This window comes from Cyprinus carpio, chromosome A1 (genome assembly GCF_018340385.1).
Source record: "Cyprinus carpio isolate SPL01 chromosome A1, ASM1834038v1, whole genome shotgun sequence".
NCBI classification, from domain to species: Eukaryota; Metazoa; Chordata; class Actinopteri; order Cypriniformes; family Cyprinidae; genus Cyprinus; species Cyprinus carpio.
Genome location: NC_056572.1, coordinates 17,594,333 through 17,738,511, shown reverse-complemented (window position 1 = coordinate 17,738,511; position 144,179 = coordinate 17,594,333). Strand labels below are relative to the sequence as shown.

General features: G+C 38.0%; 2 protein-coding genes and 1 long non-coding RNA gene across 8 annotated transcripts in view; 2 read left to right on the top strand and 1 right to left on the bottom strand.

The window, feature by feature from the left end:
• psip1a (PC4 and SFRS1 interacting protein 1a) overlaps positions 1-13,733 on the bottom strand; it is a 198,435-nt gene extending 184,702 nt beyond the window's left edge. For 3 of the 5 annotated variants that reach the window (XM_042755354.1, XM_042755299.1, XM_042755382.1), the window contains exon 1: positions 13,364-13,732. The gene's annotated coding sequence lies outside the window, so the exon portion shown is untranslated. Of the gene's footprint in view, positions 1-13,363 lie in introns of all 5 variants that reach the window. The other 2 variants (XM_042755423.1, XM_042755461.1) reach the window with 1 other exon arrangement.
• Positions 13,734-15,587: 1,854 nt separating this feature from the next.
• Positions 15,588-16,469, top strand: LOC109113168. 2 transcript variants are annotated; one of them, XR_006159769.1, is made up of 3 exons: positions 15,588-15,868; positions 16,000-16,107; positions 16,413-16,469. It is a non-coding gene; the product is annotated as an uncharacterized LOC109113168 (long non-coding RNA). The 2 variants fall into 2 exon arrangements; XR_006159764.1 differs by having other exon boundaries at positions 16,403-16,462.
• An 18,709-nt stretch (positions 16,470-35,178) lies between these two features.
• sugt1 (SGT1 homolog, MIS12 kinetochore complex assembly cochaperone) lies at positions 35,179-96,875 on the top strand. The gene is made up of 13 exons (XM_042755528.1): positions 35,179-35,311; positions 35,416-35,464; positions 49,217-49,307; positions 72,819-72,889; positions 74,093-74,162; positions 74,991-75,044; positions 75,785-75,813; positions 76,069-76,094; positions 76,228-76,324; positions 87,391-87,498; positions 95,535-95,625; positions 95,750-95,922; positions 96,355-96,875. The coding sequence occupies exons 1-13, from the start codon at positions 35,298-35,300 to the stop codon at positions 96,454-96,456; spliced, it is 975 nt and encodes a 324-aa protein (XP_042611462.1). The 5' UTR covers positions 35,179-35,297; the 3' UTR covers positions 96,457-96,875.
• The last annotated feature ends 47,304 nt before the right edge of the window (positions 96,876-144,179 follow it).

Sequence of the window (144,179 nt, the reverse complement as noted above, 5' to 3'; positions counted from 1 at the left end):
GTTATATATATATATATATATATAACGAGACTTTAAATAAAGACTTTAAATAAATAAGAATATATATATATATATATATATATATATATATATATATATATATATATTCTCTTATAAAGTCTTTCTAAAGAAGTGGTTCTTAAAGTGTGGGGCGCACAAGTATTGCAGGGGGCACGTGGGCCATCAGCAGAAAAAGAAAATAAATAAAACCGTAAACAGCTTAGAATGGGAGACGGATCGGTTTGTGAAAGGGACAAAACGGCACATTGAAATTACGCAAGCAGTAGGCTAACAGTGTTACGGTGCATTTCATTACTGAAGACTTCAACCTTAAAATAATAAGGTAACGTTCTATATATATATATATATATATATATATATATATATATATATATATATATATATATAAAACGAGACTTTAAATACCACTGCCTTAGAAATAAGAATATATATATATATATATATATATATATATATATATATATATATATATATATATATATATATTAGGGATGGGAAGATTAACCGATATGTATCGATACGCGGTCATGCGCGTGCACGATGCGATCGTGCATCGGAGGAGAGCAGCAGAGGATGAGTGAAATTTTGGAAGCAAATCGAGAATCGCACGGGTTTTTTTGCGAGACGCATCGGTTTTTTTCCGAAATACAGCTTATCCTTTTAATACAGAAGTGTTTTCAACCTGTTTTTTTGCGCATAATGTTTAATCGACCTACATAAAGTAGACAGCCTAAGCAACGGACTTGCGGATGTGTGTACTGCTTACACTACAACTCAATGTAGCCTTGCGCGGATGAAGCCAGTGATGCGCCCAAAGGTAGTTGCACAAAGCGCGAGGAGTACCTAAGCAAAACAAACATGTCGGACACGCCGAGATAATTTATCCTCCACTGAATTTTAAATCTAAAGTTTGGGAACACTATTGATTGTACACAGAAAGACGGAACGACTTGACAAGATAGATGCAATTTGTAAAATGTGCCGCGCATCTGTGGAAATACACGGCAGTACGACTAATTCTATATCTCACTTGGAAGCGGCGCCACGGTGTTGTTGTGGAAGCGTCTGCCAGTGCCCCCAGCATCCCCTGCCTCCACAGCTCTGACTCACCTGTAGCTACCAGCTCCAAAAGTGGTGAGAAAAGTAGCATCATAACACTGCTAGTTTTATGACTTTAAGGGTTTTGAATATTCAGTGTCAAAATATATCTTGTAAAACTTATTGGCATCATGATTTGAAAAGTGAAATCACAATTCTGTGTGCAATGGTAAGCCTTCACACTTCTGCTGCGAAAGAGTGCAAAGATTTTTTTTTAGTATATATTGCACTTATACTTCTGTTTTATCTTGGAAATACTTTAATAATATTGCCATGGTGTTCTAAAATGGCCCTCTACTGGAAAAACCGACACTCGGGCTCTGAGAGAAAAGCCAGTTTGTAAAAAAGTATTGGTTTTTTACTTGGTTAATAAATAATCAAACTAATTCAATGGCACCCATCCTCCTCTTTCACATAACCACATAAACTTGATCTAATTAGCTAGTGCTGTAATTATCGCATCGTATCGTGATATGGGGGTGTGAATCGTATTGTATTGCATCGCAAATTGCCACCACACATGTATCGTAATATATCGGATCGGATCGGATACTTTGTATCGAGATGCGTATCGGATCGGCATTATACCTTAGATGCCCAACCCTAATAATATATATATATATATATATTGTGACACGTGTCCCGAGCTCTCATCAGCGTCGCCGCCCCTGGAAACCGAGCAGTCACACCTGCTCCTGCTCGTCACGGGCTGAGCGGGCCACACCTGCGGATCATCAAGACTGCCTACTTAAGCACAGCAACCGAACACAGAGGTGAGCGATGTCTCCCAGCAGAGCCAGCTAACCTTACGTGTCTGTCTTGCTTACAGAGAGCAGTGTGTGACCGCCAGCCCCACCGCATACGGGAGAGCACAACGGACCCACACTGCCACCCCGCACACAAGAGCACAGAGGAAGCTGAGTTCCCACCCGCACCGGACCCCATCTTCTCCCACCGCCTTACACCACCACCTTCATTATTAATAAAATCCACCCTGAGGGGGAGGTGAACTCACCTGCACCTACACTCGTCGTGTCCTCTTCTTCAACCCGCCACAAACTGGTGGAGAATTCGGGCAAGACAGTGAAGAAGACACCGACGACCCCTACCCACGCGGTGGTTTCCCCAGCCGGATGTTTTTTTTTTTTTGGTTTTTTTTTTCCTTTCCCACACGCCCTGTTGGCTCCCGTGTACTTCTCTCTCCGGTGAGCCTCAGGTGGCTCTCCTCCCCCGGCGATGGAAGGAGCTCTTTGAAGCCCCTCACCGAGGGCAAGCATCCGCCAGCAACAAAATTATTGGAGCACATGGCCTCCCGCGGCAAGGGAAACTGAACGGAGCTCGCCCGCGGGCTCGCGCATGGCTCAACCTAAACGGCACGCACTCCTCTGCGCTGACTGACCGTCCTGTGTCCAGTGCGCAACCCAGTTGCTGCCGAGGATGACGCCCCACGATGACATTACCACGTACCTTCAGATGTTTGAGACCGTGGCCACTCGGGAGGCGTGGCCCACGGCGGAGTGGGCCCGGATCATCGCCCCGCTGCTGACGGGAGAAGCCCAGCAGGCTTATTTCACGCTTCCCCCAGAGCTCACCGAGTCGTACGTGGAGTTGAAAAAGGAAATCGTTGGTGAGGGTGGGAGTCTAGCAGGTTTGTTTCGCTCTTCTCTTTGAGCTCACCGAGTTTTCGACCCCCGACAGCCGCCCCGAGCTCAGGCGGCCAATCTCGGCTTCCCGTCTCGCGCAGGCCTGGTTATTCTGGCCCCTGAGCCGGGGTCCCACGCACACCAGGTAGCTCCGTGTCGTCTTTATTATGACCTGTACCAACAGGTGACGGGGCCTGGAGGCTTCTCCAAAGAGCAGCACGCGGACGAACCGTTTTAAAGCACTGCTGGGGTCAAGTGAGGGTGGTAGATGGAAAAGAAATCCAACCGGCACCTCACCCCACCCCTCACTTTATAGTGAAGAATGGCCTGCTGTACTGTGTCGCACAGCGGAGGGGGGAGGAAAAGACGCTGCTGGTGGTCCCGCGCAGCAAGACTGAAACGGTGATGGAGATAGCCCACGCACATCCCATGGCAGGACACCTAGGCGTACAGAACACCGTACAGCGCCTCCGTGACCGGTTTTCACTGGCCGGGACTGGAGGCCGAAGTCCGGCGGTTCTGCCATGATGCCTGCCCCCCCCACCTGCCAGCGGACCGCACCACGGACCCCTCCCCCCCAGCCCGCTGATACCGCTGCCCATCATTGAGGTGCCCCTTCGAGCGGATCGGGATGGACTTAGTGGGGCCGCTGCTGAAGTCCGCCCGGGGGCACGAACACATCCTGGTCATCGTGGATTATGCCACCCGCTACCCTGAGGCCATTCCACTCCGCAAGGCCACTACCAAAGCCATTGCCCAGGAACTCTTCCTGCTGTGTAGTCGGGTCGGCATCCCATCCCAGATACTGACTGACCAGGGTACCCCGTTCATGTCCCGGATGATGGGGGACCTCTGCAAACTCCTGAAGGTCCAGCAGCTCCGCACTACGGTGTACCACCCCCAGACCGATGGGCTCGTCGAGCGGTTTAACCAGACCTTGAAACAGATGCTGCGCCGGGTGACGGCCGAAGATAAAAGAGACTGGGACAAGATGCTGCCATACGTCCTCTTCGGGGTTCGGGAAGTCCCTCAGGCCTCCACCGGCTTCACCCCGTTTGAGTTGCTCTTCGGCCGCCAGCCCCGTGGTCTGCTCGACGTGGCCCGAGAGGCCTGGGAGCAACAACCGGCCGTACACCGTACCACCGTGGAGCACGTGCGGGAGATGCGGGAGCGGATCGACCGAGTGATGCCCATCGTCCGGGAGCACCTTGTCAAGGCGCAACAGGCCCAGCAGCGACACTATAATCGGCAAGCGGCGGCCCAACCACGGGAGTTCCAGCGAGGAGACCATGTCCTGGTTCTGGTCCCGACGGCCGACCCTGCAAATTCCTGGCCACCTGGCAGGGGCCGTACACCGTCACCGAAAAAGGTCGGCCCCGTCACATACCGAGTGCGGCAACCCGGAAGACGGAGAAGGGACCAGCTGTATCACATCAACCTCCTGAAGCGCTGGGTCGGAACTGGGCCTCAGCTCTCGGCCTACACCAAAGCGGCTCCCGTGGTTGTGGACATGGACCCTCAACTCTCCGCCGCCCAGAAGACCGAGCTGCAGCACCTGGTCAGTCAGTTTCCGGATGTGTTCTCCCCCCCAACCTGGGCGGCGGAAGAAACCCACGTCTTGGAACACGACGTCCCACGCCACCCGGAACCACCGTCCGGCAGCGGCCCTACCGTGTCCCGGAGGCTCGGAGACACGCGCCATCGAAGAGGAAGTACAGGAGATGTTGAGGTTAGGGGTAATTGAACCATCTCACAGCCCATGGTCCAGCCCCATCGTCATGGTTCCTAAGCCCGAAGGCACCCTCCGCTTCTGTAATGACTTCCGCCGCCTCAGCGAAGTCTCCGAGTTTGACTGCTACCCGATGCCCCGCGTCGATGAGTTGCTGGATCGTCTGGGAAGGGCCCGGTTTATATCAACCCTCGACCTCACGAAGGGATACTGGCAAGTCCCCCTCTCAGAACAGGCCAAGCCGAAGACGGCCTTCTCGACTCCAAATGGACACTGGCAATACCGGGTCCTTCCCTTCGGCCTCCACGGAGCACCGGCCACCTTCCAGGGTTGGGAGCCGTCCTCTCCCAGGTCCACGACGGCGAGGAACACCCGGTGGTCTACATAAGCCGAAAGCTGACCCCCACGGAACGACGGTACGCTACAGTGGAGAGGGAGGCGCTGGCCGTCAAGTGGGCAGTCCTGGAGCTCAGGTATTACCTCCTCCGCCGCCGCCCCTTCACTCTCATTACAGATCACGCCACCCCCTTGCAGTGGATGGCCCGGGCCAAAGAGACGAACGCGAGAGTGACGCGCGGTGGTTCCTGGCGCTCCAGGACTTCAACTTCACCGTGCAACATCGAGCGGGGACGGCCAACGCCAACGGACTCTCTCGGGTTTGGGCAGCTTTCGCAGGTCTGTCAGGGTCCACTCCCCGCCCTCCCCCAATCTCCCCGCTTCTCCACAGGACTAGGACGACGCTTGGTGGGGGAGTGTGACATGTGTCCCGAGCTCTCATCAGCGTCGCCCTGGAAACCGAGCAGTCACACCTGCTCCTGCTCGTCACGGGCTGAGCGGCCACACCTGCGGATCATCAAAGACTGCCTACTTAAGCACAGCAACCGAACACAGAGGTGAGCGATGTCTCCAGCAGAGCCAGCTAACCTTACGTGTCTGTCTTGCTTACAGAGAGCAGTGTGTGACCGCCAGCCCCACCGCACACGGGAGAGCACAACGGACCCACACTGCCACCGCACACAAGAGCACAGAGGAAGCTGAGCAACCCGCACCGGACCCCATCTTCTCACCGCCTTACACCACCTTCATTATTAATAAAATCCACCCTTCGGGGAACTCACCTGCACCTACTTGTCGTGTCCTTCTTCACCCCGCCACAATATATATATATATATATATATATATATATATATATATATATATATATATATATATATATATATATATATATTCTTATTTATTTAAAGTCTTTCTAAAGAAGTGGTTCTTAAAGTGTGGGGCGCACAAGTATTGCAGGGGGCACGTGGGCCATCAGCAGAAAAAGAAAATAAATAAAACCGTAAACAGCTTAGAATGGGAGACGGATCGGTTTGTGAAAGGGAAGAGAAAAGCTACAGATAATGTCACACAGACCCAGGCAGATGCTGGTCATTCAAAAGTTAAATGCAGAAAATATGATGAGGCATATCTTGCTCTTGGCTTCACTCACTGTGTCTATACCAGTCCGGACGCTACAGTTGTCGCGTCGCGCCGCAACAGCTCTACTGTACAATGCGAAAAAGCAACCGTTGCAAATCATTTTAACTTTGTGTCAGTACATCATACATAGAACAAGGCATCAGCTTAATGACCGGTTTTGTCGATTCGCATCGCTCCGTGCCGCATCCAGTGTAGACAGCGTCACGGGTTCTACTGTATTTTGCCGCTCGTGTCCAGTGTAGACACGGTGTTTAATGTCATTGGTGAGGAGGAAAGCCTGTGTGTGTCCTATGCCTTCGCAGACATCATGAAACCTACAGTAAATAAATAAATAACAGAGAGAATAATAATAACAGTTATTCTCTCCTTGCATTTTTTTTTTTATGTGATGCAGGTGTTTTTTCCCTGTAGGTTCGGTAAATATAATTTAAAAAAAAGCTTTTTTTTTTAATGATTTTTTTTGGCGCAACCAAAAACAGTTTGAGAACCACTGGTCTAAAGTTTACAGGCAGTGTTTAAAAAGTGTAGTCCACATGTTTACATATGTTTATTACAGTGACTTTGAATTACCTAAAGTAGAGTGGCAAAGCAGCAGATTTGTTTTTATATTTCTGCAACAATGTTGGGCAGTAACGCATTACTTAGTAACGCGTTACTGTAACTTGATTACTTTTTTAGTAACAGAGTAATTTAATGCGTTATGATTTTCAAAATAGTAATTAGAGTATAGTTACAAGCCAAGGTCTCTATACATTACTGCCACGTTACATTGCTGACAGAATCCAGTGTTTTATAATCTAGAGATTGTAAAAAAGATGTAGCGCACTATCGAGTCAAGTGCCAGTGAATTAGAGACCTGCGGGACAAGATGCTGCTGCGAGCGGGTAGACACTTGTGTGTGCGGGATGTGGGAGAATAAAATGATTCTCGGGACTACCACAAAACAAAAATTTCTAAACATAAAATATCTAAAACAAATAAATTGTTATTCATCTATTGCACAAAAGCAACACAAACTAATATAAAATATACACGATTAACAGGTGAAAGATTATGCAGAGAAGGCCATTGTACACTGAGTAGGGGTGGGCGATCTGAGCAAAAATCACGATATTTTACACTGTCCAGGCGATATCAATATTATATTGCGATACAAGAAAAAAAAAATTACAGGCAAAATATTTGAACCTTATATAACTAGAAAAAGTGAGTAATTGGACATAGACCTGAAAAGTATTTTTTTATTGTGCCATTGTTTTTCTCAAAAAGTGCAAACGTGCAACATGAAGTAGGCCTGTATGAATTAAATTAAATATTGTGTTTGAGTTGGCCAGTGGTTCCCAAACTTTTTCTGCTGGGCACCCCTTTTGAAGAGAAAAATATTTTCAAGGCCCCCACCCCCTCTTTTTTTTTTTTTTTTTTTGGAAAGTCTCTTATGATTCAAGATTTTTATTTTTCACATACATGGTTATATGGAGAGCATATGACATGCAGTGACATGTAAGTCAGGTCTGCTTCATGGACAGTGTAATTATTAAAGAATACAAACACAAGAAAGTGATACGGCAAAAAAAGATGATATGGAAAAAGTAAGAAAAAAATAAGAATAAAATAAAATGCTTATAAAAAAATGTGCAGGACTGTATACTGTAGACTTAATAAATATTAAGATGAGCAGGAATGTACAAGAGGAGAATGTGCAAACAGGTTGTACGGGGTATTTACATAGCAGCAATAAAGGTAAAAATGTAAATAAATAAAAATAAAAAAAATAATAGAAATTGCTTGGTGCAAGTGTCAATGTCAGTATATTCAGTATCTTACTGATAATTAAGTGAAGTCATGTAGAGGTTAAGAGACTGAGTTTGAGTTTAGGAGCCTGATGGCCTGGGGAAAGAAGCTCCTCCTAAGACTAAGTTTTTGCCATCAGGCTATGGAAGCGCTTACCAGATGGCAGCAAAATGAAAAGAGAGTTACCAGGGTGATTTGTGTGATTTGTGATTTTAACAGCTCTGCTTTTGCAGTGTTTGAGGTAGATGTCCTGCAGGAGGGGAGAGCAGACCCTGAGATGCGCTCAGCTAAGTGCACAACTCTCTGCAGGGCTTTGCACTCTTGACTGGAGCTGTTCCCATACCACACTGAGATACACTGAGTCAATACACGTTCTATGGCCCCTGAATAGAAAGTTTTCAGGATTGCTGGTGGGACCCTGAATTTTCTCAGCTGTCGCAGATGGTACAGTCTTTGCCAGGCTTTCTTAACCTGAGTTTGAATGTGGGTAGTCCAAGTCAGGTCCTCGAATATGTTTACACCAAGGTACTTGAAGCTGCTCACCCTCTCCACAGGGGTCCCGCTGATCATAAGAGGAGTGTAAGGCTGCTGCTGTCTCTTCCCGAAGTCAACAATCAGCTCTTTAGTTTTACTCACATTCAGAGAGAGACAATTGTCCTGGCACCATGATGTGAGTTTCTCTACCTCATCCAAGTATGCGGCTTCATTGTTGTTGGAATTGAGGCCCAGAACCACAGTATCATCAGCAAATTTGATAATAGATGTAGCGCTATGGGAAGACACGCAGTCATGTGTGTAGAGCTCCCACGTTCAGGGTGATGGAGTTGGAGGTGTACTGGCCTACTTTCACCACTTGAGGTCTGCCGGTGAGGAAATCAAGAATCCAGTTGCATAGTGAAGAATTCAGGCTGAGGTCCATGAGTTTATAGCTTGATGGGGACTATAGTATTGAAAGCTGAGCCATAGTCTATGAATAGCAGCCTTACATAGTTCCCATTGCTGCTGTCAATGTGCGTGAGAGAAGAGTGCAGGATGTGAGAGATGGCACCTTCAGTGGATCTGTTGGGGTGATAAACTGAAGAGGGTCCAAAGTATCAGGGATGGAGGAGCAAATGTTGTTCTTTATAAGTTTCTCAAAGACCTTCATGACTGTTGATGTGAGGGCAACCGGACAATAGTCATTCAGGCAAGAGGGGTTATTGGCAAGAGGGGTTATGCTCACCAAGGCTACATTTATTTATTAAAAATACAGTGAACACTGTAATATTGTGAAATATTGTCAATTTAAATGTTCAATTTTGCGTTCAATTATTTACTTATCAGGCAAGTGGCCGCATGATAAGCTGGACAGTTATACAGTGTAGTCTTCATCACCCTGTAAAGGTTTCTTTTGCAAAATAATCTGCTGACTACACTCTCCCTCAGTTTGGGAACCACTGGAGTAAGCGATTTGCACTCTATTAGTTTGGTCTGTTACGATGCTCTATGTGTATGATTACTCAAGCTTGTGTAGTACGGCGTTGCATACAGAGAACAAAAACGTTCAGCCTTGACTCTTTATCGTCATTTGTCTTAAAATTTGCAAAGCGTACCAAATTGAACAAAACTATATAAATGCTAAATCTGAATTCATGAATATATAATGGCATCCACGGTATAGCAAAATCCATATCATGAAACAACATAATACCGGTAGTCACTTTCATACCAGTATAGCATCCACACTGAGTCCAAAATGTTTGCATGCGTTTTTCAGTTTTTCACATTTGTCATCCTTTCCAATTAAAATGCATGCTACGGATGCGTAAATGCAGAAAATGGAACCTGATCTGAATTTTTTATGATGGACGAAAGTTTCGGAGGCAGTCTGTAAACGTGAGGTCATATTTATTTTTTCAACGTGTGAAAATTTCAGACGAAATTTTCGGACTCAGTGTGCAAAGACCTTTAGGCTATAATACATGTTTGCAACATTGAGCAGTGCAGTGCTGAAATTTGCGTGCTCACGAATCCTCTCATTATAACACACGAATTGTAGACATTATGAAAGATTCACTATGCATATATTTATTGTGTTATAACAGAGATTTATGTGATTGTGATGTACTGAGATGTCTTTTAGATATTATAAATGCAGCGCTCTTTCCTGGCATTCTGCCATGTCAAACCATGCGCGCAGCAGCCGCTTGCTTTCGTTAAAAATAAGTGTTCTGTGAATGTCAATGCTGTAATAACAAATATTTATTGGGAGTGTGTATGCTGGGATTTCATAAATTTTATGGAGAAAAAAGTAACGTAACTAGTAATGTAACTAATTTCTAATTCCTTTTGAAATAAAGTAATCAGAACAGTAACGTGATTACTTTTAAAAGGAGTAACCAGTAATCTGATTACATTTTCAGAGTAACTTGCCCAACACTGTTCTGCAATCTACTTTAGTTTGTGTGATTTGTATATTAATGTTTACACCAGGCTTATTTGTCAGTGCTTTATGTTGTCATAATTATTACATGCTTTCAAGGTTGGAAGTTCAACAAATCAGTCAATATACTACTCATATCAATTCATGCATCACCTAATTTCATCATAGGCCTGGCCTACAGAAAAGAACATTTCTGTTTAATCTGTCTAATATTGTGTTGGTCATACTATACAATGATTTTTTAGCTTGTCTTTGTTGAATAATACAGTACATAAAGAGCTTTAAAAATAAACGCATATTAAATCGCAATCGCAATATTGGTAAAAAAATAATAATAATAAATCGCAAATCGATTATTTTCCAAAATCGTTCAGCCCTAGTAAGGAGTTGTGAAACATGTTCCGAAAGAAAGGCCCTGATCTTCTTGATGTTGAATAAAGCGAATCTGCAGGACCAGGCAGTTTTAGCAATTTGGTCTAAGAAAGTCAGTTGATCATCAATCATAACTCCAAGGTTTCTGGCTGTTCTTGATGGTGAAATTGTAATGAAATGATGGGTTTGATAGAACCACAAGCAGTTCTGTCTTGGCAAGGTTGAGTTGAAGGTGATGGTCCTTCATCCAGCAAGAAATGTCTGTTAGATAAGCTGAGATGCGAACAGCTATCGTTGGATCATCAGGATGGAATGAGAGGTAGAGTTGAGTGTCATCAGCATAGCAGTGATATGAAAAGCCATGTTTCTGAATGAGAGAACATAGTGATGCCATGTAGGCAGAGAAGAGAAGTGGTCCAAGAACAGAGCCCTGAGGCACCCCAGTAGTTAGATGTTTGACTTGGACATCTCACCTCTCCAAGATACCTTGAAGGACCTATATGAGAGATAAGACTCAAACCACTGGAGTGCGGTTGGATGCTCTTTGCCAATAGGGTTGATAGGAGGATCTGGTGGTTAACCGTGTCAAAAGCAGTGGACAGATCCAGCAAGATAAGTATTGAAGATTTGGAATATGCTCTTGCCAGTCTTAACTGATAGCAAGGCAGCCTTGGTTGAATGTCCACCTCTGAAACCAGATTGGTTGCTGTCGAGGAGGTTGTTCTGTGTGAGATAACTGTTTTGCAATGAAAGGAAGAAGGGTAACCAGTCTGTAGTTCTCTAAAAGAGATGGGTTAAGGTTGGGTTTCTTAAGTAGTGGGGTTATATGCGCCTGTCTAAAAGCTGAGGGAAAAATCTCCAGTGTGAAGGGAAGTGTTATTGATGTGAGTGAGTGCAGGTATACTGCAGGAGAAATGGCTTGAAGGAGATGAGATGGAATAGGATCAAGGAGAGAAGTAGTAGAAGGATTAAAAAGGATGAGTTTGGAGACTGATTTTAAAAGGGTGGGTAATAGTGACTGAATGTGATACAAAGGAGCTGTTAATACCCAGAGAAGGTAAAGGAATCAATTTCCAATCATTAGAGATAAGCAGACCAGTACCTCCACCTCGTCCAGTCAGACAGGGAGTGTGGGAAAATGAGAAATTATTCGATAGTGCTGCAGGAGTATCAGTTGTCCTCTGGTTTGACCCAAATCTCTGTCAGGGCCATGAGGTTTAGTCCTGAATGACTAGTAATAGATGTAATGAAATCTGCTTTATTTACTCCAGACTGACAATTCTAGAGACCAATAGAAAAAGAGAGCAGTGTATTAGCAGTCATAGGCAAACTGTGCAGGTTGTTAGGATTGTGCTGCCCATAGTGTGTGATGCGAGTGATTGTAATAGTAGGGATATGGAAACACATAGTAAAAGTTGTCGATTTGTAAACCTCAAACGAAAAATTAGAAATTAAACCAAAATCTCATTTTCCGTTTGTTAAACTAAACGGAAAAATGAATAAACAAGACATTTTTCCAATTCTTATATTTCATTCAAAATAGGAAATGAAATGATCAAAATGTACACGGACCTTGACTGCTTCTCTCAAAGAGTATTACTTTACACTGTCTTTTGCTAGCGCTTGAACACTTTACTCCAACTTCGGCACTTCTCAACACAAACTTGAATTGGTTCATTTAACAGTAGACATTTCAAGCTTTCTTTAGATATTTTTCTCATGTCTGTAAGGCAAGCAGCCTATACACTGAGTTTTGATTCATTTTATAAATTTCACTTTCATCAGAGTGGGCGGCATTGGGATGTTTGATAACAGTAAACCTCTGCTCACATATTGCGAACTTCTTTTTACGCCTAAATGAAGAATGAAAAAGAACTTCATTTTGAGTATATCAGGGTCTTAAGGAAGAAGAATGTTGCAAACAAGTGCGCTTGATACATGTACACTAGGGCATATGGCAATTGTGGCCTAATGGTTAGAGTCGGACTTGTAACCCAAAGGTCCTGGGTTCGATTCCTGGTACAGTCAGATATTTTTTAAGCATTAGATGTTTTACTGTTTTTTGTTTGTTTGTTTGTTTGAAACTCATAAATACTGAATTGCAAATGCTAAGCTACATAATTGTATAATTTTCTTCGTTTCGTGGGTGTGCTTGACCCGGTAAACACACAATTTAAAATATGAAATTTGGCCACAATGTTTATCACTTGATATTGCATGCATTAGATATAGGGCAACCTACCTTTTTTTTTTTTTTTTTTGATGCACCCTAACCATGGTGTATTCATTTTCAAGCATAAATAAATAAATAGCCTACCCTTTTGAACCAAGTCTGATTTTTTTTTTTTTTCCAGAAATCACACCCTGCTAATAATTACTTAAAGCAATAATAATTCAAATAAAATAGTTACAACAGTTTTCACTATGGTACCAAAATTGGCACCGAGAACCATGCCATGTTTCTGATATTTTTACTGGAATACTGAAATTTAGATAGATAGATAGATAGATAGATAGATAGATAGATAGATAGATAGATAGATAGATAGATAGATAGATGGACAGACAGCGCTACATTTAGAAATTTTAGTCTCATAATAATAATAATAATAATAATAATTTCATTTGTAAAAAAGTGGTTTACTATTATTCAGTCACTCACTCCCACAGACTCCTCTTCAACACTTCACATGCATATGCTTAACATACAACACGTGACTACATAATGTACTCACATTTATGTGCTGAATCTCGACATACGTTTTCACATACCTTCATACAAATAAAATATAAGCCATTACTTGTAATTACCGTGTTTATTTATGAAAGCTTTCCTCCAATGATGCAGTCTGTTCCTCTTCTCTTCTTTTCACCTTCTTGTAGATTTCCGCCAGTGTAGACGCTACTAGGCGTATTACTGACCTCCACAGGTTAAAGTTTGAACTAAATTCTTATATAGTGTGTTATGCAAGAACTGAAGAACTGTCTCAGAGATTAGTTTATGATCTTCACTGGCCGCTTTTCCACTGTCGGGCCAGTGCGTGCCAGGGCTACCAACGAGCAATGCTGGGCCAATGGCCTCTCACCTCAAGCTATTCCAGGGCTGCGTTCAGCCCCGACAAAACTATGCAAAACGTTTTTTAAACGGAAATGGTGGTGCGTTGAACGCCCTGTTCTGATGACGCAATAGTTGTAACTATGGCAGCTGAGAAGGCCATTCTTTGTGTTCTTTTTGATGAATTTAAGGAACCTCCCATACAGAGGTCACATATATTGAAATATATTAATAATAAATAAATGTTCATATATTTTCTTAAATCTTAAATCTATATCTTAAATCTTTCTTATATCTTAAATTTAAATAGAAGAAAATATATTTTATACAATGTGTGTAAATATATTTTGTAATATATTTGAAAAATATATTTAAATATTTTATTTTGGCCGCTTTTAAATATTTTTCACATATATTAAACATATGTAAATATATTATCGGAAATACTTACATATATTTATTTCCTTAATATGTAAATGCATTTAGATATCAGACTATTTAAATATATTAATTTGCAATAAGTGTCTATATATTAATTTCTAATATTTATCATATTAGATTTATGTATATGTAAATATATTCTATTTCTATAAATGTAAATATATTTTAAACATTCATATATTCAATTAATGCTCCTTTTACGAGATATCCAGCTGCAGACCCGCATATCGCAAGCGGTTTTAGCATTTAAAACTTGGTTTGACTATCCATAAATGTAATTTCGGATAGTCACAATTGTAATTCGGATAGTCATAATTATAATTCGACTAGTCACAATGACAATTAGAGATATCTGCTATTATAATTGCACTAGTAAGAAATCGGATTAGAGATACTTTATGACTAGTCAAAACTCCATTTAAGATATCTATAATTACTTTATAGATATCTTCAACAGACACGTCATACATCCGCAAATGTAATAAGAGATCTCTAATTCAATTTCGACTAGTCACAATTACAGTTTAAGATAACCGAATTGCAATTGTTCCTAGTCGAAATGCTGTTGTGTGACGTCAGAATAAATTTACTCAGCTCCTCCCCACCTACTCTGCTTACTGCTAACAACATAATAAAAGTCTGCTTTTGTTGTGACGGAGAGAAAAGCTACTGGATGAAGTGCTTCATGGATTATTAAATAAATCTGGATGCAGCCTTGTGTGGTAAAAGTTCTCCAGGGTGCATGTATGTTTAGCGCTGTGTTTTAATTGAATCATGTTGCAAAATAGACCAAATGCAGTGTAATGTTCAATAAAGGCAGAAAATCACAAACTGCTCGTCTGAATTTATTTATTATATATTTAGACAATGAAAACAATGTTTTTTTATTTATTTATTTATTTAATTAATTAATTTATTTAAATAAAGGTAGGCCTAATTTGCAGCTTTTATCTTGCCATTCATTCTGACTTTTTTCTCTGAATTGCGATAGCTATATAGACAATGTGATATAAATTTATAACTGGGATAAAAAGTTGCTATTTCTTTTTTAATTAATTAATTAATTAATTAATTCTTTATTTAGTTGCGGAAACGAGATTCCATAAATAGCCCACAAGGTGGCAGTATTGTATTGTATTATAGCAAGAGATCCATGATGATGATATTTAACGTGTAAACAGAGTCTATTGAATAATATAAACAAATGTTGTTTGACTGGAATTATAGAAGATACACATGGAACACTAACCATATATTTTTGTGAGTTTAGTCTTTCAGGAGATTGTATGATATCCATTAACTTATTGATTCTTCTTTTAAGAACTGTATCTATGTTCAGGTTTACATACTGTATAATTATGTTCCATGGGGGGAAAAAACTGTTCTGTGTTCCAGTTGGAGTTCTAAGCATGTGAATGCAAAACACTTGGTTGTCTTATTTATTTTTTTATTTTAATCTATACAAAAAATAATGGAACTGTTCATCATTCCTTTTAGGCCTGGTTTCACAGACCGGGCTTGGATTAAGCCAGGATTAGGCTGTAGTTAAAATAGAACATTGAAGTAGCTTTTATAAGCATGCCTTAGAAAAACATTATTGATGTGCATCTTGAGACAAAACCATGACACTGACACATTTTTTGTTTTTGTTTATAATACCCAATAGTTGCCAGATGCAGTCCTGTCGGAAATTCTTCTTCACGTGGTTCTGGAGGAAGGTGATGCTGCATTATTAAATCTGTCTTTGGTTTGTTCCAAATTCAGAAGTCTGGTGTATACAGACTCATTTCGAAAGAGGGCACACTTCTGCTGGCTTGACAGTATGTATTTTCTTTTACATATTTGATTAGAGGTTTAAAATGGTGCTATACCATTCAATTTCTTAGTTGCCATGTCTGAATGTTTATCTTTGTAATAATGCTATTTTTATGCTCCTTATTTCAATATACAGGTGTAACAAAATGGAGAACAAAGTCTGAGCCATGCCAGGAATTCTTCAAAATGTACACACTGCAGCCCTGCAGACACTGCCATGAGGTTTACAAGAACTGCTTACCAGGTGTGCAAATTATGCATGGAAATGTGATCACTCCTAGGTACATGATAACAAACATGCAATAGGAATAATCATTAATATGGCTGTGCATGCATGTCTACTGTTAATAAGGCAATTTAGGTTTAATGTCACCGTTTTCTTATGAATAATAAAATGCAGCAGCTAGAGTACTTACTAGAACCAGGAAGTATGATCATATTAGCCTGGTTCTGTCAACACTGCACTGGCTCCCTATCAAACATTGTAAAAACATTTTAAAATCTTAAATTATATTAGTCTGTTTCTCTCTTATTCCGAGGTCACCGTAGCCACCAGATCCAGTCTGTATCCAAGTCAGATGGTCACTGCAGTCACCCGGATCCAGTATGTATCCAGCCCAGATGGTGGATCAGCATCTAGAAAGGACCTCTACAGCCCTGAAAGACAGCGGAGACCAGGACTAGAGCCCCAGAGACAGATCCCCTGTAAAGACCTTGTCTCAGATGACCACCGGGACAAGACCACAGGAAACAAATGATTGTTCTGCAAAATCTGACTTTGTTGCAGCGGAATTGAACTGCTGGTTTCGTCTGGTCAGAGGAGAACTTCCCCCCCACCTAGCTCTCAGGAGAGACATGGAGCGGCATCATCTTCCGCCTTCGCTTGTCCTTCAAGGCAGCTTGAAGTAAGCTTGTGTTACTGAAGTAACCAATAACATCGATACAAGTTTTATTCATGTTACAGTGTGCAGCAGTTTGTCGTGGGTTATTATTGTCATTCAGTAACACAAGCTTACTTCAAGCTGCCTTGAAGGACAAGAGCTCATCTTTACAGACTGAGACGATCGAAGGCCAAATATTATTTACATATTTAGTAATACAAATCACCACGAGAGCTTTCCAATATGTGCGCCACTGAGTGGCGTCTGTACTTCCCTGTCAGAGAGCACCTGTCCATCAATAGCTCACTATCCAATCAGAGTAGATCACTGTTAAGTCCGCCCCCACGAGAGGTTTGTGTCAAAACACCAAACGAAAAACTGCGAAACGTAAGCGAAATCTGTGGCAATGCATTCAGAATCCACAATTAGCGAAAACAAATCTTTGAAAAACATTAACAAAGAATGAAGCATATTTGAAGAGCCTGTTAAATTTGTGCGACTGAATTAATTTTTTTCATTTTCATTGTGTTTTTCTTCTTTTGTAATGGCATATTTTTGATAGTTTCTGATAAAGTTACATTCAGTTTTATAAAGTTTCGTTCATTTTTATAGAAGCAAATGTAATTCCATATTCCTGCTGCCAGTGGCGGCCACTTCCTGCTGACAGCTGCCGATTTTTCGCCGAACCCCCTCTCATAAAGCCCTCCCTACACCTACCCTAACCCTACCCAATATTTATTTTCAACCTTTTAATTATTTCCTTAATTTTTATTGAAAATAAATGCCTTTCCGATACGATATGAGATTTGAAAAAGGAGAAAAAATGTTTGGCAAAAGGCGGACACGAACTCGGGTCGATTGCGTCGAAAGGCACACATTTTAACCACTAATCCACTACAACTAATGTTTACGTAATGTCGTTTATCAGTGTTAACTATCGCAATCACATGTTGGTGGGCGATAGTGTAAGTAGTTTCTGACAAGGCAGGCTTGCACTTAAATAGACCCTGATTCTTTTAACATTATATCAAATGTTGAAACGGCTGACATGACGGCTTATACATGTGTTCGTTTGTAAATAAAGGCTAACAAAATTTAATCCAGAGCACACACGTCTCAACATTACGATATAAAACAGGTTCAAAAGCTTATTTAAGTCCTCTCTGTATAGCCTGCCACTTTTACACATGCTCCAGCTACATTTTTATTTCCATACTTTTGAATTACTGCTGTATAAAACAGTTTAAAATCACCCAAAGATGCAGGACTTTTATTATACAACTCTTGACAAGACTGCGAATGACAACAGTTTCCAAGCCAGGATTGGTTAAATAAAACGTATAAGGTGGGGCTCAACAAAAGTGTATTTGCATGCACATTGTAGATATCTATAAACGTATTTTGACTAGTCAAATTGTTAATTCCAGATATCTACATTGCAATTATGCCTAGTCACAAAGCTAAATGCAGATATCTCTAAATATAGTTCTTCCTAGTCAAAAATCTGATTGGGATATCCAAGTCAAAATCATATGGAAGCAGATTAGTCTCAAATATAATTCATGCAAAAAACATGATTCACACATGCGTAGACAATTTCACATGCATGAAACCTAATTCACATACACACAAAAAAAATTCACGTGCGTGAAAAAAAAAAATATTCACAAAAAGCAATTCACATGCGCAAAATAAAATTATATATTCATAAAATACATTTCACAAATGCAAAACACAATTCGTAGATATACAACTGTGCACAAAAACCTTTGAATGTTTAAAATGTACGAGTGTCTGAATGTACAAATCGTCATTTACTACGAATCCACTCGGATTTGTGTGTGTGTGTTTTTGAGACTTTCCTGGCAGAGCTCTCTTCCCACATCGGTCTGTCGTACTCTTTAGCCAATCAAATGCGAGCTTACCATTCAACCAATCATATCATAAGCCACTGAGAGTGCATTCAAGGAGCACGATTCTGCGCACCTTTTGCGCAATATGGATTAATTAGAACGGAAATTAAGCCTACATCAGTAATCCCATAGACAGTAAAAGAAATGGACACAGCGACCCAATTGGAACTCATTTGAGACAAGTGAAGCCCATTTTTAGCGATTTTTAGCACTTCCTTTTCTGACGTGCAGACTCAAACAAAGGAAGCTTCTGCCATTATTGTGACTTCATCTGAATATGTGCAAAACTACTCTCCTTGAATGCACTCTCAGTGGCTTATGATATGATTGGTTGAATGGTAAGCTCGCATCTGATTGGCTAAAGAGTACGACAGACCGACGTGGGAAGAGAGCTCTGCCAGGAAAGTCTCAAAAACACACACACAAATCCGAGTGGATTCGTAGTAAATGACGATTTGTACATTCAGACACTCGTACATTTTAAACATTCAGGTTTTTGTGCACAGTTGTATATCTACAAATTGTGTTTTGCATTTGTGAAATGTATTTTATGAATATATAATTTTATTTTGCGCATGTGAATTGCTTTTTGTGAATATATTTTTTTTTTCACGCACGTGAATTTTTTTTTTTTGTACGTGAATTACGTTTCATGCATGTGAAATTGTCTACGCATGTGTGAATCGTGTTTTTTGTGTGAATTATATTTGAGACTAATCTGCTTCCATAAAATCATATTTAAAGATATCTTAAATTGGGATTACGACTAGTCAAAACTCATTTGAAGATATCTTTAATTGAATTATCACTAGTCAAATTGTAGTTTGAGATATCTTTAATTAGAGTTTTGACTAGGCAAATCATATTTAAAGATATCTTGAATTGTGATTACGACTAGTCAAAACTAATTTGAAGATATCTGCAAATATTTTTCAATGGAAGTCAGTGGAAGATTATGACTAGTCATAATAGCATTGTAGATATCTGGAATGTGTATTATGACTAGTCAAAATGAAATTGTAGATATCTTGAATCTTGAGTCATAATTGCAATATAGATATCTGGAATTACAATTGCTCCTATCTGAAATTATGTTTATGGATAGTCAAAAACAAGAGGCTTGTTTGAGATGCACCTTGCCTCGCCTGAAATGTAAGCGACAGTAGGCGGCTGCAGTAAGGGAAGGGGTCAAAAAAGATCTTTGAAGTCGGACACTTCCTGAATCTCGCTGTTTTGTCGCCTGCAAAGTCAGCAATGGAGGAGATCGCGTTCGCATTTTTTTATCGCAGACACAGTGGATGTAATCGAAATACCACTGTTTTGTCATCATGTGCATCAATTGTTTTGCTGAACACAAAGGAGGAAATTTAGAAAAATGTTTGCAAACAAGCAGGTTTCTGCCACCATTTCACGTCCATAGTATTTTTCCATATGCAAGTCAAAGCTGTTTTGTAGCAAACATTCTTCAGAATTTCTTCACTTGTTTTAAGCTAGACCCTGACACTTCTCAGATGAAACCACAAAAAGATGAGGCATAATGGCTAAACAGTCCATTTAGATATGTATGTGTGCATGTATATTTTTAATGGATTGATTTATTAATTCACATAAACATACAATAGAATAAAGTGAAAATCACAACAAGGAAGAATTCTAATTAAGAGAAAAATAAACCCATGTCCTAATTCTTAACTTCACTAGGCGTGTTTTGTTTTTGTTTAGTTCGCATGTAAATATAAATAAATAAATGGGTAATCTAATTCTTAGAATAAAGAGAAAATGTATCAGTTGACATTCTCAGCCAATGACAATGAAGCTGTGTCATCAGTCAGTCGTTTCTCGGACATAATTTGGACACTTTTCTAACCGGCACGCATCTCGCGGTGATCACCGGTGATCGGTTCTGCGCAGATTTTGCTCATCTCAAACAAGCCTTCGGACACTTTTCTAACCGGCATGCATCTCGCGGTGATCACCGGTGATCGGTTCTGCGCAGATTTTGCTCATCTCAAACAAGCCTATTTATCTATTGTGCCAAGAAGGCTGTCTGTTCGTTGACACAGGCACGAACTGATTGGCAGAGGCGGACAGAGTACACAGCTTCATTACTTGAGTAAAAGTACAGATACCCCTTGCTAAATTTTACTCAAGTACAAGTAAAAGTACTACAGTCAGATGTCTACTTAAGTAAAAGTACTGAAGTACTTGTTTTTAAAAGTACTTGAGTATCAAGAGTACAAGAGTACATTTTCTAAATATTGCATTGCTACTGCCACAGTGCTTACATTTATGTACAGAAACGTCCTACATGGAGTTATGAAAAATTTTAATGTTAATACCTTGGAGAATGTAAAAGGAATTGAAAGTAAAATCAAGTAATTTTCATCTTTTTACCATGTTGCTTTATTTAACATTTCTCACTTGCACACAATGGCAACGCTCTGACAAACCTCTTATAGAGTTTTAATGGAATTTTTGCACCCACATTTGAACCTGACTGTGTTAAACACACCGCATACTCAAGAACATCAAAGCAAATGCTCAGCTTACATTAATGTGTAATATCAGAAAAGAAAATTCAGCTAAGAATTGTCTGTACATGTGAGTTTCTCTGTTTTTTCATCAATCAAATCAATAAACCTAAACCAGCAAAGAAGGCAATATAGCAATGTTCTGACACACCTCTGAACCTGATTGTGTTATACACGCAGCATAGAAGAGAAAATAATAATTATTAAAGAAAATCAGCTAATCAGCTGTGTTTAGGTCAGCATACAAAGAAGGAAAAATAAAATTCAGCTGTTTTGAGTGACAGTATTAAGCCCCTTCCTCTCACAGACATACAGGCAAAGGCAGGAGAAAATACTTTCAGCTGAATAACACCATTCTCACACACACAATCTATGTGTGACAACTCTGTGTCTGTGTGTGTGTGTGTGTGTGTGTGTGTGTGTGTGTGTGTGTGTGTGTGTGTGTGTACTGTACTTCAATTCAATCAAATGTCATGAAGTCTTTGGCGGATAGCTGAATGTGATTGCTGATAGGCTGTGTCCCAATCAGTGGCGCCTGCTAGTGATGCGCGGGTCGTCTCATAACCCGCGGACGGGGCGGGTAAAGAAATTGTCACTTTATTTGCGGGGCGGGTCATTAAAAAAATAATAATAATAAAAAAACATACGTTGTAGTGTTGGGCGATATGGTCATTTTTTCAAATCAGATCAGATCGACGATACACAATATTATCGTGCATGGGTGGAGTAAGAGAGAGACTCTTTGTTCTTGTCATAGCATAACTATTTGGTGTTTTAAACCGCGCAGGTGCGCGAGAGAGAGCCTATGGAATCATCAATAATCAAGGAAATATTATTTTTTACATACTGATAAACTAACGTTAAATATAAAATTACTGTATTTAAAACAGCTAGTTCATATATAGTCGGACGCAACTGTCATATTGCGCGTCCTGTGACAAATTTACCGCATCTGCGCACGGTATCAGTCTCAGACACCGTTACGTCACGTAATAGCAACAACACTGAACGATTGTCTTTTTATTAACATTAACACAGATTAATAAATGTATTGTTCCATGTTCGTTTGTGTACCACGCTTAAGGTTTATGAGCATAGTCCACTGATCTATAATATAGAACTGGATTGCTCATGACGTCATGAAAGTGAAGCCGCCGCGCCGCCATTGGTGTGGGTAAACGTTCTATTGAATTAATAGGAAATTGTATGATTTTAATGAGAAAACATCACCTAACAAGTCAGCGTTTATAAATCTGAAGTATCTCTGTACATTATTACAATGCAAACACCCTAGGCATGTAAACGGTTATTTTTTTAAATGTCGGGAATTTCCCCTACTTATTAAAAAGCTACGTTCATTACAGTAGCGAACATCATGAACATGATAAAAGACGGACACGACCTCAACATATAAAACAAACGACAAAGTGCTCATTCTGAAATCTGAATTTATTCAGAGAAATAACTGACTATAGCTATACAGTACAGATTTAAAGACATAAAGCTTTATTTCCAATATAGTAAGTTAAGCTTTTCATTTCATTGTAGAGCAACATTAATATCATAATTATATTATTCATTGTAATATATTCAAATCCATTTCTGATACTAATACGTTCATGTTTAATAATTGCTGAAAAATTATGTTCATAAAGAAATGGGCTATATTTTGTGTTGGATCGTTACCTGTGTCATCAGTGCGCAGCAGACACACACACCTAAACTGTTTAAATATATCGCTTATACTGCCCAAAAAGACCGTAAACACTGCAGATAATATCTGAAGTAAACATTAATTTACATACACATAACAAAAAAACTAGTCCCGTTCGACTGATTTGCTTCAAATCAGGTGATTTTAGGTCAGCGGTTTGCATGTGACTCAATGGTGCTCTCTGCCGGTAGGGATTAGTAAAATGGCGGATCGAACACTTCGGGTGGCTTCACTGCCTGTTGGCAGTTTAGAACGCGATGAGCAATCCAGTCATATATAGTTCCCTTTCATAGGTCACTTCGATGCTGCGGTGACGTCACCGTATGGGAACACCTTTCGATGTGACGAATGTCTGAAGCCCTATACCATCCCGCCAGTTTTATTGGCCAAATAGCACTTGGCACCGCCTTATGCATGTGTACGCATAGTATACCTGAGTGCCACACGCTATTTCGCTCAGATTTCATTTCCTTCAGGAAAGCGAAGCTATTTCGCTCAGATTTCATTTCCTTCAGGTATCAGCGTTTTTTTTTCTTCGAGCAGTGTTCAAATCCTCTTTGCGGAAGCGATGAGTCAACGAAAGGTAAGAGCCGTATAACGGGTTTATCATGGGGAGGCACTCATGAGAGGTTTGTTTAGCAGCCTCTCTGCATGTTCTCTCTGTGATAGCCTGCGGCTACAGTTCTGCGCTTGTGAGTGTATTTTCTCTAGGTCGCCTCGCGTCTAACCCCCGCCGTTACGCTTCTGCGGTCGCCGATGTGTGCGGCTTGGACTATGAGGACAGTGATGCGCTGGAGTTTTTCCACTTCGCTCGCTCTCCCCCACTCGAGTGTGTTAAATCAGCAGATTTGCTTTTACAAACTATGTTTGTCCACCGCGGCTACGGACTCAGAGTAGGCTGAGGCACATGCAGTTCTCTCCCTCCGAGCGGACAGGAGAAACGCGCCTCCCCTTTCTCAGTGAGCTGTTGAATGTGGTTACCCGCGTGGTGGATAAACTATCCCCCCCCCCCCCCCCCCCGTGAGCCGCTACCCTTCTTCACGGACCTCCACCAAGAGGTTTCGAGGTTCTGGAAGCAGCCTTAATCAGCGCGCGTCACGAACGAAGCGGGTTTTGAGACGATTGCTTTCATGGCGGACCGCGGTTATACAGCGATGCCGCCGGTGGACGAACTCTCTAGCCGAACGTATCGCGCCGAACTCGGCCACGGCCTAAAGTCTCGCCCCCTCTCGAAGGCGTCAAGTCGGGTCTAATCTCGGCAAATTTACTTCACTTTATGGCACTTTCTAACGAGAAAGATATCACAACCGGAGGCTGTGAAAAAGCTGCGGGGGGCAACAGATTTGGCGCTAAGTGCTACCAAACATACTGCCCTTGCGGTGAGTCGTTATATGATGGGGATGTTAACGGTCGAGCGCCACCTTGGCGTAATCTCGCCGACATTACAGAAAACCTGAGTTGGACGGCAAAAGCCTCTCGTCCTCAATCCCATTACAGCAGTTCCTGATACTTCTGCTGTTCGTCAGGGACGGTGCCCTCCACTAGAGAGCGCTGTTGGACTGCTAATGCACATCCAACCCTCTCACTGCAGTCCCCATGCTCTAACATTGACTGTCTCGCAGCAAAAGCACCTCGAGCATCATTGGATCGAGCTATCACTTGAGCGCCCCCTCAGACACTCTGCACAATCCAGCCTTCAGAGTTTGAGGCACGGCACAAGAGGCTGACAAAGACAGCCCGTTTATGACGGCTCACACAGCTGCCGCGTTCTCGCTAGCGGCGGGGCCCAATGTTTATCTTGTTGGATTAAATCCTGCCCTGGATACGCTTCAGGATTATACACAACGAAACGCAGCGACTTTGACGCATGCGCTTCCCTTCCTGTTCGTCAGGGACTGTGCCCTCCACCGGAGAGCGCTGTTGGACCGCTATGCACATCTAAACCTCTCACTGCAGTCCCCATGCTCTAACATTGACTGTCTCGCAGCAAAGGCACCTCGAGCATCATTGGATCGAGCTATCACTTGAGCGCCCCCTCAGACACTCTGCACAATCCAGCCTTCAGAGTTTGAGGGGCGGCACAAGAGGCTGACTAAGACGGCCCGTTTATGATGGCCCACTCAGCTGCCGTAAGCATGCTAGCGGCGTGGCCTGATGTTCATTTTGTTGGATTTAATCCTGCCGTGGATACGCTTCAGGATTAGACACAATGAAACGTAGTGACTTTGACACATGCGCTTTCCTTGCTTACGGATGCTGTGAGCTTTCCGTGCTCGGCGATTAATGCATGTGGGAACTCTGCAGGCGGAGGCTTGGAAACCACTACGTTTTTCCGGGCCGCAGGGTAGCGCTTGCCCGGCATTTTCACTATGGGTGTTACGCACAATTCGTCATGGATACACCATTCTGTTCAGAAAGGCATGTCTTTTTGCCACGGAAATCTTCCCATGGTTGTTAAACCAAAGGAAATCGTGGTGCTGCGGCAGGAGCATCTCTGCTGGGAATAGGTAAAAGTACACCCCTCTCAGATGGAGTCAGGTTTTACAGGCGCTATTTTTGTGTAAAAAAAAAAAAAAAAAAGTGGCGATTTACGCTGTTTGAATCTTGCACTCAGGATGAGCAAAGAAATCAAGATGTTAATGGTAAAGTCTATTCTGTCTCAGATTCAACCAAAGAGTTGGTTTGTCATGATCGATCTGAAGGATGCATATTTTCATATTCAGATCATCAAGAGACACAGGAAGTTCCTCAGATTCGCTTTAGAGGGCAAAGCGTATCAGTACTGTGTTCTTCCCTTCGGCTTAGCCTTGGCTCATCGAGTATTTTCGAAATGCATGGACGCAGTTCTGGCCCCATTGTGGCTCCAGGGCGTTCGCGTATTGAATTACCTGGATGATTGGCTGGTGTTAGCACAATCGCAGACTCAAGCACACTCCCCGGGATCTTGTGCTGAATCATCTAAACAGCCTGGGCTTATGCACAAATTTCCAGAAGTGTGTTTTTAATTCCCTCTCAGCGGATAACCTTCTGGAAATAGACTTGGACTCTCGCGCGATACAACAAGACTATCTCTCCCGCGCGTTCAGTCTCTCACGTTATGTCTGCGCCATTTCATAGCAGGTCACGCAGTGACGGTGAGTTTGTGCCTCAGACTTTGGGTCTAGTGATAGCAGCATCCCCTGTAATCTGTCTGGGCTTGCTTCACATGCGCCCATTTTCAGTGGTGGACGAAAAGCCAAAACATTTCACCCCGTTGTTTTCTGCATTGTACGATTTCGGTGACACGGAGGTGTGTTATGTCGATAAAACCATGGATGTCAGCTAAATTCCTTCAAACTGGAGTTCAGCTGGGGATTCGTGCTTCCCTCGAGACTGGCACGACGGACGTGTCTTTGACCAGTTGGGGGAACTGTTTGTCAAGGACGCCCAGCTTACGGAGCATGGATGGCGACACAACGCGGCTGGCATATAAACAGGTTGGAATTGCTGGCAGTTTTTATAGTTCTCCAGTATTTCTTGAATCTGCTGATCGGCCGTCATGTACTACTCAGGTCAGACAACATGGCGGTTGTGTCGTATCTGAATCAGCAAGGAGGATTACGCTCTTACCCACTGTGCAGGCTGGCGAGGATAATTCTTCTTGGTCTCAGAACAGATTTCTGTCGATCCGAGCGGTTCATGTCCCCGGGCACTTGAACTTCGGAGCGGATTTGTTCTCCAGACAGAGCCTGGAGCAAGGGGAATGGAGGTTGCACCCCCAAACGGTAGACTTATATGGCAAATATTTAGAGAAGTGAAAGTGGACTTATTCGTGTCGAGCACGGCTACGCATTGCCCGCTATGGTTCTCCCTATGCCCTCCATCGCCCCTAGGCATGGATGCGTTAGCTCACGATTGGCCCAGGATCAGCTTATGCTTTTCCTCCAATTCGACTAATTCCAGCAGTGCTATCCAGAATTTGGCAGGACAGTGTGGAGCCACACATCCGTGGTTTGTGGATCTGGTCAATCTGTAGCGGGTTCTCCGTGGGAGATTCCCCTCAGACAGGACTTACTATCGCAAGCACGAGGGATGACTTGGCACCCAAGGCCAGATCTATGGAAGCTATTGGCGTGGCCTCTGAGCGGAGTGAGTTAATATGTCCCGGTTTTTCAGTTGGAACCACCGAGACTATAATGAATTCTAGGGCAGTTTCTACGAGACGCTTTATGCTTTCAAATGGAAACTGTTTACTGCCTGATGGTTCATAATTTAGATTAATTCATAATTTAGATCCAGTTTACTGCCCCATGGCTTCAGTACTGGAGTTTCTTCAAGACTGTTTTTCTGATGAAGTAACACCAGGCACTCTTTAAGTTTACGTGGCAGCCATTTCAGCTAACCACGTATATATAGATGGTACTTCAGTGGGCCATCATCCGCTGGTCTCTTGCTTATACGGGGTTTGCGATGGCTAAGGCCTTTCCCGCCCTGCACGAGTTCCTCCATGGAATTTATTCATTGTGTTGCAAGGTCTATCAGAACATCCGTTTGAGCCCTTAGAAATTATAAAAAATAAATAAATCCTACTTTAAAGACAGTTCTTCTTGTGGCTTTATCCTCCCTCATGAGAGTTGGGGATTTGCAGGCTCTTCTGTTTGGCCCTTGTGCATGGACTTTTCACCAGGGTTTGTGGAAGTACTGCTGCAGCCGAGGCCTAATTATGTCCCTAAGGTCGCCTCGAACCCCTTTCACTTTTAACAAGTGGTCTTGGAAGCTTTACTCCCTGCTGATGCGCGGCTAGGAGATCTGAGTCTTTGCCCTGTCAAAGTGCTGAAGACTTATGTTGATCGAACAGCCCCATGGCGTGAGTCTGACCAGCTGTTGTCTGTTAGGACACAAAATAGAGGCTGTGCTGTCACAAAGCAGCGCATGTCCCATTGGTTGGTGGAGACTATATCTTTAGCCTATGAGGCACGCGGACTCGCTTCGCCCTTAGGAATTAGAGCTCATTCCATGAGAGCAGTGGTTTCATCGAAATCATTTCTCAGTGGATCTTCTATATATGATGTCTGTGCTGCGGCAGGATGGTCCTCACCGAGCACTTTTATCAAGTTTTACAGTCTTGATGTGAGGATGGCTCCTGGCTCCCGGGTGCTATCCGCTTGAGCAGATGCTTTCCTTGGATCCCAACTATCAGGTACGTCAGGCGTTATGGTATAGGGTTCCCATACGGTGACGTCACCGCAGCATCGAAGTGACCTATGAAAGGGAACATCTCGGTTACGTATGTAACCACGGTTCCCTGAATAGGGAACGAGATGCTGCGGTCCCGGCCGTTCCGTACCTTGATAGCATTTCTTCAGTTCATGAAATCTGAGCGAAATAGCGCGCGGCACTCAGGTATACTATGCGTAGGCATGCGTAAGGCTGTGCCAAGCACTATTTGGCCAATAAAATTGGCGGGATGGTATAGGGCTTCAGACATTCGTCACACTGAAAGGTGTTCCCATACGGTGACGTCACCGCAGCATCTCGTTCCCTATTCAGGGAACCGTGGTTACATACGTAACCGAGATGATCAGTGGCATAGTCCAAGTCTTCTTCTCCATTTAGTGTATCTCTGTGGGAGAATTACAGCGCCACATGCTGGTCTGGCATGTATACTACATCGTTTTGCGGTTTCGTGTGGACGCGGATATTTCTTGAGACGTCTCCGTGTGGACGAGGCCGAAGAAGTAACGGGTACTGACGGTTATGGATAGAAATGTAGCGGAGTAAAGAGTACAATATTTGCCTCTCAAATGTACTTGAGTAAAGTCATGAGTAGTCCCCAAAAATGATATTTGAGTAAAGTACAGATCCCTCAAAATTGTACTTAAGTACTGTACTCAAGTAAATGTACTCCGTTACTGTCCGGCTCTGCTGATTGGCAGCTGCCTTCAGCGGAGCTTTACCTACTTCCTCCATTCGGCACGGTCATCTCTGAGTGATGTCACCTCCCAATACAAACACACCCCCTAGTATAGTCCCGCCCCTCACATTGATTGACAGCTTTCCGTGTAGACGTCGGAAATTCAAATGCAAAAGGAATTGCGATTCCATTTGAGTTTTGGCAGGTTACGATGCAGAGAGAGTGAAAAAGCAAACGTGGTAATTAATATTGCTATTTAAATATGACAGGCTCGTAACTCGTAAGACATGGGAAAATACAGTAGCAAATGGACTTTTCTTTTTCATTTGAAATTTGGCACTCGCTGTGCGTTCACAAAAGCGAAAATGCAAACGGTAATGCAAGATTTGCAATTGCATTTGGATTATGTCACAATTTATGCGTTCAGATATTGAAAATGCAATTGAAAATACAATTTGCAATTCCATTTGAAATTAGTCCGGAAAATCCTTCCATAGATATCATCTTGGATGTGACATGAGATTCGGCAAGATGGCGGAACAGGCAAGCAGCACTTTCTGAGCTCTCGTTCACCTGCCCCGTAATTTTTTCTTCAAATTAAATGTGATTAGTTTAAAGGTTAAAAACAGTAAACTGGACTTTTAAATAAGGGTTTGAAACACTTTATTCCAGACATTTAAAGCCCAATCGAAGTTTTAACCGAAATGGCAAACGGAAAGTCAGACGTTAGATCAGCCGCTAACTCAGGCCAAGCAAACACGGACCATGGTTACGCGCAGATGGATGTAACCACCAGTGGTGGGACAAAGAGAAAAAGTTCCCCTCCAACTCCAACGAAAGGTGCAGTGGCACCTTCGAAGGTAAAAACCTCTCAGGATTCTTCTGAAGTGCCAAACGCTTCCCTTGTTGAAGCTATAGAAAAGCTCACCTCCAGAATTGACCACTTCGGTGACCAGCTGAGAGAAAATTCTGTCATGGTGGCTAATGTTACCAGACTAGTGGAGCTGAATGTCACTGAGATTAAAGAGTGCAAGGTCAAGATTCAAGCGATAGAAAAAGAAATGGCCCATCTCGTAAAGGATAACGAGGAGCTGAAAGATAAAGTCACGGAGGTGGAGCGTTACAAGAGACGATGGAACCTTAAAATACATGGTTTGAAAGAAAAAGTCGATGAAAACACCCAAGACATTGTCAAGAGTATCCTTTCTAGATTAGCGCCGCAGTGGGACACATCGATGGATTCGGTAGTTGATACTTTGCACCGCATCGGGAGAAAAGAAGAAGGGAGAGACCGTCAGGTTATTATCCAGTTCACCATGAGATTCCACCGTGACGCCATCTGGAAGCTGTTCAAAAACTCTAAGGTTTGCAAAGATCTGGGGATTCATTTCAAGCAAGACTTTTGCAAAGCTGACAGGTAGGCTCGTGCAGCTGCATGGCCGAAGATGGAGCAGGCCAGGGCGGCAGGACAGAATGTGTACTACAGAGGATATGTGGGCTACATCAACGGTAACAGGGTTACTATGCAATAGACAGGGCTTTGGACAAAAGCATGTCATTTACCTCTCAACGTAACAGATTGAGATTTATACCTCAGGTTCTATATTGATAGGTTTTGTCCTATCCGAAGCGTCTTTCCTGTATAAATATCTGTTGTAGTTAATAGGGTATGTTATCACAATATTGAGTTCTCAGTTTAATAATCACTGTGTAAAGAAGGGGGGTAAAAATGAAAGGGAAAAAAGTCCTTAATTGTTGGCTTGTTAATTCAACATCAGGGTTTTCTTTAAAGCTTTAGAAAAAGAAAAATAAGTCACGTTTACAAGCAAAGATAACTTCAAAATAAGTTAATAAAGTTTGTTCACTTTAGTTCCTTAATTTTAGAATGAAAAAAAAAAGGTTATTTTATAATTATTCTGATCACATATAATAGGCTAATGCTCAATAGGGGCCTTGCATGACTGTTTACTTCAAGAAATCTAAACTCTTTTTTTACTCTTATTTCTTAATTCCTTTTTTATATGTTTTCTCATAACCAGATGTTTTCTTATGTTTCACTTAACACTAGGGGTCTAAGAGATTTTGTTAAAAGGAAATCAGTATTCCTCTTTTGTAAAAATGAAAGGGCACAATGCTTTCTTGTCCAAGAAACTCATTCTGTTGACATGGATGAAAAATTTTGGTCAAACCAATGGGGAGACAAAATACGTTTTTTCTCATGGTTCTAATAGGTCAGCAGGTGTTGCTGTACTTTTAAAAAATTTTCCTGGGAAGAATTTAACCACTGCCAGGGACAGTTGTGGTCATTGGATAATATGCGTTTTTGAAATAGAGGATAGTTTTTTGATTCTGGGGAATATATATGGATATAATAATCAAAACCAAAACAAAATATTGATTGATGATGTTATCAAAGTTGTAAAGGATTTAGATAAAAGGTATCCAACTGAAAACTTTATTTTCGGAGGTGACTTTAATATGGTAATAGATGATTGGCTTGATAGATTTCCCTCAAAATATACAAGACATCATTACAATCTTGCTTAACTTTTGTAGTGTGTTTAATTTGATAGATGTTTGGCAGACTAAAAACCCTTATATCCAAGTCTTCACTTGGTTTAAGCCTGATGGTTCAGTAAAATCTAGATTAGATTTCTGGCTGGTCTCTGAATTTAGATCTTGTCTGGAGTCAAGCTCTACAGTTTCTGCTGCACCTTTAACTGACCACTGTATGGTTAAACTTATTCTTAAACCTGCTAACACATATCAAAGGCCAAAAGGGTACTGGAAATTTAACTCAAGTCTTCTAAACAGTGAAACTTTTTGTCAAAAAATTATAGCTATAATTAATTATGTTACTGGAGATTCAAATTTTACAACTTATAGAGAAAAATCTTCGGGTAAATTATTAAGCAGGAATAGCAGGAAAAAAGAATTTGAAATTATTAAAGAAATAAACAGTATTTGTATTAGACCTTCTTTAAATGAAACTGACAAACAAAAACTTATTCTTTTACAATCTTCACTAGACAACATTTATGTTGATAAAGCCAAAGGAGCGTATATAAGATCGAGGGCGAAGTGGATAGAGGAAGGAGAAAGGAGCTCTGCATATTTTTGTAGATTAGAGAAAAAGAGACAAGAGTGTAATGGTATTAGGTCTTTGCTAATTAATAACCAAGATTGCACAGATCCTGATAAGATTTCTAAGGAAATGTATAGTTTCTACAGTAAACTGTATTCCTCCTCTTATTCACACTCAGATGCTGATGCGTTCTTTGATCTTATTAAATATTGGATCCCCAAAGTTGATGAGAGTTTTAAAAATGTTTGTGATGCAGATATTAGTATGCTTGAAGTGGAAAAAGCCATGAAATGTTTATCGCTAGACAAATCACCCGGTTCAGATGGACTAACGAGTAACTTATACAGGCATTTCTGGGAGAATATTAAAGAACTTTTTTTTCATATGTTAAAAGAAATATCTGAATCCCACATTCTTCCAACTACTATGAAGCAAGGGATTATTACTGTCATCCCCAAACCTGGGAAAAATCCTAAATTAATAGACAACCTTAGGCCTATAACCCTGCTTAATAATGACTTTTAACTCATATTTATGCAAACAGATTAAAAACTGGAATTTCACAGATTATTTCAGAGACACAGTCAGGTTTCTTAAAAGGGCGCTCAATTCATAATAATATACGACTTGTGCTCGATTTATTGGATTATAATTATTTGATTGAGGATGATGGTTTTATTTTATTTTTAGATTTTTTAAAAGCTTTTGATATGATTGAACATAATTTTATGTTTCACACTTTAGAATTATTTGGATTGGGAGAAAATTGTATTAATTTTGTCAAATTAATCTATAAGGACACTAATAGCTCAGTTATATTACCTCAGGGTACATCTTCAAGATTTTCAATTGATAAAGGAATTAAACAAGGTTGTCCCATATCACCCCCGCTCTTTATTGCTGCAGCGGAAATGCTTTCCATTCTAATAAAAAATTCTGATTTTGAAAAATTGATTGTGTTTGGCAAGCAGTTAGTCATTAGCCAATTGGCTGATGACACGACCATATTCATTAAAAACATTAACCAAGTTCCAAAAATTCTCCAAACTATAGAGCTTTTCTCTAGGGCATCTGGTTTAAAGTTAAATCTGAAAAAGTGTGAATTATTACCAATTCATTACTCTACTCTGTCAACCTTTTTTAATATTCCTGTTAAAGATACTGTTAAATACCTTGGTATACACATTACAAAGGATAGTGCCTCACTTAATAATCTCAACATTTGAAATAATCTAGATAAGTGTAAAACTTATTTGAATTTGTGGTCTCAAAGAGACATTTCTATTATTGGCCAAATTTTTCTTACAAAAATGGAATGCGTTTCTAGACTCATTTACCCTGCTTACTCAATTTAATTTTCTAAGAATGCAATAAAATCTATAAATCAAGCCAACTTCAATTTTATTTGGAAAAGAAAAACACACTAAATTAGAAAAGGAATCTTGGTTAAAGAGTATGAAGAAGGAGGGCTGAAAGCAATCGACATTGAATGTATTAATGGTACTATTAAAATTAATTGGCTAAGATCCTTTTTAAAAAATGAAAATAGTTTTTGGTTTCATATCCCCAGCCAAATTTTTATAAAATTAGGAGGCATCAATCTCCTTCTTAGATGTGATTACGACCTTAAAAAATTCCCTGTTAAGTTATCAGCATTTCATCAACAGGTTTTACTACAAGTTACTACAGGTTTTACTACAAAATGATCTACAAGCATAATTTCAGTCCCCATAACATCCCTTTGTGGAACTGTAGGTTTGTGGTATTTAGGAATAAGTCTTTATTTTACAAAAATTGGTGGGAGAAAGGAATATGGTCTGTAATGCATATTTTAGACAATACTGGAGTCATTATGTCTTTTCAGACTTTCTGTTCAAAATTTTATTTATTTGATAGAAAACAGTATGATAACATTATCAAAGCAATACCAAAATCTATAATCCAGATGTCTCTCAACGTTTCTCAAAGTAATGTAACCCCCTGTCTTCCTATGCTTTTGGTGAATGGAGTTTCTCTTACTCACATAAATTTACCCAATATTACAATTCGGAAAGCCTTTGTGAAAGAATTATATCCTTATTTTTCAAAAAAAAATTCAATTTTTCAATATTTTTCCAGTACTGAAGTTAAAATTTTAAGAACAAAATTTCTTAAATTTCCAGTTGCACCAAAAGCAAAGGAAGTGCATTTTAAAATTCTTATTGGAGTGTATCCATCAAGAGAATTTTTAAGATGTCGATTCGGTTTTGATGTTAACTGTTGCTCATTTTGTGATGATCAGATTGAAACAACAGAACATCTGTTTTATGAATGTACATTTGCCTATACCTTTTGGGAGGATTTGCATTACTGGCTATTTCCTAAATTTGAAGATTTGCCTGTATTAACAAAGGAAAATATAATTTTTGGTATGTTTATGAAAAATGACTTGGCAGTTAACACGTTCATTATTCTCGGGAAATTCTTTTTACATGAATAGATTCCTGAAAACATTTCCAAACTTTAATGTTTTTCATAAAGGACTGTGTCATTATTTTTTATCACTTAAGTTAATGAAGAAAAAGAATGCTTTAATCTTATCTACTTGGATGTGAAACTTTCTGAAAACCCCTAGTGTTTTTAATATATTTTTTTTTTCTTTCTTTCGCTCACCTCTTTATTTACCTTATTTATTTATATTTTCTATCCTATGTAAGGTGCTTGTCTGTTGTCTGTGAAGTTTTTTCTTTGTTGTACCAGGCCAATTATGGTTGTTAATGTTGTTCAAAAAAAAAAAAAAAAAAAATCTTGGATGTGACATTTCAACTGGATGTAATAAGCGACGTACGAAGAACGAGTCCCTGGTCTGTCTGCAGCCAGCCTCCATCTCCCGACCAGGCGCCGAGTGGTGCCAATCCCAACACACACTGGCCCAGCTAACCAATCACAACAAATATTTGTATTTCAGAAGGCGGGCCTTCGAGCCGTTCATGCCAGACTGGGCAGAGAGGTGTTGTAATAATATAAAATATGTGCAAAATAATGTTTTTCGAACAACCTAGTATGAGAGCCTGTTTTAGTACACCCCCAAAACAAAATCAAGACTTTGTAAAAGAGCATATTAGGACCCCTTTAATAAATAAACATAAAGGCAGAGCTAGCCAGGGTCCTCAATGCTTTTTACACCATCCAGTGTTTCACTATACTAACTGTACTATATTGTATTATATTGTTTAAAAAAATAACTAAAGAAAGAAAAAAAAAATCTGTTTTCACCACGAATTCTTGTGCGCAGTGTATTTTGTCAGGTCTTTTCCCATAGTTCTTCATTCCGGAAGTAGCGCAAGATTGACAGACCTACATGTTTACTTCCTTTAGCGTTTCTCTTTCCTTCAGAACTTTCTAGAGCTTCAGAGGGAAAGTACGGAGTGCGGACCCATGGCAACCAGCGGGTGAGTAATTTAAGGCCTTTTTAATAAATAGCGTTCTTTGTGTATATATTTATTTATGTATATGTGTATGTATGTATGTGTGTTTATATATAATTTCATTGCAGGCGTTTCTCAGATAGTTTCATAGACGAGGATCCACAGACAGCCCTTGAGGTCGGTGTTCACTTTTATTACCTTCTATTTACTTCTATTTTTTCTCTTATCGCAGTTTGCACATAAGATTTCAAACATGTTTACCTGACGTTTTTAGAATTCAAACGTGATCTCTCGCGGTGGGCAACTCTAAGCTTGGGGATTACAAAGGGGCTAGTCTGCGGTTTATTTTGTAAATGTTGATGTAACGTTACAATGCTGTACTTGGGCTTGAACAACATTTTAAATAATAATTTAGATTGTAGTACATTACATCCATTATACAGATAATACATACAGTTCTTACGAAATTAGGATCTGTCTGTCTAACATTTACTATTAACATTAGAATCAGTGATCTATATGTTACTTTTATAGTTAGAATGTGTTGATTTATTATAATAATAATAATTATTATTATTAATATCAATATCATTATTATTATTGTTGTTTTTTTAAATAGAGTATTGTGAATTGTATGATGAGGAAATGTTTCTGTTGACACGTTAAACTTAGTCCAGATTGATAATAACTATAATGCCGTAATGCAATTTCTTGTTATAGTTATTGATGCACACTAGCAGTCGAAAGCTCCATACAATAAGCTAGACCGTAAAGAGATTCATAGATGTCTATATGTATATACGTGTGTGTGTGTGTGTGTGTGTGTGTGTATATATATATATGGTTCTAAATTAACTTTTTTGATCACCAGCCAATGTGGCTGGTAACTTTAGAAAGTTACAATCAGAATTTCCACTAGCCATTTTTTTTTTCGGTGAAAATAAGATAAATTATGAGTGCCACTGAATGCATTTGATCATTTTATTAACATTGTTGGCATGAAAAACACAAAGTACAATGCATACAACAAAATATGCATTGAAAGTGCAAACATTTCATCTATCATTTGAATCACGTCTTCAGAGCTCTTCTTCTTCAGAGGTGCCATCAGAATCTGAGCCACCCTCTGTTCCTTTTATTCCATGTTTGTGCACAAAGTCAGGCCTGCGTGAGCGGCAATCCTGACAAAACATTATGACATTCTCGTGATCAAACACAAGCCATTCATGACCCGTCAGCCATTTGGCATTAAATTTTCTTTTCTTTTCTTTGTTTCTCTGTTGATATCCTCATCCCCTGCCTCGTTCCTCTTCTTGCCCCCAGAAATCTGTCCCAACCACCGCCGCATTTAGTTTAATCTTAACTTTTTTCTTTAATAGCTAACTCCCTCTTTCAGTCTATGCTCCCTGCTCTGTCTCCATTCATTCTTGTTCCTTGTGTTTTCTGATGGAAGCTCCATTCGTTTCAATGGTTTCTTGCGCTGTTTTCACTGCAAACTGCATGCAGCCAATGGGCATATGAAATGTCATTGCGTAGCTTTACTGCACAGTGTTCATGGGAAATGTAGGAAGTGCTGCCAGGGGGATAAATGACCGAGAACAGAGCCTCATGCATCACCGGCCAAACTGGCTAGTAAGTTTTTATTAACACTAGGGCTGCACAATTAATCGCATGCATTTGTCATGCGTGTCTCATCAGTAAAGCTGGTTCCGTGATTAGCGGTAAATATCCGTCACCTGTTTTCAAATGCACCGGGAGTTCATACACAGAGCAGTAGTTCACTGACAAGCTACGCAATATCGTGTTCATAATCGAATGCGATTAATCTCAATTATGAACAGAATATTGCGTAGCTTGTCAATGAACTACGGCTCTGTGTATTAACTGCCGCTCCCGTTTGAAAACAGGTGACAGACATTTACCGCTAATCACGGAACCGGCTTTACTGATGAGACACGCACGACAAATGCATGCGATTAATCGTGCAGCCCTAATTAACACCCAGGTCCTGGTAACACGAGGTCCTGACTCTCTGTGGTCATTTAAAATCCCAGGATGTCCTTCGAATAAGAGTGGGGGTATAACCCTGGCAACCTGGCCAAATTCGTCCACTGGGCTCTAACCATCATGGCCTTCTAACCATCTCCACATACACTGATTGGCTTTGTCTCCTCTCCACCAATAAGCTGGTTTGTGGTGGGCATTCTGGCGCAATATGGCTGCCGTCGCATCATCCAGGTGGATGCTCCATACTGGTGGTGGTTGAGGAGATTACCCCCTTCTATGTAAACCACTTTGAGTGCCCAGAAAAGCGTTATATAAATGTAAGGAATTCTTAATTATTATTGTTGTAGATGAATTATGACAATGTTTATGGGTTTTATACTATAATATGTTGTGGTGTTGTCACGGTACCAAAATTTCAGTATTCGGTAACGATACCAGTGAAAATCCACGGTTCTCGGTACCAATTTCGGTACCAAAGCAAAACACATGAAAAAAAAATTAAATTTAAGCTAATTTAAAAAAACACACACACTTTTTATCACTAAAAATAAAAACAATGCCATTCTTCATACTTATTTACAATTGTGTTTAAAGGTTTTCTACAAGTAAAATGATTATGAAAAACAGTAAACAAGTTTCACCCAAATTTAATTTGTCTCTTAATTGATGAAATTGAAACACATTTTATGTTTTTTTTTTTTTTTTTAAATAAAGGGGATGACAACACTAATATGTTGTAGATAGTTATAAAGTGACAGAAAGTGAAAGTGACAGAAAGTGACGTGACATTCAGCCAAGTATGGTGACCCATACTCAGAATTCGTGCTCTGCATTTAACCCATCCGAAGTGCACACACACAGAGCAGTGAACACACACCCACACTGTGAACACACACCCGGAGCAGTGGGCAGCCATTTTATGCTGCGGCGCCCGGGGAGCAGTTGGGGGTTCGATGCTTTGCTCAAGGGCACCTAAGTCATGGTATTGAAGGTGGAGAGAGAACTGTACATGCACTCCCCCCACCCATAATTCCTGCCGGCCCGAGACTCGAACTCACAACTATTCGATTGGGAGTCCGACTCTCTAACCATTAGGCCACACCAACACAAATGTTTAACATGGAAATTCAGTAAGTGGTCAATCAATATTAGTTTTTTGAAAGCCGATGCCGATATCATGGAATGCAGGGTGACCGATGGCCGATATAATTTTGTTTAATATTTAAGAAATTTGAAATCATTTGAAAGAGGATTTAAAAAAAAAAAACATGTTTTTAATTTAAATGACAAAGTATTTTCACAAATAAACAAATATTTAATAAAAATATAATTAAAAAGGAAGTAAACACTGTAACCAACAGGGCACTCAAAGTTCTGGGAAGTTTGTGTGCATTGAGAATAATATATATATATTTTTTTTTAAATAAAGCCAAGGTAACACTCATTTTACATTCAGAACACAGTGAAAATGACATGAATATGACATTGGGCAAAAGCATGAAGCGAAGCATAATATGAAATCACTAGTTTAAAGTTTGTCGATTGCATATCTCAATGAAGCTGAACTCTCCTCCTGTCCATATTTAATTTGCACGGACGGACCATCACGCAGAGTACACACGATCTTGCAGGATACAAATGTACACTTCATAAGATCTCACAGCTGGATTCGACTAAGTTTACAAGGTTTTTGAAATTAGATGTTCATTAGTCATTCAAAGACTTCTTTAAATGATGTAAATTCGTATTATGAAATGAGAAAGTATAATAACGTTTGTCTTTCTATTACTAACAATATAAAAGCAATTGTTCTAATACTTTTTTGTAAACATTTTTGAATTCCTTTGTTTAACAGTTCTATCTGATTATTAGACAGAATAATCAGACAGTTCTGTCCGAAGACAGAACTGTTAATGACAGCAAACGAGAGAGAATGTGAGCTACCGTTCTCAGCGCCATCTAAATAAAAGTCCTGCCACGAACACATCAGCCAAACAGAAAAACTTAGCGGCCGATGCTGATATTAGAAAAATGTCAAATATATCGGTCTTGGCGATATACCGGTTGACCATTAAATTCGATACGATTTTGGCATCTGATTTGTCTGTTTGGACCAACGTGTAAAAAAAAAATTAGGCCAGAAAAAACAATTCACAGACATGCATATCAGATGATTTCTTGAACCAAATAGCCAATCAGAGGTGTTTAACCCTCTGGGTTCTAAGGGTGTTTTGGGGGCCTGGAGAAGTTTTGACATGCACTGACTTTTGTAAAAAAAATAATATATTTTTTTGAGTTGCTTATAAACACATACATGGCTAAAGTCTGAAAACACTCTATTAAGTTGATACTGGGCTACAATAATATGTAAATAGCATGTATGTACATGATTGTGTTTTTGAGAAAACGTTTATGCGTGGTTTGTGAAAAACTACAGTTTTGAAGTCACTGAAATAAGGTCATAAAACACATACAGAAGATTTGTTCACAAGACTGTCAAACTTGGAGCTTGTAGCCTAGAATTTTTGCTTCAAAATGATGTGAAAATCATCTTGTTTACTCGCTCACAGAAAACAATAGATTAATTTAAATTTTCTAAGACACTTTTTGTTTCAAAAGGGCATATGCGAGTAGGCGTGATTGACCATGAATATTATTGTGATTCACACCTGAGAAGACAAAGGCCAGCATAATGAGCTGCATAATGAGCCTTTCAGTCAGGTGTGAGACTGAGAGGGAAGAGTTACAAGAAAGAATGTGAGGACAAAATAAATGTATATATTTTTATGTTTGTAGTTTATTTAGAATATATTTAATTATCCCACAAAATAACTTGGAGATTCACTTGTGAGTGCAGTTAAACAGTTCATTAGGAACAATCAAAGCTGACTTTCAAAGCTGAATTTTTAGCATCATTACAGTCACACAATCCTTCAGAAATCATTCTAATATTCTGATTTGCTACTCAAATAAAACAATTATTATTATTATTATTATTATTATTATTATTATTATTATTATATATGATATGATATTATATATGATAGTTTATTTCCTATAAGTAGTAATTTATATGGAAAAAAAGAACACAATTGCCACATAGCACATTTATTATCAGTGATATTTACACCTCAGATGATCGCAAATACCAATGATGGGGTATAACCGAGCGGCAGTCTCCCGCTCTCTCTCGTGAAGCCAACAAGGAAGTGACTAAAACTGCAATTCATCGACTGGACGCTTGAGGCTGGCTGCAAAAGGGAGGCAGTCCCATAGACTCCCCATGTTAAAATGGCCAACTTTACAGCAGAAAAAAAACATGTTTACAGCCTGGTTCAGAAAATGATTTTGGTCTATATAGCTAATTTTGCCCTTCATGACAACTGTGAGGGAGTGAATTTTTTTTATAACTCATTTAAATTATATTAAGCCTTAAAGTTCTGCATAATTAAGGGCGTGGCAATTTGAGTGACAGGTGGATTGGTGCTGCTGACAATGCCGTTGAGCTAGGTGGGCGTGGCTTCAGCTACCAGCTCTTGTCTTTTTGCCCATTTTCGATTATCCGGGAGAGTCCAGCGGTGACGCGCTGCCAAGATGGCGACGGCCCATTCCGCACACTTTGAGCTTCAAAACCACCTTTCAGGAGTCTATGCGTGACGTCACAGACACTACGTCCATGTTTTTATACAGTCTATGGGTATAACACATTCAAAATATTTACACCAGAGCAGATATTAATGAGCAGAAGTTTAGTTACATTCATAAACACAAGCATGCTTTGCATGTAGGCTTATACAATCCAAAAACTAGTTATAAACGTATATAGCTATATTCATGAACAGAGAATAGCCTATCACAGTAAAGTTTTGTCTAATCATTCTTACTGACATTAGACTATTAACACTTTAACTCATAGTACTTTTATATCATATTGCTGTCTGTTATAGAACATAAGAAAAAAAACATCCTGTCATTTGAAACATTTAGATGACGTGAATGAAACTTTATAATGTTTCATTTGATTATACAGTTAGTTAGGGACGTGTTTCTAAATGAAGATCATGCAGACCAAGGCGGCAGACAGCGCACCCTGTTTGCTTTATTTTGTAAATGGACAAAGTTTTGTTGTTATTATGTGTGTATACAAATAAAAGTAAACCCTTTACAGATTTGATTGATGTATTGCTCTTATCTGTATGATCAGAACTGAAAGTGTAATTTAAGTTCTGGGGTTATCAGGAGAAGATGCCACAAAACGTGTATCCGCGTTTGTCGACCCCAGAGGGTTAAGTTCAAGTGTCCCTTCACCACTCAAAATACCAGAGTTTTGATCAGTGCTAAGTTCTGCACCCTCACCAATCCTCTCATTATAACAAAGAAAGTGCAGACACAATGCAAATAAGATGTATTCATTGTGCAGTGTGAGATTCATTGATTATAATACAACAGAATTTTGTGATCTCTCGATGTTCATCACAGTGCCGAATATCGTTTCAATACTTCGTTAATCATGTTTTGCTTTTGATGTAAGTGGACAGTGGCCAGTAACATACCTAATCAACCCTTTACATTGTGAGTAAATCACTCGCATAGGCAACTAAATCTTCACTTTGGGCGACTAAATGTCTATCGTTAGCCACTGGCTAATAAGTTCTTAGATTTTACTCACCAGTGTGTGTGTTAGAGGCTATTTACAAGTTTAGCATATATATATTTTCACTAGCTGAACACTTGTTGAGAGTTGCACTCTCCACCAAGCAATCTGTACTATTTCAATTCATCTCGATGGATGCACAGCATATCTGTATTTGACGCACCATAACTCTAGTGTGAAGGCGCATGACTCGCCGTCACTTTGCTGAGAGCACTGTTTCTCACTCATACAAAGAAAGAGAGTGAGAGATACTTAGCTGAATAAACGTGCTACGTTTAAACCATATTCTGTTGTATTTTCCTGTCAAAATAAAGGAGTTTATTTAGTATACTTAATGTGTTGTATATTGTTAGTATAGTTCTGTTGTATTTTCCTGTCAAAATAAAGGAGTTTATTTAGTATACTTAATGTGTTGTATTATAATTACTATTATCTACTTATATATATATATATATATATATATATATATATATATATATATATATATATATATATATATATATATATATACAGAAACCCTGAATGACCAACAATATCTTAAGCATCACCACCAGTACTTAGTTCAGTTAAAATGACAAAATATGCATTCATACATGGTTAGCAAGTTTTAGTTCTAATCACTATTATTAAATGGTGCTTAATTCTCTTAATATCATAATATAATACTTGATTGTAGGGGTGGGCAATTTGTTGATTTTATATCGTGATCGATCTCAAAGGTGTCTACGATTTACTTTTCAACCAAACCATAGAGATTGTGATCTTTTATGTCCTCATAATAATGTTAAAAATACAGTAATGACTGCCTATTAGTGAAGTGTGGCCAAGTATGGTGATCCATACTCAGAAATTGTGCTCTGCATTTAAACCATCCAAGTGCACACACACACCCGGAGCAGTGGGCAGCCATATTGCTGCACCGCCTGGGGAGCAGTTGGTGCCTTGCTCAATGGTCTCACCTTAGTCGTGGTATTGAGGGTGGAAGAGAGCTGTACATTCTTGCCAATACACAGCCCTAAATCACACGTTCATTAATAAACTATTTAAATCATTATAATGAGCCTTTAATTGCGTACATAGCCTAATAAGCACTCAGGTACATGCATAAAGCTTGCCACAGTACACCGGCAGAAGTATGGATTATGAATGTTTCAGGGACAAACCGTAAGGAGACTGCATTAAAGAGCAGGTGATATGGCATTTTAAAGTGTCCTAATATTGTGTTGGAATTCCCTACAAAAGGTTTAAATGCATCTAAGGTCAGAAAACATTATAATTTTCTCAAAATGTACATTTAATATTAGTCATTTGCCAATGATTGCAAAACCCCTCCCTTCCATAAGCCTACTCTGCCCTGATTGGTCAGCTGGCCAAGCCTGTTGTGATTGGTACAGAAAGGAGTCCTTGAGCCAGTTAGCCAGCGCTACCATTGACAAAGCACCTTAACATAAAACAGTAATACAGTGCTTCAGTCCGTTTTTATAATAATGACATAAAACGCAAAAAACTTATGCAAGCGAATCATGCCCACAGCTAGCTGCTAAACACTTGGTGGATACGTTAGCTGAGTGCTAACGTGACTAACTGATGAAACAATACAGTTGGTAAACCAAAATATGTCTACTGTAATGTTTGAAGAACGACAGACAAAATACGCTCTGTCTTAACGTTTAATCAGAAAACAGAACAGTTGTATCACAGGAGCACCAGCCTAACACTCGCTTGTGTCTCCTGTTTTAACCCTATAACTGCCGGTGTGCCTAAATAAACAGCAATTTCACTATGATTAAAGTTTGCGTGCTACACTACATTCTTTAATTATTAAACGAAGTAATTATAACAACATCAGTTTACAATAATCAACACATTCTTAGGAAATAGTGGGTTCACAGCGAATTATCAGAACTACTTCAGTAAGATGGTAATATTGTGCTTTACTTGGAAACCTAAAGCTGCACTAGGTATACATCACATATTGAGCACTCAATTGAAAATGTACACAATGTATCAATCGTACTTACAGGTTGTGGTTCGGAGAGCTTGTTAGTCCAAATTAAGAAGATTAGAAGCCAACGAAGATAAAAGCCAAGATTAGAGAAGCAGTCCTTAAAATGACACGCACACAACAAAAGGTTTGAATTGTATTTCTGTGGTATCCTTGAACACAGCGTCGTCTTAAACATGATGTGAACACACTAACTAGCAGAAGTGTTTGTGGGCAGGTCAGACTCGTATTTCACGGGCAGGCAAGATTATGCAGATGTGTTACACAGTGACGTATACCGGTAACAGGCAAAAGGTTCGAAAATATGATGACTCGTTAAGGCGATTCAGAACCGACTCTCTCGTTTGAGAGACAATATCTTTATTTATCATGCACTTTTTTTGATTTATAACTTTGCAGATTGTTTCCATTTAAGGATAGCTACATTATAAATGGCAAAATAGATATTTTCCAAAAACCCATATGACCTGCTCTTTAAAAGCAGGGCTCCAAACTGCGACAGAAAATATTAAATTGCGAGTGAAGTTTTTGCTGAGGACACCATTGGGGACTAGGCCTATGTATTTACACATTATAAATTTGCTTGTAATACCTTTTTTCCTGATTGTTTTGCAATCACATCTTTTGTTATGTTCACGCATTAAACTGAGACAATGCACATCTAAGTTTTAGTGAAAAAAAAAAAGCGTTTCAAACAGTCCTCATCTCTGCAGTGCTGACTAACAAGTGGTATTGTCGGCTCAGTTGATGATAGAAAGAGATATTTTGTTGAGGGAGAGGTGGAAATTGAGGGTGAGTGAGAGGTAGAATCTATTTCGTGCACAACTTGAACAAAAAAAAGGGGGGGGGGGCAGCTGTGGCCTAATGGTTAGAGAGGCCTAATGGTTAACCCAAAGGTCACAGGTTCGAGTCTCGGTGCTGGATGGAGTTGTGGGGGGTATAGATAGATAGATAGATAGATAGATAGATAGAACTTACATAGTGAAGACCAATTGATTTACATAATGTATTTCTTATTTATTGTAGTTTTTTGTCCTATTGCTTGTAATTAGTTTCTTGTTCTTATTTCATCACTGATTGTGTATTTATCTCAAGTGAGCTTGAGGGTTTTGTTTTTTTGTTTGTTTGTTTGTTTTTGTATCAGTTTGATATCGACATTGGTGACAAGGATTATGAAAATTCTATGGTATCAAAGATTTCAATATGATAAAAACCTTATTAAAAGAAAAAATAACTATATCATGATATATATCGTTATGGTGATATAAAAGTACTCATATCGTGATAAAAGATTTTGGTCATATCCCCCACCCCTAATTCCCCTGATTGTATCATCATATGATGCTAATTTATTTATATAAAAAAAAAAAAATTCCCAGTACATATAGGACAGGGCGATATGGGCAAAAAAATTATCACGATAATTTTTTTCATATCAGTCAATATCGATAATTATCACGATAAGAAATCTTTATTTCTTTAAAGTTTAAAGTCAGATTTTTGCTCCAAAGGGAAAGTTGTAGAAACCAGACCATTAATTTTCCTTAACAGAATAAATATTTAAATAGAAAAATTTATTTCTTAGTTTCTGCATGTCCTAATGAGTGATATTGTTTCAAATCAAGAAACAGGTTTGGGTTGACTGATAATATAAATAATAATATCACTTTTTGTTCTATTAGAAATGCACATTTGATAGTAGCTTGAGTTAGGATGCAGAGGTAAATTTTTGTTCATTATTTAAATCAGTAACATCTGTAAAAATTGTAGCAACCTCAGTTTTATGTGATTAAATTTAATTTAATTTAATTTTTTTATATATATATATTTTAAATAAGCATTGGTCTCCCATAGTAGCATACATTTAAATCATGATAAACCCAGTTCAAACCACACATATAGCTACCTATGGTAAAAATATAACTATATGGTAAATGATAGCAATGTGTTGATTGAAAAGCCTTCTGACTGTCTCATTGCAGTGTTTGTTTGGCGTTTAACTAGTTTTAATCAATGAGTCAATTGTTTTCATCGCTGAATTCAAGCACTGGATCTCACAGCACTGCTTAAAGAGTAACTAAACCCTAAACCAACTTTTTTAAGTTAATGATCTGTAAGAATGGGGCTTTATTAGTGCTATTCATTGATTCGAGTAACTTTTTTGACATTTGAGTATAAAGTGTTTTAATTCTACAATATATGGTGTAAAAACGTCTGAGTGCTGCCCTCTTCAGGTTGAACGGTGGCTACTGCAGTTGATTTTTCCTGTTGGATGTTTGGGGTGGTACGTGCCGTAAGCGGTGGCAGGTGACGTATGCAGTTTCCAGCTCACCACGCCCTTGGTACGAGCTTCCAAGCCCCTTGGCAGTATAAAACTATCTTGTTCCGTCAAAATCACTGTAGCGGCTGCTTCGCTAGCATCGTCGGATGCTGATTGCGATGCGGGAGTTAAGACCGCAGTTTGAGCCAGCGGCTCGAATTGATATGGCTCAGCCCCTGGCCCTGTATCCACAGACACCTCGACATCCTCCACTTCAGGTGAAGGTGGGGGAGAAAAGTACTCTACTTCAAATGAATGCTCTGTTGCAAAGCTACTTGCGTCACTACAGTCACTCTCCATTTTAGGGACTCTGACAGCAGCTGTCAATTAATCCGTTACTGCGGGTCTCAGGTTCACGCCCCACCCGCTCAGCCCTGCCCTCGGTTCGTCCCCTCTATCTCCGCTGTTCTCTGCCCACTTTTCAGCATTTTTCAAATATTGCCAGTGGGTGGAGTCAGGCTCTGAACAGGGGTTTAGTTACCCTTTAATGCTTGTGTGACCGAGTAAGCACATCTGCTCTAGTGAGCACGTGCTGCGCAGAAGTTTGAATTTTCATCTGAGCGGACAAACGGTCCATGTGACGCGTTTCAAATCAGTCACGCTGTTTCATTCCACTTTTGGTGCATAAACATCTTATTGAACATTTATCGAACTCTTCATATTTTATCGAGGAAAATTATATCGCAATAATTATCGTAATAATTATCGTAATAATTATATTGAAATGTTTGTCTTTCTGTGGCTGTAATAAAGTCTGTATGCCTTATTTATAGAGCTATAATATAGTTTTCTCTTTCCATTTGCTCCGTTTTTTTAAACACGGAACTTCAGACTTATCTGTGCCTCACTGTTAATTCTTGAAGTAAACTTGTGTCCGTTTGGTGAATAAATAAACTGTTTTAGACTGCTGCTAGAGTTGAACGCGACGCGCCCGGAGTGTTTGTGATACCGGTGAGTTCTCCTAGACTCAGCGCTGCTCTTTTATTTATAATTAGATAATCATTAAGTGTTCAAGAATAGAAGCAGTTAAAGTGTCAGAGTATACATTGTGCTGGTCTAATTGTAGTGCCTTTGATTTCCGTGACGCGGAAAACGCGGACGGAACCAAGGAATCCAGTCATAAAAACAGAATTCACAGTTTAACGCGGAATGTCACGGAATTGGTCAAATTTTGAATGAATTAATAAAAAGTAGGTCATTACACTTAAATCACATCGCGATATGGACTAATATCTTTAACTATTAAGCCGCAAAAGTCTATTTAAATATGACTCTAATGACTGGCGCAGACATGAGGTTTTATTTTATACTGAAGTGCGTGTGACGCTCGCGGTGATTTCAACTTCTGTCGTCTCTCTAAATGAGGACGTAAACACATGAACAACATCTCCAGAACTGCTCTGAAAAAGCTTTCATGAGCTTCTGGCCGTTTGATTTGAGTACAACTAGCCTCATATCACATACACATAACTGTAAAGGTATTCACGGCAACCCATCAAAATTAAAGTCCGGTCTATTTTTCAGTAGAATGTACATAGCCTTCTACTACTACTAAAATGAAACAAACATGGAATAATCACACAACATTTCTTCCATGTTTTAATTTTAATAGTAAATCCCCTTTGTTTGCCAAAAAAAAGTGTTTCATGCCTTCATTTGATAACCAGAAATATTTTAATACACAACACAGAATTTTTGAGGGGGTAAAAATCATAAGGCTTTTTAAGAAAAAAAATTAATAAATTAAGTTGTTTTATGGATTAAAATAATTAGACATGCTAAAACACAGAATTTGGTAACGATAAAAAAATACGGTGAGAAAAAATAAAACATTTTCTTTTTCCTGGCTTCCACATCAGTGGTGTTTGTTCTGATATCTGTAGCTTTAGCAGAATTATGCACTGAATTTGAATGCTTCTCACAAGATTTCACAGAGGTTGTTGATTCTGCGGTGAATTCGACTTTCTTCACTGTAGGCCTATCTTCCAGTGCTGTGTATAATGGTGTTACGTCGCGTGAGTGAAATCAGCCCATGGCTCCGGCCCGAGCAGATAAATGGTCTGTGCTGTGTAGCACAAAGGTGTAGTGCAGATTTGTTCTGCTTTCGGTTTGTTTGTCCAATGTAGCTCATGTAAATCGGTCCTGAAGAGTACGGAAGGCTGTTCATTCCATTTTTGGAACCTTTCTTTGACTGAATGCACGCTGCGATGACATCACGGGACACGGCTAAGCCCAAAATTTGAGGAAAATCTGCAGCAATTACGAAGGTTTTCGAGCTCTTGCGAAAATTGCAGAGTTTGCTTGATTTTGCGATAAATTCAGCAATCGCAACATCCTGGAGGGACTGACTATAGCTAGTACATAATCAGGGTTGCCTGGATTTCACAACAAAACCTGCCAATTGCTACTCTATACTAGCCCAATCACGTTTCGAGGGGGATCCCCTGGTAAAGATTGCATTCGGGTGGGTTAAAATACACATTTTTGGTGGGGATCCCCTGGTAAAATTTGCATTTTAGGGGCTATATATGGGGTCGCTTAAACCCGCAGCAACAGTTTTAAAGGAGCCCAATTCAACTTGGCAACACTGTACATAATGAACATGAATTAACATCAAAAGCTAGGTTATTTTATAAGAGAGCCTTCAGTAGGCTACAACTTACTGAAATGTCTCACGTAAAAGCTCATTCAGTGTTTCAATCTGCGGAAAACATGTTCTAAACACAGATTCTAAACTTTTGACTGGCAGTGTATGTTGTTGTTATTATATAAGTATTTCTAAGGGTGACAAGCTCATCTTCTTGATATTTTGCATGACTGTGGTTTATAATCTGACACATCATTATCATACATACTACCGTAAAATTTTTTGAAGAAAATAAATGTGGATCAGTGTGTTATATGATTTCTCATGAGTAATAACGTATCTCTTTCTTATCATAGGAGCTAAATGCGGCATTGGGAGAGAATGCTGATAATGCTGAATGGCTCTGCCAACGAGCTTATGCCTATATACTGTTGAAAGAGTACACAAGTAAGCACTCCTTTACTTGCATGCTACAGAGGGACTACAGCTTTAAGCACTTAGTTACCTATAAACTATTGTGATTTGAAGTATTTTTAAGAATTATTACTAAAAACCTATTGTTGATTAGGGCTGATTGTTTCATAAATCAGTTTGGTTCAGATTCACATGCCCTTTATTCAGTTAGATTCCAATCTCAATACGACATTGATTTATTTGGATGTACAGTACAGGTCAAAAGTTTGGAAACATTACTATTTTTAATGTTTTTGAAAGAAGTTTCTTCTGCTCATCAAGCCTGCATTTATTTGATCAAAAATACAGAAAAAAATTTAATATTGTGATATATTATTACAATTTAAAATAATTGTTTTTAAATTTATTATACTTTAAATGATCATTTATTTCTGTGATGCAAAGCTGAATTTTTAGGATCATTATCACATGATCCTTTAGAAATCATTCTAATATGATGATTCATTATCAAAGTTGGAAACAGTTCTGCTGCTTAATATTTTTTCAGAACATGTAATACTTTTTTAGGATACTTTGGTGAATAAAAAGTAAAAAAAAAAAAAAAAAGCTCTTTTTAAAATATAAATATTTTGTAATAACAATATACACTACTGGTCAGTAATTTGGGGTCAGTAATTTTTTTTTTTTTTTTTTTTTTTATAAAATCAATACTTTTATTCAGCAAGGATGTGTTAAATTGATAAAAAGTGATAGTAAAGAAAATATATTATTAGAATATATATTATTAGATTTTTTTTTTTTTTTTTGAATAAATGCAGTTCTTTTTAACCTTTTATTCATCAAATATATTAGACAGCAGAACTGTTTCCAACACTCATAATAAAATCAGAATATTAGAATGATTTCTAAATGATCATGTGATAGACTGGATGTTACATGTGACACTGAAGGCTGGAGTAATGATGCTGAAAATTCAGCTTTGCATCACAGGAATAAATTATTTTTTTTTTTAAAGTATATTCAAATAGAAAACTATTATTTTAAGTTGTAATAATATTTCACAATATTACTGTTTTTTTTTTCTGTATTTTTGATCAAATAAATGCAGGCTTGATGAGCAGAAGAGACTTCTTTCAAAAACATTAAAAATAGTAATGTTTCCAAACTTTTGACCTGTACTGTATGTGTGGTAGAGTTTGTCAATTTTTCTTATTGGACAAGAATCTGTTAACTAATGATGTATACTTTATACAGGGAACCATGTTAGCATGCCATTATTTAAATTGTTTTTACTCAAATTTGGTTATGAGAAATGGATATTTAAATAATGGCTGTCATATTTTTCATGGCAAATTTATTCAAACATACATTATATATATATATATATATATATATATATATATATATATATATTATATATATATATATATATATATATATATATATATATATATATATATATAAAAATATATATTCGGGGTTGCAAGATTACTGATTTCTACTAGTCGATTTTTTTATTTAAAAAATACTCGAGTTACTCGACTACTCGTGGTTCATGCTATTGTAAATGAAAACTTAACGCTTATTAATTTATAGCCTTATGCAGCAATTACATATGTAAATTTGCAAAACTTTATAATTATGACATTGCATATTTAAATTTTCATATAACAGCCAGTATTTGTAACATTTTTCATATCTGCATTCGGATACAATGTCGTACAGTTACTTGATAAGACCGTTATGACTTTTTATCTTTTTTTCATAGTTATCACTGAACAAGTATATCGTGTTAAACTAAAATAATTATTAATTTCTAAAATAATATTTATCATGCAAGCAGAGAGATGCCATGACAAACGTTTAGTGATCATTTGAACACGACTGAATCCATTCAATTTGCACATTTTCATTACGCAGAACTCTTTAAGCGAGTCTTAATGTTTAGTGAACTTCACTAAACAAATGTGCATGTGTCGCGCAAACCAGCAAAAGATAAAGATGCAAACATGTAGGACAAGTAGAAAATGTATCCGTATCTACGCTGATTATAAGCCTACTCTTGAGAGAAAACTGGTTTGGTTTTTGAGAGACTGAGAAGCGCAACGCGGCTGTTTGATTGGTGAGCGCGCTGTGCTTATTCCATTCATTCGTTTCATATCGTACCCTAAGGTTTAAATCATTGACTTTTAAATATATAAAAATAATATAAAGTGTATGATGTATTATTATAGGTGAAATTACTCTTACAAAGCTCTGATTTCTGAGAGATGCACGGAGAGGCAACAGCAATGCGGTGTTGGATTAGCACTCTTTTCTCTCAAAAAGTTTACATTCATTCACTTCACACTCATGACTTTAGTGGTCTGTGTATACTATTGCGCTGATCCCATGACTCAACTGTTATCTAGCAAACATCAGACTGTGCCAGCTTCAGCCGACTATTCAGGCAAAATTATTCCTTGTCCGTTATTAGTTTTTGAAGCCATTATCCGTGCCATTCCGAATGAGGTATTCGGCTTCAGGCACGATCCTAATTTATTACATTACGTATTTTAATTTTTCATGCAACATAGATAAGGTCCTAGTAAGTAACAGCTACACGCCGTACGTCGTACTTTCAAACTCTTTGTATGCATTATGGTCAATGCATGCTCGAGCAGTTGATTGTTTCCGACAGCGCCGACAAGTGGTTGAAGTAGTCGATCACTCGACTAGGCCTGGGACGGTATTGAATTTTTCTTACCGCGGTTGAAAAAGCAATAAATTCCCGCGGTATTGCGGTAAACTGCAACCCGCAACCCCCACTCCCCCCCACCCCACCCCACCGTGATCGATGGACTTTCACTTTCGCACACACACGGGAGGCAAACGAATATAAGGAACAGGTTTATTTCACTTTTTTTTTTTTTTTTTTTACATTTAGAACATGAACATTTAGAACAGAAATGGAATGATGTCTGAAATAAAATTTCTGCAAAACGAAATAGTAGGCGAGGTTACCCTAGCCTTCATATTTTTTGGGGGCGATATCAGATCTGATCGCAATTCACGACAGAGATCTGAAGATAGAGCATCATAAAGACAAACAAACACATTTTTATTTATCGTATTGATCAGTAATAGATATTAATTTGCATGTTTATTTTCCATATTTTTACCTTCAGATTAGGCTACAGTCGTCGTCATCAAACAATCACTTAAACTATAATGACTTTTGCGCACACAGAGGCTAAGCAATTGAGCATAAGGAACACGTTTTTATTTAACATTTATTATTTCACATTTAGAATAAGAACATTTAAAACAGAAATTATGTCTGAAAAAAAAGTGCTGGCAAAACGAAAGGCGCTATGGTTTACATCCCAGCCTTCATATTTTTTGCTAGAAAAACTAGCATGTTCACTTTGTCAGGTTTAAGGGAGGCCCTGAAAGATGTAACGACGTTACCTGCAGCACTGAACACACGCTTGTAGCGCAAATGGTCATATATTTTCGGGCTACTTTGGAAAGCAGAGGGAATCGGACACTATTGTCCCGCCACCAGACAAGAGGGTCTGCGTGGAAATCCAGGGCTTCCTCCTGCAAATAACTTCTGATCTCTGTGTCTACACGAATTCTCTTGGGGGTCGGAGTAGATGTTTTTTCTTTTTTTTCCCCAAGTAAGTCAGCCAGATTCATTTTTTTTAATACTTATATAATATATGAATTATATTTAATATGATTTATATTTTATATTACATATTTGTACATGTTTAGCTATATTAATATTTATATAGATATTACGTGTGCGCTTTTTTGTCTCAGTGGTTAATGAAGGCTATTTAACGAAGGCATATAGAGTAATATAAATATGTAGACATATAGGCTAAATTAATATAAATATTTAAAAATCTTTAATATAGGCTATATAAATATTGTTTATATTATATATTTTTACATATTTATATTTATTTAGCCTATATCTCGTGTGCGCTTTGGTCTCAGTGTGGTTCTAGGCTATAATTTAACGAATGCTATTTAATTTAACAAAGTGTCGCTGCTCACAATATTGTGGTTGTTTTTTTACTTATAAATAAGATAAATATAAATAATATTTATAAAATAAGATAAATATAAATAATATTTATAAGTTAAAAAAAAAACAATGACGGTATTGTGAGCAGCGACACTGTTAAATTAAATAGCATTCGTTAAATTATAGCCTTGAACCACACTGAGACCAAAGCGCACACGAGATATAGGCTAAGTTAATATAAATATGTAAAAATATATAATATAAATAATATTTATATATATTATAGATTTTTAAATATTTATATTAATTTAGCCTATATGTCTACATATTTATATATTATACATATAAATGCCATGTTTCGATGGAATAGTAGCTTAAATGCGCAATTGTCGGCTGCGCAACCACGTGAGAGAATTGTGTTAAGCAGAATAAGCACGTGCAATTAAAAAACTGAGGTCCTGCTTTTTCTGCTTTCTCATGAGTCATCCGCCTGTATTTTATGCTTTAGTAAAATGAAATGAAATTCAATATATAGGCTACAAGACATTACGCAGGTACTCTAGGCCTAATAGTCAATACAAATGGGAATTCTATTAGCCTATTAGAGGTGTATAGATACATTTTTTAATCTAGATTAATCTCACTGTAATCTTGGAATTAATCTAGATTAAAATGGCTCATTTGACTTCTGCCGAAGACATTCAGATATGCAGGCCAATATTTTTTAATGCGGTAACCGTCCCAGGCCTACACTCGACTACTCGACTAGTCTATGCAAGCCCTAATATATATATATATATATTATATATATATATATATATATATATATATATATTGTGTGTTATATATATATATATATATGTATTTTTTTTTTTGTATTGTGTGTTATATATATATATATATGTATATATATATTATATATATATATATATATATATATATATATGTATATATATATATATATATGTATATGTATGTATATATATATATATATATATATATATATATATATATATATATATATATATATATATATATATATATATGTATGTGTATATATATGTATATATATATACATATATATTTATATATTTTTACCCAATTTTAATATACATATATTATATATATATATATATGTATGTATATATATATATATATATATATATATATATATATATATATATATATGTATGTATGTGTATATATATATATTATATATATATATATATATATATATATGTATGTGTATGTGTATATGTGTATATATATATATTATTTATATGTGTGTGTGTGTGTGTAACCCTCTTCGTCTGTGTGCTCCCCCAAATGTCTCTGCATTGTGTTTGGGTGATGGTTGAATGAGGAGGACACAAACATCGTTGTCGTCACAGCAGTGAAGCTCATTTATTGGGCTCTTTATCTGCATCAGCCACTTTTCACAAGGAAAATAGAACTGTTAGTTAGTTACTAATATAAAAAATAAAAATGCATAAAGACTGGAAAAATAACTTTCCACATATGACAATTAATGTTAAATGCCACATGCATCCCAAATACAAAGAATAAAACCCAAAATACTCAGATAAACGTTAAACACAATACAATATACAGAAAAATATACCCCACCACATGGAAGGTACAACCCATTAAATACTATTAGAAATACAAAACCATCCTTCGCAAATAACTGCACATATGTTAGTTAACATCTTTAACTGCAATATATTTCTTCAAATAACATGGATGGCCAATATAATTAAAGAAATGTAATAGATGTAACAGAGAACAGTGAAAACCATCCTTACCTTTTCACATGGAAAATAGAACTGAATTAAACAACAGCTACACCCATGTGAAGAAGGGCTCACTCACACAGTGAAATACTCATAGAACACAGCTCCCCCCAAGTCTGGGAGAAACATATTACATTTTCCCTACATATATATACATACAGTTGTGGTCAAACATTTACATACACCTTGCACAATCTGCAAAATGTTAATTATTTAACCAACATAAGAGGTATCAAACAGAATGTAAATATTGTTTTTTTTTTTTTTAATACTGTCCTAAACAGGATATGTTTACCTTGTCCACAAGACAAAATAATAGATGAATTTATATGACCTATTCAAGTTTACATATGCTTGATTCTGATACTGTGTTCTTACCTAGATGATCCTTTTTTTTTTTTTTTTTTTGGTTTGTGATGGTTGCTCATCAGTTGCTTGTTTGTCCTGAACAGTTAAACTTCCCACACTTTTTCAGAAAAATCCTCCAGGTCCTGCAGATTCCTTGGTTTTCCAGCATCTTTCGCATATTTGATCCCTTTCCAGCAGTGACAGTGTGATTTTTGATCTTTTTACACTAATGACAACTAAAGGACACATACACAATTATTGCAAAAGGTTCAAACATTCATTGATGACCCGGAAGGAAAAACGATGCATTAATATAGACAGGAGGGGTATAACTTTTGAAGAGGGTGATGACGTTTTTGTTTTTTTGTTTAAAGATCCTGTTTTTTTTTTTTTTTCATTTAGTACTGCTCTTCAGAAGCTACAGAAATATTTACATGTTGCCCTATTGAATTCGATTTGTGCCTTTTTAAATGCAACTTCTCAAAAAAAAAAAAAAAAAATGCCTTTGAAACTGAAAATAAATAAATTTCAGATCTGGACTTACAAATGAGTTTTCATTGACATTAAAAAAAATCTGAATTTCATGTTCATACTTGTAAAGAGAAATAGATGATGAGCTTGTGTGCTACCTGCTGCAGAATTAACTAGCAATTTTTAATACTACATTACAAATCATCAAAAATCATTTAATGTTTAAACTTCATTATAAAATTGACAGAATTTAAAAGCAGAATATAAAGAGACTTTTTCATATAAAAATAAAGATTAAAGGGATAGTTCCTCCCAAAATGAAAATTCTGTCATAATTAAAGGGATAGTTCACCCAAAAATGAAAATTATGTCATTAATGACTCACCCTCATGTCGTTCCAAACCCGTGAGACCTCCGTTCATCTTCGGAACACATTATAAGATATTTTAAGATTTAGTCCGAGAGCTTTCTGTTCCTCCATTGAGAATGTATGTACGGTATACTGTCCACATCCAAAAGGTAATAAAAACATCTTCAAAGTAGTCCATGTGATATCAGAGGGTCCGTTAGAATTTTTTTTGAAGCATCGAAAATACATTTTGGTCCAAAAATATCAAAAACTACGACTTTATTCAGCATTGACTTCTCTCCCGGGTCTGTTATGAGCGCGTTCACAAAACTGGAGTTTAGTGATATCCGGTTCGCGAACGAATCACTCGATGTAACCGGATCTTCTTGAACCAGTTCACCAAATCAAACTGAATCGTTTGAAACGTTTCGTGTCAACAATAAGCATTAATCCACAAATGACTTAAGCTGTTAACTTTTTTTAACATGGCTGACACTCCCTCTGAGTTCAAATAAACGAGGTCAAGAACCCTTTCTGTCGGACGCGTCCGGTTCGAGAACCGAGGAGCTGATGATACTGCGCATGCGTGATTCAGACTGACACACAGCGCGTCTGAACCGAACTGGTTCTTTTGGTGATTGATTTCTGAACTGATTCTGTGCTAATGTTATGAGCGCGGGTAAACCGAAGGCTTGAATCAAGGGCAATCATCGCCAATGAAGTCATTACGTCGAGCGCAAAGAACTGGTGAACCGTTTTCGGCAACCGGTTTATTGAATCAAACTGTCCGAAAGAACCGGTTCACGAAAAAGAACAGAACTTCCCATCACTACCGGTGATCCGAAAACCGATGCAACCGGTTCTTGACTCGAGAACGAGTCAATGTTTCGTTCGTTATCTGGCTCGGCTCGGTGTTCATCTTCACTTCTCTCTTCACAGCAGTTCAGTCAGTGTACTGTTTGAGTAAATGAATTACTCTGGGATATTGGTTTATTTGAACTCAGAGGGAGTGTCAGCCATGTTAAAAAAGTTAAAAGCTTAAGTCATTTGTGGATTAATGCTTATTGTTGACGTGAACAGTTTCAAACGATTCAGTTCGATTTGGTGAACTGGTTCAAGAAGATCCGGTTACATCGAGTGATTCGTTCGCGCGAACCCGGATATCACTAAACCTGCAGTGTTGTGAACGCGCTCATAACAGACCCGGGAGAGAAGTCAATGCTGAATAAAGTCGTAGTTTTTTGATATTTTTTGGACCAAAATGTATTTTCGATGCTTCAAAAAATTATAACGGACCCTCTGATATCACATGGACTACTTTGAAGATGTTTTTATTACCTTTCTGGATGTGGACAGTATACCGTACATACATTCTCAATGGAGGGACTGAAAGCTCTCGGACTAAATCTAAAATATCTTATACTGTGTTCCGAAGATGAACGGAGGTCTCACGGGTTTGGAACGACATGAGGGTGAGTCATTAATGACCTAATTTTCATTTTTGGGTGAACTATCCCTTTAACTCTCTTAACATCTCCACTTGTTCCAAACCTGAGTTTCTTTCATTGAGCTCAAAAGATAATATTTTATAGAATATTGGTAATTTTATTATTTTATAATTGGGTGTGTGTGTGTGTGTGTGTGTGTATATTTATATATATATATATATATATATATATAGTATATAGATATATATATATATATATATATATATATAATATAGGAATGGAGTAGGCATGTGACAATATCAACTTTTCATTTCAAGATAATTGCTGAAGCTTTTATCATATGGTATTATCACACTATTGAATTAACTTTCAAAAACGTGAGTCATTTTAACCCTACTTTTTTGATAGCTACATGAATTTCTAAGGCCTCAACATGAATACAATATAGCTAAACAATCTCTACTAAATAAACAAAAATGATTAGCATTAGAAAAATCATGTTAAAATGTATGTGTCATATATTATGCAACAGACCTTTGAGGAATGTTTCTTTGTTCATTTCTATTTGCAGGCATATTGCATTGCATTGTGTTTTGCCCCCACAATAAAAATGCTATACTATATATAAAAATGCTATACTATATAAAAGCATGTTGTATCAAGTGTATGACAAAACATAAAACTTTAGGGCTGGGCGATATATATAAAAAAAAAAAAATCTCGATATTGTCAAAATTTTACGATATTCAATATATATCTTGATATGTTTGCATTTGCATTTAAATAATAAAAAAAGATTTTCTTTTGCCTCATATATATATATATATATATATATATATATATATATATATATATATATATATATATATATATATATATATATATATAATATATATATATATATACACACATACACTTTTGCACTCTCTCTGTCTATATTATGAAACGTACTCGGTTACGAACGTAACCTCGGTTCCCTGAGATACGGAACGAGTACTGCGTATGGGGGAAAAGCTCCTTTTTCCTCAATACTGAAGCCTTTTTTCAATAACGCAGTGCAACTGCACTGCCATTGGTTTAATATGTAAACTTTTTAAACCAATGACAGCGCTGCATAGCTGTGCGAGCCTGTGGCGATGCAGCGTGCCAAAGCCCGCCAAAATGGGCGGGGCGAATGGCTATATAAGCAGGCAAATCGCCAGATGAAATCAGGTCATACGACTGAATCGACGACACTGAAGCCGCAGCCTCGTGGCACGGCATATAACGCAGTACTCGTTCCGTATCTCAGGGAACCGAGGTTACGTTCGTAACCGAGTACGTTTCCGTATCTCAGGGAACTCATACTGCGTATGGGGAACGAATTGCCACGGTAGGGAACGACAAGACTTATCTTGAACACCCTGGGGTCCAGAGGATAAGTGAGAGGGCCGGAGCCGTCGAACCCTTGACACTACACTGCTAAGAGGGAGCTAGCTCCCTGGAGGTGGTATGATGATGGAGTCTGATAGAGGCCGTCGTATCAAACCAAAAGAACCCGAGCGTGCAAGGTCGGGATGTCCAAGTTATAGAATCTGACAAAAGTGGACGGCGAGGACCAGCCGGCCGGCTTCACAGATGTCCTTGATAGAGACACCACTAGACCAGGCCCATGAAGAGGCCATCCCTCTAGTAGAGTGGGCTCTACTCCTATGGGGCACTCAAGGCCCATAGAGGAGTAACATAGAGCGATAGTTTCAATCCAACGTGAGAGGCGTTGCTTTGAGACCGAAGACCCCTTGGTGCGGCCACCAAAGCAGACAAAAAGCTGGTCAGATTGCCTGAACGGCTGTGACCGCTCAATGTATATCCTCAAAGCCCTCACTGGGCAGAGCAAATCCAGCTCTCGCTCACCTGACAATGGAGGCAGAGCTGAGAGGGAAATTACCTGTGCTCTGAATGGCGTCGAGAGCACTTTAGGGACGTAGCCATGCCTGGGTTTTAAAATGACCTTCGAGTCATTGGACCCAAACTCAAGGCATGCAGGGCTCACCGAGAGGGCCTGCAAATTGCCAACACGCTTGACCAATGCTAGAGCAAGTAGCAGAGCGGTTTTGAGCATTAGGGGCCGAAGGTCAGCTGAACGCAGGGGTTCAAAGGGAGGTCCTTTGAGTGCTCCAAGGACCGTGTGAAGGTCCCAAGTGGGAACGGTGAGAGGACGTGGGGGCTTCAACCGCCTAGAACCTCTCAGGAAACGCACAATGAGGCTGTTTCGACCCACTGATTGGCCAGCAATAGGAGCATGAAATGCTGCGATGGCTGCTACGTAAACCTTGAGCGTGGAAGGGGTGAGACCCTTGTCTAGACGCTCTTGGAGAAATGACAGTATCGGAGATACGTCACACTCAACAGGGTTTTCGTTTCGTGCTGAGCACCAGTGAACGAAGACTGGCCATTTCTGGGCGTAGAGGTGTCTTGTAGACGGGGCTCTTGCCTGAGCAATGGTGTGTAGCACGTCCCCGGAGAGACTGGGGCATCGAGAAAGGCCACTTTGTCGCTCTCCTTAATCTCTGTTAGGTTGAGCCAAAGGTGGCACTCCAGCACAACCAGGTTGGCCATGGATCGCCCGATGGCCTGGGCCGTGGTTTTCGTGGCGCGCAGGGCCAAATCTGTGGCGCTGCGGAGGTCGTGAAAAGCAGGTTCACTAGGGCTAGACTCATCCAGGGAACGGAGAAGCTTTGCCTGGAACACTTGCAATATGGCCCGCAGAAGTGTAGGCTCTGCCAGCCATGGCAGAGGTCGTCCTGCAGGGCTTGGAAGGAAGGGCTCTCTTGCTTTTCCACCCCACAGCCGTGGGGGGGCAGAGATGAGCAGCCACGGCCTTGTCCAGGGGTGGCAATTGCTCATAGCCCTTCTCCTGAGAGCCGTCTACTGAGCTGAGAGCTGCAGAGGAAGTGCGTAGGCGGGCCGAGTAGGGGGCGCGCCACGACTTCGTCAGCTCATCATGAACCTCAGGGAAGAACGGGGCAGAGCGCTGGTGGGGGGCCTGGCGGCCTTGGAGAGGATGCGGAGAAGCTCGGCATCCATCCCAGCTTTGGCATCGATGGGCTCTAGTGTCGGCAAGTGGGCGGGTTCAGAATCACCGGCCCAGTCTTCCGTTTCAGAAGCCGCGAGTGACATGGAGTCGTCAAGTGGCCCGCTTCAGCCGAGGGACGCTGCTCTGGGCGTGAGAAGAGGACAGGGGACGGCTCTCTCATTGGAGAGGGTGAGGCACGCGGGTGCTGAGCCGGCGTGATCTCACCCAAATCCGGGCGCTGAGCCCCTCTGGCCCCGCTGTCTTTTCCTGGCCGGCTCGCGGAAGGAAAAAGACGGGGGGGGGGCGCAAGGGGCGGGATCACTTTCATTAAAGAAAGTGATCCGCGAGCGCAGAGAGGCGAGACTCATGCTCTCACAAAAGCAGCATGAGGTCTCAGTGAGTGCAGCCTCAGCGTGGGGTTTACCCAGGCAGAAAACACACTAACCATGGCCGTCATCATCATGCAGAGGGGCTCTGCATGTGCCACAGCTGTGGCGCTGCATGGCCGCCGCCGTTAAAACGGCGTTAGAAACGCTCTTTTAGAGCGGTGAAAACTGCTGGAAAAAGCTCTTTTTGTGATCGCCGGATGGCGGCAGGAGATCGCTGAGAAGCGGCCGGAAGCGGGAAGCGGGCGGCCCGAGAACGGCACTAAGAGCGGCTGTCTGCAAGAACGCCGGCGCTGCAGGTGGTCGGCGGTCTCAGCTGGTCTGCTGCGGTGCCTCTTCGACGGCGAGAGCTTGTTCCAGGCGAAGGCGTTCAGCAGAGATCCAACGAAGTGAAGTCGTCGCTGAAGGATTAAGATCTGATTTTCTCTGGCGATTTGCCTGCTTTTATAGCCATTCGCCCCACCCATTTTGGCGGGCTTTGGCGCGCTGCATCGCCACAGGCTCGTGCAGCTATGCAGCGCTGTCATTGGTGTAAATAAGTTTACATATTAAACCAATGGCAGTGCAGTTGCACTGCGTTATTGAAAAAAGGCTTCAGTATCGAGGAAAAAGGAGCTTTTCCCCCATACGCAGTATGAGTGAAGTATCTCAGGGAAACTGGTAAATATAACAGTGAAATTCCCTAATAGTAATTCCAAATGGCCAAAGCCTATGTTTCTCTATTCAAACATCAGCGGTCTAGTAAGTGCATTTATTCTGCTATCACAATCGCAAATACAGTCGAGATCTCATGACAGAACACAGACCGGTTGAACGACGCTTTCATTAGATTGCTAAACTCCAGCTCTCATGACAGCTCTCGTAGTAGAGGCATGTAGAACAGTCCGCAGTTATATGTTCCCTTTTTGGATGTTTGGCGCATTCTTTTGGGAAAGTATGTTATTCGATATTCACGATATTTTCAAATTTTACATCGTCGTCAAAATTATTCCGATATTATCGCTAATATTCAATATATTGCCCAGCCCTAGTCTAAAGGTTAAAAAAAAGTTCAATTTAAAAAAAGTAATGATTTTATATTTAATTGTTTCAGGGATTTAATAAGTTAGTATACTTATAATATAACAACAATGACTTTAATTATAACAGTAGCCTACTTTTGAATAGTGCACAATATATAAAGTAACACGTTTCAGACTTAACGTCGTGTTTTTTTTTTTTTAAATTCTCAATCTGTGGCACTTTAGACAAATTGTGAACTCCTCCGGAAGTTGCAGGGTTTGCTTTATTTTGCATAAATTCTGCTATCACACAATCACAAAATCCTGGAGGAGCTGCCTAAAGTCCCTTTCCCAAGCTGAAGCAATTCTTGCATTTGAGACTGAATTTGCATATTTCAGAGCCAGTGGACTTCCTTTCCAAGGTAACCACAGATTGTAAAGAGAACAGACAAACAAACCGTAAGTCTGTTCCTGGCTCCTCTTGCAACCAGCCCACAATAATTCTTATATGACAAGCCCAATTATAAAAATTTAAATTAAGCAGTGGCAGGCCACCTTTAACTATAAGGTGTATTTTCTAGGCTTTTTGAAAAAATTAAGAAGATAAGAAGAGCTTTGCAAATTAATTACATTTATTATTAGACCTAACGGTCAACTATAAAACATTGTTAGTGCTTGGTACTGCAGTAGTGCTTGGTCTCTGTTTTACAAGCCTTGCTAAAAGATGCCCATGCTTATTTTTTTAATTCATATAGCCTTGCCTTGCATAAAATAAAGCAGAATCTGCCATCAGAGTTAACAGCTGATACAGTGCCAGCCTAGTGGCTACCAACTCTTTGCAGCCTTTTACTGGGTGTATTTTTATCTTATTTTTATTTTTTAATTTTCTGTCAAGACCCTCTAATTTGGACTGCAGATTCAACTGCATCTGCAAAGTTGCACATTTCTTATCTGACGCATAGGATATTAAAGATCCTATATTATAGAAGGAAAGCATTCCCTTTTTCCCCAAAGAAGAGATGCCATCACATCGAAGTCCATTGGCTCTTCAGATATTGCAAAAAATCTTGGCAGTTTAAAAGTGAAACATTCAAACAACAAATTGAATACTGGATTTCTATATGGTGGTGCTATATGCAACGTTACAGTAGCGTGGTGTGACAAAAAATAATGTAGCACAAATGAATTCTGTCTAGGACAAGTCTAGATGTTTAAATAAATAACGCTGACTGAGTGATTACATTAGGCCTGATACATTTAAGAAAGTTGTACTGTTTCTTTCGACACCTTCTGATGTTCAGTCATGTTTATTTTGTGCTATTTTACTGTGTGTAAAGAGTAAGAGATGCTCGTCCCCATATAATGGCAGTATATGGCTGTCATCATCAAGCTTTTTAATAGAATTTCTTGGTAACTGCACTGTAAAAAAATGTTTTCTCAGGTAACCTAAAATGTGCATCATTTAGTTACCTCAAGGGTCAAATGAAATATAGATAGTACATTTAAGTTAAGTTACACACTTTTTTGTTTGTGCGCTGTACAGGCCAGATATAAAGAATGTTTTTGCTCAGATGGCCAAAATGTCCGCTCAACAGCGAAAAGTTTGCTTCGCAAGAAAAAAAAATTAGAGGGACCATTGATAATATAATATAGTATAGTATAATAAAAAAGTACACTTTAAGTACTTTTTCATGTACTACAGCAAAAACTATAGCCTATAGGGTCATATGATGCAATTTAAATTTTTCCTTTCTCTTTGGAGTGTTACAAGCACTTGGTGCATAAAGAAGATCTGTAAAGTTGCAAAAATTAAAGTCTCAGCCCAAAAGAGATATTCTTTATAACAGTTAAGACTCATCCACGCTCTCCTAAAACGCCTCATTTAAACACGTCCCCACATGTCTACATCACGATGTGGGAAGAACGCCGCCCAAATGTTCACGCAAAGAAGGAAGGCGTAACCTTTGATTCTTGCGGTTGCCGCTGGCACCATGTCGTGGAGGCGCTGTTTCGTTGTGAAAGCGAAAATACTTTGTTTGGCCTTACAAAAGATGACACAACTAGAAATCAGTGGCTGAGTTGTATGTACAATACTGTTCCAGAACAGTTTAAACCAAATATTCAGATGTGTGCAGCACATTTTATGGAGGACTGTTTCCTGATCCTGGGAGAGAAGACTACAATGGCAGCTGTTCTGACACAGTCTGTAAGTACATTTACACATGTAAAGGATTTGCAACTGATGATTCAAACCTGAGTTTTAAGCAGTGTAGAGCAGCGGTTCTCAATTCCAGTCCTCGCGCCCCCCTGCTCTGCACATTTCTCTTATGGCTTCAGACATTTGTTCTATTCGGACGTAAGTTCCTTGCGAAGTGGACATCACAGGATATTCTGCCATGATTCCAGTTTTGAAGCGAACGTATATGCTCTATTCAAATTGCATTGAAGTGTGCGAGAAGTCCATTTAAATTGTGTTTATTTACAGAGGCATATGATGTCACTCTTGTCTGTGTGTAAAGACATTGTGCAGCTCAAATCCGTGAATGAATGTTCCAAAGTGAGGTAAACTTCAACATGTTTTCCCTGCTCAGGGAGTAGGGAGCAATGAACTCTAGGCATTTCTCAATGTCAAGAAAGGATCCTCGGAAGCCAGAATTTCGAGGATGCTACGTCATCGACATCTGTCGAAGGACTGTTCCAATGTCGAGGATCCTCGGAATTTCAACCAAGGACTGAGTCCTTCGTTCGAAAAATATCCCATATACAGGAAAGGATGCATATGTGTAGCCTTCGCGCTCTTCGCGCTCTCAAATCACCCACAATCCTATGCGCACAGCTTTGCTATCTTGTTCAAAAAATTCAAAAATGTCAAACGTTAGTGGAGTCGAAGCGTTAACGGGGCAATATGCTTTCAATATGTATTTACGTTACCAAACATTTGTTATAACTGTAGTAAATATAGGTAAAGTTTAACGTTTAAATGCCAGTACAAATTACTACCGTATTGATATTATAAATTATACAAATACAAATTACGTTATTGATGGCTAACTGAACCGGACCTGTCATTTAACAATTGTTAGCTCGGTTGCCGTCACCGGCATTTCTTTTATAAATAACTAGTTAAGTTGTCCAAATTTATTTTATAATTATATTATACCATTCACAGCGTTATTCATAGCTTTCTCGTCTTTTGTTACAGGGACCAAGGAACAAACGGAGGCGTTCATACGTCTCCGTGTAGAAAACAAACAACCAAACCAGTAACATATACACTTCCATTTTTCAGCGCCTACCGTTTTAGCATTTAAAACTTGGTTTGACTATCCATAAATATAATTTCGCATAGTCATAATTATAATTCGACTAGTCACAATGACAATTAGAGATATCTGCAATATAATTCCAATAGTAATAAATCGGATTAGAGATATCTCTAAATACTTTATGGCTAGTCAAAACTCCATTTAAGATAAGTTTTAAATGCTAAAACGGCTTGCGATAAGCGCTGAAAGCGGACCTCTTCACTTGCGTAATGACGTGCACTTGCTAGCCTGTTCCATTTACGTGTTCTCCGAGTGCTAAAGAGGAGCCTCGCCTAGACTCTGAAGGAAGTGACTTGGAAGGACCAGTCCTGCCAAGGAAGTATCCTTGACATTGAGAAACGCCTACTGTGTAAGGACCATGTCAATAAGAACACCTTTCATCCACGGAGCTCACTTCTAACGAGCTGATTATCTGAATCAGGTGTGTTAACAAAGAGAGACATGCAAAATATGCAGAGCTGGGGGGTGCGAGGGCTGGAATTGAGAACCACTAGTGAGTAGCGATTGTTGTTCGTCATTTCTCCGATCACAAATGCAAACATGGTTTTATGTTTGCGCGATGCAATGCAACAGTATAAGTCATTATAATCCGTAATTATGTCCCCACTGGATTCAACAAATGGCTCGTTTTTAATGGGTTTTATTGTTTTTGTTTTGTAGTTCTGACCCGGACACGCATCACAGTATGGCAAGGGGCGTAACATTTCAGTCACAAGCTTGAGGCATTCAGCAAATCACAACGCACTGGATAGCTGGCTAATCGGAGCACACTTCGCTTTTCAGAACGATGAGCTTTGTAAAAAAAATTACGTGTTTTAGAAAGGCAATGTACAATATGTGGAAAATAATGCACAGCATAAACACATTTTATTACACCAAATACACAAAATGTTCTTTCTAGCAACATCATATGACCCCTTTAAAGGCAACAGTCAGTAAAAAAAAAATTTAAAAAGAAGAAAAAAGAACAAATAAAATTTACAAGCATAGATAAAAAACCTGCAGTATGCATTTACAGAAATTAAATAATTAAGTGTAAAATAACACTGCATAGTGTTCACTGTATGAATTAAATTTAGATTTAATTAAATGATTCTTTAAAGCCGTGTTTTGTTGCTTGATTAACATTAGTGACACATTCAGCAGCAGGTGTTTATAGGCTGCTGTCCTTTTAAGAACGACTTCACGGATCCATGATGATACAAATCAGATTTCTTTTTTCCGCTGTTTACATTAATTTAAAACATAACTGACTGCATTTACGAGAATGGTTGTTGAGACCGGTATTTTGACAATTCTGTGGGTATGGGTCTGTTCAAAAAGGAGATGAAAGACAAATCAACTCTGTGTTTGCATGTGCGCACGGTCTTTCCATGACCTGTGAACCGCATTCACCTCTAACTCTATAGCAATAACAACTCTATAATGGTTTGGCCAAGCATTTAAATTATTTTGCATATTATTTCTTCTGCGCGTCACAACATAAGAAGTTGCGCACCGCTTAGAGGGAACATTGTATTTAACATATTTAACGCAAGGGTCTTCATCCTGGGGTCTGAAGCGGTACTGCTGGGGGTCGCCAATTAATGTTTGATCACAAATATATATATAAAAAAAAAAAAATATATATATATATATATATATCTATATATATATATATATATATATATATATATTTATATAATAGAGCTGGGTAGATTACTTATGAATTGTAATCAGTTACTGATTACATGACAAAATTTGTAGTCAGTAATATAATCTCTTATTACACATTTTTGGTAACGTAATCTGATTACTTTTGGATTACATTTAGATTACATTTGTGCTAACCCTTATTTGATATCACTTATTGATTATTTTTTCAAGTGCAATGTATGGACAGTTAATATTTACAAAATACTAACACTAATGTACCTTGCTGTTAGTGTTTGCTAATAACACTGAATAAAACAAAATCACATCTTATGATTTTAAAGCATATTTACTTATAATTAAGTAAAAAAAAAAAACACATTGAAAAACGTGAAATTCACAGCAATATCACTACTAGGTCAAAAATTTAATCTAAAAAAACACTAGAAGTGTATATGACTATCAATGAAAAACATCAAACAATAGCTACATTGCAAACATGAATTTTGAAAAAGACTAAATTCACACAGCAATGACATTTCTATCCATCTCAAAACATTTTAAGCTCATAGTAACAATGAGGAAATGACAAACAATAACAACATTACAAAAATTTATATTAAAGAACATGAAACTCACAACAATTACATTGCTTATATATACTTATATATATATATATATATATATATATATATATAAGCAATTTATTAAAGACCATTTCTAGGTCAAATATTTCATCTCAAAACACTTGAAGTGCATAAGGTAGTAACACTGAAGAAAAATTAACATTACAAAAAATATATTAAAGAACATGAAATTCCCAGCAATAACTTTGCTAGGTCAAAGATTTCCGTGGACAGCAAATTAATCCTTGGTAGGCAGAGCTTACACTGAACAGTGACATTTTTCCCGTGACTTTCTTTAAAATTGAAATGATGTCTGTACATCCAGTGATTAAAGGCTGTGTTCCATTTTCCATTATCTTGTTGCTGATTTCTTCTGAGGGCGATTCTGACACCCCTCCCCCTCTCCATTGGAAAGACTCGAAAGAATCACGAATGTATATAAGCGGCAGGTTTATTAGGAAAAAAATATAAACGTTAAAAAAAGGAAACTTAGAATCAATGAATTGTGAACAATTTATTACCATTGTGTAAATATGTAATCATGTAATCCATAAAAAAGTAACTGTAGTCTGATTACGAGTATTTTAAACAGTAGTTTACTCTAATTACAAGTACTTGAGTTTTGGAATCTGATTACGTAATCCAGGTTACATGTAATCCGTTACTACCCAGCTCTCTCTCTCTATCTCTCTTCTCTCTCTCTCTCTCTATCTCTATCTCTCTCTCTCTCTCTCTATCTCTCTTTTTTTTTTTTTTTTTTTTTATCTATCTCTCTATATATATATATATATATATATATATATATATATATATATATCTATTATAAATATATATATATATATCTAAAACATGGGCAAAATAACATCACAAAGTCAATTTAAAGTCAATAAGCACCCTGAAAGGAAAGCAAGATCACCCTTAATTGATACTGTTACGATATAATGTCATTGACGAAACAGATTTAGCAAACACTCCATTGTGTTTTTGAGTTTGATTTTTGGAGAACATGAAATGTTCCTATTTACAGCGTGTTTTTGTAGCGGTGAGAAATGTAGCCAATAGCAGACATATTTGTTGATCTGTGAACGTAATGGCCAATCAGAGGTGTTTAAAGGGTTAGTACACCCAAAAATGAAAATTTTGTCATTAATTACTGACCCTCATGTTGTTCTAAACCCGTAAAAGACCTCCGTTCATCTTTGGAACACAAAGTAAGACATTTTTGATTAAATTTTAGAGCTCTCTGACCTTCTCATAGACAGCAATGTAATTACTACTATCAAGGTTCAGAAACATATAGAAAGGACATCAGTAAAATAATCCATGTGACATCAGGGGTTAAACTGTAATTTTACGAAGCTACGAGATTGTTTTTTTGTGCAAAAAAAAAAACGTCTTTATCCTCCTCATCACCCTATAGCAACAACGTATCCGCTTGGCGCAGCTGACACAGAACAGCATATGTCGCCAGGGTGGCGCAGAGGAGACGAATTGCTGAATACCGTATTTTTCAGACTATAAGTCGCACCTAAGTATAAGTCGCATCAGTCCGAAAATACGTCATGACGAGGAAAAAAACATATGTAAGTCGCTCTGGACTATAAGTCGCATAAGAACCAAGAGAAAACATTACCGTCTACAGCCACGAGAGGGCGCTCTATGCTGCTCAGTGCTCCTGTAACCTATCAGATCGGCTGCATATTTTACCATATTTGTTTGTAATCTGCAGAATAGGATTTTCTTTTTTGGGGGCATTTTGTTTGCATTCAGTCTTTCTCAGTTGCCTTTAAGTGAATATTTCAGTTAACAGTTTTCAGTTGTTTTCAGTTAATGTTTTCAGGGGTATGCTACAGGAGCACTGAGCAGCATACAGTGCCCTCTCATGGCTGTAGACGGTAATGTTTTCTCTTGGTTCATTTTTCTTGGTTCATGTCAAATTAATTTTGATAAGTCGCACCTGACTATAAGTCGCAGGACCAGCCACACTATGAAAAAAAGTGCGACTTATAGACTTATAGGAAAATATGGTCTTTTTTTTTTTTTTTTTTTTTTTTGCACACAAAGTAATCTCATAGGTTCATAACGTTACGGTTGAACACCTGATGTCACATGGATTATTTTACCGATGTCCTTGCTACGTTTCTGGACCTTGATCAGGGTAATTACATTGCTGTCTATGGGTGGGTCAGAGCGCTCTCATATTTCATCAAAAATATATTAATAAAAAGATGAACAGAGGTCTTACGGGTTTGGAATGACATGAGGGTGAGTAATTAATGACAGAATTTAAATTTTTGGGTGAACTATCCCTTTAAGTTAGAATCCACTCAAAATACCAGAGATTTTGTCCATCACTGAGTAATGCTTGCTCTCGCAAATCCTCTCTCATTAACAAACAACAGCAATGTAAGAATTATGTAAGTAATAGATTTATTATGCAGTGTAGACCGCTTTATTGATTTTAATGGAACGTTGTAAGATTGCAAACTGAGATTAGTGACAGCTTTTTAGTGATCGTAAACTAAGCGGTCTCTAGCACTTTTCAGACTCTATAGCTATTATCCATTTAATAAAAGTATTGTTTTTCATGCTGCTAAGAGAACGAATGGCCAATTACACTCTGCAGAGTTTTAGAAGTGACATCTACATATACAGTACAGAATAAAAGTTTGGAAACATTACTATTTTTAATGTTTTTGAAAGAAGTTTCTTATGCTCATCAAGCCTGCATTTATTTGATCAAAAATACAGGAAAAAAATGTTATATTGTGATATATTATTACAATTTAAAATAATTGTTTTTAAGTTTATTATACTTTAAATTATCATTTATTTCTGTGATGCAAAGCTGAATTTTTAGGATCATTATCACATGATCCTTTAGAAATCATTCTAATATGATGATTCATTATCAAAGTTGGAAACAGTTCTGCTGCTTAATATTTTTTCAGAACATGTGATACTTTTTTAGGATACTTTGATGAAAAAAAAGTAAAAAAAAAAAAAAAGCTATGTTTTTAAAAATATAAATATTTTTGTAATATCAATATACACTACTGGTCAGTAATTTGGGGTCAGTAATTGTTTTTTTTCTTTTTTTTTTAAATAAAATCAATACTTTTATTCAGCAAGGATGTGTTAAATTGATAAAAAGTGATAGTAAAGAAAATATATTATTAGAATATATATTATTAGAATTTGTTTTTTATTTTGAATAAATGCAGTTCTTTTTAACCTTTTATTCATCAAATATATTAGACAGCAGAACTGTTTCCAACACTCATAATAAATCAGAATATTAGAATGATTTCTAAATGATCATGTGATAGACTGGATGTTACATGTGACACTGAAGGCTGGAGTAATGATGCTGAAAATTCAGCTTTGCATCACAGGAATAAATTATTTTTTTTAAAGTATATTCAAATAGAAAACTATTATTTTTAAGTTGTAATAATATTTCACAATATTACTGTTTTTTCTGTATTTTTGATCAAATAAATGCAGGCTTGATGAGCAGAAGAAACTTTCAAAAACATTAAAAAAATAGTAATGTTTCCAAACTTTTGGTCTGTACTGTAAATTGCGATTGACAGTGATACTAGCATGTGACAAAAATATGGCATGTAAAAATAGATATGCACGATGTTAATGCAGACTAATGTGTGTGTGTGTGTGTGTGTGTGTATGTTTTATTTAAATTGCATTCCAGTTATTTGTAAAAGTGAAGCATAGTAAATAATCTTAAATATTTCAGTGTACTTCTATTCTTAACAGTCTAATAACAGTCTATTTTTGTAATGGTGGAATTCTTAATTGTCCGTCTCACAGTAAAATTAAAATGTGAATTTTTAATAAACTTGTAGCTAAAGTTAAGGTGAATGTTAATGTCCATCTGACTAGTAAAATTAAAATGTATGACTCTGCAAATCCATTAAAATAATTTTCAAAAACTTCAGACAACTAATGAATTCCTTTTTTTCTTTTTTCTTTTTTTTTTTAATCTCAACATGTTGTTTATGATGCATAAATCTAAATTTTAACAATAAAAAGTAATAAACTGTCCAGGAAGTGATGTATGCAACAATTATGAGCATTGTTTGTAATCCAAAGTTTGCGAGTTTGAGTCTCGGGCCAGCAGGAATTGTAGGTGAGGGGAGTGAATGTACAGCGCTCTCTCCCCCCTCAATACCACGACTGAGGTGCCCTTGAGCAAGGCACTGAACCCCCAACTGCTCCCCGGGCACTGCAGCATAAATGGCTGCCCACTGCTCCGGGTGGGTGTTCACTGCTGTGTGCACTTTGGATGGGTTAAATGCGGAGCACGAATTCCGAGTATGGGTCACCATACCTGGCTGTATGTCACGTCACTTAAGTCTGTACTCTGTGTGTGATTTTGTATGGGAGAGAGAGTGGGAGAAGGAAAGCATGCTTTCTGTCAATAATGAAACCATTTTTTAGAGGAGAAAAAAACATTGAAATAGTTTGTCATTTTTGTCGTGTTTTTTATTTTTAAATGTATTTATTGGCTTGGTTTATTTATTTTGGCTCTTTTACTGTTTTAAGGTGGACCTATAGACCTTTGAAATAACTGAAATCATGTGGCGCACTCATATGTAACTGTAATATGGTCGGTCAAGATCTGCCTTGAACTACTTTAGCCATGCGTTTCCAGAAAAATCATTGCACACCTTAAAACAATTATCAACTAGTCAGATTCATGCATTCAACAGCCCTGTAGTATAAAATAATATATTTTGTTTTATTTTATTATTATTAGTCACAATCAGATTACAGAAGATTATTTTAAACACTCGACTGATGTTGTATAGTTTTATTTTGGAGCAAAAAATGGTTCAATGCCAAGTTAATCTAAGCAAGCAGTTAAGCACCTCTTGCTGGAATGTGATAATGTTTTATGATGATTAATTTTAAATAAATTATGCTTGAAGTCCAATGGCTTCATGAATTGTATCTGTTTGGGTATGCCATTTCTTTAAGACTATAGATTAGTTTTGTTATTTGTTCTTTTTTTTTTTTTTAAGGGTGAAATATGTAAATCAAATTATGAAACACCTTTTTGTGTTTTAGAAGCAATTGAAGATGCTAAAAAAGCCCATCAGCTGCAGCCAGGTTTGGTCCTTGCCTTTTTAAGAATAGGGTAAGTTCACAATACAGTGTTTCCTCACATAAAACACAGGCCTGTAAATTTCTATATTCCGGCATCAATAAGAAGTCATTGAAGTGCTGTGCATTCTGCGCATTCTGTTGATGAAATTCCCTTAAAATTTACTGTTGTAACAGTTAGACCATTGTAATCAGATGTGAGGCAAAAGAGCAACAGCATAGATCACCTAAATTGAAAATAAGAATGTTGTTACATAGAAAATCAGAGCAGAAAGGTACTGTGTTAAATTTAGTAATATGTAACATGAGAATTTACGAGAAAATGCCCATTTAAGAAGAGTATTTCTTATAGGACAAAGGGGAAAAAATTCAGATTGAATGATTCCACTCAATAGGCTAGGAAGAATAAAGAAAAATTTGAACATTTGAAATGTGCATCTGATCTGTTTCATTATTAATCACATGCGTTCCAACAATTATGAAATTGAAAAATTAAAAACACCGGTAGAACTTGGCTCTGTGGTGGCTTTCTGCCATAATTCTTGAGGGACATTTTACCCTGAAGGCTAGTTCTTACTGCACTGACAGATCCTGACCAATCACATCAATAACCAGATTGTGTCCGAGTTTGTTGAAAAAAATATCATACCACACTGCTTAGACATGTCATGACCCAACAAATGGCAATTGAATGTTTAGTCTGTGAAAACAAATGGACATACGGGTAACACTGATTCGACAGTCGTGTCTGTTGGTGCAGTGTAGACTAGTGTAAAAGTGCCACAATGAAACTTCACAAAAAAAGGAACGTTTTAGTGCACAAATTGTCCACAATTTCCATCAGCAAAGATACAACTTTTAATATCCAACATAAAATACCTTTAATATTCCAAAATGCCTAATATTGTACTCCTTCCCTTTATTACAAAATAGAAATGAATACATAAGAAAATGTGGGGAAAAAAGACTCCCTTTAATATGATTATTTCTGTAGTTCAGAAAAATCATGCTGCTGGTATTGTACAGGTTCTGGAAGCTATCCTCCGTAAAATATGCAGCACACAGATAAACGCTGATTAATGAATCTGAATATAGTGTTTACATGAACGTAAAAAAAAAGTGATCGGGTTAATGTGCGCATTATATGTTACAGAGAGAGAAAGCGAGAGAGAGAGAAAGAAAGGCAATGGAAAACTATTAATAAAAGTACTAATGTGTTTTTGTTATTGTTTTTGAAGATTGCAGAGTATCACCTTCATAACTTCATTACTGCTCATGAGGCCCTCACAGCTGGAAAAGAGCTTGATTGTGAGTGTCACAGAGTTCATGTATGTGCCTAAATGTGTACAGTTCAAAGGTGGCATGACACTGCATGATTCAGAATTACTTTATTGTGGTTAAGGGTAAGACTGGGCAATATGAGTCTATATATTGTGGAATCAAAATAAAGTGTCAACCGTAGAGATATATAAAATATGTGGCAAAATGTGGCCTTTATTATAGTTTATATTATAATATTGTTTTCTTCAAAGCAAATTTCATATTTTTTAATGTTCTGTAATTAATAATAAATGCAATTTGCAGTTTAGGCCTGGCATTTTTTAAGGCCCCATTATACTCAAGTCGAAGCTCCTTTTCATTCTTGTTTGGGGTTAAATAGAAGTTTGAAATGCCTTTGCAGTGGTACGCTGTTTGTGAACATCCCATCATCATTATTATATCATTAAATGGAAAAGAACCAGGCACAAGCAGGACACCCACTGGTCAAAGCTTCAGAAGCTCTTTGGTCTTTCAGTCACGTGTCTTACCCCACCGGCTGCTGCTTATGTATTATATTTTCAAACAGAATAGAAGTAGATTTCTTGTTGAGTGAAGAATTATTTAAGCAAGCAGTTGAGTCACTATGGCTGTGATCATGTCTCCAAAGAGATGCTGCCATGCCCACAGGCTGTAAAATCATCCAGTCTGATGTCGCCTTAGAATTATACACAATTTGAATTATATGTTGTGTAAAATACGCCAGGTCTACATGGGAATGAATTGTAGTTCTGTCATTTCACCTAATTTGATTCATTAAATTTGCAAGTAAAGTATTGCATTTTGTATTGTATTTTGATATGTATTTGTCTTATAAAGGCTCTATTGAAGGATTTCAAACATGGATCCAGCACTGTGAGAATGAAATGGCAAGTATGTGTAAATTCACCAAGCACTTCATTTGATCTATGACACAATTTTTGATTGAATACTAAGAAAGCTTTCACTAAAATTAAAATCACTGCATTGCAGTTCACTACAGAAAAAATTCAGGGTGCTTAACACTCAAAAATTTAGCAATTGCAATTAGCATGCCATTTTTTAAACTTTGTGTGTGTCCACCCATGTGTCACATGCTTACATCTGATATGACTTTTTCTCCCCAATATGTGATCCTGGACCACAAAACCAGTCATAAGGGTAATCTTTTTAAATTGAGATTTATAAATCATCCGAAAGCTGAATAAATAAGCTTTCCATTGATGTATGGTTTGTTAGGACAACATTTGGCCGAGATATGTTTATTTGAGAATATGTTTTGTGGGGTTTTTTTGAATCTAAATACTGAGAAGATCACCTTTAAAGTTGTCCAAATAAAGTTCTTAGCAATGCATATTACTAATCAAAAATTAGGTTTTGATAAATTTACAGTAGGAAATTTACAAAATACCTTCATGGAACATGATCTTTACTTATTATCCTAATGATTTTTGGCAAAAAAAATAATAATTTTGACCCATACAATGTTTTTTTGGTGATTGCTAAAAATATACCACAGTGACTTAAACTGGTTTTGTGGTCCAGGGTCACATATTAAAGTAGTCGATATGAAGTGGATTTTTTGTGTGCATGTTTAGCTTGAACTAATACCTTTTTGTTCTCTGAATTTTCAGCACACATTCCAAACCAAACCTCAGATTCGGTAAGCATGTTTGCCGTCTTTTCCTGTGTTTAACTGAATTCTTAAAGAACAGTTTGCAAGAACTTTATTTTTTGTGCTTCGTTTTAATCTTATAATTGATCATTTGGGTCGTGCTGTTCATTGTATTTCATTAAATAGAGTCCTTAGTATGGAAGAGAAGCATTAACTATTTTAAGTGAACAATGATTCCTTCTTTCTTGTCTTTTTCTCCTTGGTTTCACTGGAATGCACAAACAAATGACTACTTTTAAACAGAAGCAATCTACAACCCTGTTTGTCAAGTAAGTGTGGTCATGATACTTGTTTTATTTTAAACCCACTTACTCTTCAACTTTCATTTGTTACACTAATTATGATCCAATACAATAAGAAAAGCAAAAATCATGTCACACTTAAGTACCTACTCCACTTCAGACATGACTGGTACCAGACAGAGTCTCAAGTTGTAGTGACCATCATGGTAAAAAATGCCAAGAAGGAGGATGTATCTGTCATCTTTGGTGAAAGGGAGGTAATGTTCCTTCTTGTCTTTTCTTTGTGTCACTAATGTACTCATCATGTTTTTAGCACTGACAGAGATTACTTTGAAGTACTAAATGTTGAAAAAAGGTCTACAAATAAAATTATTCATATGATTAAAACATTTAAACTTACACAAATTAAATAACCAGTTGGCTTGCAGGAGGATTTTGGTCTGAAACTCACTGTTGAGAGAGGCAAATGTTTTACTCAAACGTTTACTCAAAACGACACTCAATAATGAATAAAGTTATCAATCAATTATTCAGTCAATCTTAATCCTCCTCATTTAGATAATAGAAAAAAAAAATCTAAATGTCTCTTTGTTTGAAGAGGATTTAAAGGTATAGTTCACCCCAAAATGAACATTTGCTGTCAGTTTACTCACCCTTAGGCCATCCAATTTATAGGTATTTTTTAATTTTTTTAGTAGAACAGTAAAGAAGATTTTTAGCATGGTCCTTGTCATTCATTAAATACAAGTCAATGGCTACTGAGAGTCTGAGAGTCAGAAAACAAGCAGATCAGACTACACAAAATTAGAATGCGTGGTTCTTGACGATATATTGAGTACTGAGACTGGGAAGTCTGGTTCTTTTCGGTGAACTAGTTCATTCAGACAGCTTGTTTGTTAACTGATTTAAATAACTAATTCATCAACTAATTCGATTCTCCGAGCAGAATCAATATTTTAATGTTTCTGTTCCTGCGTTCCTCTGATATTATTACCGTTCCCAAACCGGTTTGGGTGAAAGAAATACCGGTTAATAGTGTTATTTTTTTAAAACAATTTTATTTGCCTATAATTTGCCTAATAATAATAATAATAATAATAATATAATAATAAAGTACAGCATTTTCTTTACTCAAAGAAAAGGAAAAAAGAGAGATCTGGTAACGTTAGCCAATAACCCGCTGCGCTTAGTCACAGCCAATCATCTTTTCAAGATTTTGGCCAAATGTAGGCTACTAAAAAAAAAAAAAAAAAAAAAATCTATCAACACTTTAAAGACATCAAAGGTTTTTTAAGATATTTAAAAATGTTTGCTGCTTTGTAAAATAAAAAAAAATAAATAAAAATAAAAAAAAACACTTGTATAAGATTGCGTTTTGAGAGTTAAAAAAAAACCCTAAGTCATGGCCCACATCGCATTTTATTATCCCTATTACTTTCCAAAATAATGAAGGCTAAAATGCCTGTAGGCTAAAGCAAAATGTTTACAAACATTATAAAAACAGTTATTAGTTTCTCTCCAAAACAAATCCTCTAAAGTTTAGGCTATAAAAACGTCAGTCCAAAAACAAATTAATTTAAGGTGAAGCTGATGCCTACCGCTCTCATTCGGCACGAATCCAAATGATTCCATATTCCCGACGTATCCGGATGCTAAAATATCATTTATCATATAGTGTTTTTAATTTGTGTCACGCTGAACGCAACATTTTGTACAACGGAGCAGTGTAACTTTTTATTTCTTTCTTTAACTGTATTTTTTGATAATGAACAGGCTTCAATATAGCAAAATTATGTTGTGTGTGCGCGTAAGGCGTCGGTGCGATGGTCATACCAATGCTGGTTGGTTATACAGAAGCAAGACATTATACAAAGCTTTTGAAAAATAATTAAAACTGTATAGCTTTGCAAAGTAAAGAAAACTACTCTCTGCTGTCTCTTTTCCTTTTCGAAAACTTGTCACAATGAACCGTAATTTAGCAATTTTTTTTGTTTTGTTTCGTTAATGTCAATATGATTTAAGTGAAATATATTTGGTGTAGGCCGAAACTGAGAAAGCGAAACTGCTTTGTTTAGCCTTCCAAAAGAGAAAACGACTAGAAATCATGTTTATATCATGTTTATAATGGGTTTTATGTTTATGTCTCGTCACTCCGGCCAGACCGGGCATCACAATATGTTAAGGGGCGTAATATTTCCATTACATGCTTGATGTATTCGACCAATCACAACGTACTGGATAGCTGGCCAATCAGAGCATACCTCGCTTTTCAGACCGATGAGCTTTGTAAAAATCGACACGTTTTAGAAGGCGCCATAGAGGAGAAACAATAATGTACAGTATGTGGAAAATAATGTGTTTTTTGAACCTTAAACCACAAACACATTTCATTACTCCAAATACACAAAATAATGACCTTTTTAGCAGCATCATATGACCCCTTTAATTGTGAACTGGACTTTGCATTGCTGCAGCACACACAATACACACATTTCTCTACCCTATACACTGTATTCTTTACCAATGTTGTATTGTCCTGTTGACATACTGTGCTATGGCTCATAATGTCGGACCTAATTATGTCAGCGTTGTCAATGTCAGTGTCATTCCTACACATTTGCACGTATGAAATTGCACTGTCGATTGATACTCTAATATCGTTCTACAGCAAAGACAATAAATTATTGTTGTTATTATTATTATTATTATTATTATTATTATTAATAAATATGTAAGGGTTAATCAACTGCTAGCTGTGCATTAAATGAATTGAATGCACGATGTGGAGGCGAAGAACCACTCAACGCACAGTGGTGGATGCTGACAAATGCAGTGGTCATTTGCCAGCATTCACATATTAAAGATGTTTATAATATTTGCGCTGCAATATTTGACCGGAAAAATTAAAATGACGGTTATTTTCATCAGTTACAACTTGTTAGATGTTCCTATGGTTACCAATGTTTATAGGAAGCGTGATTAAACTGACCTGGAACTACCTGTGCAGTTAAACAAATTTAATCAACACCTGCCAGCCAATCAGAATCGAGTATTCAGACAGACTGTGGCATATGCCGGTATATAGGCTCATTTCAAGTGACAGTGACTGTTGGATATGTCCAAAAGGGAGTTTTGATTAAATAACTTTGTGCTGGCTTGAGCCTCAAACCTTTTCAAATGGTTCAATGTTTTTTTTTGTTTGTTTTTTTTATCTAAAAGTGACTGTAGCCATTGACTTGCATTTTATGAATCACTAAGGGTCGTGGTTTCACCTAAAAAAAATTAAAAATCACCTTTATCTTGCATGGCCTGAAGGTGAGTAAATTAACGGCAAATTTTCATTTTTGGGTGATCTTTTTCTTAATTAAATGAATAATTAATAAACAAAATAATAGTTTTGCAAATTTGGTTACAAACGAGATGAAGGTGAGATGTCACTATCTGGGGTATCTGGCTAACTCAGCAGCCTGTGCAGCAATAATGACGGATGGAGGCAGATCAATGTCGTCTTTAAGACATTAGCTTTGGGAGAAAGTGAGAAGTGTGGAATGTGATGAAGTACATTATCAAGACCTCATTTCCTTAGTTGTGCATTATTCTATGAAACAAACATGCAATCTGTCCTACTGTACAGCCTCAATTTAATGAACTGAGCTATCCACAATATTTTGAACAAGTCTGCTGTGTTTTAAAATGTGGGCGACATTTCCGGTTAGAGAGAGTACAAAGACTTATTTTCATATTTCTGTAGTATTTTATATATTTTTTAAAGTTTAAGTTCAAAGTTTTAATTTTTAAATGCATGTATAAATATGTAGTGCATTACCTCACCTGGTATTGCTTTTAGTGCTTCATTCAAAGTGCTTCGGTTCTGGAAGTCATGCTTACATTAATCCGTGACCTATCTGAATGTGTGTGCTTGTAGTGCTTTTAACCAAACTGCACAAGAAGTTGATGGAAGTCATGTCAACACAGCAAAACCAACAAGCTCTCAACTTTGCTTAAGACTAACAAGTGATATCTAGAAATTTCTGCAAAATAATCAGGTGGAAAAAAATTACATGAAAACATGAAACAACTTGAGAACCTCTGGTTCATATTTTTCCTTGATTTGTAAAACAAAATTGTATCTATAAGTTCAAAAGACATTTGTGGTATATTTACGTGCACCTTAACTAGCTTAACCAGTACCCCCCCAAGCTGAAAAGGACATACCCAAAATGAAATGGCTGCATCTCTTGAACCCTTTGGTCTACAGACATAATCCTGTTTGTGTCTGAAAAGAGACACTGGACAGTTTATTGTCCAATAGTCAGAATTACTCAAAGTAGTACAGAAACAAAGAGGGGAAAAAAATAAGACAAGGATTTGAGAGATTTAAAATACGTTTTAATTAAATATAAGGAAAAAATATTTTCTGCAAGCTAAATTTAGGAGTCTTTCCAAAAAGGACACTTGAAGACTCCAAAATGACACCTGAAATTCAAGTCCATATAATTAACTACTACCGTACACCGCTGACCATCACAAACTCCTCCAAAACACTCTTCTCCAGCAAGCATCCTTTATAATACACTTGCCAGATATGAATTTTGAACTTAGTGATTATATTAAAATGTGCTTGTGCAAAAAAGTTATGTCAGTGCACATAGACAGGTGTGCTTGCGCATTAATAATGGACTCTCGCGTACCTAATAAATTAATCCTGTTTTCTCTGACATCTCTTATGAAATCACCTATATTTTCTCTCCATTAGCGTGGTTTTGGATGTATTCGCTGTTTGAATGCATTCACTTACTGGATCCTTGGGCTGAAAACTTTCCTGGAGTTTAGTGGCTTAAAATGTTCTGATCGCAAATGATCCAAGTTAGAAATGCGGCTGAATTTTTTTTGTTCAGTGCGCGTGCTTGCTGACTGAATTCTGCTCTCTCACAAATTCTCTCATCATAAACGATAAAGTGCAGATATACGTGTGATGTAAGTATTAGAGAATTATTCCTCATACAGTATAGATAGCTTCACTCATTATAACGGGAGTGTTTTTTGTTGTTGTTTTTAAGTGCATAAACTCATGCTAGAGTGAAGTCAGTGATGTTCTTTGATAATGTAAATTTTCTTTGTTCGTTTTCTGTAGCTGTTGTTTGAATAACTGAGGAAATAAAAGCATTTTAATTAGTAACTTACAATTTTTTTTATTTTTTTTATTTTGTTAAATACAAATTCATTCATATTAAAAATACTTTATGACATGACATCCATATGCTACTTGACTAAAAAGGTATAATGTGTAGTTAATAGATTACACTAACATTAGGATGCCTTTATTCATACCCTGGAGATGGTTCACTCTCCGGCTATGAAACTCAGAAAGTAAATAATTGAATAAATGGCATGATAATATTGTGTATTGGCAATCTCACAGGCTGACGATATGACTATGGAGCATATTGCCCAACACTACTGCAAACCTTAGTAAGTCATGTTACATGGTTAATTTCTTTCTCTCCTCTCATAAATTTTGCATCTGAAAGAGAACCTCCTAAAAATGCAATTACCGCATAAATGACCATGACTTTTCAGTGCTTGCTTTTCACTGGACATCTTCAGAAAATCCTGGGTTTGCACTAGCGCAAACTGTTAGTAAATCTGCCCAATAACCTGTTGTCTCCCTGCTTCTTATTTTGGTGGATTTGGTCCGACCAAACATGTTGCTGTCCCATCCTGCAAATATAGTAAAAAATTCATGTTCTTTAATACTTTCACAGTATTAAATAACTGACTGAGATCAGTCCAATGATCTGAGTTTCTCCAACTGAAATTTCAAAACATTTTGAAACTGTTGTAAAGTATAAAAACCTTGTTACTGAAATCACATTGACTGTGCCATATGCACTTCAAACCAGTTTCAAAGCTTTACAAAGCAGCGCTTTGAAATTACCCATCACTAGTGCTATGCTTAAAATGGTTAACCTTTTAACATTTTAATTTGATGATTTTTTTTTTTTATGATTTCTATAGAGATAACAATATATCTGTGAATTATGTTGGCCTTTATAATCGTGTAATGAAAAATCTGATATTGTGACATTTTTAATTACAAGCTTATTATGAAGAATAATTTTAAAATCACATTTGATGCTGAGACAAACTTCTAAATGTTTGCTAGGTTATATAGTATATAGTTTGTGTATGTGCTTAGATTGTAATTAGTATGTATTTTTTTTTTATGCCAGTGTCAAAGATGAGTTTCTGGTTGGCAAAAAATCTGAACAGACAATACATTTAAAATAAACACATTTAATAAATATATATAATAATATAATATATATATTAAATCTCTCTGTTCCACAGGAGAAGTCTTTTATTTGTTTGTGAAATCAAAGTGAAAGAAAAAAAGACATTAAAAATACACGCATAAAAAAATACACATTGAAAAGACTAGTATAAGCGCACTTCTGATCGGAATGTTATCCGATCAGCGTGTCCTGGTCCAGAGGTAGTCAAGGATGCATTATGATTGGAACCCTCTTTCCCGAACAGTCAGAAGACGTATTTAAATATTGTGCAGGAAAAAGAGATTGATCGATTGTCCAGATAGAGAAGTCACTTGAAGTTGCCAAGTGTAAACTCGCTGTGTCCTGATTGACTGATGATCCGATCTACTTGATCGGATCACGGTGATCGCATATTAATGTTAAGTGTAAATGCAGCCATAGACACACTTTTCCAACACTTCAACACCAAGAATATCATGTGAGCTCTCCTCCAGCAGGCCAGTAAATACATCCTCATCATCCTCCACACCAGTGTCATCTTGTAATATCAGATCTTTAGCTAAATGTCTGTAAGATTTAATTGTACTTGTCTTCATCATTAAACTGGTGTAGTTGACTTTGTCAAATACTTTGAAGTATGTATTACATTGAAGCCTTATTCCAGTGCTTCTTTGCACTGGAAGCTTTTGTCACCAAGACAAATTCCTTGTGTGTGTAAACACTTGGCAAAAAAGGCCTTTCTTATTCTGATTCATAAGTGCATTGTGTAACTTGAGAGTGAAATATGAAAACAAACCCTCACATTTCAACTAACATTTTTACACGTTTTTAGGTTAAAGTAATAAGTCGGGAGTTTACCACACTGAGTATCTACAATGGCCCAAGCACCTTTAACCAGTGCTCGAAGTGTGCCGGTATTTAGTAGCCTACTGGCACTTTGAAATGTTCATCTTTAGCGTTATGCCGCTTTTTCTTGCACATCTCATATGTTGCCAGTACTTTGCTACTCCGAGTCAAAGTGCAAGCATCTCTGTCTGTGAGCAGCAAAACCAGTGGTACTAATAAGCAATCTGAAAAATCATAATTTTTTACTTATTTATTGAGATATTTTCCATTTTGCATCTTATTATATTATATTATATTATATTATATTATATTCTTATTATATTATATTATATTATATTATATTATATTATATTATATTATATTATATTATCATAATGTTAGGCCTATGTTATATTTTATGCGTAGTAAAAAAAAATATTGCACAAGAGAATACTGGCACTTTTTTTCTCCACTTTGACCAATGCTTGTAACCCTGGTAGGCATAAATATTCTATTCTACCCTTTAAGCTGTTTTTGCTTTTCTGTTTGTGATCAGATCATTTTAAGCCACTAAACTCTGGGAAAGTTTTCAGTCCAGTGAACCATTAAGCAAATACATACTGAACGGAACGTCAAAACATCCCACCTCTGTATGGAAAGATGATAAGCATACTATGTTTCTCGGCTGGATAAAGCAAGCCAGCATCATGCTAGTAATGTTTTGATGCATAAAGATCGCAATCAAGGTAAAGACGATTGCAGTGACGTACAGAAGTCGTACAGTAAGCATTTGAGTCTGTTATATTGATATGCAAATGCACTCTTGATGCTCTGATCACACATTGTATTTATGCACAGACAAATAATATAGGTGTTCATATAATTTATTAATTATATGAACACCTGTATCATTCGGTTATTTGGTGTTCTTTCAGAGTCTCCAAGTGTCCTTTTTTGGAAAGACACCTAAATTTACATTAAAAAAAGACTACAGAAAATAGTTTTGTGAGAATCACCCTTCAATCTTATGGTTTACTTTTCTAGATATAGCAAATGACAAAATGAACATGCTAAAAAGATGGATCTCATAGAACCGATCTCAAGCTGATGACGCATCTGCCGTGAGAGGTTTGGCGCGACATGCAGTGGCACCGTCTCAGTCTCTGTCTGGCGCGGGTGAAATAATTATAATGCTTTAGGTTAGGTACAATTCATATTTCTTAATTAAATAACTTCTAAAGTAATTTGAAAAGGTTTCTGTGAGACATAATTTCACAAATAGCGTAGAATCACCGCGTGCGCTCTCTTTATCTCTCAAAATCCAAATGGATTCAAATCACATCACGTCTGCACTATGCTCTCATGTACACTCACAGCGCAAAACATAATGCTGGGTTCACAGTACTCCGTTTGCAGTGCATATGTGGTGCATATTTTTCCCGCGCACATGTTAACGGATTAAAGCGTTCACACTGCACACAAGGTTGCGGTCTGGTTTAGGAGCGGTGCAGAGATCTTTCCGCAGCTAGTCTATTTTTGCCATGCTGCACGTGCTGAATTAAAGTAATAGCGCATTGTTTGCGGTAAATATGATCATGCATTGACTAGGAATGGGCCGGTATGAGATTTTGACGGTATGATAACCTTAAACAAAAATATCACAGTTTTACGGTATCACAGTATTGTTGTTACAACTCGTTTTAAATGACTGGGTAAAAAAAATATATATTTTTTTCCCGCTGGACACTCTATATTTTATTTTTGAGCAACATTTAGAACAGTAGAATTAGTTTATTTTTCTTTGATTTGTTACCTAAAAAGAAAAAAATAAAGATGGACATCTTTATTTAACCTAAATCTGTAACTATTTATTTAATATATATAATTCATATACATATAATTTATATCATTTCATATAATTTAGTTATATAATAATAATCATAATTTGATTTAATAATAACCCAATTTGAAGCAAAAACTGAATGTTCTGACAAGCTTTTTGAAATTATACTACATGCCTGAACGAAACAAACAACAGAAGCTCTGAATGAGTTGCATATTCAATCTCTGACAGCAGGAGGCGCCTCTGGAATACCAGATACAGCGTTTCCTTGGTTACTGCTGTAAACCAAGCTGAGCTGCACTATAGTCTTTGGCTGCGCTGAAACCACTGATCTGTAATATAGAACTGGATTGCTCATGACGTCATTAAAGTGAAGCCGCCATATTGGTAATCCCTAGTGTTCGTAAACGTTCTATTGAATTAATAGGAAATTGTATGATTTTAATGAGAAAACATCACCTAACAAGTCAGCGTTTATAAATCTGAAGTATTTCTGTTCATTATTACAATGCAAACACCCTAGGCATGTAAACGGTTATTTTTTTAAATGTCGGGAATTTCCCCTACGTTCATTACAGTAGCGAACATCATGAACATGATAAACATCAGACGGACACGACCTCAACATATAAAACAAACGACAAAGTGCTCATTCTGAAATCTGAATTTATTCAGAGAAATAACTGACTATATAAAGTACGGATTTAAAGACATAAAGCTTTATTTCCAAGACAGTAAGTTAAGCTTTTCATTTCATTATAAAGCAACATTAACAACATAATTGTATTATTCATTGTAATATATTCAAATCCATTTCTGATACAAATACGTTCATGTTTAATAATTCCTGAATAATTATGTTAATAAAGAAATAGGCTATATTTTGTGTTGGATCATTACCTGTGTCATCAGTGTGCAGCAGACACACCCACCTAAACAGTTTAAATATATCGCTTGTACTGCCCCAAAAGACCGTAAACACTGCAGATAACATCTGAAGTAAACATTAATTTACATACACATAAAAACCAGTCTCGTTTGACTGATTTGCTTCAAATCGGGTGATTTTAGGACAGCGGTTTGAATGTGACTCAATGGTGCTCTCTGCCGGTAGGGATTAGTGAGATGGCGGATCGAACACTTCAGGTGGCTTCACTGCCTGCTGGGAGTTTAGAACGTAATGAGCGATCCAGTCATATATAGATCAGTGGCTGAAACACTGATTTAATATGAACTATACAGAGACAAGATGAAAAGAAAATACCACATAAACTTTTCAGAAGACAGTCAGCTCCCCTCAGAAACACATAAGAAATGAAAAAAAAATAGAGGGGATGGCTTTAATTTTAATTAGTAGTATCTCTGATTTCAGGCATATGATATTTATTTTCTGTGGTTGAAAATTATTTGTATAATGGAAAAATTTTGGTCATATCACCCACTTAAGAAGAAGATATAATGCAAAGATGAATAGTTCAAATATTCTTTGTTTTTTTTCTAAAAAAAAAAGCCATGATGTCATCATCTGAGTCTGTGATTTTGTCAGTGGGAAATGCAGGAAATGTACACAGTGAAATAGTGAAGATGCTGCTTTAAGTTGCTAATGTATGACCACTTTTTCATTTTTGCTTCTATCCACTGAGGGGTGAGGGATAAAAAAAAAAAAAAGTCTTGTCTTGTTTTTGTAATATTTTATCTTAAAAACTCATTCATTTCATTTCTTATCTCTGTAGTTAACTATTTAGCAGGCATGTTTACAATACACAGTTTCCACTAGGTAATACTAATACTCCATATACTCCATTTAACACAATATACTATATTTTCACACATTGCATTCTTACCAAGGTTTCACAAATGCTTATTGTTTGCATAAAACAAGATTATGTATAATCAGTGATTGCTTACCATCTACCTGAAATCTCGCCCACATTTCATGCCATATGATGTAGCAATGTTGTGGATACTTGCTATACTTGTGTCTTAAGAAGAACTAAGCCTCTGTGTGGCAAACTTCAACGATGACCTCTATATACAGTATTTAGAATTATAAATATATATAAACTTTGAAGTCTAAACTATCATTGCATTTGGCATGTTTCTCACTATTTAGAACACTAGAATATATTTTGGCAGGGATTAGAAAGGTTTTAAGGGTTGTAAAAGCCAAGACGCAGATGGGAGTGATGTTTAGGAGGGCGAGTTTAACAAAGACCAACTGGAAGAGGTGCAGTTAAACCTCACTCCCCTGAAGTAGTAGAGGTACTCTAGTCAGGCTGCTATTCCTGTGCTCTAATGCAAGATCTGTATCAAAAATAAACTAGAGTTCTGCCTATCAAAATAAGAAACTAATGAGTATGTTCTTTCTTCTGAGTCTTAGCTGACAGCTGTGGTAAAGCTTCCATCAGGAGAAGATTACTGCCTAAAGGTCCATCTTCTGCATCCTGTTGTCCCTCAACAAAGCACATACAGGATCCTTTCAACCAAGGTCTGTCTTAATAAATATGCATTTCTAGCTTGTAACGTATTAGCTGAAGTTTTTCCTTTTTTATTTAAACAAACCTTATTACATTAATAGTGGCTTATTCTAAGTTATCGATGTAAGAAATAATTGACTACAGGCTGTTGAACTATTTTCATGTGGTTTATAGTTTTTTTTTTTTATTTTATTTTTTCCAAAGTGCAATTTTAGAACATAGGTATCTTAATTTTAATTTGGTTTAATTTTAGCTTAGTAGGCCAGAAGGCTGAAAATATCTGAATCTGAAATAATTTGATTAATTGAAATGCAATGCAAATGTGTTCCTTAAAGCTTATGTCTATTTGTTGTCTTTAGTCAAATGCATTTACATTGTGACTGTGCCTCGGATGCAATCAGCTAAAAATTAACTGTCTGTAAAGTTGTTAACCAAATGGTTCATACAATCAGAATAACAAAGGAACAGTGTTTCTTAGGGTATCTTGTTTGTTGACTTGGATCTCCAGTAGGAGGTCCTAATGAAGTCTTGTTTGTAGCCCATTTGTCTTCAGGTATAAAGTTTTTTTTTTTTTTTTTCCACAGACAGAATTTGGGCTATTATTTATTTTTTTTTTTTTTAAAGCAGACATGTTAACATAGCTTCTGAAGAACTGTGCTACACTACTACCATCAGTAAATTCTTCTCCCCACAAGAACTCCAAATACTCCACAACCCTTTATGGATATCTTGGCATCTATATATATATCTTGGCATCTATATATATATATTTGTTTTTTTGTGTATATATATATATATATATATAGATATATATATATATATATATATATATATATATATATATATATATATATATATATATATATATATATATATATATATATATATATATATATATATATATATAATTCTGCATGTTATGTAAGACTCTCTCGCGGTCTTTCTTTCTCTCTAACTGCACGAGTGAGAGAAATGATGGCGAGTCGTGCGCCTTTGCACTAGAGTTTACGGTATGCCAAATACGCAAACACAGGTGCTCTGTGCATCCATTGAGATGAACTAAAAAAAAATTGTTTGATGGAGAATGAAACTGTCTGAAGCTCTCTGGCAGAGTGTTTGGCGAATTAAAATATATCTGTGCTAAACTTATATTCAGCCTCCAACTCACACACTGGCAAGTAAAATATAAGAATTTATTAGTCATTAACTAATATTAGACATCATTTAGTCGCCCAGAGGGAAGATTTAGTCACATATGCAAGTGATTGACTCGCTATGTAGAGGGTTGCTTCACCCCAAAATGAAAATTTTGTCATTAATCACTTACCCCCATGTTGTTCCTAACCCGAAAAAAAGCTTTGTTCGTCTTCGGAACACAATTATTAGATATTTAGATATAAGATATTTTGGATAAAAACTGGGAGGCTTGTGACTGTCCAATTTACTGCCAAGTAAATTACACTGTCAAGGTCCAGAAAAGTATGAAATACATCGTTAGAATAGTCCATCTTCCATAACATTACGGTTGAACCACTGATGGTAGATGGACTATTCTGACGATGTCTTTAATACTTTTCTGGACCTTGATTACCATTCATACTCTATCTACATTTTCCATTCAGTTGTTGAAAAAGAATAAACCTAAAGGGAAAAATTATGAAAATAATGGCCCAATGATGATAGTGATAGTATTGGTTAATTAGTGAAAGTGACGTGACATACAGCCAAGTATGGTAACCCATACTCGGAATTCGTGCTCTGGTTTTAACCCATCCAAAGTGCACACACACAGCAGTGAACAAACACACACACTGTGAACACACACCCGGAGCAGTGGGCAGCCATTTTATGCTGCGGCGCCCGGAGAGCAGTTGGGGGTTCGGTGCCTTGCTCAAGGGCACCTCAGTCGTGGTATTGAGGGTGGAGAGAGCGCTGTACATTCACTCCCCCCACCTACAATTCCTGCCGGCCCGAGACTTGAACTCACAACCCTTGGATTGCAAGTCCGACTCTCTAACCATTAGGCCACGACTTCCCCATTAGTACTAGTTAACTAGTTAATACTAGTTAACATGGCCTAAATCATTCAAAAGATTCCTGCAGACTCACGAGAATGGTCCAAGACTAAAATTACCAACAGTACTGCACTCTATATGTAACTAAACTACAACTTTTACTGGTCTAATTATTATTAATTCTAAAAGGTGTTTTTAATAAGAGCTTAACCAGGCAGATAAACAAATCCATTTATAAGAAAAGGTTTATACACATCCTCTGAATCCGGACTTGAGCTGTCTGAAACTGCCACAGAATGTGCAAATGCAACATTTTGGGGTTTTAGCCCAGCAGATTTTTGTTTCCAGGTTTTTACATTCTGAAATCAGATGGTTAGGATTTAAGCAGTAAAAGCAAGCTGATCATTCATCTGAACCTTTAGCAACAGGCTTACGAGAGATATCCGACTATGACAAATGGAATACTCTAGTTTCTACGCAAGTTTCTCTGCGCATGTCATGATGGAATTTTGGCCTGACGCGCAGTAGTAAAAGTAGTTCTGTGTATCAGAATGAATTTGTCAGCAATCACAGCTGCCTCTGCAAGCGTTGTTACCTTTTTGATCATTTATATGCATCACAGTGTTTTCTGCTGTACAAGTTTTAAAGTCCTCTAACAGAAGAAGCTCGTGAAGTTGGTCAAAAGTCTCAGTACTACTAGCAACACACCACATATCAAAGATAACCTTTTTCTCTCTAGCGAACACTGCAAAAGTTTGTTTGGCTGATTTTGAATGCTCCCTACATTCCTGACAGTGGGCTTCTTTAACTGCATTTTGCCTAAAACAAGTAAAATTATCTGCCAAAGAACAATTTATTATTGTTTTTTACTTCACTTTCATTCATTCATTCATTCGGGATACCATGAAAATAAATATTTGTTCAATAAATATTTGTTCAATAATTTATTCTGCCAGTTTTCACCTCTGATATTATAACAGTTATTAAGAATTTAAATTATGTGTTGACTCGAAGTATGCAGACCTCTTTTTGACAGCTACTGTTGCCATTAATGAATGATTTACTCAACTCACAATGCGATGCGATACAATTCACAATACTGATCTCACTGTCATTTTCTCACAAATTTTTTTTTTTTTTTAATAAAATTATATTTAAGACAAATTATAAATGAAAAGGTGTCCTTTTATTATTGGTTGGACAAAATGCTGCACATTTCTTTGTGAAATTGAAATATGTCAAATTTGTATTCATGTCTTTTCCAGATGGAATTGCCGGACTACTATATTATTGTTATGAAAAATAATGCTTTGAGAAACATTTCATTCACAATGCATCTACCATATTACTTCCGTGGATATTCTGTGTCATAGCAACCACAGCGTCTCTACTGAAAAAACTCTGTGCTCACAGCTGAGCGTTTTCAGCAGAGCACCTTTCAGCTGGCTAAAAACGCTTTAGTGGAAACGCGGCCTAATATATAGATTTATTTGTGGCGGCTCGCCACAATATCATAAATCGACCAGTATTTTTAAGCAGCAAACACTCAGAGCAGATTTGTAAATACAGAGGCAAGATGAAAAGAAAATACCATCTAAACTTTTCTAAAGAGTCGGTTCTCCTCAGAGATATATTCATATAAACTTCCACCCCCAAATGTATTTGCAGTTAGTTTAACATCTCAACCGATTTGAAACGTCACATATTTGCATCTATGTACAACCAGCTCGTGGTGCATCGTTACATCCCTAGTTGCTATGGCGAATTGTAGTTTCAGAGCTCCATTGATCATAACTTTTTTTTATAGTCGTGGTGCACGTGCTTAAGCATTCTCAGAGTTGGGTGAACTTTCATAAATCAGCTGTTCTTAAACCGAAATTTCGAAAGTTTCCCATCTCAAGGTAAGTCAACTCAGAGTAAGTTTAGAGTTGGTTGAACCTCCTTATTGAAACAGGCCCCAGGTGTAAATGGGAATGTGCCTTTGCCTACTTATCTACTTGTAATCTGATCGACCAAAATACATCTTAGTACCAGATGTACTAAGATCCCACTTCTGACAGACCTATCCTTACTTGGCATTAGCAGGTGGTATTTTTGAGGAATGCATTTGATTGACTCAGTTTGTTTAAGCCCAAAATGTTTCCTAGGGATTGTGGGTGGGGGGAGTGCATGTACAGTTCTCTCTCCACCTTCAATACCATGACTTAGGTGCCCTTGAGCAAGGCATCGAACCCCCAACTGCTCCCCGGGCGCCGCAGCATAAAATGGCTGCCCACTGCTCCGGGTGTGTGTTCACAGTGTGTGTGTGTGTTCACTGCTCTGTGTGGTGTGCACTTCGGATGGGTTAAATGCAGAGCACGAATTCTGAGTATGGGTCACCATACTTGGCTGAATGTCACGTCACAAAATACATCTTAGTACCAGTGCCGGATACATGCTCCTAGGAAGAATAGCAACAGGTTTTTTTTTTTTTTTTTGGTTTGTTTGGGAGTTTTTTTAGTTATTTTTTTTATATAAATCCTTCCATGAATACATAAACATACACTCTAAAAATAATTTAGTCCAGCAAGAGTCTGCAGTTCTCCGAATGTGTTCTTATAGTTGTTTGGCTATTATCACTCCTCACTAGGGCTGGGCAATTTTATCGATTAATTTAAATTTATTGTTTAGCTATGATTTTATTTTTAGAAATTGAGGAATCGTGATTTTGAATAGAAATATTACCAAACGTTAGAATTATACACTTTGACAGTATGCAGGTGATAACAGTAAAGAGAAAAGAACAATCCAACCTCATGTCGGCACACGTGATTAACCGCTTGTGTGTGACGCACTCTGTAAAGGACCATAAATATAGCGCTAAGCGCCGTTCACACATAATGCGCTTTTGTGTTGACAAAGATGCGATGCGGGCAGTGGAATAGGTAAAACATGCAAGAAGATGGGAGTGAACTTTTAACTTGAGCGCCATGTTTTTAGAATGGCGTTTCATGCAAGAGATACTGCAAGAGACGCGAGCGCAATAGTCAAACACATTCATAATTGCACAGAAAAAACAATGGAAAAGCAATCGAATAAAAAACCTGTAAAGAACTACTACTGTATGTCTGATATTTCATGTTTGCATCATGGTGACAGACTGAAAGCTGCTGTTGTTTTTAAAGAACATTTATAGTTAAAAGTCTACTGGTGTTATACCTTTAATCATTTTCAATTTGAATTACTTTGACTTTTGAGATTTTCTAAAATAGTTTTCCTTGTATTATTTCTGAACACTTATTAATATATAAGACAAGTTTGTACAATATGTAGTTGTAGTGTTTGCATCTTTTCTGCAAAGAAATTTAAAAAGTGATTTGTTTAACATTTACATCATGTTGACTACTTCATGTGTGCTGCACTTGGAATAGAATTTCCTTTAACCAAAGGGTTAATAAAGAAAAAGTAACTTGAATCATGTTGTAGTTACATTTTTAAGGTGACTAATTAAAATTCGTAAAAAAAAAAAAAAAAGAGAGAATTGGTTAAACATTCTGGAAAAATCAAGATTTTACTTTTTTGCAAAATCGCCCAGCCCTCTCCTCACTCTCCATGGGTCGAGTATGAATATATGTCCTCTTCTCTCACTAGTTGATTTATTACCAGGTTATGAAAATTTCAAACATTTCAAGCATTTAAAGTTGTTTCTTATAGACATTTCCGGATTTGTCCATGTGAACGTCGCACATCATTACTGGGGTGGGAATCACCAGAGGCCTCACGATACGATATTATCACGATGCTTGTCACGATACAGTATTATTGCGATTTTAAATATATTGTGATATATTGTAATTACTACCTTTTTACAACTTCAAATTATGTCCCCAAAGGAAGACTTTGGCAACATCTGTTTTAACTAAGAAGAAACCTTTCTCAATTTGTTTATCTCACTTCAGTTTTATTCCTGCACGGTTCTGTGATCAGAAGTAAATCGGCCAGAAGGCACTCATGCGCTGAAACTCCAAATATGCCCCGAAGAAGAAATCCAGGAAATGCTTATCGCTACAGCTGAATAAACAGGATTTAACTGCTTCCATTAATTCAGCGTGACTAATAAACATGACTGCGACAATATATGGTTCATCTGAGTTCTCCTCATTATAATTTTTATTATAATAAAGTATATAATAATTCAATGCTAATCGACATAGCCTTTATCACTCCTTAAAATACTATGAAATATGTTGCATGCCTTATTCTGTGTAAAAAGCCATATCATCTCACAGAAGGACTTTTTTAAAACACTCGACTGATGATATGAAGTGAATTTGGAATAAAAACATGTTATTAAATGTGGTGCCTTTCAATAATGCATGTGCTTTCAGATGGAACAACATTTACTACACAGAGCCATAGTTCACTGAGAAGCTACACAAACAACATTCATAATCGCAGAACGATTTCTTTGATTTCATTAGTGCGATGATTTCGTCTGCGATTATGAACGCTCTGTATAGTAAATGCCGCTCCATCTGAAAGCACGTGCTGGAGATTTAATACTAATCACAGAACTGGCTTTACTGACAAAATGCACATGATAAACGCATGCAATGAATCATGCAGCCCTAGTGCAGACCCTTCAGCAATTGGGGCATTTGAAAGTAAATGACTGTTAAATTTAAAATAAATAAAACAGTCTTACATCCGATTTAAACGTGGATGGGGCTTTTCTGATAACTTCCGCGACGCTGCAATCTTTATTTTACTAACTTACTGCATGCTGAATGTGACCCAGCTGACCTCACCAGAAAAAACTAACCACCACCATCCAGTGGGCTGTAAAGAAATTGATTTTATTATTCTACCAAATAGTATAATAAAAGATGGATACTTGGCATCCATGTATCGATACAGTATAGCTGTGGAAAATATCACAATACTGTGCTGTATTGATTTTTGTCCCACCCCTAGTCATTAATGATTTTTTTGGGTCTTTACCATAGTGATGAATAAATCTAGAATATTTCCTGTTACCTCATATTTAGAACCCTGTGAAACAGGAAGCCTTACCAAGTGTTCTTAATTCAGGGTTTCCACAGATCCTTAACCCTTGTATGGTGTTAAGGTCTGTGGGACCCGTTTTCACATTTTATCAAAAGAAAAATTATATATATATATATATTTTTTTTTTCAAACTAATACTCATTGGCCTTGGCTCATTTTCTGTGAAGAACATATATCAGAACTCATTCGTTCATCACATGACACACATCCATAGCGTAGCCAATGCAGTCTTGAGCCGGAAAGAGAATTGATTAGTTAATCTCTCGAGTCTTCGGGTTTATCGAGTCATTCGTTCATCACGTGACAGACCCATAAGCTTATAAAAGGCTTTAACCTATCGTTCGTTCTTTTGTCGTGTGACATGACCGCATTGGATAGAGAAATTAACTTACAAGCTTCCTTACAAACGGGTGCATAGTTGTTATTATTATTATTATTAAATGGGTGCATAGTATCATCATTATTATAATTATTTACTCTTACAGTTACTGCGTTTCTGGTCTCAGATTGTAGCTTTTTACTTCTTACAGTCTATAAATGTGTGAATTTCTGTCATGATGGTTATTTTCCATACATTGAATGTTGTAACAAAGGTAATAAAGAGTTGGTTGTTATTATTATTAAGTCTCTTTCCTGCTCTAGACTGCACTGGTTACGCTATGGGTGTGTCACGTGATGAACGAATGACTCGATAAACCTGAAGACCCAAGAGATGAACTAATCAATTTTCTTTTGGGCTCAGACTGTGTTGACTGAAACAGGTGAACTACTACTATCAGTACAGAACCTATAGAATATTGTGCATGCGCAACTAAACGAATCACTCCCCAAGACGACTCGTTCATCCCGAGTCACATTAAAGATTTGTTCAAAATGAACGAATCATTCAAGAACGACACATCACTACAACACACCCTTATTGATTGTCATGGTTCTTGCCTTTCCTGAGGTGTGCATTCATCTTTTTTTATTTTTTTCCTTCTCAGATAGAGATTAAGATGAAGAAGACTGCAGCTGTACAGTGGGAGAAACTGCAGGGAGAAGGCACACTTTCTAACGTGAAGCACTTTACTCCCAGTCAGTACTGAAAAGCACACATCATGCTATCATTTTCTCTTCATGTTTATATCAAAGTGGGTTGAGCCAGTTTATTGTTGTTGTTGTTGTTATTTTCCCTCTTATCTCCTTCTAAATTTATTAGACCAGTACCCATCATCCTCCCACTACACACGCAACTGGGACAAGGTGGTAGGTGAAATAAAGGAGGAGGAAAAGACAGAGAAGCTGGAGGGGGACGCTGCCCTCAACAAGCTGTTCCAGCAAATCTACTCGGATGGCTCAGATGAAGTCAAGCGGGCAATGAATAAGTCTTTTGTAAGTACTTGAGAGTTGCCCATGTATGCTTAAAGAGTGTGTTATCTCTTTTAAAGTTGTCACATCAACTGTCCACATTTTTGTAATGGTATTAATTTTGTAAGTAAATCGGAAAAAGAGCCAACAAGACCAAATTAAGGTTTGATAAATTTTAATTATGTAAATTACGAAAGGCAAGTTTTCGATTTGTGTGGCTCTGTGAGAAATTTGATAACTCTGTGTTAAAAAGGAAATTAATTTAAAGTCCAGTTCTATCAATCCTGGCTCAATTAACAAGATTTCATGTGAGAATCTCTACCTCAAAGAATGATAGCCTACAAAAATCAGAGCTGCTGTCGTTTATGCAACAAATGGCACATTTGTCTTCATTTCAAACCTTTCAGCTGTTATATAACTTTGGTAAAGTTGTACATTTTTAATATTCTCTCGTAGATGGAATCAGGAGGCACAGTCCTCAGCACCAATTGGATGGATGTTGGTAAAAGGAAAGTGGAGATGAACCCACCTGACGATGTAGAGTGGAAAAAGTATTAAAAGCAGTAGATGACATCTTGCACCAATTGTTCTAATGTCTTGATGCTCTCTTTCATTTGCTCCTTTCTGCCTTCACACTTCACGCTTTCTCTTTTGGTCCTGGGTTGTCCTGGATTGCCCTGAACTAAATTGGAGTTCAAAATGAGACCCCTGTGAAATGAAACTTCTCGGTCTAAAATTAGTTTTAAAGTAAAATTAAAATTTGTCTGGAACCAAACAAGCTCATTACATTTTTAAAGCATCACGTATGTTTAAAACACATTAAAACAACCAAGCATTGAGTATCTTTACCTATTTGGATATGTTAGGTCTCCACCTGTTATTTGTTCTTCAATTAATGGTGATCACTGTTTTAATGTACTTTATGCTTTCCTAAATTGAGTTTCATTAAGCTGTAAATAAATTTTTCTTGTTCTCTGGTAGGGTGCCCTTGGTCTCTTCCATATCAATATTTGTCTATTATCAAATGTAATGTTAAAGAAATTGGAAAAAATTATTCATTTCTATTACAAAGATAAATACAATACACTGAAACTGAAATTATAACAATTTTGATGGATATTTGTTTTAGCCACTGCTGTTCCCCCCAGAGATCCTAAGAATTTTTTATGGCAAATATGAAACTGGGCCCTGGAATGCCCTAGCATATGCTTTTTTACTAGATTACGTATAGTATATAATTATACTTCTATATGGTGCAATGTTTCTCAAAGATGACACCAAATTAATAATTGTGAGTTTTGGTCACACAAGGAGGAGGGTGGGATAAAGTATTTGTGAGATATTTACAGTATAATTTGTGCTGTATTATCACCACAAGTGTAAAGATGAAAGTAATTAACACAACTATGAAATGAATACCATGAATAAATAAGTGAAGTCCATAAGATTGAAAACTCAAGCGATTAGGTTAGATGTTACTATGGCAAAGTTACGTTACCTCATGAAAAGATGATCTCTTGTGCCCGGCCCGGACCTGTATGTCATCTGGCATGCAGTTGCTGACAAACATGATGCAGGAGTCAGGACAACGAATGACTGTGTGATGAGCCTGTTCTTGCCAGCTACAAGGGTGAGGTATTTAGGTAAAGTGGCTCTTTAAAGCTTGATTGTACTGTTTTCAGTGGATGTACACTTTCAGAGCATAACCATGGTCTTTTATTTAAGGCACATTATTCAAGGATAAAATAGTTTTGCCTGTTGTAGTAATAACCTGATGATTGTGGTTACACCTCTAAGAAGGACTCCCTTATTATGAAAGGTAGTAAGCCATTTGTCCTTCAGATTTTAATTTCTTATTATCTCTTATTGTCAAATTAGCCAAATTGTTAAGAAACTATCCCAGCTCAAATTTTTGATTTTGTCTGTTTTTTTTTTTTTTTCTAAAAGACAAACACGTATATGATTAAAGCCAAAATATTAATTGTCATGGAAATATATTCACTGATTAATCCACTATTTTGTAGAAAGTGGTCAAAAGGACAATTTTCACCTGAGGTTCTGAGTCAAATTACAGGAGGGTAAAAAAATTACTTCAGAAAGACAGCAGCATCATTATGCTATTTTTATGGTGACATTGATAATGTCAATGGTGACATTACTTGATCTATGACTATGCTTTACATGTTGTAACAATAAAATAAGAGAAAGAAATATTTAATCCAGGTGATCTTGGATTATCTTGGTTTAGTGATGTATGCGAAGAAAGAAATCACATCTCCCTATGAGGCATGGGATTTGTTTTAAACGTACTGTAGTTACGGTAGTACAAATTTGAACTCTTGGTAGCTTCAGAAGCTGTTAAAATGAACAAAATCCCTCCTCCCTCAATATTCCTGAAACTGATTCAAATATAGAATCATATGAACAGACTACTAAGCACGTTAATGTGCCTCATCTTGACCATTTTAGGGCATTATAGCACTCAGGTATGTTCTATGCAGTTGCTTTGATAGAGGGGAAACAAGCTACAATTCTAGTTTCAACATTATTTATTCTTCAGACATTGTTCTTTAAATATGAAAAGTATCAGCTGTATATAAAGTGACCAACATTTGGTTTTCAACCACTGAAAAGTTGTAATATTCAACAATCTGGCCATGGAGCTATATCCCCATATCTCTGGGATTGAACCACATAGGGCCTTGAAAATAAATATTCAGAAATAAAAGTTTAATAAGAACTAGCATCTAAAATCATATTGAGATGTTTTTAATACTTCTTGAGGTACGTACAAATTTTGGAAAAAGAATATTTATGGCACTCAGAAGGAAACAAGATACATTTCTAGTTTAAAGAGCAGGTCAAATGGTATTTTAAAGTGTCCTAATATTGTGTTGGAGTGCCCTACAACAGGTTTAAATGCATCTAAGGTCAGAAAACATTGTAATTTTCTCAGAATATACATTTAAGATTAAAGTCATTTGCCAATTATTTCGAAACGATTCGTTCCAAGCAAGTTCGGAGCAAACCCCTCCCTTCCATAAGCCTACTCTGCTGGTCAGCTGGCCAAGCCTGTTGTGATTGGCACAGAGAGGAGTCATTAAGCCAGTTAGCCAGCGCAACCAACCATTGACAAAGCATCTTTATATAAAACAATATAGTGCTCCAATTCGTTCTTATAATAATGAAATAAAATACAAAAACACTTATGCAAGCGAATCTTGCCCACAGCTAAAGTTTAGCTGCTAAACTGTGAACATTTGGTGGATACGTTAGCCGAGTGCTAAACCAAAATATGTTTGCTGTAATGTTTGAGTAACGACAGTCAAAAGACGCTCTGTCTTAACTTTTAATCAGAATGCAGAACAGTATCAGCCTGTCTAGCTACTTGGGTAAAGTTGGTTTTATATTCGCACATTCACAACATTTTACAGATTTCCGCGTTCAATAACTTTCAAATTATATGTGCAATAAAGTTATTTTTTGCATATTCTAATCAGCGACATCATTGTCAACCTACTTCATTTTTTCACAATCGATCAAAATGGCCAAGTATTGTTTTGATGGCATATTTATATTGTTTTTTTTGGATGTTGTAGTTAGTTTGGGTTGGTTTTTGAGTTTTGTTTGGTTTTTTTTTGTGTTTGTAATTGTTTTTATTATTTAGCCAACTACAGATGTACCAGAAAATATCACTTACATTGTCTTCTAATTCTATAGATTTTCCTTTAGTAACAATAAAAATTGCCTTATAATGATGGTGTTTGAAAAGATGTTAATTAAAAAGAATGAACCTACATGAACTAAAATTTGGTAACAATTCAGACAAGTGGAAAATCACGTGCAATATCCTGAACATAATGGCATAGTTAAAACAACTGTTTTTATTTATTTATTTGCCTCCAGATTAACAGAACTGTGTTGGTTTTAACAATGACATATGATTTATTTCAATCGGTTTTGAAAGCATGGGTCAACTTCTCTGAAGCAAGCTGGAACATCTTGTCTGGACCCTACAGAACATACTACAGCCCATGTCTTGCTGTTTTATTCACCTCTGTTTTTCTGATTTTAAGTATGATAAAGACTTAACAGTGTAAAAGTGTTCTCCAGGTGTTGAATGAAAAGAATGGCTAAACTATTTTTTGTTTTCCTATTTTATGACATCTTTGTTTAACATTAATTAAACTCTCACAATTCATGTGCATTGATTGATGTTTATAGTCCTGCAGAAATGTCACTTTGCATGGAACTGAATCCATCAGATTATTGACAAGTACTCAGAAATCATGACAGCAAACAGGATGTTGATTTTGAATGAACATTTCAAAAACTAGTGGCAAAACTTTCTTCAAGATGGTTTATAAAGAATTTGTGCCTCACATTTATATTAAATTTGTACCATCACTGTTTTTATGGGTTTTCACAATGACGTCATCCACTTCAACGGTTTTTGAAAGAAGGGACCTAGTGCTAAGTTGCAAAATATTTATTTGACCCTAAATAACATACATCAAGTCTTTAATGTACGAGTATTTAGTGTAGATGTTCAAAAAGTACAGTACCATTACTGTATTCAATTTCTCCATTGACACACCTTCAGTTCAATCACTTTTTAAAAGAGGCTCACACTGTTACATAACAAGTTGCTAAATAATTATCTGACCCTCTTCAACATATCAGAAGTCTTGAAAGTACAAGTATTTGCTCTAAAAGATACATTTACAACATCTCTGTATTCTATGGGTTTCTTCATAGAGACACCTACGAGTTCAATAACTTTTCAAAGGATGCTCAGGCCATTACAAAACAAGTTGCTAAATAATTATCTGACCTTCTACAACATATCAGAAGTCTTAAAAGTACAAGTATTTGCCCTAAATTATACATTTGCAGCATTCATGTACAAACCCGATTCCAAAAAAGTTGGGACACTTTACAAATTGTGAATAAAAACAGAATGCAATGATGTGGAAGTTTAAAATTTCAATATTTTATTCAGAATACAACATAGATGACATATCAAATGTTTAAACTGAGAAAATGTATCAATTTAGGGTAAAATAAGTTGATTTTAAATTTCATGGAATCAACACATCTCAAAAAACTTGGGACAAGGCCATGTTTACCACTGTGTGGTGTCCCCTCTTCTTTTTATAACAGTCTGCAAACGTCTGGGGACTGATGAGAGAAGTTGCTCATGTTTAGGAATAGGAATGTTGTCCCATTCTTGTCTAATACAGGCTTCTAGTTGCTCAACTGTCTTAGGTCTTCTTTGTCGCATCTTCCTCTTTATGATGTGCCAAATGTTTTCTATGGGTGAAAGATCTGGGCTGCAGGCTGGCCATTTCAGTACCCAGATCCTTCTTCTACGCAGCCATGATGTTGTAATTGATGCAGTATGTGGTCTGGCATTGTCATGTTGGAAAATGCAAGGTCTTCCCTGAAAGAGACGATGTCTGGATGGGAGCATATGTTGTTCTAGAAATTGGATATACATTTCAGCATTGATGGTGCCTTTCCAGTTGTGTAAGCTGCCCATGCCACATGCACTCATGCAACCCCATACCATCAGAGATGCAGGCTTCTGAACTGAGTGCTGATAACAACTTGGGTTGTCCTTGTCCTCTTTAGTCCGGAAGACATAGCGTCCCAGTTTTCCAAAAAGAACTTCAAATTTTGATTAGTCTGACCACAGAACAGTTTTCCACTTTGCCACAGTCCATTTTAAATGAGCCTTGGCCCAGAGAAAACGCCTGCGCTTCTGGATCATGTTTAGATGTGGCTTCTTTTTTGACCTATAGAGTTTTAGCCGGCAACGGCGAATGGATTGTGTTCCTGACAATGTTTTCTGGAAGTATTCCTGAGCCCATGTTGTGATTTCCATTACAGTAACATTACTGTATGTGATGCAGTGCTGTCTAAGGGCCCAAAGATCACGGGCATCCAGTATGGTTTTCCGGCCTTGACCCTTACGCACAGAGATTGTTCCAGATTCTCTGAATCTTTGGATGATATTATGCACTGTAGATGATGATAACTTCAAACTTTTTTCTCTGAGAAACTCCTTTCTGATATTGCTCCACTATTTTTCGTCACACCATTGGGGGAATTGGTGATCCTCTGCCCATCTTGACTTCTGAGAGACACTGCCACTATGAGAGGCTCTTTTTATACCCAATCATGTTACCAATTGACCTAATAAGTTGCAAATTGGTCCTCCAGCTGTTCCTTATATGTACATTTAACTTTTCCGGCCTCTTATTGCTACCTGTCCCAACTATTTTGGAATGTGTAGCTCTCATGAAATCCTAAATGAGCCAATATTTGGCATGACATTTCAAAATGTCTCACTTTCAACATTTGATATGTTATCTGTATACTGTTGTGAATAAAATATAAGTTCATGAGATTTGTAAATTATTCCATTCCTTTTTTACTCGAAATTTGTACAGTGTCCCAACTTTTTTGGAATCGGGTTTGTATGTATTATATATATATATATATATATATATATATATATATATATATATATATATATATATATATATATATATATATATAGATGATATTAGATTTATGAACAATACAGAATATTGTACTAAGCATTAAACCTGAAACGAACCTGGAATTTTAAATTTTAAAGGAAAACTAGGCTATGTTTGTATTTCATGGCGCTGTCTATGGTCCTGATGCTACCTGCACCTTAACGTTTCCATAATTTTTCAGTGTTTGCCCAAGTTAACCCCAAATCACTTTGTTATTAAGCACACTCCAAAGGACACACTACACCTTGGGGATTGGCTTATTACATTTAGTTGACCTGGCCAGCAGAAGACAACATGCACTACAACAATATGCAACAATATGTGATGCAGAGAGAGATCCAGGCAGACAGTCTTTCCCTAAAATGTATTAACAACAACTATCATGAATCATAAGAATTAAATATTAAAATAAAAGGAAAAGGAAAAGGGGGAAAAAAATCCAAACTGTATATTCTATATATACAAACACCTATATATATACAGACTACAGAGTTACATCATCTGACTACACCACACAATTTTTGTCTGATTGGTATATGTAAAATGTTTTTATACATTACGTCCTACTAAGTCAACCCCCACCCCCCTCCCATATCTATGATATAGCTAAGATCAGTTAAAAATACAGATGCGACTGTGGTTTCGCATTGTTTGAAAAAAATAAGCAGAGCTTGCAATCTTCAAATATCAATTAGCAACAAATAACAGCTCTTTTTTTTTATTGGTCTTATGAAGTATTCTAATTTGTTGAGATAGTGAATTGGCGGGTTTTATACCTGTTTAATACATAGATGCTGTAAATGTATCTTTTAGAGCAAATACTTGTACATTCAAGACTTCTGATATGTTGAAGAGGGTCAGATAATTATTTAGCAACTTGTTTTGTAATGGTGTGAACCTCTTGTAAAAAGTTATTGAACTGGAAGGTGTCTCTATGAAGAAAAACATAATACAGAGATGCGGCAAATGTATCTTTTAGAGCAAATACTTGTACTTTCAGGACTCCTGATATGATGAAGAGGGTCAGATAATTATTTAGCAACTTGTTTTGTTTTGAGCCTCTTTTAAAAGGATATTGAACTGAAGGTGTGTCAATGGAGAAATTGAATACAGTGATGGTACTGTACGTTTTGAACATCTACACTAAATACTTGTACATTAAAGACTTGATGTATGTTATTTAGGGTCAAATAAATATTTTGCAACTTAGCACTAGATCCCTTCTTTCAAAAGCTGTTGAAGTGGATGACGCGTCATTGTGGAAACCCATTAAAACAGTGATGGTACAAATTAAATATAAATGTGAGGCACAAATTCTTTATAAACCATCTTGAAGAAAGTTTTGCCACTAGTTTTTGAAATGTTCACCCATAATCAACATCCTGTTTGCTGTCATGATTTCTGAGTAGTTGTCAATTTCTGCAGGACTGCAAACATTAATCAATGCACATGAATTGTGAGAGTTTAATGTTAAACAAAGATGTCATAAAACAGGAAAACATAAAAGATAGTTTAGCCATTCTTTTCATTCAACACCTGGAGAAAACTGTTAAGACTTTATCATACTTAAAATCAGAAAAACAGAGGTGAATAAAACAGCAAGACTGTAGTATGTTCTGTAGGGTCCAGACAAAATGTTCCAACTTGCTTCAGAGAAGTTGACCCATGCTTTCAAAACCTATTGAAATAAATCAAAAGTCATTGTTAAAACCAACACATCAACACAGTTCTTGTTCATCTGGAGGCAAATAAGTTTATATGTTTGTTGTTTTTTTTTTTTTTTTTTTTAATAGAAACATGTAACTTGTAGATAGTCCCGCAGATAAGCGATGACGTCACGACACTTTATAGATGTAAGCGTGTTTATCAGCTTCTTTAAAACGTTGAGTTCGACAGAAAAATGTGTTCTGATTTGTGCTCATAATAGTCGGTAATGATAATTGACCGCAAGTGGCTTTTTTAAATGCAGATTAACAAAGTTATTGAACGCGGAATTCCGAATGTGTGAATATAAAACCAAAATGGCGCACTTTATGTGGACTTTCGGTCTCGTGGACTTAAATTGCGCGTGCTCGCCGAAGGCCGTCCCATTCAGGATTTTAACTCTCTGAAGTGTGCTCAGCAGCGCCCCCTTTGTACCCTTGAAGCCGTCTTCCGCGAAGTCCGCATAGATGCAGGCTCTGCACACTTTAACTACCCAGGAATCCTTGCGAAATGCCAATCAGACAGCGGATGGGAGGAGATTTTGCTCAAGAGCAATTGATGTAACTACCCAGGAATAATTTTTAAGTGTAGGTATGATTACGGATTTTTGTGGATTTGGTTTAAGTTTTACCAGACGTTACCTACATTTTATACAAACATTTTGGTCATCGACCAGTGGTTGATATCTCAAACATAATAATAGCGCGTTGAATAATACGTTCGCATTATGATTCATTAAATAAATAGAACCAAATGTCAGGGCTTTACTGAGTCATATGTAAACCTAGTATTTATATTTAAACCTGTAAATTCATCTGAAACTCACTCACATGTTTATTATGTGTTAAAATTGTAATCTAAGTTCAAATGGAACATTATGTATTATTACAACTGTATACACTATTTAAATAAGCATGTATATATTGTCTAATGCCTAAATACCTGCAGCTCCTGTCAAAAAACAACCAGACCGTTATTTCGTGACGATCGAGTCTGTCCCAAAAATACCTCAATGCACCCTCGTGGACTCGCACCAAGGGCCCTATAGGTCTGCACTACATGACGTCACCGAAGTTTGGACTCTGAGGAAGTCCACAAGTCCGGAGTGTGCCATTTGGGACAGGGCCCAACTTAACCCAAGTACACTCGCTCGCTTTTTACTTTCACTTTCAAGATTTGTGATCCCACTGCTCTGTGTAAACTACAGCGGCAGTACTTACCACACATTTGTACAAGATCAGATGCTTGTCAGTGCTGCGCAATTAATCGAAATTAAATCGCAAAGGCAATAAATTGCGATTAGGCAGAAGCTGCTATTGTCATGCTTCTTTCAGTGAAGCGCAGTTCTGTGATCAGCAGTAAGGCCAGAGGGCGCTCTCGCGCTGAAATCCAAATATGCCCCGAAGAAGAAATCCAGGAAATGCCTTTCGCTGCAGCTGAATAAACAGAAGATTTATCTTCTTTCATTGATTCAATATGACTAATAAACACATGACTATGGCAATATATGGTTTATCTAAATTATTATTATAAGTTTCATCAAGTATATACATAAAGTATAATAGGTGACCAAAAGTGCCATTTTCCCAGGACATGTCCTGGCCAGGATTTCTATATTGCCTAAAACATCCAGGTTTTGGCTTTGGTCTCCTGTTTTCATACTTAATGAAGGTAATGATTGACCAATAACATGCAGACATTGTACGTAATCGACCAATCGTGGTGCGTGAGAAGGTGGGATCTACAGAGAACGGTCAAAGCGACGCAAAAATGTGTATAATTAGTGTTAATTGGGGGCCCCAGGCAAATATAGGAATGGGGCCCTATACATCTGCACACATTTACCAAGATCAACCTTAAGGGGCCTTTTTTGTCATGATGCTTGCTGCTGCACAATGGTGACACATTGTTGTGTCCAATGTTTCTACATTTTTTATGTACGTTATAATGGGATTCTTTCATTTACATTTATTCATTTAGCAGACACTTTTGTATACTTATGTTGTAGACCATGAAATAGCAATTGATTTTGGCGTTGAGATACAACCTTTTTTTTAAGAAAAGGGATGAGTCGGAAATAAAAATTATTATATTATTTAAAACGGATTTATGTGGGTGAATTTTTGCATTGGTCTGAACAAAAACTGCAGACTGGACTACTGAAAATGCACATTCATTCTCTGCCAGTAGGAGGTGCTTTTGGGACATCAGAAATATAGTGGTTTCCCTGATAATGGCTGTAAACAAATCAGTTCAGCTCATAAATGATACTTTATCAGGTAAAATGAAAATGTTATCGAAACTTTTCTGAAGACAATCAGTTCCCTTCAGAGGTTCGTTCATATAAAAATTTGAATTAGTGAGAATAAGAAAAGTGTGAAAAAATATAGCCTATATTGACGAGAAAAGTCCATTGATGAGTTACCAGCATAAGTCTACATTTTATTTTAGTTACTTTAACTTAGGGCTAAAATATATAATCGCGATTTATTGCATGACTGTCATGAGTTAACTTGTGAATAATCGCAACTTAATCTCACATTTTTATCTGTTCTAATCGTACCTTAAATTAATACTTTTCCCCATGGTTTCACAGACAAGGCTTAAGCTAGTCCCAGACTAAAGTGCATGTTTAAGCTGCCTCAACTGAAAATATTAAAATATGTCAGTGTTTTGTGTCAAGATGCACACCTGAAACTTTTTCTTCTAAGGCATTTTTGTAAAAGTTGCTTAAATATCTTAATTTAACTAAGGCCTAGTCCTGGTTTAAGCTAAGCCCCGTTTGTGAAACTGGGCCTTTAAGTTTTTAATCTAATAAACATGGGCATGGACAAATGTGGATGCTTTATGTAATATGTATTTATTATTAGTGAAACCATAGTTAACAGAGCATGAAGAGTAGACATGTTTCTTCTGAAAATGTAAAATGTACATTTTATAATTTATTATTACATTTGTTTGCCATTCTGTGCCACATACTGTATTTTGATGCAGCTAAATTCTCAAAACTGTTTTCACTGATATATTTGACTGTTTTTGTTGTCTGACAATGGGATGAATATGAAATAGGGACTGAAACGGGACCCATTAAGACTAACCAGCTCTCCCTTCCAAGATGTTAATCTGTACAAAAAAATCCTGATTTATAATTGTGCCGTCGTCTGATAAAATCAAATAAGCTACACACAAGATAAAGACAATAGCTGTGCTATGATTTCGGCTATACTTGCATGTAAAATTAGAGAAGCAACATATCTGTTAACATAAATACCGTAAACAGCAACCATTCGCGTGTCCGCGCTTAATGCGCATCTCGAATATGAAAAGCATTTTAGGGGGCCCTTGGCTTTTGGCGGCCCAAGGCAGTCGCCTACCTTTGCCTAATGGGTAAGTCCTCCCCTGGTGAGAGTGATTCAAAAGCACAAGAAGCCGTCTGCTCTCTAGAGCTCTCACGGTACTTTGTCATACAACAATTGGTCTGCGCAGCACAAACAAAGCCAAAACGTGGATATTTTAGGCAATATAGAAATCCTGGCCAGGACGTGTCCTGGAAAAATGGCACGCTTGGTCACCCTAATCTATAATGAAATGCTAACCGACATAGCCATTATCACTGCTTAGAATACAATGGAATATTGTGTGCCTTAATTATTCTGTTTAAGAAGCATCATCTCACAGAAGGATTTATTTCAAACACTCGACTGACGTTATGAAGTGAGTTTGGAGTAAAAACGTTATTAAATGTGGTATTTTCACGTGCTCTCAGATGGAGCAGCATTATTACACAGAGCCGTAGTTCACTGAGAAGATACGCAAACAGCTGTCATTATCGAACTATTTCATCGATTTCATAATCCTACGATTATATTGTCTGCGATTATGAACACGATTTTGCATAGCTTGTCAGAGAACTATGGTTCTGTGTAGTAAATGCTGCTCCACCTGAAAGCAGGTGATGGATATTTACTGCTAATCACAGAACATGACAAGCCCTACTTGTCAGTGGTGAGGATTTAAAACATTCGCCATCGTCCTTGGTCATCTCTCCTTGCTCTGTTTATGTGGTAAATTAAATCTTATGTACTATAATGTAACAGGCTACCGCTAGCAAGCAGCTAACCATGTCCCTTTAGTGGCTTGCATTATTTTATTAGAACAAGCGTTATTTGTTTTCCGTGCCTTTCTGAATATAGACATACAGCCTGGAACATAACATTTATTTCCATGATCTGCGATTTTCACTATTATCCTCGCTTGTTTCTTCACAATACCTGCAGATCTTCTGATGATTTGGCTGTGCAGATTAGGCTGGCGTCTGGCATAGAACACGGGCAGGTATATGTAAATGTTGGGGGGCTTAACTATAAGTGATCCCGACTGTTACGTCACAGTCAGTGTTATGTTCTGATTAGCCTATTTTTCAGTGGTCTTTTGCAATTTTAAGATTTACATTAAAAGGAGGAAATAATGCTGTTTGAGGCTCACGGTATGTCATTTCCATGTACAGAACTGTTATTATTCAACAGTGCCAAGGTAAATACAATTTTCCTTTCTATGGCACCTTTAAGGAAAAAATGGTCGGGTTTTTGTCCGTCTTTATCTGAGGTGTTATCTGTAGAAGGATGTGTGTGATGTCAGAGCCACAACCCCCCCCCACTTAAGCCACTGAAAGTGAATTAGTGAAGACTTCCAGTTATGGCGTCAAGATAAGCGGTAGCATTATCTTGCTTCGCTTCACATTTCATCTAATTTCAGTGATAACTACGCTAGTATTACTAATAGAATACTAATAGAATATACTTAATATATTCCTGATAAACATGGCACCTAAATTGTCGAAAAATAAAGGAGTGAAAATTTCCAAATCAGATCGGGATGAAGCACTTTCCAGTCCCGAAGACCACGAGGCGGAGGTGAAGTTAGCGGGAGTCACTCAAAGTTAGGAGGCTGAGTCTTCAGACATGGAGACATCGCAGCAAAGTAAAGTCACAAACTTGGATCAAGTCCTCCAAGGAAAAACATCATGAAAGACTGATGTTTCTGTAAAATTCAAATTGGTGTTAACCATGTTGATGTGACGGTTCTTCATGTATCAGCCTCGTTGTGTTGTGTATGTGGAGCTGCGTCTGCATATGGGGAAACCAAACTGAATCAGGATAAGCATTGACGACATCGCAGACAGAGGCATAAACAGCCCACAGCAGTTATCAGAAGTTCTGCTCTTTTTTATTTAACTGGTTCAACTGTGATCGTATAGTGGTATGATTATTTTTTTAACAAAAGTACAGTCATACTGTACATGTTTTACAATACTTTGTCTCTTTCACAGTAAAATGTAAAATAAAATAACTAAAATAAAATCTTCAGCTTCTAAAACATTTCTGCTATATAAAACTCAGTATGTTAAACAGTACAGTGTCTTCAGTATATATATTCATTATAGTTGTTATAATAACATCATACATTTCTCACATAACAAAAAAAGTCAACATCAAATTCAATATCAGTTACCTGCATATGGGGAAACCAAACTGAATCAGGATAAGCATGACGACATCGCAGACAGAGACATAAACAGCCCTACACAACGCACAGTAAGTCAGATGGAGAAATAGCATTAGAAGCCATGCAACATAAGCTACATTTAACATTTAGCTCTGAGCCTAATGTAATGACTCACTCAACGCCAAACAAATGGCATTCATCTCTTAACTACTTCAAAACAAAAATACAGTAAAATAAAACATTGTGTTGTGAGCTTTAAAGCATTTTGGCTAATATTGTCTCTGCAGCGTTTAACATGCGACTTACCACAGCAGTTATCAGAAGTTATGCTGTGAATTACCCATAATTCGATATTTTTAGCGCCACGGCGCAATATAAAGTGACGCCAGCAGACGACGCTGTCCCCATTCATGCAGGAATTTAACAGAACCTATATACAACCCGTTACATAGACAGATGTTAAGAACCAAATAGGTGACTACTCCATCAGACTGACAGAAGCAGAGGAGAGAATATCTCAAATGGAGGACACAGTAAATGAACTGCAGTCTACAGTCAAAATGTTTGAAGATAAAATAAAGTCGCTATCTGCTAAAACAGAAGATCTGGAGAATCGCAGCAGATGTTCCAATGGTAGGCTTGTGGGGTTACCGGAGCTAGCTGAAGGGAGAGATGTAGGTGGTTTTCTGGAAGAATGGCTTCCTGACGTGCTGGGGATGGAAACGCTTCACACACCTTTGATCACTGAACGAGCTCACAGAATTGCAGGTGTTCGATCAGACTGGATTACAGATTCATCTTCCCTTCATGGCTCCTGGTGTCTTTCAAAGGAACTCCATATATTTTTGATAACCCTGGAGAATTTTAAGTCTTTTTGGACAGACTACCAGAATAGAATCAAACAGAAACGTGGTGAGTCGCTGGTGTAATGAACTGGATTAAAATATAACGCCAAACACTTTAGACTTTGATAATGGCCACTACGTAGTTTATATTGGTTTTATGTTATATTTCTTTTGGTAAACATTGTTTTTCAAGGGGCATGGTTTTGAATTAAAAAAGAACGAATGAAATACTTTAAATAAGTTGGACAATGTATGTTTAATCTATAACTGAATGTGTATTTTTTCTCATTTATATATTTATTTACTTTGTTAGACTAAATCTAAAATGATGCATGGGGAAAATGTATATTTTGAATATACCCCCCCACCCCCACCCCCACCCCCTTTTGCATATTAGTGTAAAGATTTTGCTAAATTGGGGAAGTCATAGCCTGATGGTTAGAGAGTTTGACTCCTAACCCTAAGGTTGTGGGTTTGAGTCTAAATACTTCCATACTTGGCTGTATGTCACGTTGCTTTTTTACATCACGTCACATTTTGCTAAATTGAAAAGAGTTTAAATATGGAAGTGAGAGCAAGATGTTAATATGACAAGAATGGTTCTTCGGGAAGTGAATTGGTGGACCAGTGTTGCTCTTAGTGAAGTTAAATTCAGGGAATAAGGGTGGTCAAAGTTACCAGGGATTTCTGTTTTCTTTTTGTGTGTAATTGTTCTTTGTGTTTCAAAGTTATTGTATTTTGGAGACATGCAAGTGTTAAATAGAGAAAAATGGCGCACTGCATATAAATAATAACAATGTCTAGAAAACTAAAGCTTAAAATAACATCCTGTAACTGTAGGGGACTGAACAGTATTACAAAACTTAAGCAGGTCGTGCTCCAAATCAAACAATTGCAGTGCAAGGCTGTGTTTCTTCAAGAAACACATCTAAGATCTTAAGATATAATTAGGGGTTAGTAGGAGATGGACTGGGCAAGTTTTTTCTGCATCTTATAACAGTCAACAAGAGGGGTAATAATATTAATTCATAAATCTATACCATTTCAGATGACTGACGTAAAACCCTTTTGTCAGAAACACTGAACTTAATTAATATTTACATTCCCAATACAGATAATGCTGCATTTTTTACTAACATTCCTAACTATTTCTTCACAGAATGGTAATTTTATAATGGGAGAAGACTTTAACTGCATCTCAGATACAGAAAAAAAAAATCGATCTTCTGGAACCGATCGGTTACATAATCAAACAAGGAAAGTACTGCAAGATATTATAAAAGATTTCAATTTAATTGATGTATGGAGAACCCAAAAGCCCACAGATATTCAATTCTCATGTTACTCAAGTAACAAGACTCACTAAAGAATTGACTACTTTCTTATATCTGCTCTCCTGTCAAAAATTCAAGAATGTGTAATGTCTGTTTTGGGTTTTCTTTCATGTTCTTGTTTTCATGTCTTTTATTTTGTAGTTTGATTTATGCTGTTTGTGTTATGTTTCCCTTGCCCTCTTGTTGTCTTGCTATTGGTTCCTCTTGTTCCTTGTGTCATGTTCCGATTGGTTGTCTTAGTCATGTGTCTTGTTTCCCATTGGTTTGTTCTTGTCATGTGACCCTCATTGTTTGTATAAGTAGTCATGTTTTTGCCATTGTGCTTTGTGGTGTATTAATGTTGTAACCTGCTGTTGGTGAGTCAAGTCTGTTCATGCCATGTCAAGTTTGTTCAAGTCAAGTCTTTGTTTACTGTTTGGATTTTGGATTGCACCATTGTAAATAAACTGCACTTGGGTTCATCTACACTCGCCTCAGTGGACTGATCGTTACAGAATGTTGGTATGATAATATGGTACTGTCAGATCATACCTCTATATCTATGGCATATGTGGATGCTAATTTAAGTCGTGACCCAAGTTGGAGATTAAACCCGAAGTGGCTAGGAAATACAAAGTTTATCGCATACATCAAACAACAGAATATAGAGACCTATATTTCGAGATGAATACTTCAGAAACATCAGCTAGTACTAGGTGGGAAGCATTTAAAGCCTTTATTAGAAGCCAAATAATTAGTTTTACTAAAACTAAAACCAAATTATTTAATCAAAAGTTAAATCTTCTGGAGTCCAGATTGACAGACCTAGAAAAAAGACTATATCACAGCCAGATTAATGGTGCGAAAATTTATCAGGAACATTTATTTCTTAAAGCGCAATATGAAGAGATGTCCGCCTCTTGGGTGGCAAGCAGTTTGATGAAACCAAGACAATGATCAAGGAGAAGAACCAGGAAAAATTTTAGTATGGAGAATCAAACCGCTGCAGTCAGAAAGTGCTATAAATTTTATTCAGGAAGATATTAAAACAGACCCTGTCAAAATATATAGTGTGTTTAAAGAATTTTTTAGTTCTTTATACACCTCAGAATATTCAGAAGATGGGAAACAACAGGAATTCTTTTTAAATAAAATTCCTAGGATTTCTTAAGAAATAAAATAGAATCTGTTCGAAAGGATTTCGGTTTTCGACTCCTGGAGAGTTGAACACCTATACAAACATGGTGTTATAATTTCATTTGCTGATATTATTGAAAAGTTCAAAATCCCTAAAAACATTATTACAAATATTTGCAAATTAGGATTTTTATATGTACTGCCCGAGGACAAGGACTTGCTGATGCAGAACTAACTAATCTGGGGAAATGTATGACTAAACCAAGTGTAAATGGTGGACACATATCTCATCTATATAACATGCTATTATTAGGTTCTCAGGAGTCCTCTGCATCCAGATTAGCCATTTGGGAACAGGACCTCGGTGTGAAGATAGATAAGGAAATATGAGTGCAAAAATATGTAAAGGCAGTCAACAGTAGACTAAAACTGTTACGGTACAATTGGATTATGCTTACGTATTTAACTCCAGTAAAATTAGATAACATTTATATCAACACACCAGATACTTGTTTTAAATGTAATTCATTGTATGTGGGAAGTGACAAAATAAAAAAGTTTTGCAAAGAAATTAGTAATATGATAGGGCATATGGTTTGATGAGGTTACCATTAGATCCAGGGTTTTTCATTCTTGGCATTTATCCAGATGACTGGAATATTAAAAAGGATAATCAAGTGTTGATAGACATTTTACATGCCAAAAGACTCCACGCCATTTATTATCTTTGTTTGGCTCATGATTAAAATCCAGTGGTTGCCTATAATTTTAAATGGAAAGAGCACAGACAAATCTTAGTTTGTTCATATTAAGAGATTTCTATTATTTGTGTAACATACTTGTTTGATTTGGGGCTTGTTTTAAAAATTTAAATTTAGTTTTGATATATTTCAATTTCACAAAGGAGAGTGCAGCAATAACCTAATAAAATGACACCTTTTCATTTACTGTATAATGTCTTAAATCTCATTTTGTAAAAAATAAAAAAAATTGTAAGAAAAACGAATCATGAAATTGAGTTGAGTTGTAAATCGTTACATCCTTAGCCCTGGAACAACTGAGAGGTGCTCGCATTTTCTCCAAGTTGGACCTGTGTAGCGCTTACAACCTTGTCCGGATACATGAGGGTGATGAATGGAAAACTGCATTCATCACTCCTGCTGGCCACTATGAATATTTAGTTATGCTGCATAGCCTGTTCAATTCACCCTCTGTATTCCAGGGTTTCATGAATGAAGTGTTCCGGGAGTATCTCCATCAATTTTGGTGACATCTTAATCTACTCCCTGACCTTGACCAACCACCGTCAACACCTTAGGCAGGTTCTACAAAAACTGAAAGAGTACCATCTATACCTCAAATTGGAAAAATGTGAGTTTCACAAGTCCACCATTTCATTGTTGGGGTATGTCATCAGTGAGCAAGTTATTGAAATGGACCAGGGGAAGGTGCAAGCCATCCAAAATTGGCCACTCGCACCATTAAAGAACTTCAAAGATTCCTCAGCTTTGGGGGGAGCCATCATCTAGATCCAGTCAGTATTCAGATCAGATGGTCACTGCAGTCACCCGGGTTCCATTACGTATCCAGCCCAGATGGTGAATCAGCACCTAGGGATGACCTTTATTGCCCTGAATGTCAGCGGAGACCAGGACAACTAGATGAGCCCCAGAGACAGATCCCCAGTGAAGACCTTGTCACCTAGATGGCCACCGCGACAAGACCACAGGAACCAGATGATTCTTCTGCACAACCTGACTTTTCTGCAGCCTGGAATTGAACTGCTGGTTTCGTCTGGCCAGAGGAGAAAAGGATTTCCAGACCCGTGAGATGAAATGTGGTCCCCGATCGGAGACACTGTCCTCTAGTATTCCAAAGTTACGGAACACGTGTTGAAACAAGGCTTCAGCAGTTTTCATGGCAGAGGGAAGGCCTTTAAGGGGCGTGAGACGACAAGCTTTGTAGAATCTGTCCACAGTAATGTCCTCTATGGCCATAGAGATCATAATGACCATAAAGGCCATAGAGGTCATCTCTGATTGCACCGATACTATTTAAACTGAACTGAGCTGGATGATGACATCACTGAATTCAATGATGAACTGCCTTTTTGCATTACTGACACACTATTTTCCTATTACAGTTGCTTCGACACAATCTGTATTGTTAAAAGTGCTATATGAATAAAGGTGACTTGACTTGACTTGGAGGGAGCTAAACATCCATTCGAGGTGATAACTGACCACCGAGATCTGGAATATCTTCATGAAGCTTGCCGACTCAACCCCACACAAGCACGATGGGCTCTATTTGTCACATTCATCTTCCAGGTAACTAACCATCCCAGTGCTAAGAACTTCAAAGCAGATGCCGTCAAGAGTTTACTCGTCTGATGTATATAGTCTCCCCCAATAGTCCCAATAGTCTCTGGATGACCAAATAAATGAAGCCCTCCAAGCCAAACCAGCTCCGCCAGGGAGGCCTCAGGGGAGATTTCCTAAAACGTTCGATTTTGACATCTTAATTTCAAAAGGCTATATCTTAAAAGTGATAAAAGATAGAGACTTTCTGTAAATTATAGAAATATTAAGGATGACCCAAAGTTTATGTAGGGATTACATTTTCCCATCTAATTTGCATATTATGACATCATATGGCGGCGGCCATCTTGAATTATAGAATTTTCTTGAAAAGCCACGTTTAAATGATAAAATGCAGCACTTCTTTCACCCCAAAATGTCCCTCACCTTCTGTATGCTATATTGCACAATACTGAATGGTTAGGTAAATAGTAAGTAGAGATTTTCCATTTACTACATACAGTAGGCACTCTGATTCCATGTATGTGGCACATATACAGTTGCAATCAGAAATATTCAACCCCCAAAGAGTTTTAAGGATTTATGAATAAAAATATTTTCAAAGTGCAGGATTCTGCTTTGGATGACTTCTTTATGAGTTAAGTATTGCATAAAATCAACACAGAAAATGTATGATGTAGTATTTGTGTGTAACAGTATATTTTGTTAAGATAGCCATGTCACAATTATTCAACCCCTACATAATATTGTTATTTTTAAAGCTTTCTGACAGTTTTTTATGGCCTTAAATGGAGCTGAAACATCATTAAGCCTTTGGGAACTCTATAACGATCCTTCATTTGCTTCAGCTGTGATGCATATATAAACCCCAACCATGAAGGTTTTCAAGGTGAGTTGCAATCATGGGAAAGACAAAGGAGCTTCCACAAAAGCAAGAGCTTAAATGTGAGCAACTACTGTCGGGTCATCTGGTCGGAACACTAGTTCCGCTTTTGTTCGCACTGATTCAATGCGCTCTAGCTCGAAGATTTTGTATAGAAGCATGACGTTTTTTTGAGTCGGAGATGAAGTATTGCATGTCTGCTTTCTAATGGAGGGGAGGTCGAACGAAATTTGACACCCTATTTGACAAAATCGGCCGTTTTATTCAGTGCCGCATTTTGTCGAGTAAACTCGACCGTGGCGCCTAGAGGGTTAAGGTGTGTTCACTCCATATCGTATTTACAGTGATTATTAGAGGCTGTCCCATTTATGCCATTTCCAAGACCTCCCCCATCACTTATCTGAATTGGTAAATTGGTACCATTACCCATTCCCAGATGCCTGTGGTCCCATACAGGAGTTGAGTATATGACTGACCTACCGCCATCAGACAACCATACCTGCATACTCATTGCTGTGGACATATTCTCCAAAGTTTGTCGTCTCATGCCCCTTAAAGGCCTTCTCTCTGCCATGAAAACTGTTGAAGCCTTGTTTCAACACATGTTCCGTTACTTTGGAATACTAGAGGACATTGTCTCTAACCACATTTCATCTCACAGGTCTGGAAATCCTTTTTCCAACTGCTGGGGGTCTCAATCAGCCTCTCTTCAGTATACCATCCATAAACCTATGGCCAAACCAATCGTAAAATCCAGTAAATCAGCCATTACCTGGGGGCATACTGCCAAAACCATCAGCACAGCTGGGTTCGCTATCTCCCTTGGGCCGAGTACGTGCATAATTCCTTTCATCAATCATCCACAGGGCTAACACCCTTCTAGTGCATACTTTGTTTCCTACCACCCACATTTCCCCAGTAAGGTGAGCCTTCTGAAGTCCCAGCTGTGAACCACTGGTTTGAGGTTAGTGAGAGGGTTTGGGACTCGGAACACATCCACCTGCAGAGGGCAGTTCGAAGACATAAGAGCGACTCTAGAAGTTCCCACTCCCACTTACCATCCAGGACAGAAGGTCTGTCTCTCCACCAGGGACATCCATTTCTGTCACTGTCTCAACCTACCAGCACAGTACCGTATATCACATTCTATGTTTCACTATTCAAAACTCTGGTTCCTCCCTCTACAGGATCTGGTGCTGCCAACGTACCTACTCCCCCAGTAGAATCCAAACAAGGGTCCATCTACTGTACAAAGTGAACACCATCCTGGACTCCCACAGATGAGCTGGCTGCCTCGAATACTTGGTAGACCAGGAGGGGTATGGATCAGAGGAATGCTCTTTGGTATCTTGTGATGACATTCTGGATCCCTCCTTGCTCACAAGAGTTCCATCAGAATCACCTAAATTGTCCAGCACCCAAGGGTCGAGGTCATCCATGAGTGGTGTTGCTTTAGTCAACGAAAATTATGACTAAATATTGTCGTCAACGAACCTTTATCATGTGACAAAAACGATACGAGACGCAACGTAAATGCTGGTCATGTGATGATGACTGTTATTATAATTAATAACTATATATCATAATGCATAATGCAATATCGTTGACGAATAAAAACGAGACTAAATGTGGTTTACAAAATAAAAAATATGCTAAAATATCTCTTCATTTTAGTTGACCAAAACGAGACAAAACAAAATGTTATAAAGTTTTTTCATCTCGTTTAGTCGCGTTATAATATTTTGCAGTATTTCTGTTTCCTATGTCTCACTGCGCAGACACGACCGACGTAACTTCCTCAAGCCCCACTCGTTGGTTTAGTTGGAGGAAGAAAACAAAGTTAGTTGGGTTTTATTTATTTTTTCGCCTGGCTCCGCTGACTGTGAGCGCACCTTCCCAAACGGATGAGGCTTTTATACTTGTTGTGTTCGCCGTTGTACTATTCTTTGAATCGACAGGGGAGCGACGGGGAGTAATTGACACAGAGAAAGGGACCGATGGCCAGCCAGCCGGGGTTCATCTTTGGAAGAATTTTTTTTATTTACTTTTTTTTTTGTTTTGTTTTTATTTATTTTATTTAAATTTATGTGTGTGTCCTTCTAACATGTTTGGTTGGTAAAATAAATGTTGTAAATTCAAATCAGAGTATCTTCCATGTCTGCAATTAATGCATTCTTGAGTCTATAAGGTAACAATAATATAATCAGATAACCTTGTTTGAAATGGGTTTGGCTAAAATAAAATTTTGGTTTCATCTATACTTCTAGGTACTTGTACTATACTGACTGGATTAAATAGAATTGCATTACTGAAAAGAGACTAAAATACCATTTTCATTGACTAAAACTAGACTAAAATGTCATCAGTTTTTGTCGACTAAAACTAAACTAGACTAAAAAGAGTATAAACGTGAGTAAAACTAATTAAAACTAAACTGACAGCTTCACACAAAGGCTAGACTAAAACTAAAATTAAAACAGGCCGCCAAAACAACACTATCCATGAGTCATCAAAGTTTTACAGCATTGGGTAGTAGAGGCTATAAAACTCTTCCTCCATGACAGATGTTTTTGAGTACACATGGTATTCAAGAATAGCTCTTGGAGAAGACAAGCAAATGGACTCCATCAGGGCTCTGTCCTGTCTCCAATTCTCTTCAACTATATAAATGATCTTCCAGCAACACAGTCCCATAAATTCATCTATGCCGATGATATCTGGATTGGGACCCAACATCGGATATTTGACGAGGTCGAGTACGTACTAAACAAGGACATGGATCTGATGGTGGACTTCCTTAGTAGGTGGCGTCTCCAACCCAGCACAACGAAGATGGTATCTAATATCTTCCATCTCCACAATGCACAAGCCAAACGGGAGCTCAATATTTTCCTCAAGGGCCATCGGATTAAACATGACCGTTCATTAACATATCATGATCATTTGAAGAAGACAGCAGCTAAAATTAGGTCTCAAAATAATCTACTCAGTAAACTGGCTGGCACAAGCTAGGGTGTAAGGGCCCAGACACTAAAGACCACTGCACTTTCTCTGTGTTATTCAACAGCAGAGTACTGTGCACCAGTCTGGTCCTGGGGTCTCATTTATAAAACATTCCGTAGATTTCATCCTAAAAGTGTACGTATGCACAAAAGCTAGATTTTGCATACGCACAAAAGTTTTCAGATCTATAAAACCATGTGTACGCCAGAACCTGCGCAAAAATCCCTTCATAAATCTCAGTCAGGGGAAGATGTGCGTACTTGCATCTCCACCCTGTCTCCTCCCCGAAATCACTATATATGGAGCTTACAACACCTAGTTTTACTATGCATAACCTCATTTGCATATAATTTCCATGCATATTCCCATCCACGTAACACTATATTTAACACCGTTAAAGGTAAAAGACATCAAGGAAATATCCATATCAAAATCCATAAAAATAAAACTGTTTAAAATAGTTCTCAGATAAATATCAAGAGAAGCCCAGCAGGAGGACCGCCAGCTGTTCCAGAGCATGCTGGACTGGGAGGTTCGGACGAGGTCGGCTTCCCCCAGTTCCATCCCCGCCGCTCACATGCCCCTTACCAAGATGGGGCCCGTGGATGACCCAGAGGCGTTCCTGGATCTTTTTGAGAAGACGGCCGAGTCATGTGAGTGGCAGTGGACCAGCTGGCCGATGCGGTTGATTCCGCTGCTGTCGGGGGAAGCCCAGAAGGCTGCCCAACAACTGCCCGTCCAGAACCTCCTGGTGTACTCGGACTTAAGACGAGCAATCCTCCAGATGGTCGGCCTCAGTCCCGAACAGGACCGGCAGTGCTTCCGATCGTTGGAACTGACGGAAGCAGGCCGACCCTTTGTCTTAGCACAGCAGCTCCGGGACTTGTGCTGCAAATGGCTGTTGGCCGGAGGAAGCGACGCCAAGTCCATCCTCGACAAGGTGATGATGGAGCAGTTCGTCTCCCGTCTGCCAACGAGGACGGCCCAGTGGGTCCAGTGCCACCGGCCGGCGTTGCTGGATCTGGCCATCCAACTGGCGGAGGACCAGCTGGCGGCGTGCTCCGGGGTCGGCGAACCCCTTCCATCTATCTCTCTCTCTCTCTCCCATTGCAGACCTCGCTGAACCACGCCTCCCCTGCCACACTCATTAACATGAGATATGCAGTTTAGTTTGAAGATGAATTATTTTGCACCTATAGCACTCCTCGCTGTCATTAAAACAGCATGCCACAGGAAAATTCATCAAGCGCATCCACTAAACATGCCCAAATTCATATAATTTCTAACTTCTGCATAATGACTTTATGTAATTTCAGTGATTATCTCCATTAATGAGAGTGGAATATTTAATGTAAATGTGTATATCAAAATGAAAACAGAGTTTAAAATCGTTGTTTACTTAATTACTTTTATTGGGATATTTAATGTAGTTGTTTATATTGGTATAGAATGTCCGTACATTGCGTACATATCTACGGCAAGTTTATTTTTTATAAAGCCCGCCTGTCATCAAGAAAACCTGGCTGGACCTGCTGCCAGAGGATATGACAGCAAATTCGGCATGGAGCAATGAGTGGACAGAAACTGATGTTGTGAACCACTCCCTCGTAGCTAAGCCATCGGTCTGTCCTCCTGGCTTCAACCTTCCTCGACGACACTGGTCAATGCTGAACCGGTTTCGGATGGGTCGATGTGCAGTCAACCTTGTCCGGTGGGGCCAAGCCACTAATCTGAACTGCAACTGTGGGGTACCTGAAACCATGCAGCACATTGTCAATGAGTGTCCGCTGACTTATTTCAACGCCGGACTCAAGGCTCTACATCTGGGTGAACAAGATGCTGTTCTATGGCTGCGCACGCAATGCAAACGCTAAGAAGAAGATCCATGTCACCATCCTCAGAGATCATCGGTAGCCACCCCTGGAGGAGGGGGTAATGTCACAGAATCAGCCAACACCACAGCACCAGATCCCATCACTCCACCCACACAATCTCAATCACCGGATTTCTAAATCACACGCACCTGCAATCACTAACCATAGACTACCACACATACCAACACTTCACAAGCACTCACTGTCTGGTCTTGTCAATGTAACCCTGCATTGCCACCTGACTACTCACCTTACTGGACTGTGTTGCTTTCTCAGTCTTCTTCTATTTCACACAAAGTATTATTTACAAGTCCAGAGTTTCGATTAATAAAGCCTAATTATAGTTTTATATTCAAAACTATTTAACATGCTGCAAGATTTCAAAACTGATACTTTGGAATGTTAGTGTCACATATCCAGCTTCATATGTATGGGTTTCAATATTCAGTAGGTTTGTTCGGTAGCTCATGCAGCATGGAATTGCACTTGAGTGGTGAAGAGCTCTGAATCCCGTGAAACTATGCTTTGACAAAACAGTTCAAACCTGCATATAAGGAAGTTCAAATGGCATCAGCAAATGCTTTTTTTATATCAGTTTTGCATTTGTTATTGGGTAGATTTAGTATTGGGTTTGGTGTAGGGCATATTTCAAACATGATAGATCATAAACTTTTAGCGCCCAGATATTTGAATTATAAACTGTCACACTGGTACCTGAAGCAAAGTAATAAAAGCACAGCAATACGTCTATATTTTAACCTACACTCACCTAAAGGATTATTAGGAACACCTGTTCAATTTCTCATTAATGCAATTATCTAATCAACCAATCACATGGCAGTTGCTTCAATGCATTTAGGGGTGTGGTCCTGGTCAAGACAATCTCCTGAACTCCAAACTGAATGTCAGAATGGGAAAGAAAGGTGATTTAAGCAATTTTGAGCGTGGCATGGTTGTTGGTGCCAGACGGGCCAGTCTGAGTATTTCACAATCTGCTCAGTTACTGGGATTTTTACGCACAACCATTTCTAGGGTTTACAAAGAATTGTGTGAAAAGGGAAAAACATCCAGTATGCGGCAGTCCTGTGGGCGAAAATACCTTGTTGATGCTAGAGGTCAGAGGAGAATGGGCTGACTGATTGAAGCTGATAGAAGAGCAACTTTGACTGAAATAACCACTTGTTACAACCGAGGTATGCAGCAAAGCATTTGTGAAGCCACAACATGCACAACCTTGAGGCGGATGGGCTACAACAGCAGAAGGACCCCACCGGGTACCACTCATCTCCACTACAAATAGGAAAAAAGAGGCTAAAATTTGCACAAGCTCACCAAAATTGGACAGTTGAAGACTGGAAAAATGTTGCCTGGTCTGATGAGTCTCGATTTCTGTTGAGACATTCAGATGGTAGAATCAGAATTTGGCGTAAACAGAATGAGAACATGGATCCATCATGCCTTGTTACCACTGTGCAGGCTGGTGGTGGTGGTGTGTAATGGTGTGGGGGATGTTTTCTTGGCATACTTTAGGCCCCTTAGTGCCAATTGGGCATCGTTTAAATGCCACGGCCTACCTGAACATTGTTTCTGACCATGTCCATCCCTTTATGACCACCATGTACCCATCCTCTGATGGCTACCTTCCAGCAGTATAATGCACCATGTCACAAAGCTTGAATCATTTCAAATTGGTTTCTTGAACATGACAATGAGTTCACTGTACTAAAATGGCCCCCACAGTCACCAGATCTCAACCCAATAGAGCATCTTTGGGATGTGGTGGAACGGGAGCTTCGTGCCCTGGATGTGCATCCCACAAATCTCCATCAACTGCAAGATGCTATACTATCAATATGGGCCAACATTTCTAAAGAATGCTTTCAGCACCTTGTTGAATCAATGCCACGTAGAATTAAGGCAGTTCTGAAGGCGAAAGGGGGTCAAACACAGTATTAGTATGGTGTTCCTAATAACCCTTTAGGTGAGTGTATATCATTCATATATCGACGTAAAAAAAAAAAACTTACCAGGGTCACATATTGAACCCGTATTTTAGCGCCACTCACTGGACATTTCACTTTGAAACTGCCGCACAATGTGTCAGGATCTGGGTTGCTTCTCTGCTCTCTCTCTCTCTTACAGCAGCACACACACACACATTCATTAACACACTCATCTCACTCACACTCCAGTGCGCACACACTTTCTCGTTTGCGCTCTGTCTTCACCTGTTGATCATCGCAATCAGCGCTTTCGCTGCTTAGCGCTTACACCTGTGTCTTGTCTTGTCTGATTACTCTGTTTACTTCTGGCATTTGTTCTCTCTGTCCTGTGTCGGATTATTGTGTGAGCTATACTCTCAAATGCATGTCAACTTTAATCTTGTCTTGCCCTGTCTTGTGTAGCAGTGTTCGCCTTTGTGTGCCCTGTCTCCTGTTACCAGCTGTGATGTGCCTCACCTAGAGTATTCTCTGCTCGAGCTGCTCTCCACATGTGCAAGTCCTGAGAGCGCTGCCTCTCCCTTCGAAGTATCTACTGTCAAGCTGTTTAAGGAGAGTGTTTTTGTGTTCTTATTCCGTGCCATCTACCTTCAGCTGTTTTTTGTTAAGTAATAAAAGACTTTGATTTGAGCTACCTTTGCTTTTGGATCTTCTGCTTCAGCACCTGACAGAATAATCCGACCACATAGATCCAACGAAGGGGGAGTTGTTTTTTTCTGCAGTAGAGATCCAGGGAGTTATGCTGGGCTGTCACGAGGAGGAATTATCTGCTGCCAGTGGTGTGGTGGAGAGTTTGGCAGCACAAGTTAATGATCTATCGACTCGCCTTCTTCATGCTCACCAGGAATCACCAGTCGTTCAAAGTCATCCATATCTTCCTGAACCTCGTGTGAACAATCCTTCATGTTATGCAGGTGAGCCGACTGAGTGTAGAGCCTTTCTGACGCAGTGTGAGGTGGCCTTGTCTCTACAGCCACAGACTTATGCGGAGAACCGTGCCCGCATCGCCTATGTGATTTCGTTGCTGACTGGGCGCGCTCGTGCGCTTTTAAGGAGGAGATGATTAAGGTTTTTGACCAGTCAGTTTTTGGACGCGAGGCTTCGTGTCTTCTCACCACAATCAGCCAGGGGAGGAGAACAGTGGCCGACTTCGCTATTGAATTTCGCACCGTTTCCACCACATGTGAATGGAACGAGCCTGCCTTGGTCGCGCGTTTCCTGGAGGGTTTGAATGTGGATTTGAGGGAGGAGATTTACGCTCGTGGTTCACCGGCCCAGCTCGACCAACTGATTGAGCTGGCGATTCGCCTGGATAGGTGTTTTGAGCAACGTCGACATGCTCATGCAGCCCCTGCCTCTTTTCGCAAGCCACCTGTTGTCATGTCTAGACCTGAGCCAGAACCCATGCAGTTGGGTAGTATTCGCCTCCAGCCGGATGAGAGACAACGTCACATCTCCAACAGACTGTGTCTTTATTGCGGCGCGGCTGTCCACTTCGCAGCATCGTGTCCAGTAAAAGCCAGAGCTCGCCAGTAGACAGGGGAGTACTGGCGAGCGCTGCTGTATCATCCTCTCCACCCAAGTTCCGGACCACTCTGCCTGCGGTTTTTCGTTGTGCGGGCTCCTCTGTGACGTGTCCCGCGTTGATCGACTCGGGATCTGAGGGGAATTTTATTGATGAGAGATGGGCTCGGGAACACAACATCCCTCTGGCGGACCTGAGGGGTAACACCATCGTCTTTGCCCTGGATGGTAGTGTACTGTCTAGGGTTCACCGTGTCACCAGCCCGGTGAGTCTCACTATCTCAGGAAACCATCAAGAGACTATCTCTTTTCTCATTTTTCAGTCCCCCTATACCCCCATTGTGTTAGGACATCCCTGGCTAGTCCAACACAATCCTTATGTTGACTGGGCCAAGGGAACCATTTTATCTTGGAGTCTTTATTGTCATGTTAATTGTTTAATGTCTGCTATCCCTGAGCCCTCTTCTGCTTCTGTTTTTCAGGAGGAGCCTGGTGATCTGACTGGAGTCCCGGAGGAGTACCACGATTTGTGGGCGGTTTTCAGTCGTTACCGGGCCGTTTCCCTACCGCCTAACCATCCTTATGATTGTAACATTGATCTCCTTCCTGGCTCTACAACACCCCACGGTAAATTGTATTCTCTCTCGGCGCCCGAACAAGAGGCTTTAGAGAGATACCTCTCCGAATCTCTTGATGCCGGGATTATTGTCTTTTCTTTGTGAAGAAGGATGGTTTGTTGCGTCCTTGCATTGATTATCGAGGGTTGAACGACATAACGATCAAGAACCGCTATCCCTTGCCCCTTATGTCGTCAGCTTTTGAGATATTGCAGGGCGCAAAGATCTTCACAAAGTTAGACTTGCATAATGCATACCATCTTGTCCGCATTAAGCAGGGGGACGAATGGAAGACCGCGTTTAACACCCCTATGGGTCACTTTGAATATCGCGTTCTTCCTTTTCGGGCTGGTCAACGCTCCCGCTGTATTTCAGGCATTGGTCAATGACGTCTTGCGGGACATGTTAAATGTTTTTGTATTAGTATATCTGGACGACATCCTCATTTTTTCACCCTCACTTGAAGTACATGTTCAACACGTCCGCCGGGTTCTACAGCAATTACTCGAGAACCGCCTTTTTGTTAAGTCTGAGAAATGTGTTTTCCACTCTCGATCGGTCACTTTCCTCAGATCGGTGGTCTCTGCTGAGGGTATCAGCATGGATCCCGAAAAGGTGCGGGCAGTTCTCGATTGGCCCGTTCCTGAATCCCGAGTTGCGCTCCAGCGTTTTTTAGCTTTTGCTAATTTTTACAGACGATTAATACGTAACCTAAGTCAAGTTGCCGCTCCTCTATCAGCCCTTACCTCGACTAAATCTCAGTTTGTTTGGTCTGAGGTGGCGCAAGAGGCTTATGATCGACTCAAAAGGTTATTCACCTCCGCACCCATTTTGGTCACACCAGACCCTGAAAGACAATTTATAGTTGAGGTCGACGCTTCCGACATGGGAGTTGGGGCTATTCTATCGCAACGTTCTTCCCTAGATGACAAGGTTCATCCGTGCGCCTTTTTTTTCCCATCGTCTTTCACCAGCTGAGCGCAATTATGATGTTGGTAATCGGGAGCTTTTGGCGATTCGGCTAGCTTTGGGGGAGTGGCAGCACTGGTTAGAGGGAACCAATGTTCCATTTATGGTTTGGACTGACCACCGTAACCTTGAGTACATCCACTCCGCCAAGAGACTTAATGCTCGTCAGGCCCGCTGGGCATTATTTTTTGGTCGTTTTAATTTTTCGATCTCTTTTAGGCCAGGTTCTAAGATCCTTAAGGCCGATGCCCTCTCACGGCAGTTCGGCTCCACAGAGGAGGCTTTGACCGGGGAGGATATTATACCCCAACACTGCGTGGTCGGAGCTGCCATCTGGGGAGTGGAACAGATGGTGAAGAGAGATCTTTCACTCGTTGACAGACCCCCTCATGCCCCGACAGGAACGTTGTTTGTTCCCAAGACGGTGCACTCATCCGTTCTCCAGTGGGGGCACGCCTCTAAATTAGTCGCTCATCCCAGTGTAAGGGGTACTTTAACCGCGATTCGTCTGGGATTTTGGTGGCCCACTAGTGAACGTGACATACGCCGGTTTGGAGCTTCTTGTCCTGTCTGTGCTCAGACTAAGTCTAGCAACACCCCGCCTGTGGGTCTCCTCAGACCACTTCCCATTCCGTCACGTCCCTGGTCACACATAGCTTTAGATTTCGTTACCGGTCTTCCGTCATCCGCCGGGAACACGGTTATTCTTACTGTGGTCGATCGTTTTTCTAAAGCTGCTCATTTTATTCCGCTTCCTAAACTACCGTCTGCCCGAGAGACCGCCCAGATAATGGTAGATCACGTATTCAAGATTCACGGTCTACCTTCGGACATTGTGTCGGACAGAGGGCCTCAATTCGCCTCTCTGTTCTGGAGGGAATTCTGCCGACTGATTGGGGCATCTCCCAGCCTGTCATCAGGATTCCATCCTCAGACCAATGGGCAAGCCGAACGGACCAATCAGATTCTCAGATGTATGTTGTGCAGCTTGACTTCTCAGAGCCCTGCTTCCTGGTGCGATCAGCTATCCTGAGCCGAATATGCCCATAATTCTCGACCCTCGTCTGCCACTGGGTTATACCCATTTGAGAGCTGCCTCGGTTACCAACCTCCGCTCTTTACTTCCCAAGAGTCTGAGACTTCCGTGCCATCCGTACAGGCTTTTATTCTAAGGTGTAAACGCACTTGGAGGAGGCTGAGATCTGCGTTATGTCGCACTTGTAGAGCGGCTAATCGTCATCGGGTTAAAGCCCCTCGTTATGTTTGTGGGCAAAAGGTGTGGCTTTCCACCCGGAATCTCCCTATTCACGAGGGCTCTAAGAAAATTATGCCCCGTTTTGTCAGTCCTTTTACTATATTGAAGGTTCTTAGTCCAGTAGCAGTCAAACTAAGATTAACTCGCCAGTTACGTTGGGTACATCCTGTATTTCACGTATCCTGTGTCAAACCTGTCATTCGCGCTCCCACCCGTCCCACCCTTCCTCCTCCTCCTCTTTACGAGGTGGGTTCCATTTACAGAGTTCGCAAACTACGTGATGCCCGTTCCTTGGGAGTGCTGGGTGGCGCTTGTTGAGGGAGGGGTACTGTCAGGATCTGGGTTGCTTCTCTGCTCTCTCTCTCTCTTACAGCAGCACACACACACACGCATTCCTGCACTCATTAACACACTCATCTCACTCACACTCCAGTGCGCACACACTTTCTCGTTTGCGCTCTGTCTTCACCTGTTGATCATCGCAATCAGCGCTTTCGCAGCTTAGCGCTTACACCTGTGTCTTGTCTTGTCTGATTACTCTGTCTACTTCTGGCGTTTGTTCTCTCTGTCCTGTGTTGGATTATTGTGTGAGCTACACTCTCGAATGCATGTCAACTTTAATCTTGTCTTGCCCTGTCTTGTGTAGCAGCATTCGCCTTTGTGTGCCCTGTCTCCTGTTGCCAGCTGTTATGTGCCTCACCTAGAGTATTCTCTGCTCGAGCTGCTCTCCACATGTTCAAGTCCTGAGAGTGAAGTATTTTTTCTGTTCGGCGCTGCCTCTCCCGGCAAAGTATCTACTGTCAAGCTGTTTAAGGAGAGTGTTTTTGTGTTCTTATTCTGTGCCATCTACCTTCAACTGTTTTTTGTTAAGTAATAAAAGACTTTGATTTGAGCTACCTTTGCTTTTGGATCTTCTGCTTCAGCACCTGACACAATGTGCAGTAAGGTACGTAATAACGGTGTTGCAGAAATGTATTTAGAGGCAATTATTTTGAATAAGCCTGGCTTGTCTTCTTCTGTGGCCCACTCTACCTGCAAGATGCTTTTATCAGGACTTTATCAAATCTAAGTGTCTTACCTGCTGTTGATTCTGAATTCCTGGCAATAAACACTTTGAACTGTATTCTCTGAATCTCCTATTCTGTGTAGTGACAGGTGCTTCAGAAAATCAAATGTTAGATTTTTACTTTGGGCCTAGCATGAAGTCGTTCCACTTAAGTAAGACAGCAAATGTGCAAAATATTTTTTACAATTAATAATGTCTACTGGGTCCACAGTAATAAGTTTTTTCACATGTAAGTTTTAACAGAAAAATAAGAACCACGTTCAGGCACTGTTGGATCTTTTTTATTTATTTATTTTCTTTACTTAAGTGATGATGTGACATGTAGGCTAAGTATGGGAACCCATACTTGGGGTTTGTCCTCTGCATTTGACCCAACCAAGTGCACATACACATATACACACACATACACACACATACACACACACACACACAAACAAACACCTGGAGCAGTGGGCAGCCATTTGCTGTGCCACCCAGGGGTAATTGGGTGTTTGGTGCCTTGCAAAAAAATGATCTCTATGAAGAATTTCAGTCGGGTTTCAGGCCCCATCATAGCACAGAAACTGCACTTGTTAAAATTACAAATGACTTGCTTCTTGCGTCAGACCAAGGCTGCATCTCATTGCTAGTTTTACTTGATCTTAGTGCTGTGTTCGACACCATAGATCACAACATACTCATAGATAGATTACAAAACTATATAGGTTTCCAAGGGCAGGCTTTAAGATGGTTTAGATCCTACCTGTCCGATGGCTACCACTTTGTTTATTTAAATGAGGAGTCATCTCACTTATCACCAGTAAAATATGGAGTGCCAAAAGGATCTGTCCTAGGTCCTCTGCTATTTTCAATATACATGTTGCCCCTTGGTAATATTATTAGAAAATGCGGGATTGGTTTCCACTGTTATGCTGATGATACTCAACTATATATCTCAACGAGACCAGATGAAACTTCTAAATTATCTAAGCTAACAGAGTGTGTTAAAAATGTAAAAGATTGGATGACCAATAATTTTTTCTCCTATTAAATTCAGATAAGACAGAGATATTACTCATTGGACCAAAAAACATTACACAGAATCTCGTAGATTACAATTTGCAACTAGACGGATGTACTGTTACTTCCTCTACAGTCAAAAATCTGGGTGTTTTATTAGACAGTAACTTGTCTTTTGAAAATCATATTTCCAATGTTACAAAAACAGCATTCTTCCATCTTAAAAACATTGCCAAGTTACGAAACATGTTACCTGTTTCTGATGCAGAAAAGCTAGTTCGTGCATTCATGACCTCTAGACTGGACTATTGTAATGCACTGCTAGCTGGTTGTCCTGCATCTTCAATAAACAAGTTACAGGTAGTTCAAAATGCAACGGCTAGAGTCCTAACCAGGTCAAGAAAATATGATCATATTACCCCAATTTTACAGTCTCTGCACTGGCTACCTATTAAGTTCTGTATCAGTTACAAAATATTATTACTTACTTATAAGGCCCTTAATGGTTTATCTCCTGTGTACCTAACTAGTCTTCTACCACGCTACAATCCATCACGCTCCCTAAGGTCACAAAACGCTGGACTTTCGGTAGTACCTAGTGTACAAAGTTCTCTAAGTTACACAAATGTACCAACAGATGGCAGTATGGAACTGAAAATAACTGATGGGGTGTGGTCTATAGCCACTTTACTTGTTATCGCTATACTGTATCAGATTACGTGTGTTTGAGAAGGAGTGAAGAATGTTCTTTGTGATCGTTATAATTTGTGCTTATTGTGTGCGTCATTGACAGGTAAGTAATTTATACTGTATGTGTTAATGCTAGAATCATTATGATTATTTAGCTTTGAAGTGTTATAGTTACGTTCATAATATGTTAATGACTCAGCAGCTTTACTGCCCTAATAGCGTTTAGCTATTGTGCTATCATGTAAACTAATTGAAACTAATGTTCATGTCATGATTTGTGTCAGTAAGTGGGAAACATGGTGTTTATATACGACAAACATTAATGACGCCATTTTGAACAGAGCAGTTTTATTGTAACTCTGTCATCATTTCCACGGTTGTGTTACAATGTATATTGATTAGACATATGTAAATATGTACATAATTTAATTCAGTGGTGTTAAATAATGCTGTAACACTTTATTTTCTAAATGTATTTATAGGAAACCACACAAACGCATAAATACCTGTCAAGTTTGTACTTCCATCAACCGGATTAAAGTTGATTACTTGGAAATCTGGAATATTGCACCTCTTTTTAATGGAAGAGCATGGCTAGAAGGCAGTAGCCAGTGTAATGCACACATTATCAGTCACACCTAGGATAGCAAAGTCCACTAAAGGAAGTAGAGCTTTTTCGCATTTTGCTTCCAAACTCTGGAATAGCCTTCCTGATAATCTTCGTGGTTCAGACACACTTTCTCTGTTTAAATCTGGAATAAAAACACACCTCTTTGGCCAAGCATTCAAATAATGCATCTCATAATTTTGGACTGCAGTTATATCTGATCAAATGTGCATTATTATTCTTTAGCTTGGGTTAAACTAATTAATTTTACTTGGCTGGAAAAGCAGCTACGCTAATTATGTCTCTGTTTGTTTCTCTGTTTTGCCACAGGATTTACATCAAGTGGTAACTAGGATTTACACAAGCTCCAGTCTGGATCCAGAACACCTGAGAAGAGATGATGCCAACCCCTCAGAGTACCTCAGATGATGCTAACCCAGAGACAACATACAGAACTACCACATTTTGCTAAAAGTTTGATTGCATAATTGCTGTTAATAGTGTTAATTGTCTGTTTGTTTACGTCTTTTATTGATTTTTCCAAACATTTCTGCTGTATGCACATAAACTGACAGTCATCACTGATAAGCTACTACTAAATATTGTAGAAACTTAATTTTCTGTAAAGTTGCTTTGCAATGATTTGTATCGTAAAAAGCACTATACAAATAAACTTGAATTGAATTGAATTGAATTGCTCAAGGGCACCTCAGTAACAATTCACGTATTTGTATTGATCTGTTCAGTACGAGGCTGTTCAGTACACATTACAAACTGAACAATTCATTGGACTAATCATATTACATAAGATCTTAAAGTGTGTGAAATATAATGTTCTCAGTGCCACTGCACTCAACAAGGCAGCCCAGTTGACGTAACAGGCAATGTGCTGTCTGCCCTTCCCACCCCCAAAGAAAAACACACTACTCCAGTCAGGCATACGCTGGACTAGCTTGTTGCAATATGGCTAGTAATGTTAATGCGATTACCAGACCAGAAATAGAAGATCCTCCAATAACCTACAGGTCTGGCATTTGGGACCTCTTTGGTTATGAGGGTGTGGCAAGAGAGTGGTGGATAAAGAACAATGATATGTGGCATCTGCTACATGAAAATAGGCCACATCAGCAGGAATACTTCAAACATGTCAACTAATTTACGCCGACATCACCCCAGTGTGTCAATATCTAGAGCTAGACAAAAACAAACACACACGCTACATACTATCCCTGCAGCATTTAGGCAGGCATATAGCTCCCTCATTGTTCAAAAAAAGTTATGTTAGTTTTAATAAATAAAAAAATGTAAAAATCAAGGAAATTTCTCTGGCATTTAATTATTTTTGCTGTATCAAACACTGTAGCAAACGTACCTAACTGAGAATTTTGTGAACCATTACACCCCTAGTATTGAGGGTGGAAAAGGATGTGTGAGGGTGTTCACTCACTCCACCCATCTACATTTCCTGCCGGAAATGGGAATCAAACCTGGGGTTACAAGCCCAGAGGCTAACCTTTACAAGGCCTCTAACTATTACAAGGCCTTATGGTTAGAATATCAGTTTTGTAACCCGGAGGTCGGTTCGATTCTTGGTACCAATGGGAAATATAGGTAGAGGGAGTGAATGAGCACCTCTTTTCCACTCTCAATAACCAAAACTCAATACCCTTTTCCACCCTCAATACTCACACTCAGCTTGATGATGGTGGCAGCGGGTAAATAAGTAAAGTAAAGAAATTAAATAAATAAACAAATAAATAGCACAGCACAGAACCCCAGTTGCTCCTGGATGCCACTCCCCACTACTCTTTGTGTATGTCCACAGTGTGTGCGTTCACTATTCATTGCTGCGTGTGTGCATGATAAACAGCTTTAAATCCTGCATCCCATGAATTAAGGACAAAACTTTCTTCTCTTTAAATATATTTCATTAACTTTTGAATAGTTCTAATGTTCTAATTTTAATTGAAATAAAACTATTTTAACGAGAGCCTAATGAAAGATAAATAATGTCTTAATTAGGTGTTCATAACTCTTTACAAATAACTTACTCTTAAAGAGAAAAATTGACCACAGCTGGAAGAAAACAAAACTAGAGGTATTTTGTATTGCATGGTGGGGAAGTACTTCTACTTATAGGTAATTTCTTTATATTTTTATTTTTTTTTTATTTTAGCTTCACCAGAATCGTACAAAACTTTGTGACTTCTATTCGTAAATACAAAATTTTTTTATGTGTATAATCTACAAATCCCCACAATGCAGAAAAAAAATTGCACAACAATGAAGGGGTGAAATTCTAAAACATCTAGAGTGCAAAATCAACAGACCAAGTCACACACGCGTGGACACACACTTGTACACACGCACACACACACACACACACACACACCTATGAACTGGTGTGACTAACACTGCAACCATGTACAATAAAATCAATAATTCAACTACAATACAGTAAAAATGTTTACAGCAAGGAAGGGGTTACACTCTAAAACATCAAGAGTGTAAAATACATCCACTCACACACACTTACTTACACACACACACACACTCACAGACACACACATACAGAATTATGCATACTCAAATAAATTGGTATGGCTATAACCATATAGCCAAAATGAGTTAGAAGACTGAAATAAGAGGTTAAAATCAGATCAGACCCAGAAGAATTAAGCTCTGATAAAGCATTCCTGTTAACGTTTGTTACATTTTTATTGAATTTTTATATTTTGTATAACAAACTGCTTTCTGTGTTCAGGTTTGAATGTAGTAATAATAATGAAAAAAAAAATAAAAAAAAAATAAAAAAACACTACACATCAAATCATCATTTAAAACAACAAAAAATATAAACCTTGACAGAAAGTAGTCTTTGAGAATGCCTTAATATGCATTTAAATCCACAACCTTATATATGTAAACAATTATGTATAAAAACAACTAGGGAATGCACAAGCCTCTTTTTTAGAGTCTTGTACAGGAATCTACAGTCGTGGCCAAAAGTTTTGAGAATTACATAAATACTAGTTTTCAAAAAGTTTGCTGCTAAACTTTTTTTAGATCTTTGTTTCAGTTGTTTCTGTGATGTACTGAAATATAATTACAAGCACTTTCATACGTTTCAAAGGCTTTTATCGACAATTACATGACATTTATGCAAAGAGTCAGTATTTGCAGTGTTGGCCCTTCTTTTTCAGGACCTCTGCAATTCGACTGGACATGCTCTCAATCAACTTCTGGGCCAAATCCTGACTGATAGCAACCCATTCTTTCATAATAACTTCTTGGAGTTTGTCAGAATTAGTGGGTTTTTGTTTGTCCACCCGCCTCTTGAGGATTGACTACAAGTTCTCAATGGGATTAAGATCTGGGGAGTTTCCAGGCCATGGGCCATTTCAACATTCTGCGCCCCGAGCCACTTAGTTATCACTTTTGCTTTATGGCACGGTGCTCCATCAAATTGTTCTTCACCAAACTGTTGTTGAATTGTTGGAAGAAGTTGCTGTTGGAGGGTGTTTTGGTACCATTCTTTATTCATGGCTGTGTTTTTGGGCAGAATTTTGAGTGAGCCCACTCCCTTGGATGAGAAGCAACCCCACACATGAATGGTGTCAGGATGCTTTACTGTTGGCATGACACAGGACTGATGGTAGCGCTCACCTTTTCTTCTCCGGACAAGCCTTTTTCCAGATGCCCCAAACAATCGGAAAGGGGCTTCATCGGAGAATATGACTTTGCCCCAGTCCTCAGCAGTCCATTCACTATACTTTCTGCAGAAGATAAATCTGTCCCTGATGTTTTTTTTGGAGAGAAGTGGCTTCTTTCCTTGAAGTTCTTGATGAACCTATAAATTGTTGATTTAGGTGCAATCTTAGTAGCCACAATATCCTTGCCTGTGAAGCCATTATTATGCAACGCAATGATGGCTGCACGCGTTTCTTTGCAGGTCACCATGGTTAACAGTGGAAGAACAATGATTTGAAGCATCACCCTCCTTTTAACATGTCAAGTCTGCCATTCTAACCCAATCAGCCTGACATAATGATCTCCAGCCTTGTGCTCGTCAACATTCTCACCTGAGTTAACAAGATGATTACTGAAATGATCTCAGAAGAAGGACTATGCAATTCATCTGATCACTCTTCATAACATTCTGGAGTATATGCAAATTGCTATTATAAAAACTTAAGCAGCAACTTTTCCAATTTCCAATATTTATGTAATTCTCAAAACTTTTGGCCACAACTGTAGTGGTTAATGTCACGAATCTGGTATATGAACTTCCATTCATTCACCACCAGAGGTCACCCGCTCACTACATGGATTCCTGCACTACACCCACTGTTGCACTTCACCCCGGACTACAGTTCCCATCACCCATTGCACTAATTGCACACACAGCTGAAGGCACTGATCACACACACCAGTGATGCGTGAGTCAGTGTATAAACAACCGGCACACGACCGACGTTTTCAACTACCCCCCCCCCCAACTCGGACTGCAAAAAAATTAATAAAAAGAAAACATTGTACCCGGCCCGCTTCCTGACCCACATTTTTTAAAAGTAGTAAATGCTCATCGTAGCGCAGGAGCATAGAATTAGAAGGGGACGCCAGGGACGTGTCCCTACCAATGTCCAGCGACTGCCAAACTGTCCCTAGCGATAATTTTGAAAAAACAATGAAATATATGTATATGTTTTGTAATTTCGCATCTGATGACGCATCTGAAACATACCATTGATATTATTACCTAAGAAGTTAAAGTAAATAGGCTACGTTAGAAAACGGCGCGCTTTCAAGGACGCGCATTTATTATTTTTAAATGGGCGGAATGTAGTCACTCACCGGACAAGAAGCGCAACAGCTGATGATACTGAACTGCAGTGCCGGTTAGAGCGGCTCTCGTTCTCGAGTCAAGAACCGGTTGCATTATCGCAAGCCGTTTTAGCATTTAAAACTTGTTTTTGAATATCCATAAAAATAATTTCGGATAGTCACAATTGTAATTCCAGATATCTATATTGCAATTATGACTCGTCGTAATTGGAATTAAGATATCTACAATGTGATCATGACTAGCCGTAATATGCATTGAAGATATCTACAATGTTATTTTGACTAGTCACAATACACATTCCAGATATCTACAATGCTATTACGACTTGTCATACTCTTCCATTGACTTCCATTGAAAAATATTTGCAGATATCTTCAAATTAGTTTTGACTAGTCGTAATTCCAATTCAAGATATCTTTAAATATGATTTGCCTAGTCAAATATGTTATTAAAGATATCTCAAATTACAATTTGACTAGTGATAATTCAATTAGAGATATCTTCAAATGAGTTTTGACTAGTCGTAATCCCAATTCAAGATATCTTTAATTCAAAAATTTTAAAGATATCCAAAATACATTTGTAGATATCTGCAATTCATTTATGACTAGTCAAATTACAGTTGTAGATATCTTGAATTGGAATTTTGACTAAATCATATTTAAAGATATCTTGAATTGGAATTATGACTATTCAAAACCCATTTAAAGATATCTGCAATTTAATTATGGATATCCAAATCAGATTTTTGACTAGGAAGAACTGTATTTAGAGATATCTGCATTTAGCTTTGTGACTAGGCGTAATTGCAATGTAGATATCTGGAAAAATACGTTTATAGATATCTACAATGTGCATGCAAATACACCTTTGTTGAGCCCCACCTTATACGTTTTATTTAACCAATCCTGGCTTGGAAACTGTTGTCATCCGCAGTTTTGTCTAAGAGTTGTATAATAAAAGTCCTGCGTCTTTGGGTGATTTTAAACTGTTTTATACAGAATTAATTCAAAAGTATGGAAATAAAAATGTAGCTGGAGCATGTGTAAAAGTGGTAGGCTATACAGAGAGGACTTAAATAGGCTTTTGAACCTGTTTTATATCGTAATGTTGAGACGTGTCTGCTGTGGATTAAATTTTGTTAGTCTTTATTTACAAACCAACACATGTATAAACCTCATGTCAGCCGTTGCAACATTTAATATAATGTTAAAAGAATCAGTGTCTATTTACACTAAGTGCAATCCTGCCTTGTTGTCAGAGGCTAGTTACACTATCGCCCACCAATATGTGATTGGAATAGTCAATACTATATATATATATATATATATAGTCTCGCATTGTCTATATAGCTATCGCAATTCTGAGGAAAAAAAGTCAGAATGAATGGTAAGATAAAATCTGCAAATTAGGCCTACCTTCATTTTTTTAAAGGTAGGCCTATCTTTCTTTAAATAAATAAATAAATAAACATTGTTTTTCATTGTCTAAATATATAATAAATAAATTCAGACGAGCAGTTTGTGATTTTCTGCCTTTATTGAACATTGTACTGCATTTGGTCTGTTTTGCAACATGATTCAGTTAAAACACAGCGCTACATGCACGCTGGAGACCTTTTACCACACAAGGTTGCATCCAGATTTTATTTAATAATCCACGAAGCACTTCATCCGGTATCTTTTCTCTCCGTGACAACAAAAGCAGACTTTTATTATGTTGTTAGCAGTTAGAGGAGTAGGCGGGGAGGAGCTGAGTAAATTTATTCTGACGTCACACAACAGCATTTCGACTAGGAGCACTTGCAATTCAGATATCTTAAACTATAATTGTGACTAGTCGAAACTGAATTAGAGATATCTCTAATTACATTTGTGGATGTATGACGCGTCTGTTGAAGATATCTATAAAGTAATTACAGATATCTTAAATGGAGTTTTGACTAGTCATAAAGTATTTAGAGATATCTTTAATCCGATTTCTTACTAGTGCAATTATAATTGCAGATATCTCTAATTGTCATTGTGACTATCCGAATTAGAATTGTGACTATCCGAAATTATATTTATGGATAGTCAAACCAAGTTTTAAATGCTAAAACGGCTTGCGATAGGACGCGTCCGATTTAATGGTGCGTTCAAGTCCTCCTGGGAATTTGGTACGTAGGCCTACGAGGAGGGAAGTCATGCTGATGACGTGAGGTGCGTTCAAGTCAGTTTCGTCAGAGCAAGATGGCGCTGTACCTTCTTTTAATGAATACAGCACCTGGGTCAATGGTATTGTCATACCACGATCACAGTACAACTGGTTATCATGGAAAAATGCTAAACGGAGAGATAAAAAAAAATGTTAAAGCCATGTGCAATGTTGCGAATCAAACCATTTCTCGTCTAAAGGTGCACAAATGTTAGGATTTTTAGTGGTAATTCATTAACTTGCTGCTTATAACAAGATTAATGATGATCATGAAAAAATGACAGTTTATAGACTAGTAAACATTGAAATTCTATTAAAATTTACCGTCAACTACAGACGTTGCATCCATTGATTCCGCCATGTTAATCACTGACACGCCCCCAACTCGTACAGATCGGGGCTTAAAGAAAATCCTGAGCTCCCCACTGGTATTTACCATATTGTGGTGGCGTTCATGTGCATTCAACTCGTAAATATGATCTATACGAGATGACTTGAACGCACCATAAGAACCGAGGAGCTGATGATACTGCGCATGCGTGATTCAGCGTGAAGCAGACTGACACACAGCGCGTCTGAACCGAACTGGTTCTTTTGGTGATAGATTCTGAATCTGTAAACCGAAGACTTGAATGAAAGGCAATCTGGCGAAACGTAAGTTTATTTAATAACAAATAAATCGCAATTGATTATGTATAGTAAGTGGATCATGGTTTCTCCGCTGATGACACCTAATTTATTTGCTTTATATCTTCAAGACTTAAATCCTCGTATGCACATTATTGCTGTTACTGTATTTGGGTGCGTTGTTGCAAAACTTAATTGTAAACTTTTCATGATTATGAGGTTTTTAACTGACTAAAGTTATGATTACTGACTTGAATGCTTGATAGACTTGACGCCATTACGTCATCGCCAATGACGTCATTGCTTCGAGCGTAAAAGAACCGGTGAACCGTTTTTTTTCAACCGGTTTATTGAATCGAACTGTCCAAAAGAACCGGTTCTTGGAAAAGAACCGAACTTCCCATCACTAGACTGAGCTCATGCGTCATCTTCGCTCCAGTTATTCAGCCAATAAAGTGTAGGCCTATGTATTTCAAAATTGTGTCTAGTACTATATAAATTGCAAAGGTTTAATTGGCATCTTTATTTTCAAACGACCCGACCGACCGTGACCCGAATATCATTAAAATATTTTTGGATGACTTGTAACTGCGGGTAACTGCGGGTGACCGCAGGCACCCGCTCATTTTGGATCAACCCACGCATCACTGACACTGACACGCATCTGCTGAAGCCGCTGATTGCACACAGCTGTACCAACCACACACTCACTATATAAACACTTACTCAGACACCTTAAGGCTGCCGAGTATTGTTTTGCGCTTGTCTATGCTATAGCTGATGGACCTTACGGAGCCTGGTTTAAGTTTGATAGTCTTAGCTTAGTCTTGCCTTTCTGTGTTTCCTCGTGTTGTGCTCTTTGCCTGTGTACTTTGGATTACCTCTCTCGTCTTGCCCTCTTTGGATACTGTTTGCCTTGTACCTGCATTATCCCTCTAGTCTCACCCTATTGGATTATGTTTGCCGTTGACTGACCCTCGCTTGTTTACTGGATTGCTCTAGCCTTGTCTTCTACATACCTGTTTGCCTTTGTCTGACCCATATCTGTTCCTGACCACGTCTCCTAATAAAGCTTGCAAATGGATCTTGTTCAGCCTGTAACAGTTAAACCATGAAATTACAGGTTTTTCCTTTTTTTTTTTTTTTTTTTTTTTTTTTTTTTTTTTGCACTCACCAGGAGGTACTATTCTGTCTTCAAAAAATTGATTTTAGTGGCCTTGTCTCTATTTTAATCTGAAATACTGCATTATTTGAAAAATAATTAAAAAAATTAGAAAAACATTTTTTGTACTATTTTCAATGGGAAAAAAATAGCATAATTATTGCATAAATATTAATTAGTATTGTAAAATTCTATCAAAATACAAAATAAAAAAATATATATTATTTAGCAAAAATATATTAGATTGATTTTACTGAATAAAAAAAGTTACATTTCAGGTGTCCGGTCACTTTTGACTGTGAAGACAATAAGTGTGACTCCCAAAGGAGGAGCGCACAAGGGTTAAAGCTCTAAAAACTGCTAGATCTATTTACTTTTCATCTCTCTTAGAAGAGAACAAACACAACTCCAGGCATAGATTCAATACAGTGGCTAAATTAACAAAAAATAAAGCATCAACAGATGCAGAGATTTCCCAACAACACAGCAGTAATTACTTTATGAACATTTTTACTTCCAAGATCGATACTATTAGAGATAAAATTATAACCATGCAGCCATCAGCCACAGTATCACATCAGATTCCCTGAGGAGCAATTCCATTCATTCTCTACTATAGGACAGGAAGAATTGTATAAACTTGTCAATTCATCAAAACCTACAACATGTATGTTAGACCCTATTCCATCTAAGCTACTAAAAGAGGTGCTTCCAGAAGTCATAGATCCTCTTCTGAATATTATTAATTCATCAATGTCTTTAGATATGTCCCTTAAACCTTCAAATTGGCTGTTATTAAGCCTCTCTTAAAAAAAAACCAACTTGATTGTTGATAGTTAGTTAGTTAATTACAGATATATATTATATCTTTTCTTTTATGTAAAAATATTAGAAAAGGCAGTATCCTCTCAGCTATGTTCCATTTTGGAGATAAATGGGAAATGGTATCTGTGAGGATTTCTAGTCAGGATTTAGACTGTATCATAGTACTGAGACTGCTCTCATCAGAGGTACAAATGGCCTGCTCATATCATCCGATTGTTGTTGTTTCTCTGTTAGTGCTACTGTATCTTAGCGCTGCGTTTGGCTCTATTGACCACAACATCTTTTGGAGTAGACTACAAAATTATGTTGGCATTAGTGGAATTGCATTGTCTTGGTTAAAATCTTACTTATCTGTAAGATAAGTACATTATGTACATATAAGTACATTATGGAGTGCCACAAGGCTCAGTACTAGGACTGTTGCTTTTCACACTTTACATTTTACCCTTGGGAGATATCATCAAGAAACATGGTGTTAATTTTCACTGTTATGCTGATGATACGCAGCTCTATTATTCTTCGTGGCCCAATGAAACATACAAATTTGCAAAACTAATGGAATGCAAAGTTGATATAAAAAAACTGGGTAACTAGTAATTTCCTACTGTTAAATTCTGAAGAAGAAAAAAACCTGAGGTGTTAATTATTGTACCAAAAACCTCTGCATGTAATAACCTAAAACACTGTCTAACACTTGATGGCTGCTCTGTTAATTCCTCATGTAAATTACAACCTATGCTCTTAATGTCAAATGCTGAAACGTTTATTCACCCGTTCATCACTTCAAGGTTAGATTATTGTAATGTTTTATTGGGTGGTTGCTCTGCATGCTTAATAAACAAACTCCAGCTCGTCCATTTTTTGGGTGGTTGATTTGTTAGTTTAAAATGGGGAGTGCTAGAGTTTTTGCTAGGTTCTGTAAGTTTTGAAATGTTTGCCCGGTTCTGTTCTAATACATTTTAGGGGGAAGTCATGGCTTAATGGTTAGAGAGTTTGACTCCTAACCCTAAGGTTGTGGGTTTGAGTCTCGGGCGGGCAATACCACGACTGAGTTGCCCTTGAGCAAGGCACCGAACCCCCAACTACTCCCCGGGCGCCACAGCATAAATGGCTGCCCACTGCTCCGGGTGTGTGTTCACGGTGTGTGTGTGTTCACTGCTGTGTATGTGCACTTTGAATGGGTTAAATGCAGAGCACGAATTCTGAGTATGTGTCACCATACTTGGCTGTATGTCACGTCACTTTCAATTAAAGGGGTCATATGATGCGAATTCAATTTTTCCTTTCTCTTTGGAGTATTATAAGCTCAAGAAGATCTGTAAAGTTGCAAAGACTTAAGTCGCAAATCCTAAGAGATAATCTTTATAAAAGTTAAGAGATAACCATGCCTACCTAAAACGGCTCATTCTAACATGCACCACATGTCTACGTCACGATGTGGGAAGATTTGCATAATGCCACCCAAATGTTCACGCAAAGAAAAAAGGCGTAACTTTTATTCTCACTGTAGTATTGTTGTTGCCGTGCCACCATATTGTGGAGATGCTGTGTGTTTCATTGTGAAAGCAAAAACTACTTTGTTTGGCCTTCCAAAATAGGACAATATTCGCTTCATCATGTCTAGAGCTGATCCGTGTTGGTCGCTGAGGAAATACATCAACTTCGCGCTGTGGATCGCTGCAGAGTCCAGCCCGGAGTCATCACATGTGGTTGCCCCAAATCCACTCCTTTGATGAATCCGCCAGCCGTGCCGTTTTCTAACCCGCCAGCGCTCACTCAAGCAGGCCTCCACTCACTCTAGCCCAGTGAAACTACTTTGTTTGGCCTTCCAAAAAAGGACACGACTAGAAATCAGTGGTTAAGTTGTATTTACAACACTGTTACAGAACAGTTAAACTCAAATATTCAGATGTGTGCAATGCATTTTATGGAAGACTGTTTTCTGATCCTGGGAGATTAGATTACAATGCCGGCTGTTCTGACTCACAGACTGTAAGTATGTTTTTTATATTTAAAGAATTTGCCACTGATGATTTAAACGCAAGTTTTGAGCAGTGTAGAGTAGCGCTTGTAGCTTGTCATTTCTCCGATCACAAATGCAGACATGGTTTTATGTTTATGCGGCGAGATGCAACGCAATGCGTAAAAACACAGTATAAGTCATAATAATCAGTAATTGTGTCCCCACTGGATGCAACAAATGCCTCGTTTATAATGGGTTTTAATGTTTTTGTCTCGTCGCTCCAGCTGGTGTTCTGACAAATAATGCTACCAGATTATGCTACCAACACTGTATTTATCGTAGTGTAAGGTCAGGTTTAGGGTTGGGGTAGGTGTACATGTTATTAAAGCCTCACACCTTATTAATATCATGCTGAAAGCAAAATCTGATAGGTAGCACTTTTCGCTATCAAATTATGCTACCATCTGTTTTAATGGGAGGTAGCAAAATCTGACAGGGTAGCACAAATCGTCAGAACACAGTATGGGGAGGGTTGATGCAGACGCTTGAGGTATTCGGCCAATCATAATGCACTGGATAGCTGGCCAATCACAGCACACCTCACTTTTCAGACTGATGAGCTTTGTAAAAATTGACATTTTTTACAAAGGCTGGGCATAGAGTAGAAACAATAATATACAGTACGTGGAAAATAATTACATGTTCATTCCTTTACATAGTCCAAAATGTCAGAAGAAAAACATTGCTATGCAGAATTCAGGATAAAACAGAATTCACGTGTCCATAGGTTAACAACAATTGGACATTCCCAAAACATGTGGTGAAAAGTATCTGATGATACAGTGTTACAGATATTTACATTTATACATTTATCCAAAGCGTCTTACAGTGCATTCAGGCTAACATTTTTTTTTTACCTAACATTAATCAGATATGGCAGTTATAGGTCGATTGCAGTTTCATTTTGAACCTCTTGTAAGGAGTTATGTTTGCTCTATGAATGACTTTGAAATAGATAAGACGATGAGCCAAGCAGTACCACCGCTCCCTATACGCAGAGTACGCAGTCTCTGACATCTATGCCAGAGAAAAGACATCAGCAATCCGCCGCAGAAAGAAAAAAAAAAAAAGGAAGGAGAGAAAGAAAAGATGAAAACGAAGCCTGTGCATAGCTTTCAGGCACATTCAATCCTGTGAAACTTTTTTGGCTGTTGACGTTAATAGCGTGTTTTAATGTCGGAAATAATTTCACCATCACCAACGCATCTAATATTCTCTCTGAGTTTCCATGTTCCTTTACGAAAATTAGTCATGGTTTGAACAGGAATAACACCAAAACTTATTATTCTTTTAGCTTTGGTAACTGCAAATTAACCATGTTTTTGTTACTTCAAATAATAATTTACAAAGAAGTATTAAGATAAGATTTTTTTGTGGTTATAAAAACAGACCTAAGCCAACAATAGCCTTTAAAATGACTTAAAATGCATTATATAAAAACAATGAGGCAATAATGATTGGTTAATAAGGCTGTTAAAATACATAATGTAGGCAAATAAAAAATAAACAATTTATGTACATTACATGTTATTACAAATGCCTGCAAAGGGAGCCAAAGGCCTGGTTGTTGCTGCTGTTACACTTACAGGGCAATCAAATCCTTGTTGGCCAAACATTTAAGTCAAATATTCACTTAATCTTTCATTTTTGGCCAGCGTTTTGCTATATGATGACACAGACTCTATAATTTCTTCAACAGAAACATGTGGACATCACAACCCTTACAAAAACAAACCATGGTT

Excerpts from the sequence above, each read along its gene's own strand:
- sugt1 (XM_042755528.1), top strand. Across the intron at positions 72,890-74,092 it reads TTGCCTTTTTAAGAATAGGG|ATTGCAGAGTATCACCTTCA; the intron begins TAAGTTCACAAT and ends TTGTTTTTGAAG. Across the intron at positions 75,814-76,068 it reads CAAACCAAACCTCAGATTCG|AAGCAATCTACAACCCTGTT; the intron begins GTAAGCATGTTT and ends ACTTTTAAACAG.